This window comes from Magnolia sinica, chromosome 6 (genome assembly GCF_029962835.1).
Source record: "Magnolia sinica isolate HGM2019 chromosome 6, MsV1, whole genome shotgun sequence".
Classification (NCBI taxonomy): Eukaryota; Viridiplantae; Streptophyta; class Magnoliopsida; order Magnoliales; family Magnoliaceae; genus Magnolia; species Magnolia sinica.
Genome location: NC_080578.1, coordinates 99,162,732 through 99,306,910, shown reverse-complemented (window position 1 = coordinate 99,306,910; position 144,179 = coordinate 99,162,732). Strand labels below are relative to the sequence as shown.

The 144,179-nt window shown below is 40.3% G+C and overlaps 5 protein-coding genes, 3 long non-coding RNA genes and 1 other non-coding gene across 11 annotated transcripts; 2 read left to right on the top strand and 7 right to left on the bottom strand.

Annotated features, from left to right (window-relative positions):
* Nucleotides 1–43,205: 43,205 nt before the first annotated feature.
* LOC131249236 (uncharacterized) lies at nt 43,206–61,776 on the bottom strand. 3 transcript variants are annotated; one of them, XM_058249877.1, is made up of 7 exons: nt 61,536–61,776; nt 60,401–60,482; nt 59,671–59,737; nt 49,813–49,998; nt 49,045–49,105; nt 48,551–48,691; nt 43,206–43,377 (listed from the first exon to the last, which is right to left on the bottom strand). In XM_058249877.1, exons 1-7 carry the CDS (start codon nt 61,747–61,749, stop codon nt 43,226–43,228), a joined length of 903 nt encoding a protein of 300 aa, XP_058105860.1. In that variant the 5' UTR covers nt 61,750–61,776; the 3' UTR covers nt 43,206–43,225. The 3 variants fall into 3 exon arrangements, with proteins under 3 accessions (XP_058105860.1, XP_058105861.1, XP_058105859.1); XM_058249878.1 differs by lacking the exon at nt 43,206–43,377 and adding an exon at nt 45,853–45,955; XM_058249876.1 differs by lacking the exon at nt 43,206–43,377 and adding an exon at nt 46,120–46,859.
* A 3,565-nt stretch (nt 61,777–65,341) lies between these two features.
* On the bottom strand, nt 65,342–66,868 carry LOC131249237 (uncharacterized). The gene is made up of 2 exons (XR_009172751.1): nt 66,439–66,868; nt 65,342–65,385 (listed from the first exon to the last, which is right to left on the bottom strand). It is a non-coding gene; the product is annotated as an uncharacterized LOC131249237 (long non-coding RNA).
* A 3,499-nt stretch (nt 66,869–70,367) lies between these two features.
* Nucleotides 70,368–76,459, bottom strand: LOC131249778 (T-complex protein 1 subunit theta-like). Its single transcript, XM_058250541.1, has 4 exons — nt 76,238–76,459; nt 75,971–76,138; nt 75,714–75,875; nt 70,368–70,433 (listed from the first exon to the last, which is right to left on the bottom strand). The coding sequence occupies exons 1-4, from the start codon at nt 76,340–76,342 to the stop codon at nt 70,368–70,370; spliced, it is 501 nt and encodes a 166-aa protein (XP_058106524.1). The 5' UTR covers nt 76,343–76,459.
* Nucleotides 76,460–80,228: 3,769 nt separating this feature from the next.
* On the bottom strand, nt 80,229–115,057 carry LOC131249233 (disease resistance protein RPS2-like). The gene is made up of 2 exons (XM_058249875.1): nt 114,560–115,057; nt 80,229–80,607 (listed from the first exon to the last, which is right to left on the bottom strand). Exons 1-2 carry the CDS (start codon nt 115,005–115,007, stop codon nt 80,240–80,242), a joined length of 816 nt encoding a protein of 271 aa, XP_058105858.1. The 5' UTR covers nt 115,008–115,057; the 3' UTR covers nt 80,229–80,239.
* On the bottom strand, nt 91,060–93,799 carry LOC131249235 (uncharacterized). Its single transcript, XR_009172750.1, has 3 exons — nt 93,557–93,799; nt 91,742–91,804; nt 91,060–91,644 (listed from the first exon to the last, which is right to left on the bottom strand). It is a non-coding gene; the product is annotated as an uncharacterized LOC131249235 (long non-coding RNA).
* Nucleotides 92,677–93,320, top strand: LOC131249234 (uncharacterized). Its single transcript, XR_009172748.1, has 2 exons — nt 92,677–92,816; nt 93,136–93,320. It is a non-coding gene; the product is annotated as an uncharacterized LOC131249234 (long non-coding RNA).
* Nucleotides 106,004–106,110, top strand: LOC131250476 (small nucleolar RNA R71). The gene has a single exon (XR_009173401.1). It is a non-coding gene; the product is annotated as a small nucleolar RNA R71 (small nucleolar RNA).
* A 3,690-nt stretch (nt 115,058–118,747) lies between the features above and the next one.
* Nucleotides 118,748–123,228, bottom strand: LOC131249777 (probable disease resistance protein At1g52660). Its single transcript, XM_058250540.1, has 3 exons — nt 123,207–123,228; nt 119,669–119,859; nt 118,748–119,404 (listed from the first exon to the last, which is right to left on the bottom strand). The coding sequence occupies exons 1-3, from the start codon at nt 123,226–123,228 to the stop codon at nt 118,748–118,750; spliced, it is 870 nt and encodes a 289-aa protein (XP_058106523.1).
* Nucleotides 123,229–128,000: 4,772 nt separating this feature from the next.
* Nucleotides 128,001–141,241, bottom strand: LOC131249232 (probable disease resistance protein At1g61300). The gene is made up of 3 exons (XM_058249874.1): nt 141,163–141,241; nt 140,886–140,929; nt 128,001–131,482 (listed from the first exon to the last, which is right to left on the bottom strand). Exon 3 carries the CDS (start codon nt 131,472–131,474, stop codon nt 128,484–128,486), a length of 2,991 nt encoding a protein of 996 aa, XP_058105857.1. The 5' UTR covers nt 131,475–131,482; nt 140,886–140,929; nt 141,163–141,241; the 3' UTR covers nt 128,001–128,483.
* Nucleotides 141,242–144,179: the final 2,938 nt, after the last annotated feature.

The window sequence follows — 144,179 nt, the reverse complement described above, 5'->3', positions numbered from 1 at the left end:
CACTTAACCATTAGCCGCAAATGAATGTGTTGGTGATACAACCTAGCTTCCGATTAGTTAAGGCTTATCATATGCGGGATTTGATACATGTTATGGGTATGTGCGTACCCCTTGCATGTGATTGATATATAGTTGTTGTGATGATACTATGTGCCATTCCGACCATGTGATTAGGGTCAAGTGATGGATTGATGCTAGTTGTCTATCGTACAATTAGTGTGTACTTAGGATGTGGAAGGTGTGAACACTGCCATAGCCCATGACCATGTGAGGAGAGTGCACACCGGACCACCATTTTGCTTAGTTGGCGTTGCGATTATTTTTGGCTAGCCTTGGGATATTGTGCCTATTGCATTTACACACACACACACACATGCATGCATCATAGATCTGTAGTGCATGGTGTGCATTGTGTGATTATGCAGAGATCATATGTATGTTAAGGAGGGTGATATGCGAGTGTGATTCATATCCGGTCCGATTATGCAGAGATCATATGTATGTTAAGGAGGGTGATATGGCAGTGTGATTCATATCCGGTCCTAAAGACCATGGATGTTGGTGTGTGGTGTACATGGTGGAATACGTGCAGATGTGATCCAATCTAAGAGATCGTGGATGTTGGTGCATGGTGCACATTGTGGAGTATGTGCAGATGTGATCCAGTCCGAGAGATCGTGGATATTTGTGCTCGATGCGTTGTGTGGCTATTGTATGTATATCTAGTCCATGATGACAGTGGGATAAGGTTGGATGTGGTTGAGAGAGGAGCTCGATTGTCATTAGGGTTACCTCGTATTCAAACATGGCCAATGTGCATAGAATTGCTTTGTGTGCAGTCATGATGTATGGTGTGTTTGTGAATATCATGACATTTTCTCATAGCATCCTCGTGGGGAGGATTAAGTACCACAACAACACTGTTTTATTGATATAGATATCACCACAATACCGTAGTTTATTGATGTGACTGCCACAACAATATTGTGGTTGGTATTATGAACACTGAAAATTTTATGTTTTTATACTAAATCCCATACCCTTAGATGAAATTTCCTAAACATCGAGTGGTCCTATTGAGCTCCATCGTCAAGATTGGATGGATATCATGGGCCACTTGATGCCAAAGACCATGTAGGCCTGACTCCCACTCGTGTAGTAGGGTGAGAAGAGGTTCGACCGCACCTACCTAAAGATGTGGCGCAAATAAAATTGGTTTGACCAGCCCATGAAATGGGTTTGCTATTGGCGTACCAGGTGGGTTTTTTGTACACTGTTTTCAATCATGCGGTCCACCTTAACCATGAATGGGTCTGAGTTTCATGCCATGGGTCTAGCATGGGTGACACACTTGGTGGTTTGGATGGATTTCACATTAACATCAGGATGAGGCCCAACCAAAACACCAACTCCGTTTTCCATATGAAATAGCTCTTCTTCCTGGCATTTATTATCATTAATTAATCCTTAAATTAAGAAGCTAGTTAGAGGTAGCATATCTAGAGCTATACACAAACCAAGCTAGCTCGATCAACTCGCTCGACTCGACTCGAAAAAGCTCGATTCGACTTAGTTCAAAACTAAGTTTGATCCAATGCAAGCTTAATTTTTTAGCTCGAAAATATTTCAAGCCGAGTTCAAGTTGGTCCAAGCTCGACTCGACTCGGTTCGATATATAACTCGAACTCGAACTCGACTCGGTCAAGTGGTATAGAAACAAAAATTTTAAACCCTAAACCTACCTACCCCTCTTTCTCAACACCCAGCCCGCCCGACAATCGCTCTCTCTCTCTCTCTCTCTCTCTCTCTCTCTCTCTCTCTCTCTCTCTCAGCCAGCCAATCTGGTGCTCGCCCATCGCCACTACCCTGCTCGTCCCTCGTTGGTCTGCTGGTCCCTGCCCTATCCGACCATCTTTGTTGCTCGCCTGCCTGCCCTACCCCTGCCCTTGTCGCCCTGTCCTGTTGTCTGGTGGTCCCTGCCCTGCCTGCCCGTCTCTGTTGCTCGCATGTTCGTCCTGCCCTTGCCGCCAGTCCAGCCATCGCCCTGCCCTGCCTGCCAATAAGAAGTCGAACCCGGTCGCCGATTAAATTATAAAAATTATTTATATATTATATATTATTTATTAAATAAAAAAAATTCTAAACAGTAAATCCTATATATTATATATTATTTATTAAATAAAAATATTAAACAGTAAACCCTATATTATTAAAAAAAAACCCTAAACAATAAACCATATCAATATTTGTAGACACCCCACCCAGACTAGTATCTTGAGAAAGCTAAGACAATCCGGGAACTATGATCATATCCTAATCCCAGCTCATATCCTAATCTGAACTGTAAGCCAAAAAACTAGCCTAACCCTAACCCTAACCCAAACCCTAGCCTTAACCCTAATCATAGCCTAACCCTAACCCAAACCCTAGCCTTAACCTTAAACCCAGCCTAACCCTAACCCGAACCTCAGCCTAAACCCTAAAGCCAGCCTAACCCTAACCTGAACCTCAGCCTAAGCCCTAAACTCAGCCCAACTCTAGCTTAGACTTTAATCCGAACCTTAAACCATCGTTAAAACCGAAGCATCCATACAAATCAGTAGAAAAAACACACCCATTTGAGCCCAAAAGCCTGAAAGAAGATTTTCGGATGAGCCAAAGCACCAAACAAAGCCCACCGACTAAAGCCCGGACCAAACCAGGCCCGGGCGTTAGTCCAACTGCCGCTCCAGAAATGGACAGCTGTCTCCTCCGAGCAACAGCTGTCTCTTGTCCTAAATTCAACTTTCTTATAGATTTACCCCTCCAGCCCACCTTATTTACCATTTTACCAACCCCTAGGAGCCAATGAGAGCACGCTACATGACATTCCTCTCTCCTCAACCAATCCCAAGCTTCCATGTCAGCTTTTACCCCTCTCAAACTGAGCAATTACAGCAATGCTATCAGAAAAGGCTATAAATAACCCTCTCCTCTTCACATTTAACTCACCAAGAAACACAACAACTTCTCATTTCTAAAATCCATGTGAGAGAGGAGAGTGTAACAGCTCGAATTTTCACGGCCAGAGTTTATACTTGTGCCCGAGGAAGTCGGGTGTTAATAATGAATAAACTGGATGCTCTGAAATCACACCCTATTTTTTTTTCATTTGGTTTACATCCAGATACATTCATTAAGATAACATTCACAAAAATAAAATCAACTGTTTTGATTATATTTCACCAGAGTAAAGAATAATCAAAGGCCTTCCCAATGGAAGCTTATTACAACATTAGAGTTCACAGTGGAAATATAAAATTAAGTAAATAATTTATCTTCATATTCCTTCAGTGTAATCTTTTATAGGAAAGTAGTTCTCTAAGTCTTCAATCTGTACGTCACCTGCATCAACTGTACGGTTGGGAGAGGGTCAATGCCCTACTCATAGTGAAGGTTAACCTTCAAGATTAACAATAATTCAAGATATTCATAATAGGTAAAGTAAGGGTCTGATACGTCTTGTGCTCCACAACACAAGGATATCAGTATGCGCAAACAACCTACATGAGATGCATGCCTAGCAAAGTATGTGGGGCTCATCATACGTAGTGATCATCACAATGTGGATTACGATTTATAGATAACTGGCTCGACCCGCACTCTCACTATACAGATATTAGCCGGCATGGCCAACGTTACCGTGGATTTATGAGAACACCTTAGAGCGCACAACAACATGGACTGGGTGAATTATGTGACACGATTTGGTCATGAAGCGATTATTTGCGAACATCCAATCTCGTGGTGATGTGAAACTACAATAGAGAATTACCCACATCGAAAATGTACACCACTACCCGAAGGCTCAAGAACTTACGTGCCCCAAGAGGGTCTTTACCCAGTGCACATTATGTCCATGATAGAATATTTGAATCACTAGTTGTGATACATCTTACACATCACTAGCTTGCACTTATAGAGAATATAAACTGAATCATAACAAATATAACTGAAACCGAATAATAAAGAATATCGACTGAATTATGGAGGTTCTGGAATGGCAAGACACATGCCCAAGCCATAGAGACAGACGACATGAGGCCAATATAATAAAGGGAAGAGTGACAATGATCAACTCAACAAAAGTGGCAATGGCCAACATAATAAGAAAAGAGTGACAATGGTCAACTCTATAATATAAAGAATGACAATGGCCAACTCAAGTAAAGAGACGAGTGGCAGGGCCAACTCAATAAATTGATGAGGTAGGGGCAAGGCTTGCATCCATAGCCTCACATAAATTCAGAGAAATCCCTTATAATTGATATGATGTCTAAACCCAAAGGGCCAATAATTGTCATGATAGTAATGGAATTAATTGATATGATACTTCTAGAAAAATATAAACATGGAAGGCAGGATGAATCACATCATCAAAGGTATAGAAAGATAAGATAATTCACATCATTAAAGGTATGAAAAGGCAGGATAGTTCGCATCACTAAAAGCATGAAAAGGCGGGATAAATATAAAACTTGAATTAATATAAACTTAAAGGATAAAACCCTCACCTTAGTATTTTGGTTGTTTTGTTAATAAGGTCGTCGGCCTAAGGAAATCTCAAGATCAAACCTGTTTCCTTCATCATAATCCATGGATTCGAAAACAGTTAAGATTAGAGTATGAGTTGATAACATTACTAGCTCTTATCTAAATGTAGGAAAGGTAAATTATCTTAGGATTCGCCACCTTGATTGTCGTGGGATTGAAGAAAGTCATGGAAGGAAGAGGAAAGAAGAATTCCGTTGAGACAGGAAAATAATTTACCCAGATATACCAGGATTGGCAGCAACCTGGCCAACGGTTCCAGGTGGTGGTGCCCGGTCTTCCCCTGTTCACTCCTCTCTCTCTCTCTCTCTCTCTCTCTCTCTCTCTCTCTCTCTCTCTCTCTCGTTTTTCTTCCCGTTTTTCTCTCCCACGTCTCTTTCTTGTTTTTCTGATTTGTTGGGATGGAACGCCTGTGGAGAAGCGTTTATATAAGGTTTCGAGACAAGGGTTCTCACATCGGAAGGAGTTTCTAATTCCGGTTACAACTGTGGTGCGAACAAGTTGTTGGAAACGGTGATTTCTGCAAATCCAAAACCGTGTGCATATCTTATGTGCAAGCTGTTAGATTAGATTTTTTTCTTCTAAGATCAGATTGCTAGCTGTGTAGATTTCCTTCTAGATTTCTCTGGATTATTTTTTCTTTATTTAGCTACCCCTAGAATGAATCTAGACAGGGATAGTTTAGTAATTTCACACAATAAGAAAGCCTATAAATAGGCAGCAGTGTAATATGATTTTTAATTCATTCCAATAAAGACAGCAGTTCTTTCTTCTTCTTCTTCTTCCAAAAGTTTCAAGTTTTTGTTTCATGGTGGCTGCAGCCACACGTCAGCAGGAAGTTGGGTTTTAGACCCAACAAAGTGGTATTAGAGCCCTTGATCCTTGGGCCTCATCAGCCGTAAGAAGGAGGTTCTACACTGCCTGTTTTGGGTCTGCAATACCCAAGACAAATCAACCGTGGAAGGAGGTCTCGCACTCCTTGTTTTCCCTCTGCCAGGTTTGTTTGATACATCAGTTGTGGTGGGCCCATAACCCACAGGTCCAGTTTTTTATTAGAAACAGTTTCCAGCAAAAAAAAATCTACTTTAAAAAAAAACTGATTGAAAAAATCTGTTTTTCAAAAATCAGATTGCAGCAACAATCTGTTATAAAAAAAAAATCAGATTGCAAAAAAATCTGTTTGCAAAAAAAAAAAAAGAGATTGCAGTAAAAAAAAAAAAATTTCTGTTTAAAAAAATCAGATTTTAGCAAAAAAAAATCAGATTTAGGAAAAAAAAATCTGTTTAAAAAATATTCAGATTTTTTTCTTTCATCTATATTCTTTTTTAAAAAAAATCAGCCGTTTTTTAAAAAAATATATAGAAAAGATGGCTAGCACAATCCAGCCGCAGGTTCCTAAGTTGTCAAAGGACAACTATGAAAAATGGTGCATCCAAATGAAGGCATTGTTCAGGTCGCAAGAATTATGGGAAATCATCACGGATGTGTATGAAGAACCCACTATGGAAGAAGAAGCCGTCTTCACCAATGAAGAAAAGATCGCTCTAAAAAATCAGAGGAAGAGAGACAATAAAGCTTTGTTTCTCCTCTATCAAGGGTTGGATGAATCCACCTTCGAAAAGATTGCCGAAGCAATATCAAGCAAGCAAGCATGGGATACCCTTAGCACCATCTTCAAGGGTGTAGATCGAGTGAAGCAGATTCGCCTTCAAACATTAAGAGCCGAGTTTGAAGCAACTCACATGAAGGAAGGTGAGAATATTATTGATTATTTTTCACGTTTGCTTGTAATTGTCAATAATTTGAAAAGAAATGGTGAAAAGATTGAAGATGTCCGAGTTATTGAAAAGATACTTCGATCCCTCATAACCAAGTTTGAGCATGTGGTTGTGGCGATCGAAGAATCAAAAGATATTGAGAAACTCTCCATTGAGGAGTTGATGGGATCGTTGCAAGTTCATGAGCAATGAATGCAGAAGAATGTCAGTTCCATGCCGATGAAACAAGCTTTAGAGTCAAGATTGACTCTGAATAATAACAATGGTGGACGTGGAAGTTCACAACGTGGTGGACGTTTTGCTAACAATCGCGCAAGAGGCAGAGGGCGCGGATACCAACAAAGCCATGGCCAAAACCAGCAGAAAAATATCAATTTCCGTGGAAGAGGAAATGGTAGAGGTAGATCTATGCATGGACGAGGAAGTACAAAGAACATCCAATGCTATAATTGCAACAAGCTTGACCACTATGCATCTGAATGCTGAAGCAAGCCGATGACTCAAGACGAGCTATCCAACTATGCTAAAGCATCAAGCCATGAACAAGAAAGTTCCACACTTCTCCTTGCACAAGAGAAAGGTAGTGATCAACATGATGTATGGTATCTCAACACGGGTGCAAGTAATCATATGTGCGGCGACAAGAAACTCTTTGTGGAACTCACAGACGGAGTTCATGGCGATGTAACGTTTGGAGACTCATCAAAAACGCCTGTGAAAGGTAAAGGTAAAATCCAAATCTTTCAGAAGAATGGTGTTCCAAACTATATCTCCAATGTGTACTATGTGCCTAACATGAAAAGTAACATACTGAGTCTCGGACAACTCCTCGAAAAAAGGTATGTCATACACATGGAGAACTCTTCTCTTTCCATTAGAGATATGCATGGACGTTTGATTGTAAAAGTCCAGATGGCGAAGAACCGTATGTTTCCTCTCCATATAAACACAATGCTTGAGAAGTATTTTTATGGAAAAGCAAAGAATGATTCCTGGATGTGGCATCTTCGCTTTGGCCATCTAAATTTCAGTGGCCTGAAACTTCTATCCTCATCAGGCATGGTGCATGGTTTGCCTACTATTGAAGCTCCAGAACATGTGTGTGAGGCGTGCACACTTGGGAAACAATAAAGGAATTCCTTTCCGAGTGGAGTATCCCGAAGAGCAAGAGAACCGTTGCAGTTGGTTTACACTGACATCTGTGGACCATTAGATCTAATCTCTCTTGGAGGTAATAAATACTTTATTACCTTCATTGACGATTTCAGTAGAAAATTATGGGTGTATGTAATCAAAGAGAAGTCTGCGGCTTTTACTATTTTTAAAAATTTTAAGGCCCTTGTTGAAAAAGAAAGTAGTCTTAAAATCAAAACTCTTCGATCTGACAGAGGTGGGGAGTACACCTCAAATGTTTTTCGAGAATATTGCAGGGAACATGGCATTAAGCAACAACATACTGCAGCGTACACGCCATAACAAAATGAAATTGCGGAACGGAAGAACCGCACCATCCTCGATATGACGAGGACCATGATGAAGGAGAAAAGTCTGCCAAAGAATTTCTGGGCAGAGGCAGTTGCATGTACTACTTATCTGCTCAATAGGTGTCCGACTAAGAGTGTCAGATTCTAGACACCGCAAGAAGCATGGAGTGGATATAAGCCGAGCGTGGCACACCTTAAGATCTATGGGTGTGTTGCCTACGCTCAAGTTCCAGAAGCAAGAAGGAAAAAACTTGATGATCGTGGCGAGAAGTGCATCTTCATCGGCTACAGCGAAGAGTCAAAGGCATATAAGCTCTACAACCCACTAACCAATAAGCTGGTGGTGAGTAGAGATGTGGTATTTTGTGAGGAAGAAGCATGAAAATGGAACGAGGGAAACTCAGCCAAAGAAAAGCAAGTCGAGGTCGAAGAATATGAAGAAGAGAGATATGAGAAGCAAGAGCAGACACCCACATCACCCCCTTCGGATCACAGAAGTCCAGGAGTACGCTCCATCTCTCCTGGAATTACTTCATCAAATCAGAATTCATCCAGCACATCTTCATCCGATTCTCCTTCACCCTTGGCTCCCATTAAAATGAAAAGCCTCAACAACATCTATGCAGAAACTGAGGAAGTGAATTTACTCTGCCTGTATGCGGACCACGAGCCTCTCACATTTGAGGAGGCTGTGAATGAAGAATGTTGGAGAAAGGCTATGGAAGAAGAGATTCATGCCATCGAGAAGAATCGAACATGGGAGTTGACCTCACCCCCCAAAAGCCAGAAGACCATTGGTCTCAAATGGGTGTACAAAATCAAGTGGAATGCCGATGGTAAGATCGAACGATATAAGGCAAGGCTCGTAGCAAAAGGCTACAAACAGAAATATGGGGTAGACTATGAAGAAGTTTTCACCCCAGTTGCTCGCCTTGACACTGTAAGAATGATTATCTCCCTTATAGCTCATCACAGTTGGATGATCTACCAACTAGATGTGAAATCTGCATTCCTAAATGGGGTACTCGAAGAAGAAGTATACGTTGACCAGCCTGAAGGCTTTGTCATGCAAGGGGAGGAACACAATGTGTATGGCTGAAGAAAGCCCTGTATGGGTTGAAGCAAGCTCCCTGTGCTTGGAATGCACGGATTGACGGTTATCTTCAAGAGAATGGCTTCGTCAAATGTCCGTATGAGCATGCAGTCTACACAAAGAAGAATGCCCATGGTGATATCCTTATCGCTTGTTTATATGTTGATGATCTGCTGTTCACTGGGAACAGTCAGGCGATGTTTGAAGAATTCAAGCAGGCTATGTTCAAAGAGTTCGAGATGACTGATGGTGGATTGATGTCTTTCTTGGGCATTGAAGTGAAGCAACAAGTCGACGGCATTTACATATCCCAGAAGAAGTACACAAAGGAACTTCTTGAGAAGTTTCAGATGGTCAACTGTAAAGCCGTAAATACACCTGTAACAACAGGCCTGAAGCTCACAAGAGTTGGAGAAGGAAGAAACGTCGACTCAACCCTATTTAAGAGCCTAATCGAAAGCTTAAGGTACCTCACAATCACTAGGCCAGATATAGTCTACAGTGTTGGGCTTCTAAGCCGGTATATGGAAGCCCCAAAAGAGTCACACTGGCTAGCTGTAAAACGAGTATTGAGGTATATCAAAGGGACTATTGAATTCGGTCTCTTTTATCCATACGATGATAAAGCGATGTTGTATGGATACTCTGATAGTGATTGGGGTGGTGACCAAGATGAAAGAAAAAGTACCACAAGCTATGCTTTCTATCTTGGGTCAACAGCATTTATATGGAATTCAAAGAAGCAGAGTGTGGTCGCCCTGTCCACATGTGAAGCTGAGTACGTAGTAGCTTCATCCACTGTATGTGAGGCGATCTGGCTAAGGAATCTGTTAAAGGAGCTGAAGCATCTACAGGAGGAATCCACTGTTATATATGTGGACAACAAGTCGGCAATTGAACTTGCCAAAAATCCAGTTCAGCATGGAAGGAGCAAGCACATCGACACAAGATATCACTTTCTTAGAGATCAAGTAAAGCAAAAATTGGTAAAGCTGGAATACTGTCACACTACTGAGCAAGTGGCAGATATCTTCACCAAAGCATTACCAACTGACACATTCAGGAGACTTAGATCAATGCTTGGAATGAAGCCGGTTTTGGTTTGAAGGGGAGTGTTGGAAACGGTGATTTCTGCAAATCCAAAACCGTGTGCATATCTTATGTGCAAGCTGTTAGATTAGATTTTTTTCTTCTAAGATCAGATTGCTAGCTGTGTAGATTTCCTTCTAGATTTCTCTGGATTATTTTTTTCTTTATTTAGCTACCCCTAGGATGAATCTAGATAGGGATAGTTTAGTAATTTCACATAATAAGAAAGCCTATAAATAGGCAGCAGTGTAATACGATTTTTAATTCATTCCAATAAAGACAGCAGTTCTTTCTTCTTCTTCTTCTTCCAAAAGTTTCAAGTTTTTGTTTCATGGTGGCTGCAGCCACACGTCAGCAGGAAGCTGGGTTTTAGACCCAACACCAGTTGCGTAGGTTGGGTGCGAAAGGCCGTCTATTGCATACAATACCTGGTTCACGTCACGGTTTGATGCCACAGTGGGACAGCTAGGGTCTGTTCGGTTTTGGGTGGCCCACAAGATGATTGGCTTGGATTTACCAATCGGCTAGTCGTAGTGGCCACAATGATCCCAAACAGACATGCTCTGTTCGTGCTGCGGAAACTTTCTTATTTCCGTTCTTTGCGGGAGTTGGTGGGGTCCATTTGTGCATCCCATATGAAGGATCTACACCACCCTTCTGCTTGTTGGACTGGTGTCCAATCGTGGCCCAAAATTTGGAATGGACTCGAGTTCTGAGTCAGCCACACCACTAATCAATGTACTGTTGTATGTCCTCGTCACTGTGAGTTCGTGTGCCTGAATGGGTGTATGGAACGAGCATGGTTTCAGCTAAAATTGTCATGTGGACACGTTGGACGGATCGAATCGATTCTGAGGACGATGATGGTGGCCCACACTGATTCCCGATGTAGGCAGCCCGTGCTTGGACGTTGCTGGAGTCACGTAATCTACGTGATTGGCTAGCCACGTAACAAGACACATGTTTCACAGGGGCATTTGGTGGGGCCTATTCTTTATGTCTGGTGGGCAATCTGCTCCGTTCACCGTCTTTAGATCGTTGTGTGAGCCTATGGTCCCAAGTTTGAAGTAGATCCGAGCCATGGGCGGGCCACACAGAACGAGTGAGTGCTCACAGGTAAAAATCCTATTTCACATCGCTGTGTATATGAATTTTGATATGATTTATAATTTTGCCCTTTTCTATTGTTGTAACTTTTATCGTACGTAACTTCTAATTGCACCGCTAAATATAGGCAAAATTTCACCACCGATCACTATCTCTCGAGATCTCTCAACTAGTTAAATTTGGGTCAGGATCTCTTAAGGATGACCAAGATATTCTTTTAGTGGTTAACACACCTCGTAATTCTCAATGACATTTGTACACCTCTGATTGACAAGTTATCGGGTAGTTTGGACTTATACCCTAAGATATTTGTGATGATCGGTTTATCCTCATATTCGGATGACCCATTTGGCAGATCCTATCATGATGGGTGGTCAAATGACTTGCTAAAAATAAGGAAACTTGATGGTTAGCACTCTGATTATATATATAGGTGGATGTACGGTTAGTTTCATAAATGAATGGACATAAAGCGGGTTTTTGGAGTAATTAGGGGTAGAGCATGTATATAGTCAAATTAGAGTGTCTTATTCACGTGTTTATGTTTCTCAGATCGTAGTTCTGATGATGGATTAAGCATATTCATAGATGGAACAAGATGAACGGATTGGAATCTTGATTTGATAAGTGCACGAACAGATGTCGAGGTCAAGTAGTTAATTTATTGTGATCTACGGGCTGAAACTTGATGTGTACGGTTAATTTATGATAATTAGGCCTAGTATAAAATTTCACATGAAACGAATTATGAGAACCATGTGAATTGGAATTCAAGGGTATAAGTCAATGGCATTTTCGTTATTATTGCTGATATGTAAGTTTTGGGAAATCTAATGGTTCCACATGGTTATAGACACGTTCCTAATCAATTCTTACAAATAGACGTATATTTAAATCATTATGGATAGGGAGTCATTCGTCAATTTATTTAAGTGAAAACATATATGTTAAATCACGTGATGGAGAGTCCTACCTTGAAATTGATGGTCAGATGGCTTGATCTATGAATGGAGATCATTCCTAATGGTTAGGTTTATGTCAGGGCGAGGATGTCAGGCTAAGATAGTTGGATTGACATTGTACACATGACATCTTAAGTAAATTTCTTGATAACGCTCGAGAACCTTCAATACTCGGGTATTGAAATGTTCGGGGCGTTACAGAGAGAGAGAGGAAGAGAGTGAGGGTGGGAAGGAGCTCCTAAGTCTCCAAGATTAGATTTTTCAGCTACCTCTTAGCCTCCTCCCAACCTTCTCAACCCCACAAGTCTAGCCCAGATCGATCATGGTGCAGTCCATGTCTTAGCCTACTCAAGAATCAAGCCAGAGATTTTCTCATTTTGTTTACATACAAGCATTCATCATAACATCTCTTTCCTTCTCAACTCCCCTACTTCTCTAGATCTCTAGTGAATGTATGCTCTGTGACTTGTCGTACATCGGATCCTATCACATCAGAAATTCCTAGTGATCTAGTCCACTTTTATTTACTTTTTTGCATAAGCATCATCACATTCGCCTTCTAGACATATCGTCGGACATATGCTCTATGGATTGCCAAAATCTCGGATCTTGCCGCATCAGAAATCCACGTGTGCCTAGGCCTACTCCGACTACATCATTCATCCCTTAAGATTTTCTAACCATACCAAATAAAGACTGTACACTCGTACGGGCAGAGAGGGTGCCTAACACCTTCCCTCTTTGTAACCGAGGTCCCTTACTCGGAATCCCAGATCGCAGACCAAGATTCAATCTAGGGTAGGAGAATCTTTAGATTTTTCCAACCTTACATATTCTGCGGGTTCTAGCTGTAAGACCTGTATCCTAGCCCGTATTGTTCTGTTGACTTCCGCAATTCTTTCCGTCGAATTCTGACAACCCGCGACCTGTAATTAGCATTTACGCGCGACCCTGAGGCGTGTCTCGCATTTCAGAGTTGGCTCGACCCGAGACTTTTACCAGTGCGACCGCGTCATCGCCGTGGTTTCGACGCCGCATCTCACGTGCCGAGGCGATACCCAGGCCAGGAGATATGGGCCCGTGTTCAGTTCAAGGAAAATGCCGCGCGTTACAAAAAAATCAAGGAAATCTCTACGACACATCCCATCACTCACATCAATCAAGTACACATCACTCCCATCACTCACACCCATCCCCAAAGTCAACTCTCCCCATCACTCATCACTCACTCACCATCTCTCTCCTATCACCTTTCTCTCTCTCTCATTCTCTCTTTCATTCTCCCAAGTAACCCCAAGGGAGAGTGGACGTCCATGGCTTCCAAGGAGAGGAGAGCTTTATATGGCCTACCTTCCTACCTCCCATCTCCACCATCTAAAGTCCATTTCGACCGTTGAATCGCACCCTTTGGAGCTTTAGATCACATTGGCGGAAGGAGGAAGAGGAGATCAAAGGTGGGTGTTCATTTCATTTGATTTTGATGTAGGGTCCACATGATTTGGGACCCAGCTTGATGTATTTATTTTATATCCACACCGTCCGTGCATGGACGTGTTGTGGGACCCCACCATTATATATGTGTTTTATTCAAGTAGCTCGTCTGTCTTGGACGGGTGGGGCCCATATTGATGTGTCTTGTACCGTTCATTTGGACGATGCTGAGTAGGGCCCACCTCGATGGCATATGTATATTCACACCATCCATGCCTTTGACAGTGGTGGGGACCACCATGATGTATGACTTATCCCTGCTATCAGTCCATGGAATGCACCATGGCATATCTGTTTTATCATCGTCGTGTTGTATGTATTGTATAGCTATAAAATCTATTTATGCGGTCTGTCGTGATGCATGTATTGTATATCTATGTTGGACCAGGTGATGCGGCCCATCTTGATGCATTTGGTGGCACATTCAAGTGGCCCACTTTGATATACATGTGGCCCATCAAGATGTATCTTTGATCTATGAGCAGGGCCCACCTGTTGCATGTTTTGAGGCCCAGGTGTAGGGCCCACCTGTTGTGTATTTAAGGCCCCTGTGATGAGGCCCATGTGATGTATTCGAGGCCCATGTGCCGAGGCCCATTGTGATGTATTCGAGGCCCATGGGCAAGGCCTGATGTAATGTATTTATGGCCCATGTGATGGGGCCCACCTGTTGCGTATTTGAAGCCCGTGGATCGTGGCCCATTGTGATGTGTTTCTGGCTCATATGTTATAGCCCATTGTGATGTGTTTCCGGCTCATATGTCATAGCCCATTGTAATGTGTTTCCGGCTCATATGTCGTGGCCCATTGTGATGTATTTCCAGCCTATATGTTATGGCCCATTGTGATATACTTTCGGCCCATATAATTCAGCCCATTATGATGTATTTATGGCCCATGTGCCGAGGTCCATTGTGACGTATTCAAGGCCCATAGGTAAGGCCCATTGTGATATATTCGTGGCCTACGGGCAAGGCCCATTGTGATAGGTATTAGGCCCATGTCGCGTGGTCCATTTGTTGTATACTAGGCCCTTGTGTGAGGCCATAGGTCCTCCTTATGTTTGGCTCTAAATGAGTCACTCCTTGGGAGCAATGATGGTTAAATGGCCACATTGTTGGGCAATGATGGTTAAATGTCCACATTGTGACATTCCCTTAGGCCTTGTTTAGTCGATTCCGATTGTCGAGGCTGATTGTTAGTGCCGGTTATCAATACCGATTATCGATACCGATTATGAGTATGTGACAACATAGCATCATGATACATGCCCATACAAATCATTTGCATATTTGTTATGAGATGTGGTTGACCATTGCATATGTCTGGGCAGGTTGTTATGAGACTCCCTGATAGGCGGAGATTGTCTCACATGAGCGCACGGTATGCACATGATTGATGCATGATTGGATTGTATGACTCATGCATCTGACATTGTGTTGTGATTACTATACGCCCTAGCGACATCAAAGCCGTAGCCTCTATAGGCATATCGTGGATAGTCAGATGACACACCGAAAATATGTTATTAGTATCGGACTGCCATAAATGACCCTTGGTGAAAATTTCTAAACCCTCTTGGTACCATAGGACGCCGCAACGTCGAGACCGAGTAGATATATATGAGCGCATGAGGGCCGTATACCAGTAAGCCGCATCTCCCACTATGACGTGATCAGTTGGGAGGTGGTGCGGCCTTACCCGCCTAAGGGAGTAGGCATAGCTAGGCTGAGTTTAACCGGCTTGTGAATGGGTTCGCTATCGACGTGCCGGGTAGATATTGGCCGACTACTGGCTAGGAGGATAGTGAAGTCTTTTCCACTTATCCAGTTATGCGTTTGATGGGGCGGCAAGCTGGTGTAGAGTGTACTAGACCCCGATGATGATCCTAGAGATGAACAGTACTGATACGTGGACTTATTAAGCAGGAGTTACATATTCATTTATTCACTCTCCACTCGGGCTGGTGGTACACAACTATTTGTTACTTGTACATTTGCAATGGCCAGGATTTTGGTTGGGGCGCGTGACTAACCTAAGATTAGGAGTTTACCACATTGAGTCTGACTATCCAAATTAGGTATGAGACTAGTTTGGATGGAAGTCCCTTGTTATAAATCCCATTGCCTGCGATACTACGTACTATCATCCCGACTTCACACTCCAGTATAGTCATTCCATTTGCACCGCATATCGCATTACATCCATGGCATATGGCATTTTGGGTTACTCTATATTTGCATTTATATGACCTAGATAACACTGATGGTATTCTTAGCTCTCCTGAATTGTATATTTTATTGCATCCTCGATATCTGATATCTAATTCATTATGTTTCCGCATTACATAGCCGATTTACATTACTTTCTCAGTATATGATATTGACTTACTATGTCTTTTCATCGCATATCCTGGATGAGGTTGATGATATTCTTATGGACTTACAATATTTCTACTTACTCTGATATCGTATGATTCATGCCAGTAATTTCGATATTGTATGATTAAGGCATTGTATTGAATGCTTGGCACTTATCTTGTGCACACACTTACACCACCCTCTAAGCTTGCTATAAGCTTATGCACGATAGATGCGTACAGGTACTGATAGGATGCAGTCGAGCTGGGGTAGGAATGTGCGGCAGAGCTTTTAGAGAGTTTATTATATGCATGTATTTCCTTTTCAATATTGTACTCAAATAATTATATTAGTGGATATGTGATGATGATGTTGCCTTTGTGATTTGGGTAAACTTGTGGTTATGCCTCTTACAAGATAAATGCACGTTGAAAAAAAAACCTCCTTGTAGGATCTCAAGATCAGAACTTGGTATTTGGGCGCTGGGAGCTGAGAATGGGGTACTACGGAGGCTGTCGGCACCAGATTCGAAAATCGGGATTCCTTAGAATCTAATTTTCGGGTTTGGGGCGTGACACTAGCCGATTGAAGGATTTTAAGATTAAGTGGCTAGAGGCGACTCCAAACCAACAATCAAGGTCATATACCACAACATACAACATGCATGAAAAAGGACAAAAGGCAAGATTGCCTAGAGAGCGCGGGCGTCGATCTCCCAGTTTTCATAGAATGACGACTCCATTAGGGACGTGCTAGAGCACTAACCGAGACCCGACTCGAAAGTGTGTGGTACTCTAATCTCAGGGGACATTTCTCATACATTACACACAAAAAACTAAAAAATATCAATCTTTAGCTTACACTTGTCTGGGCATCAATCCGAGCTATGACTACTCGGTCCCGCACAGCTATGGCTACCCATGAAGAAGAGTCGACGGCTCAGCCAGCTCTTGAAACATCAGTATCAGCAACGGTACTGGCACTAGCACTGGCATCGACACCTTCGGCAACTCCAACAGATTCGCCAGATACTGCAGCCTTGAATGAGATAGCTTAAAATTTCAGGGCATTGCAGGAGCTACTACTTCGCCTAGTACCAGGCGCCATACCGAACATGCAAGCAACACAGTTTAGTGTTCAAAACAGTTCAATCCCACAAACTTCGCTTGCTTTTTCCCCCATTCCTCCAGTAAATCATGTTTTCCCTCTTCCTGTAGAATCAACACAAGATCAACAACAACAGACAAACGAGAGCAACCCTCCCACACATCTTCCAATACATTACTCAGCATATCTCCCCGGAGACGAGAACAACAATCAGATCACAACACAGGCTCCCCCTAACGGGAGTCACAGATAAGAACTGGGGGATGCCCACAAAGGAGGCCAGTTTCAAGTCAACCTCACTCCCCCTAACAGGAGTCACATTCCGAATTTGGCAGATACCCCGGGCGGGAGCCATTTTCGTACATCACACCCTCCCCCAAAAGGGAATGAAGTTCAATTCCAATTACCTCCCGCCACTGAGAGTTCATCTTTCCAGTAACCCCCCCATTCTCGGAAACTAAAGGGTCGAAGAAATTGACCCTTATGAGGAGGAAACAGCTCAAGCCTTACAACAAAGGGCAAGATACCCGCAGCACAACAAATTAGAAATTGAGAAGCTGCGGGAATAGCTGCAAATTGTACAAAATCAGCTGTAGAGGCAGCAAGGAGTGGATCACCCATCTACTAAATTTAGGGACTTATGTCCCTTTCCGGATGCAAGGGTGCCTCAAAACTTTTTTGAGGCACCCAAGTTCAAAAGATATGACAGTAGCGGGTGTCCCACAACACATCTGAAAGCCTTTTGCGGGGAACTCAATGCGATAACAAGGAATGATGGGGCCTTGATACGGCTTTTCCAAAAATCCCTCAAGGGCGATGCCTTGAATTGGTACACATCATTGGACAGTCATCAGATTAGGACATGGGAAAGACTTTCCCAAGCATTCATTGACAGATTTTCCTATAATCTGAACATGGCTCTAAGAAGAGAGGATCTGGCTGCCTTGAGGTAGAAAGCTGATGAGTCGTTGTCAGCATATGTGGGACGATGGTGAGTCATGGCCGACAGAATGAGAAATTCCATTGATGACGAGGAACAGATATCCATGATTGTCCATTCAGCAAACCCGAACATCTCCGGATATTTGATCTCGTACCCATATGCGAACTTCTCCCAGCTCATCCGAGTTGGAGAACAAGTATAAGCTGGGATAAGAGCCAGAACCATCTCCCCATGGCCGCATTAGGTCTACTCAATCGAGAAAAGTAAAGTCGAAGGGAAGCCCATAGGATATGGGAATGGAAACGGCACTGCTCCCGCGCAACATGTTACAGAAGTTAATAACATCGTCGCTAACACTCAAGGAAACCAGTATGCTCCGCGACCAAAGCCACATCAAAATAGGTAGTACTAACCACAGTAATCCCAACAGGGATATCATGCACAACCGCATCAACAGCAGCAACAACAATAACAGCCTATGGGAAATGTGCAAAACCCATATAAGTAGGCAATACTGGGCAGAAAGTTCACTCCTTTGGTACAAACATGCAGTCATATTATGACAATGTTGGTGTAAACAACTTCTGACACCACTCTAACCTCGACCTTCGCCAAATCCCCTGCCCGCAAGATACAATGAGAACGAGTATTGCGCATATCAACAGTCTCCTGGACATTCAATCGACCGCTATTTTGCCTTAAAACACGCGGTCCAGGATTTGATCGAAAGTTAGAAGATTGTGATCACCCCATAGGCTAACACTACGGCTCAGGCCAACATCCTCCATAATCCCCTGCTGTCGCACCAAGCAGGGCCCAACACATCCGGCACCTCTAGCGTCAACAATATTGAGGAAGGACGTCCCGCGTACTCCTTCCCACATCACTCCATACAAGCAATCATGCCCGATACGACAAATCGGACATGGGGATACCGACAGGAGCCTCTGCCTGAACAACAGGTATTCCTTAAAGTAGCACTAACAGCACAACCTCTCATCTTCCAAGGGGCACCACCAGCATCCAACAGACCAAATTCTCAGCCTCTCATTCTCCAAGAGGCACCACCAACATCCAACAGGTCAAACTTTCAGACTCTCGTTCTCCAAGGGGCACATCCAGCATCATCTCCCTTATATCCAAACATGTCAGGCTCTGAAACTCTCATTCTTCTAGTGAGCCTCCCCGATCTAGCCCCGCTAACCTTGCAAGGGGCACCTCCAGTCCAATCTCTAAGCTTCCTCTTACCTCACTAATTGGCACACGCCTGAAGGATCCCTCCCTCATAGAATGAACACCAAAAGGAGGAGGAGAGTCCCATCGTAAAAACCCATGAGGATTCAGTCACACTTTAAGGGAAATCCTCGAGTTCACCACAAATTGTACCCGTAACAATTCCGCAACATCGAGAACCGGTATACTTGGAAGGGAGGACGGTTCTTTCCTATAACATAAAGGCACTCCCATGGTATTACCCGGAGTGTGCTGAAGTAGGCAATAATGGTAGGTACTTCAAGAGGGACAATCAGTATCCGAAAAAAACCCGGGGAACTTTGTTAGGAACAACCCACAAAGCTGATGTTGCTTACGATGTAGTAGCTCAGCTCAAATCCATTCCCTCACAAATTTCCATATGGGAACTCTTCTGTACGTCAAGATTGTGAGACCCGTATCCTAGGTTGTACCATTCCGTATGCCTCTGCGGTCCCCCCAGTCCAATTCTGGCGACCCGCGACCTGTAGATTTCATTTACGCTTGACTGCGAGTCACACCCTATTCACCTAAGTCGGTTCGACTTGAGACCTATGCCATTGCGACCATGTCATCGCTACGATTCCGATGTCGCGTCTCGTGTGTTAATCCGACGTCTAGATCTCAAGATATGACCCGTGTACGATCATAGCAGTGGACCACATGTTGCGGGCCATGGTGTACACGTTTCCCCATAATCATAATGAGGATGATGTCATCCTAGGGATGACATCACCCTATTCTACAACCTAACCTATGCCCCCTTACCTAGCCTACCCCATAAATGCTCTCTTTTTTTTCAAAACTCATTATTACACCTCTTACAACCCATCCTTTCACTCTCTCTATCCTCTCACTTTCTCTCTCTTCTTCTTCACTTCCATTGCTAGCCATGGACGTCCTAAGCAAGCTCCATTTTCAACCCTCTTACCTCTAGATCCCTCCTAATCTAACCCTTAGAAGCCCATCTCCACCATTGGAAGGAGTCCTAGAAGGCTTATGAACCCATGGGAAGAAGAAGAAGGAGAAGATCAAGTGGGTGTTTCTCTCTCTTTCTCTCTCCCTCTCTCTCCCTCTCTTGTTCATTTGTTTTGTCTATGAAGATGTGATTGTGTGGCCCACTTAATGAGTTGTGAATGTCCAAACGGCTCATCAAATGGACCTCACTTTGATGTGTGTATTACCCACATCATTCAACTATTTGAGTGACCCACCTGGACAACATGTTCGTAGGTGGGGCCCACCTTAAAATACATGTCTTAGACAACGGGGACGCTGGACGTTGCCACTGTAAAGTATGAGGACAGTGGGTGTACTATCGTCCAGAGAAAGCAAAAAAAGAAAAAGAAGGGCTTTTGGGATGGGCTGTTGATGCAGGCCCCACCTTGGTGTATGTATAAAATCCACGCCGTCCATTTCGTTTCTCGGCCCATTTTAGACGTTGAGCCAAAAGATGAGGCTGATCTGACAATCAACCAGGCCATACCATAGGAAATAGTAGTGGTTATCGTTAAAGAAACCATCTTGATGTTTTTATTTGCCAAATATGCTGCATATTGGTGTTGTTTGGCTTGTCTTGAGCCGTAGAAGTTAATGGACGGGACGGATTTTCCTAATGTTGGCCCTACCATGGAAAATCTTTAGAAAAACTATTTTCTTTATAAAAAAAAAACAAGACAAGAGGAAGCAGCGCTGATAAGCTCCCGTGAGGTCGAGCGGTGTGGGCCCCACCGTGATGCGTGTCGACCATCAACACCGTGCATTTGATGGGTCCCTACAAACCAGGTGTCCATCCCAAAAATCAGCCTTATACGGGACTCAGGCAGGCCACACCATCTAAAATCATGTGAAAACATGCCTAAACATATAAAATCATTTGGTGGGGCCTACCTGAGTTTTGGATGTGATTGAAACTTGGTTTGGACCTCTAATTTTATGGGACACATATAATGGACGGAGTAGATCTAGTTAATGTGGGTCCCACCTAGGATAAAAGAAAAAAAATAAATAAATATGCATGTTTGTACCTTGACGTCTAGACTCTCTGGACGTCCAATGTTAAATAGGGAGGGCCCACTTGGCCCCAATTGTGGACCCTACCATGATGTGTGTTTTACATCCATGCCGTTCATTTAATAGGTCCCCTTTTATGATGCGTTGGTTTCAAAAATCAGTCACAAAAAGTTCTCGGATGGCCCACACCATCACCTTTCATGCGGTGGTATGCCAAGCCACATGGAATCAACTGCTGGGGTCCACATGCAACTTGGATCCACCTGAAACTCGGTTTGGACCCTTAAATTGGTGGGACACACATAATGAATGGGTTGGATTTGTGAACTACATCATGGTGGACCCCAGGACCACATAACCGTACCAAAAGTTTGGTGGACAAATAAACATTACAGTGGCTCAGTCCACGTGACCTTATAAAGAGGTTGTATGGCAAGTAAACATTGCAGTGGGCCCCTGGCCCATGTGACTTTATCAACAGATTGGATGCAAGTAAATGTTGTAGTGGGTCCCAATGTCGTGTGACCCTATCAACAGGTTAAAATAATAATAATAATAATAAATAAATAAATAAATATTGTAGTGGGCCCCAGGTCTATATGACCTTATCAACAGGTTGGATGCAAATAAATATTACAGTGGCCCAGGTTGGATGCAAATAAATATTATAGCGGGCCCTAGGTCCATGTGACCCTATCACCAGACCAGTTTGGATGGAAAATAAACATCATGTTGGCCCCAGTTTGGATGGACAGTATGTTGGACCCTAGGATGGGTGGAAAATAAACATTTTGGTGGGTCTTACTTAAGACCCATTTATGTATGTGTTGTGTCCACAATTGTGGACCTCCATAACGGAATATGTGACTTATCTATGCCTTCTATCCTTATGAGACTCACCACGATGCATGTGTTTCATCCAACCATCCAACCATTTTTGGAAAATGATTTTAAGGTTTAAGATGAAAATAATACAGATTTATTTATCAAGTGGACCATAGTGCACGGTGAGGATTGAACGACTATCTTTGAAATCTTGAGACCTTATGATTAGATTAGATGGGAAATAAATGTTATGGCGGGCCTTGAAAATCTTAGTAGTGGAAATCATTATCACCACTTATATTTGAGTGTGGCCCATTTGATATACATGGGGCCCATTGGTGTGGCCCATTTAATGTATGTATGACCATGTTATGAGGCCTACTTTGATGTATGTTGTGGCCCATTTGTCAGGCCCACTTTGATGTATTTTTATCCACGCCATCCAGGGTAGGCACCCCATTATGATATATATCAGGGCTCATGGGTCGAGTCCCATTAGTGCTGCCTATTTGATACAACCCACTTGATGTGTACAAGGCCCATTAGTGCGGCCCATTGATGCAAGGCCTATTGTGACATGTATTGGGCCCATAACACATGACCCATTTGATGCGTATAAGACCCATGGGTAGGGCCCACATATTATGTATTTGAAGCCCATGAGTAGGGCCCACCTGAGGTTTATATATGGGCCCCATTAATGTGGCCCACTTGTATTTGAGGCCCACGGGTTGCGGCCGATGGGTCGTGGCCCATTGTGATATATACTCGGCCCATACGTCGTGGCCCCTTGAGATGTGTTTCCGACCCATTTAGTAAGGCCATTGTGAAATATTCCTACTCATGTGATGAGGCCCATCGAGATGTATTTCTGGCTCATTGATGCGGCCCAATGATGCGACCCACGTGATGTGCATATTAGGCTAATGGTGCGGCCCAATGTATCGACCCACGGTGATGCGTAGGCCCACGTGCTGCGTGTGTAAGGCCCACCTGTGATGACTATTTGAGGCCACCTGTCGGATATTTGGGCCCACCTTATGTTTAACTCTACATGGGCCACTACTTAGGAGCAATGTTGGTTAAATGTCCACTTTGATGGGCGATGATGGTTGAATGTTCATATTGTGACCTTCCCATAGGCCATGTTTGACCAATCAACGAGGCTGATTATTGACCGATTCTGATTGACGTGACTGATTTGCCAATTCTGATTATCGACTACCGATTATGATTGTTGTGGTCGATTGGCCGATTATCGATCAAGGCTAATCATCGTGGCTGATTATGGATTCTGATTGTGATGTATATTCTACCCGTAGGTTGAGGCCCCCTATGATATATAAAGGCCCATGGACGTGGCCCATTGTGATGTATATGTAGCCCATGTGATGCGTATTAGCCCCATGTGATGCGGCCCATTATGATTGTACGAAGCCCATTGTGGTGTGTTTGAGGGCTAGGCTATGGAGCCATTGTGATGTATGTTAGGCCCGTGTGAAAGGCCCATCGTGATATGTATTAAGCTCTTGAGTAAGGCTCATGGTGTTCTATATTTGGCCCTTGTGTGAGGTCATGAGTCCACTATATGTTAGGATCCATGAGGGTCATTCCTTGAGGGGCAATGTTGGTTAAATGTCCACATTGTCGGGGTCGATTGTTGATGCCGGTTGCTGATACCGATTATGAGTATGTGACAACATAGCATCATGATACATGCCCATACGCATCATCTGCATGTTTGTTATAAGATGTGATTGATCATTGCATATGTCATTAAGCATGTTGTTATGACTCCCTGATAGGCGGAGGTTATCTTACTTGAGCACGCAGTATGCACAGGATTGATGTATGACTCATACATCTCGCATTATGATTACTGTACGTCCTAGTGACATCAGGGCCATAGCCTCCACAGGCGTATCGTGGATGGCCAAATGGAACACCGAAAATATTTTGTTCTAGCATACGGGCGCCATATATGTCCCTGGGGGAAAATCCCTAAACCTCCGTGGCCAGGAGACGCCCCAACGTCGAGACCGAGTGGATACATAGCGCTTGAGTGCTGAATACCAAGAGGCCGCGTCTCTCACTGTGTCGTGGTCGGTTGGGAGGAGGTGTGGCCTTACCCGCCCGAGGGTAGGGGGCAATACTAGGCTGAGTTTGACCAGCTCGTGAATGGATCCGCTATCGACATGTCGGATAGGTATTGACAGACTATTGGCCAGGCGGATAGTGAGGTTTCTTACGCTCACTTGGACTGTGCGGCTGGGAGAGCGGCAGTGCCATTTGGAGTGTACTAAACCCCGGTGATGATTCCATAGATGAACTGTACTGATATGTGGACTTAGTGAGTAGGAGTTGCATACTCATGTATTCATTCATCATTCACTATCCACTCGGGCTGGTGGTGCGCAACTATTTATTACATGTACCTTCATAATGGTCAGGATTTCGGTTGGGGCGCGCGACTAACCTGAGATCAGGAGTTTACCACATTTGGTCTGACCATCCAAATTAGGTATGAGACTAGTTTTGATAGAAGTCTATTGTGATGGGCCCCATAGCCTGTGATACTACGTACTACCATACCGACTTCACACTCCAGCATGGTCATTCCATTTACACTGCATGTTGTATTACATCCGCAGCATATGGTATGGTTGACGCTATTCATTTCACTTATCAGGAATGTATATTGCATTGCATCCTTTGCATCTGATATTTGGCTCTCTACAACTCTTCATTTGCATACTGATTTGTATTGTGTATTTTAATATTGTATGATTTATGCACTTATCAATATTTCCGCTTACTCTGTTATCGTGTGATTTATGACTTTGTCAGTATTTCTGTTTACTCTGATAATTCCTGCCCTTGTCAATATTTCTACTTATTCTGATTATGTACGATTTATGGGTTACTAGTATTTCCGGTATTGTATGATGATGGCATTGTATTGAATACTTGGCACTTACCTTATGCACACACTTTCACCACCCTCTAAGCTTTCTATAAGCTTATGCACGATAGATGCATGCAGGTGTTATTAGGTTGCAGCAGCGTTGAGCTTGGAGCGTGCAGTTGTATTCTGGAGCTTTGATTTCGATATATGTATTTTTCCTTTTTAGCATTGTACTCAAATGATTATTAGTGGATATGTGATGATGATGTTGCCTTTGTGAATTGGGTAATCTTGTGGTTATGCTTATAATGAGTTAAATGTACAAAAAAAAAATCCTCATTGTAAGATCCCAGGATCGGAATCTGGCGTATGGACGCTAGGACCCGAGAATGGGGTACTACGGAGGCTGTCGGCACCGGATTCGGTGATCGGGATTCCTGCGAATCCGATTTTCGGGTTTGGGGTGTGACAAAGATCGCATTGAGAAATCTTTGCGAAAACTCTGAATGATGCACACATCTCTCCTGACGTACCGCCTGAAATGGTGGCAAGCATGATCGGACAACTTCTCACACCACAAGCCATCACATTCTCCGATGATGAGTTGCCACCTTAAGGCCACAAACATGGGTGCTCACTCAATATAGCTGTCTGTCAGGTATTTCAAGGTCCCACTCGTACTCATTGACAACGGATCAAGCTTAAACGTTTGCCACCTGAGGACTGCCAAAGGTTTGTGCATTGAACCATCTTCTTTTAGGCCTAGTATCATGAGTGTTAGAGCCTTCGATAACTTTTAAAGGCAAGTGGAGGTAGAGATAGACATCAAGTTACAAATCAGACCGAATGTAACTCTTGTCACATTCTCGATCATTGACATCCCTGCCTCGTTTAACCTTTTGTTGGGGCGACTGTGGCTCCATGCTGTTGGAGCTATCCCATCCACCATCCATTAAAGGGTTAAATTCCCTTCGGAAAATCGAATCATTTGGGTACTAACCGAACCAAAAATCATTCTACCGGTAGCAGTTAACATCCCAGAATCTGGTATCCCAGTAATAGACGTCCAGCACATGGAGGGTGACATACCGTATCATAGTTTCGAGTTCGAAATTGTGAACTCCATCGCCAACCTATACCCACTCGTTGTTGAATATGTCATCCCCCCGGTTGAACGGCTAATTTTGAACTATCGTACCGAGTTCCATGTGAGAGGTATGGTAGTAAAGCAAGCTCATGCCAACGAGCGAAGACAGGGTCTGGGATATCAACCAATACCGGAAGATCATGCCGCAAGGCCTAGAAAGAGGCAACCGTTCAAGTGTACGCCCATTGAGTTTGTAAAATCCGGGATAGTTTGTGGTGACACGACGACTTCTCTCGAGGATCACCTCCAGCGGCTCAAGCTAACAGAACGCTCCAGCAAGGAGTCCATTTGGCCGCCAAGACGATGGGACAAGATCATCAGAACTTCAAAAGCACACCCAATACCAGGGGCAGAACCCCCGGACCCGTCAAATGAAGCTAGGGGCACAGAAGCAGGGCCACCCACGTAGGACCTAGGACCAGAGGTGCCCATTACAAGGAAAACAAACAAGAGGAGGGAGGTACCCATCCCCACAAACAGCCAAGGGGAGACACCCCTACTAACAGCTCAACAATGCAAGGGGCAAAAACAGCCCCTCCATTGGATCGAAAAAGGGAAGTGGCCCTCCCTTGATTGGACAGATATCAAGATCCCACCACAATGTGGACCTAAGGAGCCTGAGGAGCTCCAACTTCTGAGTGAAGAAATCAGGTCAGACACAGACTCTGAACCCAGTCCAGCGGACATCATGGTCATCGAGACGAATGACCCACGGGTACAAACAGATTAGGGCAACAGGATTGAAAGGGGAAAAGAATTGAGGTAGACATCCATCCCCCTAACGATCGAATCGGCCGGTAAGTCATCCACGGATATCGGTCTAAAAAAATGCCAATGTAAATAGCAGTTGGCATCCCAGATCAGGACAGGATAATAACGGTTTACAACACCGTCCTGTTCGAGATCCCTTGGCAACACAAAAAATTAAAAAACTCTAAAAACACAAAAACAACGGATATTCCAAAAATCATAAAACATCAAATATTTCCCAAAATCACAAAACATTAAAAAATCTTCTAAAACCAAAAACGGTAGAAAATGTCAATGTGCCAGACATACCATGCACAACACCAGAGTTTGAGGTCGACTCGTACGATTTCGATCTAGAGTTAGATCTCGAGCTCATGGGTTTAGATAAAGCTCAAGATGAGGGAAATGATGATTCAACCCTCGAACTTAAGGATTCCCTCAAAACGTTCGAAATAAAGGCCAAAGTTGCAGTAGACGACTTCGAAGTTGTAAACTTAGGATCGCGAAACTCCCTAGGGAAGTGCGCATCGGTAGATCACTGCCTCCAGAATATAAGTAGAGGATGATGGAATTCTTGAAGCCAAGGTTATCCAACTTTACTTTCTCTTACGAAGACATGCCGGGACTAGATGAAGAATTGGTGGTACACAACATGCCAACAAAGCTAGAAATGAAGTCTGTCAAGCAAAAGTTCCGAAGAATGAAGCCAGAATGGGCCCTGAAGGTCCGAGATGAAGTGATTAAGCAATATAATGCGGGGTTCCTGATAGTCTCCAACTATCGAGAATGACCCGCAAATATCGTACCAGTTCCAAAAAAGGATGGTAAAGTCAGGATGTGCATCGACTTTAGGGACCTCAACAAAACAAGTCCTAAAGACGATTTCCCTCTGCCTTACATCAACACGCAGGTAGATAATATTGCTGGACACAAGATCTTCTCCTTCATGGATGGCTTATCTGGCTACAATCAGATCAAGATGGCCGTCGAAGCTCGTGAGAAAACTTCTTTCATCACACCATGGGGAACTTTCTGCTATTGGGTTATGCCCTTCGGGTTGAAGAACGTGGGAGCTACATATCAGTGAGCCATGACTGCCTTATTCCATGGCATGATAAATAAGGAAATGGAAGTCTATGCGGACGACATGATCTTCGAATCTTGCACGATCGAAGGACATTTTGAAGACCTTAAGAAGCTTTTCGACAGGCTAGAAAAGTTCAAGCTCCGCCTCATCCCACAAAAATGCGTCTTCGGCGCAACCGAAGGCAAACTGCTAGGCTTCATCGTCAGCAAGATGACATCTGGGTGGACAAGACCAAGACTAAAGCAATCATCGAGATGCTGCCTCCCAGAACTAAAAAAGAGATTCGGGGCTTCCTTGGACGGATCCAGTACATCAGCCGATTCATCGTACAACTCATGCTTATTTGCGAGCCCACATTCAAGCTTTTAAGGAAGAACTCGACAAAGGAATGGAATGATGATTGTCAAACGGCTTTCGACAAGATTAAGAAATATCTGCTAAACCCTCCAGTGCTCATACCACCTACACCGGGTATGCCACTACTGCTATACATTTCTATCGCAGCGAAAGCAATAGGATACGTCCTCGGCCAACATGATGATATAGGAAGAAAGGAGCAAGCGATCTACTATCTAAGCCGACAGTTCACAAGCTACTAAGCTAAATACTCCAGCTTAGAGAAAACATGTCTCACCCTGATTTTGACGATACAACGAGTATGACAATACATGATCGCTCACCCAATCCTTCTGCTCGCTCACATGGACCCCTTAAAATACTTATTCGAAAAACCAACATTAACGGGCAGGATCACAAAATGGCAACTGCTGCTTTCCGAGTTCGACATTTCTTTTGTCACTCAGAAAGTGATCAAGGGGCAAGCACTGGCTGACCATTTAGCAGCACACTCCCTGCCAAATTACCAACCACTGAAGACCTTCTTCCTTAACGAGGACATCCTCCTTATCAAGGAAGAAGAAGAAAGAAAAGCAGGAGAGTGGATACTCTTCTTCGAAGGAGCTGCGAACTCAAAAGGGAGTGGAGTAGGAGTAATACTCTACTCTCCCGACGACATCCCAATTCCCATCTCTAAGCGATTAGCATTCCACTCACCAACAACGTGGTTGAATATGAAGCATGTATCGTTAGTCTAAGAGAAGCCATCATCCTCAACGTGAAGAGGTTACGAGTCTTCAGAGACTCACAACTCATCATCAATTAAACAAATGGTGACTGGAAGACTAAAGATAAAAAGTTAATCCCTTATCACGTCTGTCTAAAAAATTCTAACTGAGGAATTTGAAGAGATCACATTCTCTTACATGCCCTGAGCCAAGAATCAATTTGCGGATGCTCTGGCTACCCTCGCCTCAATGTTGGAGATCCTAAGGGGAATTGCTGAATGAGAACTCACCATTGAACTCCAGGAGGAACTTATGTTTTGCCTGCAAATTGACGAAGCTGAAACCTCCTCGAACGATCAGCCATGGTACACAAACATTAAGGAATATCTCGAGCATCAGAAGTACCCGGAAGGAGCGGCATCAACCGATAGTCGTACTATCTAATGGTTAGCGGCCCAATTTACAATCATTGGGGGTATCCTCTACAAGAGATCCTTCAATCAAGTCCTTCTCCGATGCGTGGATGAAACGGAAGCTGCTCCAATCATGTTAGAACTCCACGAAGAACTATGCAGCTCACACATGAATGACCATATGATGGCAAAGAAGATCCTACGGCTCGACTATTATTGGCTAATGATGGAGACGAATTGCTACAAACATGTCAGGAAGTGCTTCAAGTGCCGGGAGCATGCGAACCAGATCCATGTGCTTGCTTCTGAGCTATACAATTTGACGATGCCATGACCCTTCTCTATATGGGGACTTGACATAATCGGCAAAGTCAATCCCAAAGCTTTAAATGGGCATGAATACATCGTAGTGGCAATAGATTACTTCACCAAGTGGATAGAGGTGGCATCCTACACCACCTTCGCAGCATCTCACGTGATAAAGTTCATGAAGAACAATATCATCAGCCGGTACGGGATTCCTCAGGCCATCATTATAGACCACAAAATCCTGTTTGCTAATAAAAGGATGGGTGATTTTCTCGATAAATTTAAGATCAAATGTCATTGGTCAAGCCCCTATCGTCCTCAAATGAATGGTGAGGTCAAAGCTGCAAACAAGACTATCATCCGCATACTAGAGAAAATGGTCAAAACGTATCGAGATTGGTCGGATATGCTCCCATACGCACTTTGGGCTCATCGGACGTCTGTACGGTCTCCTCCAGGCACAACTCCATACGAACTCGCATACAGAATGAAAGCAGTATTGCCAGTCGAGATCGAAATCCCATCACTCCAAATACTGCTGGAGAGTGAAGTCGAGGAAGGCGAGTGACAATAAGCAAGATACAATCAACTGCATCTAGCAGACGAAAAGCGCATGTGTGCACTAAGCCACTCGCAATGCTACCAAAGAAGGATCGCATAGGCCTACAACAAGAGGGTTCGAAAGAGGAGCTTCAAAATCGGCAACATGGTCATGAAACGCATCCTACCGCCGCATCTGCCAGATCCTAGAGGAAAGTTCAAACCATCGTAAGACGGACCGCTGATCATTCGGGAGGTACTCATAGGAAGCGTCATTCGGCTCACCAGTCTGAGAGGAGATGATCTTCCTGAGCCTATTAACGCCGACAATGTGAAGATCTATCATGGGTAACCACACCTAACTCTGTCAATGATTACAATCGCGAAGCTGAGATCAAAAAAAGAAGATGAGAGAATCCACCCATTATTCCTCCTAAAAAATGAGAAAGGAAACAAAAAAGAAAAGAAACAAAAAAAGGAAGAAAACAAAGAAACTCTAAAAGAAGATAAAAAGGGAAAAGAAAATAAGGTCATCTTACATCCCCAAATAATCCGACCAAAATAAAATACCTTACGATTGTGATCAAAGACAAACACAAAGGGGTAACCAATTAGCCAGCTATGAAGGAAGCTTCCCTGTCTATCCCGGTATTTCAAAAAAAAAAATGTCTAAGCAAAAAGGGCGAGTTGAAAACCCAAAAGGGCGGCTCGAGTAAAAACAGCGGGCATGTAGCGGACTTTGTGAAAACCCGAAAGGGTGCCAAGGGTAAAAAAGCATGGGCTTCCAAGGAGGCAATAACAAAGACCCGGGACGTAGAGAAAATCTGAAAAGATGCTACGGGCAAAAATAATGGGAAAATCAGTCGTAGTGAAAACCCGAAAGGGCGCTAACGGCAAAAACGACAAGAAATAAAAAAAAAAAAGTGCAGGTACAGAGGAAGTCGAGGCAACGAGCGAAACAAAGAAAGGACCAACTTCGGATCAGTATTCTATCAAACTCTGCCCAAATCTAAGGGGCACGATCCCGAATGCACACTCTCAGGGAACCAAGATCTCTAGTACACGAACCAGACCACTGAACACAACGTGGGCTGAGCTCAATATTTTGATCCCAATCATCCAAAGCACCAATCCAAACGCAAGCAAACATGGACAAATTTGGCACAAAAAAAAATCTTCATTCCTTTTAAAACATCTTTTTACAAGTACATTGTTTTCCTTTCTTTACAATATATATATATATACACACACACACACACACACACACACACACACACACAGAATGAGCAGCCAACAAAGTCAGGGATCACAAGGTAAGCTTCTATCTTATCCCTCATATATCGCCAGCCTCTGCATAAGTCTCTCTACCTCCATGTGTAGATAGAAGACCTCGTCTTTCTCTAAACGACACGATGCGATCATGCTCTCACCATATCGTTGCCCCACTGCTAAATGACAGGCCATATCCTTGCAGACAGGGTGAAACATCGAAAGCTCAGATATGAGATGACTATGTGTGGCTAACAAAAACAATAGACCAACAGAGAAGCTTAAAAGACAATCAGAAAGGCGACATCGGGCAACTGACGTTTCATATATACAGAAGATTTGTACAACTGATGATACATGATCATATGACATAACTAAACTAATCATCACCAGGTACACAATCATCCGTGTCCTTCCGGCGAAAATGAGGCCCCGAAAGGCCCCCTTCGACAAAGAGCGCATTGCCACCAGGAGCGTAACCAAGTTGCAAAATTGGACCAATGTCGTACTGCTCGAACCATGAACCGTACTCCCTCGCCAGATCAATAAAGGCACTGACATCAAAGCCCTGTAGAGCAGCGGTCAATTCTCATTCAAGCACCGCCCTCCAATCTGATAGACCGGATGGAGGACTGAGTAGAACTAAAGGGGTGCTTGTCAGTTGCCAGAAAAGCCTCTCGCCTAGGAACCAATTTGTCACATGTGGATCCTCCAAAATGTGATGTCAATGTGAGGCCTGGAAAGCCTCCTGAACCACAAGGGTGAGGGTCGCGTTTGACCGAAGGTACAACCTGGTGTGGAACTGCAGAAGACAAGCAAGTCAGAGACAGAGCAAGTAAAGAAAACAACCAAGGGCATGACAACTACTTACATCATCAGGGACAAGGGCGTCAACGTTAGACCTCCATGCGAGATCAGGGAACAAGCGCGTGCGGCTGCAATTATCCTTATACCATCGCACCATGCGAGGAAAAGGAGGTATGTGGTTGATCAGAGTGGGGGCCAAATGAGGAAAATGGTCAAAGAAACAGGCCTACACAAGTCACCATCAGGAATCGCATCGATCATATAGAGGAAAGACATGAGAAAAGGGGAATTTGGCACGCACCTCAATAACCTAGTAAAAGCCAGTCAAAGACCTACTGTCGCAGCGACTGGCTTTATCCAACCCATCATACAAATGGGTAAGAAGGGCCGCGTTCCAGTTATATGGCGTGGGAAATGTGATGTCTGCCATGAACGACAGTAAACGGGAATTCACCAGCTCGTTCCCGTGGTAGAATATCATCGCTCCCATAGTATACAAAATCAAGGCGTGGGCCTTCACAATGGCCTCAGCCTCGGTCTCTGGAATGCGACGGGTGAAGTTCGTAGACAACCAGAGCAATTTGAACTGCGGGCCCAAAAAGTCTGAGGGATCCGGCATCATCCCCAACGAGCTCATCCAGTCGTCGGCAAAAGGTAGTAGAAGGTCATCGTCGAACGGGATGGACCCTCCCTTGTATCGAAGACCCAACTAGATATAAATATCGTAAGGGGTGATCCCCCGTTCCTCGAAGGGTAGATGAAAGGCTTGGGTCTCCGCATGTCATTGCTCGGCCAGAACAGATAACAAAGACATGTTCGTCTTACCCAGGTGAATCTGAAAGAAACTGGCAAGGAGAGTGCGCTCTAACACCTCGAAGAACAAAGGTTGGAGATCCATGAACCAGTTCGGCCAATGGGTCCTAACCCCACACCCTCTCAAGACTGCAGGGGTGCCGCCCTCGCGAGCAACATCAGAAAAATGCCGGGCCTCCTGAGGCACGTAACATGGATCAGCAGAATGATGAGAGGGACCAGCCTCATTGCGGCCACAACGAGGCATGCTGCACAAGTAGAAGATTTACAAATAAGTCCCTTTCTCACCACAAAGTCAAAGCCAACACAGGCCCAAAATCAAAGCCCACAAGGCCTAAAGTTGAAGCCCAAGTCCAAGGCCCAAATTCAAAGCTCACAAGGTCCAAGCCCAAGTCCAAGGCCCATAAGTCCAAAGTCCATAAGGCTCACATGTCAAAAGCCCACCAAGCCCATTGTCCAAAGGCCCATGGTTCATGGCCCATGATTTCAAGCCAATTCCTAGGCCCACATATCCAAAGCAAGGCCCACTTCACAAGTCCAATTTCAAGGCCCATGGTCCTAGGCCCATATGTCCAAATCAGGCCCATGTTCGCTAATCCATAATCTAGGGCCCACTTGAGAAATCAGATCCATACATGGCCAAAAATCATGACAAGGAGTGTGATCCACTCCACAAGTGATGGCCCACCATAAAGAGCCACACCATCAGAACATTCAAGTGGACCCCGAATCATTCATCCCATCCATCACCTTACAATCTAGATCATCACCAAACACAAAAAAAAAGAGTAAAAAAAAATGATCATGAGAGTGGGGCTCCCTTTTTTATCATACCCCACTCTAGCAAAAAAAAAATAGCAATCCTTTGTCATTTTCCAGCAAGATCTAATGGCTGGAAATCCGGTCAACATGATCAACAGTTCCGATCATAACTCTCATATGTCCAAAAAGAAGATCCAAAGCTATAAATGGGCCCTCCAAACACTCCATAAACATGATCCAACCAAGTCCAGCAAAATATACAAAAGCAAATCGGCCCAAGTGACCAATCAGCCACCTAGAAGAATGAAGAAGAAAATGGAGCAAGGAGAAGTAGCAAGAAGCTAAAATCCACCACTAAAGACCTTCCAGGGAGCAACAATGGTGTCCCTGGATGGATTGAGGAGAAGACTGAAATAGGGGAAGGGACACCACGATCGGACCGATGCTGGTGCCGGACCAGTGTGTAAATGGGTGTCGAGCGGTCAGTCCGACTGCCGCCCCTGCCTAGAATCTCTTGGGGTAGCACGCCAGCCCCCCTTGACAGGATGGGACGGCCGGATCTCCTTTATATCTAACGGACCACAGCCAGAAAAGAAGAAAAATGGAATCTTCTCATGAGAAGATCTAATATCTCACGAGAAATTGCAAAATCTCGCGAGTAATTGGGTATCTTGATCATTGAGATGATACATTGCTGGAATAATAAAAAATAGCAAAAAGAAAATTACACAAAAATGCAATAAATCATGGTTAATACCCCATTAATTTATTAGTGGAGGCCATCTGACTATTCGATCCATACCGTACAATTAAAACCGAACGACAACACCCGCGAGATCGAACGGATATTTTTAAAAAATCCAAAAACATTTTCAAACAAAAATCCTCAAGGAGTCCATTTTTAAAGAGGATAGTTTTCAAACAAAATATTTTCCAAAAAACGCACGCGACGCTCAGTACACTGAGAAATCTTCCATATTCTCCAGTTGCAGTCCGTGCAAATAGCAAAATAAGATTCGATCCCTTCCGGTTTCCACAGGGGATGATCGAATCTGTATATAATACAAGTACGATTGGCCCGTTCTCCATATCTGGACAGTCGTATGAAACAAATGCGAGTAAAAAATGATTTAATCTACCTCTGAAAAGAACAATCAAACTCAAAGTGACGACAATCCATTGTAGCCAAAGTATCAGAATCAACAGACTGCATAACAAAAGATTACCCGTACATACCTAGGCTGAGATGTTCGAAAAGTTTAATCGAGTCCAAGTCGGCATAGTGAATTCCCTATAAGGCCGCATCCATGCGCAGGGCAGCTAACCACTTTGACGATCAAACAAAACGAATACTCCTACAGTGATTACGTAGCAAAGGAAACACAGATCCAAATAGTACAGGAATCCTCGTAAAGCGGCATCAACTCGCAGAGGCCCTACTTTCTAGACTTACCCTCCAATGATATTAACAATCTGACGTGAAAGGGTTGTGATTGGTGACCCGTAATGCTGCATCGACGCACAGGGACAATCACAACATTTTTCGCAACCTTTATGATATGTGCAAGTCATCTCTTTTCCAAATGGTCGACTGACAATGATATAATGACAAGCAACAGATTCGAACTACTACCTTTTCTGACCAGAAGGGTGGGGTCTCCACTCGCTTTGGAGCTCAGTTGATCGCAACCTTGGCCAAAGAAGGGCATCTATAGACACCCCACCCAGGCTAGTATCTTGAGAAAGCTAAGACAATCTGGAACCATGATCATATCCTAATCCCAGCTCATATCCTAATCTGAACTGTAAACTAAAAAACCAGCCTAACCCAAACCCAAACCCTAGCCTTAACCCTAATCACAGCCTAACCCTAACCTAAACCCTAGCCTTAACCTTAAACCCAACATAACCCTAACCCGAACCTCAGCCTAAACCCTAAACCCAGCCTAGCCCTAACCTGAACCTCAGCCTAAGCCCTCAACCCAGTCCAACTCTAGCTTAGACTTTAATCCAAACCTTAAACCATCGTCAAAGTCGAATCGTCCATACAAATCAGTACAAAAACACACCCATTTGAGCCCAAAAGCCCGAAAGAAGATTTTCGGATGAGCAAGAGTGTAACGCCCCAATTTGCAGGACACGAGTATACAACTCATTACCCTGAAAACCCGGATGTTAATGGATAATCAAATGATAATTAACGAACCAAGCATAGTATAAATGTAACCCAAATAATAACAATATCCTGGGCCACTCAGCTGGGGCCCATATACAAAACTTCAAGTTCTCAAATGTTCTGAAATAAACATAAGCAAATAATCTACTGATTTAACCCAAAGTAAGTAGCTGCCTCCTGGTACGGTTCATCCTTGAATGGCTCCTCCTTCGCTGCGGCGGTAGCAGCCCCGGGATCCGCGACATAATCGTCCATCCCTGCACCTGCCTCCTCTGTACTGTTGAACATTGATGAATGAGTGGCCAGCTCAGTGTGATTTTTCCTCAAGATTACACAGCGCCGCCTTGGGCCAAAAGTAACATGAAAACAATCATGACATACAAAAATGGAGCAGAATGCAATCTTAGTTAATGTATGGATGTATGAATGCACGTCAACTGGGGATGCTCATCTAATTGGCTTTTGGGCAAAGCCCAGACAATACGGTCGGTCACCAGCGAAAGTACATAGTATGTGCGTAGTGTCAAACTCACCAATACGGCCGATCACCAGCGAAAGTACATAGCACATGCGTAGTGCCAAACTCACCAATGTGGCCAGTCACCAGCAAAAGTACATAGTACAGGCGTAGTGCCAAACCCACCAATGTGGCCAATCACTAGCGAAAGTATATAGTACGCACGTAGTGCGAAACCACCAATGTGACCAAGTACTATGATGCATGATTAGCTAGACTATTATTAATCCATTTACAACCAACAGGTTTAATGAAGCTCAAGGTCACTACGGGGAGCTTCTTGCCCAGTGTAGGATGACGGCTCAGGCATAGTGTCTCATGACCACCATCCTCGGCTCATGAGACTGCTGTCTTAGGGTGTGTATAGAGCCCACCAACACGTGGTTAATCAGTTATCAATGTAAGGGGACTATCACCATATACTGACTCGGAATGAAGCATTGAAATCATTAAATGCGACGATTAAATTAAGACGATATGTATGATTTCAAAAACGAGTATATAGCGATGATTGTAAATATTGCAAGGTTTATTCCCTAGTCAGGTAAGTGTAACCACTCCATAGATGGTAAGCCCCATATATAACCAAATGCCACCAACCATAACCTCTACGTTGGGGGTCTACTTATATCACAACTAGTTTAGTTACACCCTAAGCACGGACTCTCCTTAGATAAAGGTTTCCATAAAGAGATTTCAATAGTATGTGTTTTACAAATGATGCAATACTACAGAGGCATAGTATGGAAACCAAACATGATTAAATAATCAAATAGAATACATGTACTCATATAGTGCACGAGTCGCATAATCAAAAATTTCCAACTCTAGGGCATGTACTCAAGGAAGTTAAACACATAGTTCAGATGTTGATTAACTAGTTAAATAACTCAAGCAAGTCTAGCGCACATGTTCAAACGAACTAATCAAGTGTAAATATAAACTCATGGCATGCTTATAAATTAAACTAACCAAGTATCTTGTTAGATACTAGATAAACCCGTCAGATAGTTTAGTCATCTCTACGACATGTGAATAGTTAACTAAGCAAATATTTTAAATAATTCCAATCCATTCTAAGCTATCCAGGCACTCTAATTACTTTTTAAAACATAAGTTTGGATGAACTAATCGAGAGTCAAACCACTTATAAATCATAAATCCTAAGTAACAACTGAATGATTTACCATTTTTGAATTATCATTCGTAATTACCATAAAAGCTACCCTTAGCCTAGTTTAGAGATGGAAAGCCTAAGGGGAAGAAATCATCACCAGAAAAGTCGTAGTACATCCCTCGATCCAAGTTCCTGTGAGCGTCTTGCGACCCAAAATCACGCAAGTGATTTCCTGGTTAGTATTTCAAAGTACCTAAACCATTGAAAGTGTGTGGGGCTTTGTAAGGCTCATTATGACAGGAGTTGGGCCTGCATCAAGGTGGTCGGGCCCACTAACTATTTGTCCCAACAAAGTGGCCCAAAAATCGGGCCTGTTTCCATCTATAAACAACCTGAACTGGGCCTAAATGGCCCAGTCTACTAGGCCCGAAACAGTCCCAAAGTTGGGTTGGGTCGGTTGATGAGACAATCAGCAACATTCCTAAACCTTTGTTGCAAAGGGCTACCTATTGTCCATTTGAACCATTCATTCATTCATGTAACCTAGGAGAAACCCATGATCCCAGATCATGCCAATGCCTAAGCTTCTGATCACCAGCATGGAAATGGGCATTTAAGATTTGAATGGTGGAACAAGGTAAGTCTCATCATCATCTGGAAATGTCTGCTTACATGGTCATGGAATATGGGTGTCTGATTCCCGCGACCTATAAGGAAAAGAGTGTGGGTGCGTAGAAGGTTTTAATACCTAACATTTTGATTCGATGATTCTAACCATGTGATTTATGACTCGTAAACCACGGATGGTTGTAACAAATTGCCCCTACCCAAAGAATTAGGATAATCTAATTGGCGTGATTCTTAAACTATGATTTGTTCATAGTTGTGCGAATGAATGAATAGATCAGATTGACTTTAGGTCAACCTGCACCATTCAAGGTGCGGCCCACGTGCCTTATGCAGGGAGTGGCCCATTGCGTTGCAGGATGTGGCCCACTTGCAATTTTGCAGTGTGCAGCCCACCTTCGATTTACGGTGAGGCCCGATGGTGGAAATTGAGGCCCATTGGTGTGTACAGTGCGGCCCACAGGGCTAGAATGCGGCCTACATCTGGGCTGGTGTCAGCCCAGTCCGCATGGTTGATTCCGGCCCAATCTTGGGCTGGTTTCGGCCTAGTTCTGGGCTAGCTTTTAGCCTAGATAACAGCCCCACTGAAAGGCCGTTTTCAGCCGTTGGAGGGCCCAGATAAGGGCCTAGTTTCAGTCTCGTTTTGGCCCAGCTGGAGACCATTTTCTTATTGCTTTTGTGGCCCAGAACTTTGGTCCGTCAGAAGCCGTTATTTGGTCTCAAAACATGGCCCATCAACAAGCTGATTCTTGCTCGAATCAAGGCCTGATGAAGGCCTGTTTTCAGTCCAATCTCAGGAGCGTTTTTAGCTTATGGCACAGTCCAGATGGAGGCTTGATCTCGGCCCCAAACGTGGCCGAAGTTCCACGGCGACGTGCCGCTGGATGAGGGAAAGACAAAGGAGGTTAGACCATTTACCTGACCTGCTCCGACGCTGGCTGGGTCTCAGCTCAGTTGTTAACACAGCGACGGATGCCTGCAACCATGCATCTTGAGTTAGCAAAATGTTGTTGAAAGGAAAAGACTGACCAGGCAGTTCCAACCCTTACCTGATGGGTTTTTGGTCTCGGGACTCAATGAGGCAGCACCCCACCCGATCGAGTTGAGCTAGAGACGGGGCGAGTCAAGCTGGTAGATTGACTCACTCACCCAATCTCTCTCCTCTCTCTTTCCTTTCTCTCTCTCTTTGGTGCGAATCCTGAGGGCGATAGGAGCTCCTCTTATAGATGGGAAGGAGAGACGTCCAACGGTTGAGATTCAAACTACTCTTGTAAGGCCCATCTTTGAAAATCTACTATGCCTGGGGTCCATCCGATTGCGGGGCTAGATTCCTGCTGCCCTGGCCCACCAGAAAAGTAACTTTCTAGCCCTGGTGGGGCCCATCTTGTGATCGTGGGTCGGGTGATTTAATGGAGAAGATAGAGTGGACTTTAATGGCAAATTAACCTCCAGGGCATTTCGGTATGATCTGGTCCATTTGAGTGGGCCAGATGGGGCCTCTGATCAGCATGGGGCCCACTTTTCAGGCCTTAAACGTCAATTTCAGTTCATCTCACGAGAAATTCCCTTTCTCATAAGATGAGATGTTTCTCTTCTCCATCTCGTACTATCTCTCATGGGAGGGCTAGGATTGCCCCACGTGGCCCAGGGGACGGCCAAAGATGCGCCAGCAACCCCTTCCCGAAAAGGGAAACTTCACTTTTTGCTTTTCTTATGCAGGCCCTTGTTCGATTGTTTCCGAAAATGGGAGAGCGTGACTCTTCCTGAAAGATAGATGGCTAGGATGGCATGATCAGGCCAATCATGGGCCACCCATGCAGCCACAGATTGGTCCCACACCTCATATCCTAACCACGTGTGAGGCTTTGAATGGTTCTACGACAAAATCCTTATTCCTTTGCAAGGGCTTAAAAGCCTATACGGTTAAGATTAGATGGGTCCCACAAGTCAAATGAATGGTTTGGATTGTTCGGAAAGTGCCCAGGGTGGGTCACTTTGGAGGTCGAAGATCATCAGATTCACATTTCACGTTGGCAGGTAGAAAATCTTGTTTTTCTTTGTTTTAGTTTGGTCAAAGTTGGTTTGATCAGCTAGCTTTGTCTAGTGCACATCATACACGAGTACACTAGGTGCACTCGCACCATGTGTGGGGTCCACGGTGATGTTTGTGATAACTCCATTCCATCCATTCACATAGGGAATCCCATCCAGGGGGCCCGACCTAGTTTGGGGTGGAGGTGAGCCCAGGTGGACCATATCACACCCCTCAGGGCTTATTCGACCCCATACATCTTGATCCAATGGTTGGATTGGTCTGAGACTTCGCTTTGACGGCTAAATGGGGATTTGAGAGGCTTCGAGTGCTTGGTTGGCCACTAATTAATCCTCAAGAGTTGATAGTAGGTGTGTTGTCCCAACATGACTTGATCAATGATCCATAAGCTGCTTTGAATTGAGGTGTTTCATTGAGTTTACCTTTCTGACTGATGTAGGGTCCAACTCAGCTCCCAAGGCCTCGGATGGATGGCTTCAATGATGATTGGGAGTCCCATCCTACATACGTTGAGTTCAAATTGTTCGATTAACTGAATTTTAGATCCTATTGATGTAGGTTTAAGTGGTAACACCCATGCACCAGAGGTGCGAGGTGTTACACAGAGCACCAAAGAAAGCCCAGCGATTAAAGCTCGGACCAAACCAGGCCCGGACGGTAGTCCAACTGCCGCTCAAAAAATGGATAGCTGTCTCCTCCGAGCAATAATTGTCTTTCGTCCCAAAGTCAACTTTCATATAGATTTACCCCTCCAAGCCACCTTATTTACTATTTTACCAACCCCCAAGAGCTAATGAGAGCACGCCACATGACATTCCTCTCTCCTCAACCAATCCCAAGTTGTCATGTCAACTTTTACCCCTCTCAAACTCAGCAATTACAGCAATGCCATCAGAAAAGGTTATAAATAGCCCTCTCCTCTTCACATTTCACACACTAAGAAACACAACTTCTCATTTCTAAAATCCAAGTGAGAGAGAGAGAGAGGAAGAGAGTGAGGGTGAGAAGAAGCTCCCAAGCCTCCAAGATCAGATTTTTCAACTACCTCTTAGCCTCCTTCCAATCTTCTCAACCCCACAAGTCTAGCCCGGATCGATCATGGTGCAGTTCATGTCTTAGCTTACTTAAGAATCAATCCAAAGATCTTCTCATTTTGTTTACATACAAGCATTCATCATAACATCTCTTCCCTTCTCAACCCCCCTACTTCTCTAGATCTCTAGTGAATGTATGTTCTGTGACTTGCGGTACATCGGATCCTATTACATCAGAAATTCCTACCGATCTAGTCTACTTTTCTTTCCCTTTTTACATAAGCATTATCACATCCGCCTTCTAGACATATCGTCGGACGTATGCTCTGTGGCTTGCCGAAACCTCGGATCTTGCTGTATCAGAAATTCACGTGTGCCTAGTCCTACTCCGATTACATCATTCATCCCTTGAGATTCCGTTACCATACCAAGTAGAGATCGTACAGTCGTACAGGCAGAGAGAGTGCCTAACACCTTTCCTCTTTGTAACCGAGGTCCCTTACTCAGAATCTCGGATCGCAGTCTGGGAGTCAATTTAAGGTAGGAGAATCATTGGATTTCTCTAACCTTACATTTTCCACGGGTTCTAGCCAACTGCGAAATTTTGAGATTAAGTGGCCAGTAGCGACTCCAAACCGACAATCAAGGTTACATACCCCACAACATACAACACACACGAAAAAGGATAAAAACCAAGATTGACTAGAGAGCGCGGGTGCCAATTTCCCAGCATTCACAATATTATATTTATATATTATAATAAACATAATTAATTAATTATATATTACTTATCAAATAAAAAATCCCAAATAGTAAACCCTATATTATATTTATATATTATACATAAATATATGGATGGATGGATGATTGGTTCGATGGATGGATGGATGATTAGTTGAATTATGGATGGATCATGGATGTGATTGATAATTGGATGGGTGGTGGATGGATGACGCATATTTTATAAATATAATATAAATTATATATATTATATAATAAATGTATTATAATATATTAATATTATTATATATAGTAAATTAATGTTAGATTGGTAATCATATAACTTAATGTTATTGTTAATTGTCATTTACAATTATTTAATTTTAAATGTTCCTCAATCCTCACATTAAAGTAATGTTAATGTTAATGTTAATGCTATTTTTTGTTATTGTTAATATTAATATTAAATTAAATTAAATTAACATTAATATTAAATTAAATTAACATTAATATTAATGTTAATGTTATTATTATTGTTAATTTAATTAATGTTATTGTTATTGTTTAATCAGTAGCATTATTTTTTTAATATCTTATTGTTGTAGTATAGGATAATCAATTGCTCATTTGAGGATTTCTATGTTATCAGATATATATATTCAGTGTATTTTTGGATACATAGAAATTCTTAATTGTCTATTTTTGGACAATTCAATGTTAGATAGATAAGAATATTTTCGTTTATTCTAATTAAAATGCATATGCTTGTTTCAATTTATCTCTCCTATTCTCTCTGGATATATTTTTAACATTTATTTCCTCATCAAATATCCACACTATGCGTGTATAGTAGACGTGGGAATCAAATATATGATTAATATATTCTAGAGAGATAATGGAAGATGTTGTCAAAATTTTAGCGTGGCATTTAAATTAAAAAATGAAAGCATTATAATCTATTCAACATTGAATTGGTGACTAATTTAGACACTTAGAAAATTTTAAAAAAATTTAGAGGACATTTATATATACACTACTTGTGTTAATAAGTACCTAAAAGTTAGTTTCCTATCTTTATATTCATAAATGACTAGTGATAATGAAGTCCCAACTACCCATGGTGCCGGTACATTAGCCACATCTCCTCTTATTGTCGAGGAAAAGGGGTCTTCAGCTATGACTGTAAGTAAATGAAAGAAAATGTATTGCAAGTAAATGAAAGAAAATGTCAGTTGTGTAGGATGATTTTGAAGAAATTCTAGTTAATGATGTGCTTAAGATCAGACATATGTACTGCAAAGCATCATACAACAAAAATCCTTAGGGGTCAACTACTCATTTAAACAGACATATGCAAAGTTATTCAAAGATACCAAAAATTTTAATTTCAGGCCAACAGTTGCTATCATTTAGCAAGTCTGAAGGAGATGCGTCTCAAGGTAAACTTTTCACTCATAAATTTGTAAAAGAGAAACTGAAATAGTGGTATGTAAAACTTGTGATCATTGATGAACAACCATTTAGAATGATAGAGAATAAAGTTTTCATAGGATACAGTAAATTTCTTAATCTTCATGTTGAGAAGACCTCCCTTATTATTATAAAGAGTGAGTGCATGAAGACATTCACAAGTGAGAAAATGAAACTAAAAACAGTTTTGACATCAGTCTCAAGAGTAAGTTTGACTTCTGATTTATGGATGATATTTAATCAAAGAAAGGGATATGTTTCATTGACCACACACTATGTTGATGAAGATTATAAACTTTGCAAGAGAATATTGAACTTCCACCATATTCCACCTTCTCATACCGGTTTGGTTATTTCATATTGCATTTATAACTATCTACGAGTTTAGGGCATTAAAAATAAAAAAAAATCAATAATTTTATATAATGCCTCAACAAATGACAGTGTAATATCATTCTTACGTAATCAGTTTAAGATAACCAACAATTTATTTTTTTTAAAGAAAAAATATTTAAAATTTGGTATTATGCCCACATACTAAAAATAATTGTGTAAAAATGGTCGAAAATAATTAATTAAACTATAGAGAACATAAGGGAGTATAAAATACATAAGGGGCTCACCTTCACGATTGAGTATATCGAGTGACATAGTCCAATATTTGAATGTGAAGTCTAAAAAACTATTGAAGTTAAATATATGCACACATTGAAATTTAACTTTTGAAATATTAGATTCGGCCGTGGAATTGGAACTTGCATTTCCTGAATATATAGTACGTGATAGAACTTATATTTGGTTGTCTACTCAAGAAGATTGTAGCAAATTAAAGAAAAGAAGTGCACAAGTTACTTAAGATTTTTTATGACTACACGAAGATATTTTCTAGAAATAAATATCTCCTAGCAAATATGTTTCTTCCATTTGTTTGGAAGATCAAGGAAGCCTTAAGAAAAAGTGTCAGTGAATATCCAGATTTTCTACAACTTATGACACTAGGTATGCATATAAAGTTCGTTAAGTAATATGATGAATGTCATTTTTAATGGCCTTAACGGTTGTTCTTGATCTTCGGTGTAAGATAAGCTATTTTAAGTTCATCTTTATGAAGATTTGTTATGATCAAAGGGCAATAACTGAAACCTCGAAGGTTCGTGATGCAATCAAAGAATTATACAATACGTACACAACCACACAGTCCACACCAAGTGGTAAAGAAGTTAGATCTCATGCTGTTTCTACAAGTGATGGCACTATACTCGACGATGAATACATGTCTTTCTTAGCACAATAAGATATAAACAATGAAACGAAAGAATCAGAGTTAGACTTGTATCTCAAAGAGTCAATCGTAAGGAGAGAGCATTCAAACTTCGATGTTTTGCAGTGGTAGAAAATGAAAGTTAGCTAATAAAAATACCTTACATTATCGGCGATTGCACGAGACATATTGTCAATTCCTGTTTCAACGGTGACATTAGAATCTTCTTTTAGTATAGGTAATAGGGTCGTGAGTAAGAATTGAAGCTCCCTTACACCAAATACAGTTTAAGTATTAATTCGTACTTAAGATTGGTTGCATTAGATTTGGGGAGATAATAGTTTTGATATTAAGGAGGAAGATGAAGAGGAGAATGAGTCTCAAGACGCAGCATATGCAACAACAGCAATATGAATAAAGTTAGGTTAATATTTATTGTTAATTTCTTGAAACATAAAAATGATGTAATGTGTACTTTGACTTTTATTTTATTTTTATATCATATTTTTTTAAAATATTATAATTCATATTTCACTATTGCTTTTATATATCATATTTCATTATTGCTTTTAGATCTCATATTTCATTTTTCATCTATTTTCATATTTCATTATTTATAAAATATTAATTTCTCCAACACAAACTATAGATATATTTTCAAGTGAACTATCAACCAACGTTTGAGACTATGATTCCTTAGTTCACTCTCCAAAGTTTAGAAAATTGAAAATTTTGGATCATTTGTGTGGACCAAAGTTTGTTAATAAAATTAATCGGCTCATATTATGCAAAATCATGTCCTAAAGCCCCAAAGAAAATCCAACTTCTTTTTTAGACCCTTATTAATTTAAATAAAAAACCTTTCACTCCTCTATAAGAATTTTTTTAAGGTAGAGGAGGAAGCTATATTATTCGCATTGGAAGAAGAACAATTTCAACTTGCCTTAAAACATAGTATAGAAGATGCTTCTAGAAATCAACGACATCCTCCAAGACGACATGATGCCGAAGCAGTTTCAAGCTGCACAAATAAAAAGAAGAAAAGTAACAAACCATCCAAGTTTCTCTTCAGTTTTAGTGTAATTTACGGGAGTTGAAAACTATATATAAATCTTCTCACAAAGAAAGTTTGAAAAATCTAATTCTTTTTTTTTCTTTTAACAAATTGAGATATGCAACGGTTGATTAAAGAGAGAACAAAACGAGTTTTGATAGGAGTTACAGCTTAATTATGGTTTTCCACATTCAACATGCAACACAAATTCAAAACATGACACTAAAACAGAGTCTGGGCCCACCTTACAGGATAACAAGATATCAACAAATCAAAGCAACCGTATATCAAAAGGACAACGTCCTACCAGTCTCTGTTGTCATCAAGACAATGTCATTAAAAGCATCCTGAGCAAAATGTCCATACCGCTTTTCAAGGCAATCTACCATCCTCTCTCTCTATAGAATGGCCACATCCAAGTAATTTCCGATCTGAAAGCCAAGTTCTGCCAATGCTTTTCCATCATCCGGTCGCCTCCCAATCCCATATGAATGAGTCATCCCTACCGGTCTCACCACATAACGACCATTCTTATCAGGATACACAAACGCAAATGACAGTTTTGCATCCCTTCTCCTTGCTTCAGGAGCAACCTCCTTAACCAGATCAGTCAGCTCATGTAGAGTGGCATCTTTCCATGTATAGATTTGGACCTCATCCTCGGGTTCTTTGCCTCTCACAGCGAAGTCTTCCTTGGTATGATGATGTCCAATCTTAGTGAACACTCGAAGCAATAAAGGGCAAGTCTTCTCGCGATCGACGGCCTCGAAGCGGGGATGAGGCAGAGGGCTGCCTCTCATCTGAGGTGGAGGACCTCTTTTGCTCGCTCTGTTCTGCGCCTCTGCAACTCTCTCTCTCTCTCTCTCTCTCTCTCTCTCTCTCTCTCTCTCTCTCTCTGCAAGAGGATGATAAAAAGATCTCTCTATCTTCTGATTTAGGTGAGGTGAATGAGTATATTTATAAAGAATTGGATAGCAGTTCGAGCTCGGCAAATGAATCTCGTCTCTAGTAGTAATTAGTAAATTAGGACAGTAAATTTTTTTCTAATGTTGTTCTAATTAGAATATTTTTAATTTTCAATTTGTATTTTATTTTTTATTTTCGATTTTATTATGTTATTAAATGTTATGTACAATTATAACTTTAACTTAATACTTTCGACTTCAAACTTGAACTTATCTAAAAACTCAACTCGAACGCAAATTCGAGAACTCAAACTCGGCTTAAAAGCATGAACTCGAACTTGTCTCGAACTAATCTAAGTTGCTGACCTAGCCGAGTCAACCTCAACAAAGTGGCTCGGTCACCAAGTCGAGCCAAACACGAACCGTGGGTAGTTGCTGAGCTGTGTGGGCCCCATTGTGATGCGCGTTGAATATCATCACTGTGCATTTGATGGTTCCCTTTTGAATTATGGGATATACCAAAAATCAGTCATATACGGAACTCAGGTGGGCCTTACCATCTAAAATCATGTGAAGACATGACTAAAATATATAAAATCACTTGGTCGGGCCCACCTGAAATTTGGATGTGTCTGAAACTTGGTCTGACCCCTCATCCGAGTGGGACACACATAATGGATGGGCTGGATTTGTGAACCAGTTCTCAGTGGGCCCAAAAAATGATTACGAATGTTTTAATGGATGGTAACCTCTCTCAAATTTTGTATGTGGTGTGGCCCACAAAAGTCACAGATTAACTTGATTTTTAAGCCCTAGGCACACCATGGAATGGTGCATCTGACTGATGGGGTAGATGTTCGACAAGCATCACAGTGGGGCCCACACAGCTCGACCTCATGGGAAGTTCCCATGAACTCAGACCGCATAGAACCTTTTCCCATATATATATATATATATATATATATATATATATATAGAGAGAGAGAGAGAGAGAGAGAGAGAGAGAGAGAGAGAGAGCCGGTTCATGATTAAAGTGGGAAACATGATGAAGTGGAACGCATGCTCCAAAATGTTTCCCTTAGTGAAGCTCAAATAAATTGTGACCAGCTCTATTTTTGGGCCTAAGGCCTAATGTGTGAATCATAAGCACACTTTCGCATACACCTCTATATAGGCCCTATTAAATTAAAAAGAGTGTGTCGCTCTCCCAACTGTTTCCTTGGCCCACCTGAATCAGGTACCAGTTTGATTTTTGGGCCCAGGTCCCACAGTATAATGACACATCTGATGGTCACTGTAGATTCCACATACACATCAAGGTGAGTCATATAAAAATGGAGGTGGGTGTTGCCCTCTTTCAATTGTTTTCCTTACAATGACCCACTTGAATCACGGACTAACCTGATTTTTGGCCTTGGGACTAAACATGGCCTGATACATTTAATGGTCGGAGTGGTAAATTGCGTAACTAACATGTCCCATCTTTTCCTGTGATGGTAAGAAAGGCATGTTTTTGATAGCAGGTTTTAAGTTCCAAAACATCAGAAGGTCCCAAAATACAGCTTTTAATGATTAAATTCTCAAATCTCCAAAAAGATGTCGCCAAAAAAAACTAACTACTTTGTAAAGCCTTCTAGGTAAGCCCATGACTACTTACTGATGATCTTGGAGTAGAAGTTCCAATTGGGATGAGTGGCTGTGATAGCTTTCTGGCCAAAAGGGTGAGCTTCCACATATGCCGGAACATTGGAAGCAACAGAAAGGCACTCCAAATAAACCCTAAGATCTCCATTTGGACCTGCTCAGTGAACCAATTTTGCCAAAATGTAAGTAAAAGAGTACGTGTAACTCTTTCAAGCTAAGATACAACTGAATGGCATGCCATGGAATGACACAAAGTAGCGTTGCATGGGAAATCCGACGGACTATACAACCTAATCCCACCATACACATGGTAGGAGACGATGGATTAAGACCACCCATCTTGCAGGCACTAAAATGGGTGGGCCACGGGTCATAGATCACATCAAGATAACAATCCTAGCCATCAATTTTACCCACGTTTGTGTGCCACTTGTATCAGTAAAGGCTCCAAGTGGCATGACACATGGCATTACATGGTTTTCTTTGTTAAAGGTGACAAGACCCCACCTATACTGTCATCGTGGATGTGCTCCACCAAGTATGGATGAGGGAAAATCGCAGTGTTTGGCTGTCAAAGTAGAAAGTACAAGAGGCAAAATCAGTTACTGAAAATGTAGAAACATGTGCAACAAAATAGAGCAATGTCCACAAAGCTAAAAAGCAAAAAAGTACAGCTGCGTAAGATCATTGAGTGAACATGAACATGCCCTGAAGAATCAGTGAGTCTGACTTGGCTCATTGAATTGGAAGTCGTCACTCACCTCCAAGTTCATTAGGTTGAGTGGGCGCCTTAGGCCATCCATTTTTACTGAATATTTCATTTTTTTATTTTTTATTTTTTATTTTTTTTAATATCCATTGACATTTATGGGATCACAAACATTGTTTTGGTAATCATGGGATATTGGGGGAGTAGCTAGCATTTGAATTTAGTGGCCCATCATATTAATGGTTCTAGACTCCCAGGAGGAACACCATCTGATCCCATAAATCTGTTAGAAAACAAGAATTATAATTTCTGCCTAAAAAAGTTGGCCCTATTCACTCAGGTGAGCCACAATGTACCAAGTGACCTAATGATTAACACATTTTCTTGCCCATCCAATTTTTTCATTATGTCATGGCCCACCAGATGTATAAAATTGCCTCAATTTCAGGCCAGAATATCTAGAGTGTAGCCTACCTGATGAAAAAAAAAAAAAAAACCTACCCGATGATAAAATCTCATGTAGGCGTGTTGATCAGCAATCACATACAAGTAGTATATAAAATTACCGGATTTTTAAGGGCCGTGTAAGGAGCATCATCGATCAATAAGGTATTTGATGAAGAAAATTGTCCTTTGCTCCATGGAAGACTACCATTCTCATTTTCCCACAGTTTCTTCAACTCCTTGAGGAAAAGAGGCTTGGCATCGTTCTCTAGAGTCTTGAATCCTGTATCACTGCTATCGCTCTGGTACTGGAAAACCAATATACAATATCAAAGAGTAAAAAACATTTGATAGGATGCAATCATGTATGAAAATTATAGCATAGACAGCCACAATATTTGTTCTCTATCTTAAAAATTATGATGATTCATCCATCTCACATGTGACCCTAATGTATGGCTACGTAGGATGTTGAAATTGACAGGCAGGGTACATGGGTGGAACATATATATCTTGAATATCACACTGACCATGTAACTGATGGTTATCAATTGAATGGTTAAAAATAAAATAGTGAGTGGTCCAAATTTCTTGAAGAAATCAGATGACAAGTACAAATTCTCAATGTAGTTTTGGGTTATATTAGTCGCAATAGGGTCGGCTCTTAACGTCCCGGATTGCTGTACAACTGTATGGTGAAAGATTCACTGCCAGTTTTAAAAGGCAGGTAATTTATAATAGGAGTATTGGCCAAGAACTAAAAATGTAAATTACAGTAATCCTAGTTGCACAATTTTAGCTAATTGATCAGTTTGTTCTGTCCATTAGCTAAACAATGGAACAATTTTAACCTTCCAATCAACAGCTTATAAAATGGACAACTAAAATATTCTAGGTTAAGCATTCTAAATGCTTGAGCCATGCATCTTGGATTATTGTGACAATGTAAGCTGCCCATTCCAACTAGGATTATTGCTGGAGAACATATTAAGCAGTTGGGTGGTTGGGACCTCCCTCAAGGAGCTAATGACCTTCTTAGCTCACACTGCAATTCTGCAGGCAGGTCTGTAGGGGCTGCCCCTTCTCTCAGGGGAGAATCGATGGGCATTAAGAAGAGTGGCAGGGTAGACATTACCTCAAAGAAAGAGGATGGGAAGAGCAGACTTGGGAGATTAAAGAGAAGGGCTGTCAATTCAGGGAATGTCTCTGATGGATAGTCTGCTCATTTGGAATGCCCGGGGCATGGCCAATGCAGCCACTATTCGGACTGCTTTTAGGCTTATTTGAGATCATAATCCCTCGATTGTAGACATCCTAGAGCCTATGGCTAAGGACAGGAAAAGGGTGGGGATAAGGATGAAGCTTAGCTTCTACTCCTCTATATCCAATGTTGATGAAGGAGGGAAGACTTGGATCTTTTACAGGGATGCTATTTCTATTTTGGTTATTGGTATGACTAACCAATTGGTCTCTGTGGATGTGTCTTCCTAGGTTCATCCAACCTCTTTTTGGATTTTAATTGTTTATGTTAAATGTTCCAGATTCAGCAAGAGGTTCCTCTGGGAGAGCATGAAATCTATAGCATCAGCTACGGCTGGTCCATGGGCTGTATGCGGCGACTTCAGCGTAGTTATTGATAGCTCTGAGAGGCTGGGCAGCAGATGTCAAGATTTGGAAAGCTCCAATGAATTCAAGGAAGCTAATGACAAAGCCGGGTTGTTGGACACATGATTCAGTGGCGATAGGTTCACTTGGAGTAATAATAAAGATGGTACCTCGAGGGTATGGTCTAGGTTGGATAGGGTTCTATGTAATGGTGATTGGCTAAACCAATTTCCCGGATTCCAAGTTATACATTAACCGGGGATGAATTCGGACCATGCCCCACTGTTAGTGACCTTCCCCAAACCTACCTCAAATGCTCCTAAGCCATTCTGCTTTCAGAGAATATGGCTTCTAGATGATTCATTCTCTCAAGTAGTAGAGAAAGCTTGGAACCAAGAGATGGCCGACCAGCCCATTCTCAATCTAATGCTAAAAATCAAGAATGTTAAGCTTAGTTTAAAGGCCTGGAATAGAAAGGTGTTTGGAAATGTGTTTCAAAACCTGAAAATTGTGGAGCAAGAGCTGGTCCAGCTGGAGGCCCGAGCCTAATCCTCCCCTGCAGTCATCAGTTCAGAAGAGTTTACTGTAGTTAAACAAAGGCTAGCCCAGATGGAACTCGCTGAAGAAATTTTCTGGAAGTAGAAGGCCTGCAATAATTGGTTGAAGGAAGGGAACAGGAATACAAAGTTCTTCCACCTCTCGGCCTCAGATAGAGTGAGAAGAACCAGGATCCAGAACATCAAGCTGGAATCAGGGGAAACAATTTCTGATCAGCCGACCATCAAAAGAGAAGCGATCAACTTCCTGCAATCTCTCCTTTCCACTTGCTCGACCTCGAAAGCTGGTGACCTGCTGGACTTTATCCCTACCCTTGTTACGCACGAAGATTACTCCCAACTGATGAGGATCCCCTCTTTCAAGGAGGTTAAAAGTTCTATTTTTACTCTTCCTTTGGATGGAGCTCCCGGTCCAGAGAGGATGTTTGAGGCCTTTTTCGCTGGTTGTTAGTCCATTGTGGGCAGGGATATACACAAAGCAATGGAGGATTTCTTCGAAGGGGTTAATCTTCCCAGGGCCTTCACCTCCACCCTTGTCTGTTTGATTCCAAAGTCGCCGAGAGCGAAAAGTTTTACGGATTTCTGCCTGATCAGCCCTTTCAATGTTGTTTACAAGATCTTTGCTAAGATTATTATTGATAGGCTGAACTCCCTTCTCCCAAAGTTGATCTCCTTGGAACAAGGTGACTTTGTTAGAGGCCAGGCGATTGTCGAAAACATCGCTCTTGGGCAAGAGATTTTCAGGGATATAGACAGGAAGGTTCGCAGCAAGAATCTGGTTTTGAAGCTTGATATGGAAAAGGCCTATGATAGGGTTGAATGGTGCTTCCTGTCACAAGTCTTGCTTAAATTTGGTTTCAGTTCAAGCGAGGTGAAGATGGTGGAACGTTGTTGGAACAACTCCTGGTTCTAAGTACTTATAAATGAAGAGAGCTACGATTTTTTCAAATCCTCTAGAGGGTTGAGGCAAGGTGATCCTCTTTCCCCCAGCCTATTCATTCTTTCAGCAGAAGTTTTCAGCAGATGCATTTCGAAGCTGGTTGCCTCTGGGCTGTGTAAATCCGTTCAATCTGAAATGGGGATGCATTCAAATCTCTTACCTCCTTTATGCAGATGATACCATCTTGTTCCTGAATGGATCTCGTTCCTCATTTGGAGTGGTGCGAGAGTTCATTTCCAGATATCAGGATCCCTCTGGTCAAAAAGTAAACCCAAGGAAGAGCGCCTTCCATTGCTCATCCAAGTTGCCCGTGGGCAAGCAAAGGTCCATTGAAAGGGCCCTTGGTTTTGGTAAAGCCACGGGTGTTTTCTCCTACCTGGGGGTTCCAATAGTTAAAGGAAGGATTAACTACAGCGTGTTTAAAGCGATGATTGATAAGATGGCGTCCAAGATTCAAGGTTGGAGCCCGAGATTTCTTTCCCAGGCTGGTAGATTGACTCTGATTTCCCTTGTTCTAAGAGGTATTCTAGTCCACACTATAGCAGCTACGGTGCTTCCTATGAAGGTTCTGGGTATCATGGAAGGACCTTTGCCAACTTCTTTTGGGGGATGACGTGATAGGAAGAGAAAGCTCCATTGGGTAAAATGGAGATCCATTTCCTTTCCTAAGGTTGAGGGAGGGTTGGGCATCGGGAAGCTCAAAGAAGTCATGAAAGCTTTTCATCTGAAGATGGCCTGGTGGGCTAGATACGGGAAGAACGAGAGTTGGTGGGCTGATTTCATTCGATCTAAATATGTGCAAACTGGGAGGATCCCCAGCCCTTCCAACGATCTACCTATGCTTCTACCCTTTGGAAAATGCTACTAGGGCTGTTTCATATCCTGGACAGAAATGTCCAATGGGAAGTTAACCAAGGGGCTTGCAATATGTGGAGTTGCAACTGGTCGAGCCATGGCCTCCTGATTGACGTTCCCTCTCTCGATATTCCTCCGAGCCCGCGTGGCCGATTTCATAAGGGAGGACGGGCTTAAGTCGGAGGCTCCTTTTTCCCTTCCAGATTGGATTCAGGACCATATTCAGCAAGGTGGATTTTGCTACTTGGATGGTGAAGATCGTCGCATCTAGCCCTTCGACCCCTCTGGCAGATTTACTGTTAAATCTCCCTGGGATGTTGGTAGAGGTAGCAGGCAGAAGAAAGCATGGGCGAAATGGGTGCGACACCCTAAGGTGCCTCCTAAAATTTCCACATTTATGTGGAGGCTTTTGCAGGGGGTTGTTCCAGTTGACGTTCACATTCAGAGTAAAGGGATTCAAATTACTTTGAAATGTGTGTGTTGTGGTATGGATTTGGGTTCCGGCCACCTCCCAGAATCGCTGGACCATCTGTTCTTGGACGAAAACTAGGCAGAAAATGTATGGAAGCATCTGGCAGACTCCTTTGGATTCCCTTGTTCCGTCACCTCTCAGTCCAGGAACGCCTCAACCGGTGGTGGCATAGGCCTCTCCCTAATAGCAGCAATTCAGTTATCCGGTGGCTATCCCCTGTCTTCTTTCTTTGGGAGATCTGGAGGGCAAGAAATGAGGCCAGATTCGACGATCGAGCAATCTCTGCACCTGCCGTCCTTGTCAGAGCAAAATGGTGGGTGGAAAACCTATTCCACCACCATCTAAAGTACTCTTCTCGGTCATCGGCAAATTTTGCATCCTTGCAGCCGCCTCCTCCTCTCCATTCTCACCCTGTAGTTTCCATAGTGAGATGGATCAGGCCTAGAGAGGGCTGGTTTAAGCTTAGTGTGGATGGCTCTGCGTTAGCCAACCCAGGGCCATCAGGGGGTGGTGGCATCTGTAGGGATTGCCTTGGCAATATGGTAGTTATGTTTGTCTCTGGATATGGTAATGCTTCCAATAACAAGGAAGAGATGCAGACTTTGTATGATGGAATGGTTTTTTGTGTTAATCTTGGGATTGGTAGAGTGCTTATTGAATCTGACTCCAAATGGGTGATCGATTGTCTTAATGGTAAATCCAGCCTCGCCTAGATATGGAGGTATTGAATGGATATAATTAGAAGGCTTGGGAGTAGGGGATCGTTTTGGTTCTCCCAAATTCCTAGGGAGGCGAATGGGCTAGCTAACGGATTGGCTAAGGAAGGTAGTGCAAGGCAAGTGAATCGATTATTCCGGGACATCTCCAATCTCCCTCGCCTCGTCAAGGGTCGGATCCTTCTGGATAAAGTGGGTTTGGGCTCGATTAGAAAGATTCATAGGAATTCTTTTGTATAGGATATGATAGGCGGGGCTTTCCTTTCTGTCTCTAGCCCCGCCCGAATGGCCGTTTCTTGTATCATTTGCTATCAATTTAATGCACATTTTGGAAAAAAAAAGTGCACACAATTAAGCACTCCCTCACATACATGTTTTCCAAATTTAAGAGATAATATTGATTGTTTACCGTATATATAATGCTCGCATAAATCGAAATGAAAATTCTTAAATGCTGAAATCAAACAACGATTAGAAAGTACCTTCATGCCCCACTCGCTCGTGTGGCCCAAACGAGCATGCCTCATACGTGTATATGTGGAATCCATAATAGTCGATGCCACTCCACCTACTGAAGTACTCCCGATCAACTTGTAAAGGTTTTCATGCCTCTGCTCTCTCATAACCATGAGTGGGACACCATTAAGACCGGTGAACTTATACCCTATCGCTTTAAGTGTACAGAGAGAAATCAAACTCTTCTTCATATCAGGAACTTGCCTAACATCAGTCAAGGTATGCTCCATCCTATTAAACATCTTGATGCGAACCATATCAATAGCCATAACATTACAAGCATTGTCATTGTCCATAAAGACCTATCCACCATTGCACTATTTATAACCGGCAAACCAACCTGATAAGGAGTCATGTGATGTGACACTCCTGTGTCAAGAATCCACTTCTCTCTACGATAATTGTACAAGTGTCCGATCATATGTGACAATACAGACAACATATCGTCTGTTCTTGTCTCTTTATCAGATGTGACAATATTAGCCTCCCAGGAAGAAGCCTCTGAGTTTTCTTTCTTTAACTTAAGATTTGTACAATCCTTCTTCATGGGTCTAGTCATTCCACAGTTCCATCACTTTAACTTTGCATTGCCCTTGCCCTTGGATTTGGATCTTGACCTTTAAGATCATGTATCTCGCTCAGTATTCCTGCCTATCGTAAGTAGTGCATCAGAAGAGCCTCCTATGGTACCGTTTATCTTTCTCATGGCCTTACCCTTGAAGAGATGAGATAATGGTGTCCACACTCAGGGATGAATTTTTGGTGCACAATAAGTCTTTGAATAACTCATACAAAGCCAGTTCAGCAAAATACATGCCTGATCTTCATTTTTGATCACTTCCTCCATGTTTAATAACTTGCAAATCAACTTATTAAAATTACTGATGTGGGCTTCCACATCTCCACCCTCTGCCATTTTGAAGTTCAACAATTGCAACTTTAAGTGGGGGCAACTTTTAAGGCACTTTTTAGTATAAATGTCCTCTAACTCTGCCCACATATCTGTTGCGGTTTTCTCCCTCATAACTTTATAGAGAACCTCATCCGTTAGACACAATTGGATAGAGGATTTGGTTTTTTTTTTTATTAAGAGTCTTCCGACCATCATCACTCATAGACAGTCATCGCTCCTCAAGAGCCCCATATTCCCCTTGCTTAGTTAATAGACCAATCATCTTAACCTTCTATAAGTTAAAATTATTTTTTCCTAAGTGCTTCTCTATATCATACTTAGTATTTCCCATTGATACCGATCCTTTAGATTTAAGCATGCACCCCAACGTTATTATCCGATACCACTTGTTAGGGGACTGCAAAAGCACACAGAGATAAATCTAGGATAGTAATCCAATTGCACCAAGTATACACGAAAGGAACACATATTTTAACATGGAAAAACACTTACGAGAAAAAGCCACGGCACAAAGCGATAGATATCACTATAAAAGCAGATATTACAAAGAGAAAGAGATTACCGAATATGAACAACCTCACATCTCACCCTTATTACACCCTTTGAAACCCTTGGACGATTTAGAAAAAGCTCAAGGATTGAGCCGAGCCAAGTTCGAGCTGGGGTCAGCTAGTGGCCGAGCCGAGTTGAGTTGTGCCAAGCTCGATTCGGCTCAACTCGTGCACACCCCTACACATAGTCATGTGACTAAAATCTCAAGTGTGTATATGTGTGTGTGTGTGTGTGTTACTATAATTGTGTGACAGCTCAAAATGATTGGATACTTCATTAAACGGACATGAAATATGCATTCTTAAATGACGATATTGAGAAAGAAGTATATATAAACAAAGTTGGAGGATTTGAAGATCCTAAAAAGCATGAGGCATATGTGTAATCTTAAGAATGCACTCTATCGTCTATAACAACAAGCTTGTTTATAGATATTAGTGCATTCTTAAATGACAATATTGATAAAGAAGTATGTAGGGAGATACTGGAAGGATTTGAAGATCCTAAGAAGCCCTACGCATATGGGTAAGCTTAAGAAGACATTCTATGTTCTATAAATGTTAGTAAATTATTTCTTTCAAGTGTTTTTATTTTCTCCACCCTAAAAGAGGTATAAAAAAAATTTAAAAAAATAAAATAAAATTCCTTTCTCAATTGTTTGAGATAAAGAATTGGTAAACCTTTAATATTTTTTTGCTATTAAAGTGATAAAAGAAAATTGAGAATTTTGATTTTTCAAAAGAAAATTTATTTATATTTTGTTGCAAAGTCTAATTTGCTATATTAAAAAATAATCTCAACAATACTTTAAGTGAATCACAAGCAGAAAATTAAGTGACGAAGAGCAACTTGTAGATGCTCACACTTATCAAGAAGTGGTTGTTTACCTGTTATACCTAATCACTACTCACTTAGATTCAGCATGCGGAGTTGGGGCCATCAGTCAGTTTATACAAGGGGCAAGGAAGCCACATATAGATACATTGAAGCATACATTAAGATATGTGAAGGCTACCATTAATGGAGGTGTGTTTTATGAGTACGGTGTACAAATAAAACTTAAAAGTTGCTGTGATGCAAAATGGACTAGTGAGTCATTTACATGCCATTTAACATCAGGTTTATATTTTAGTCTTGATTTGAAAAGTGTGCCATAGAAGAGAAAAAAGCATCCAATTGTTGCATTGTCTACTATATAAGAAGAATATCGAGATACATTGCTAACTACATGTGAAAGTGTATGGTTGGCATGTATTAAATGACTTTTGAGAATGTGTTGATTATCCTATTTTGATCATAAGTACGTTTGTCGGCTCAATCATGCTGCTCAAATCCGGTTTTTCACGCCAATGCAAGGCATGTGAACATCCATTATTACTTTGTAAAAAGGTAATAAGTAAAGAGACCAAGTAGATGCACGTCTCCACAAGTGGCCAAGCTGCGAATATTTTCAAAAAAAAAAAAAAACACTCAATGTGAATATGCACCACTAGTCATGTTCAAAATTTTTTAGGCCTAGCCCACCTTCACTTTTCCTGGCACACACCCTTTCCCTCCTAACTAGATGGAAGCGATGTCTCTCTTCCGCTCCAAACCATAGGAAATTTCTTCAGCCCACTCCCAATTTCCAGAGTTGGTTGTCATATGGCAAAGGCCCCTCAGCGGCTGGGCTAAGATCAATGTGGACGAGTTTGCATTAGGGAACCCAGGTTTATCAAGTGGAGGGGGGAAATTGTAGAGGAGAAAAAGTAGAATTTCTCTTTGCTTTTGCTGAAGGTTACGGTATCGGTTCGAACATTCACACTGAGCTCAGGGCCATCCATGACGGATTGCGTTGGTGCCTTTGTAAAGGGCTGAAGAAGATTATTGTTGAATCAGACTCCAAACTGGTAGTCAATTTCTTCGTAGGTGCAGCAAGTCCAAGTTGGAAATGGAGATCCTGGCTATCCAGGATTCAGTTAATGTCGTCTAGGGGTCAGGTGGTGTTCTCCCACATTCTCAGGGAGGGGAACGCTCCAGCAGATGCCATGGCTCGCCTAGGTAGTGGTAGTCATGCTTCTTTGTTCTCTGACAGTTTAGCGACTCTACCTCCCCAGATTAGGGGTCTCATCTCCTGGATAATGTGGGCTTAGGAACTTTTAGAGTTGCTTAAATTTAGGATCTTAGAAGGGCCAGCCTTGAGGAGCTGCCATCCCCTCGGGTGTGACAGTCCCTATTTTGGTTCGGTTTAGGTTTTTTTTTCAGTTATGATAGGTTCTCCCCAGATCCTTTTCTTTCTAGGAAACCCGAATTGTATATGTTGGTGATATATATATGAAGTGAAGCCTTTTCTTTTTTATTTTTTATTTTTTTTTATTTTTCTTATTGTTATTATTATTTTTTTAAAGTCTCTTTAAAATAAGTTTGGAAATAATAGATGCAATGTTCAAAATTATTGCAAAGTCATGACTTTATTAGGATATTTAGTAGCTAAGTAAGCTATTGTTGAGTCAAATTAGAGTATATTTCTTAGAGTTGTGATGTCGTTATGGTTAGAAGATAAAGAACCATCTTTTATATAAAGGGCGCCTTAGTATGTATGCAAAATGCGGGTGTAAAAGCTCTTTTCTTTCTTCTCTTTTACTATTTTAGTCAAGTAACTTTTATCTTTTAATTTCTCTCTCTGTCTACTCTTCTTTTATTTTTATTTTTTTCTTTTTTCTTATCTATAAATGCCATGACCCTTATCAATAGCCTTTTGCTTGAGTGATTTCCTACCAAGTTCATGATCAGTGAACCACAATCCCCCATTATTACAGGCTACACATAATATCCTTGCAGAATACATGAGTACATAGAGATGTATACCACTTACCCATGTAAACAACAATTTATGTTTCCAACCCCCCATTACGAAATTGATGACAGCATCCACATTGTGCCTGTCCCATGAAACAATGCGTAGAAAAATAAATTGAAAATCTAGAAAGTTGAATATTTTAAAAGAGTATAATTCACAACCACAATCACATAAGGGTTGTCACATCATCCCACCATCATGGGGAGGTTAGCAAAGTCACAAACCATTTCGATGATACATTAATCTGAATAGTTTATTCAGTAGTGCAGCTAGTAGCAAGCCATAGTGCAAAATCATACCAATAAGTTAAACCGCAAACGTCCAACATCAATAACATTGAAAATGGGTTAGAGAAACAAAATAATTCTAATCATCATCTTGAAATATCCATCCAGTAGATCTAACTTTTCATTACTTATGACTCATAAATAACACTTTAGTTTGATGATTCTAACCGTGTCATTTATAGCACATAAGGAACAGTTGTAACAAATTGGCTCCATTGAATGGGTTAGGATCATCTGATTGGTTTGACTATTGTACCATGGCTTGCTCCAAAAGATACGAATTTAATGAATTATTCCTATAGATGATTGGAAGACACACGTCATTTATAAGCTTTGTGGACATTGCTAACATCATGGCAAAGACTGAGACGTTAGCAAAATCTATTTATCTATCTATCTATATATCTACACACAGAAAGAGAAGAATAAATGAACAAGGATAGATTTATGATACTGACTTCTCTATGGTAGACCATAATCCAACCTCAAATTTGCTGAAGCAAAATTGTAGAAATTCATCACAAAAAGGCCTCTTAAAAACTGGGAAGAAAACAAACATGAAAACCATAAGCTTTGTTATTCCAAATAAGGAGAAACAACACAAGTCTAATAAGAGATCACGTCTCAACGGAGGGATCCACCATTGAGAAATAACCACATGCACTCCAGATCATGTGCCGACATGGCACATCTGGGACATCTGACCCGTACATAAGGTGGGCCACACGACATAGGTCACCTAGCCTGAAAAGTGGTCCGATCCACTCATGAAGCTGTCCTCACATGATCATGATGGTGGGGCCCACGTTATGCACGCGTCCAGTAACGGGCTGGTGGGTGATCACTCCTCACTCCTCATCTTTTTATTTGACAAACTACACCCATTTCCATACTGGGAAAGTGTATTCTTTCAATCCCCAGAGTGGAAAATGAAGAAATTATGAAGGGTGTGTCCAGATATCAATCTCTCCAATGAATCTTACATGTTTTCTACTCCACCCCATGTTTCACGTTGGCAAAATCCTCTAAGAACGAGGTCACCAGGCAAATAGGCCCCACCGTGAAGATGACATTAACCGAAGATGGACTATCAAGGATAACCACGGACAATCACATGTGTATCCAAATCTCAGCACGCATGTTATTATTCATGCATGGTTTATGCAAAGCTTCGATATGGAAACACGTGTGTAATGTTTGCCATGCATATAGAATGTCAGTTTAGTTATCTTAGGTAGCTTGGAAAGCCTCTGGAGAGCCACAGCTTCCAACCCGTCTAGCAAGGAAAATAACACCCCTAAAAATCAAGTCGATCTAAATATCAGGTGGGTCACACCATACAAAGCAGTAACAACCACAGAAATCTCCACATTCATTTGAAATACGTCTAATGGTTGGATCAACCTGCTTTTGAGTATATCCCATTTTCTTGGTGGGATGGCCATGTTAGACGGTGAGATGTCATACAAACACTAAGGTGGGCCCCACACAAAAACTAGTTGAAAAAACAACTAATTATGCATGAGCATTTCTCTAACAAAAACAAAAACAACAACAACAACGATGTAATAATATAGTTGAAGATCTTTGCACCTAATTTGCTGCCGAAAATTCCATCAGGTTTTCGTTGATTTAGGAATGGGAGATTCTGAAATCTATAAATTGTACGAGCAAGTAACCCATTCAGATCAAGAACAAGCAGCTTCTTCAATGGCTTTATAGGAGTAATTGGAGAACCAATCTTATATGCTCCTCTTTCCACCTTATCATCATCACCTGTATCAACCATCTTGACTTTTCCGGCCATTCATTTAAGATGGATGCTTAAAACAGGCTGCAACAAGCCATTAATTTATGTTACCAACCCATGCATTAGATTTTGAAGTTTCTTATAATATACAAAATTGATGCTCAGGCGTGCACACTATCATTTTACATGTTGCATATACGTATTCAAATTCAAACCGTTCAAATGGTATATCAGACATGGATAGGCCATGTAAAAAAAAATAATAAAAATAAATAAAAATAAATAAAAATCACACTGAATGATGATTTAGAACGTCAGATTGATTGAACTCAAATGTGTGGTTCGTATGAGAATAGTCGATGGTCAAAATTTTAGTAAATGAAGGTTATTAATGGATGGTTATAATTCTCCAATCTGTCTAATTTTTGGGGTTGTGATCCATCTGACAGCAGACACATGTTTCGGACGGTGTGGGTTCACGCAGATAGATGCTAAGTATACGTAGAAGTGTGCATGTGAATGGATTCTCATGCTCTACCAATTTTCCAAAGAAATACACATCGAATCTGATTGGAAGACGAACCGTTCGGGCAAATTGGGACCGGGCGCGGATTAGATACTGACAAGGTCAGCAGCCAAATTGCTACTGAAGTGACGTCACCAAGCTCTGTGGACCCCATCATGATGCATGTGTTGTATCCATACCGTCCAACCATTTGTTGAGATCGTTTTATGTCATTAGAAAAAGAATGATATAGATCTAAAGTTCAAGTGGACCCACCACAGAAAACCGTGGGACCAGTCACACCCACCATTGAAACATTTACAGGGCCCACCATGTTGTATTTTTTAGATCCAACCTATTCATAAATTAACATAGAGATAAATGAAGTGAAATATATATATATATATATATAATCTTGATCATCTGTGGCCCCTAAGAAGTTTTGAACGGTGGATGCCACTGTCCCCACTATTTTTTATGGTGAGGTCCACTTGAACTTTAGATCCATCTCATTATTTTTATCATGCCATAAAACGATCTCTCCAAATGGATGGACGGTATGGATATAACACATGCATCATGGTGGGGCCCACAGAGCTTGGTGACGTCACTTCGGTAGCCATTTGGATACTAACCTTGTCAGTATCTAATCCACGCCCATTGGGACCGGATTAGGTGTGGCGCTGACCGTTCGGCCCATTGATGCATGTATTGTATATCCACCCCGTCCATCAGTTTTTGCAGCTCTTTTAGTATTATGAATCTAAAAATGAAGCAGATCCAAATCCCAGGTGGACCACACTACAGGAAACAGTGGTAATTAGTCTCCCACCATTAAAAACTTTTTGAGGCCCACTGTAATGCCCACCATAATGTTTATTTGCCATCCAACCAGTCTATAAAGTCATATAGACTAGGATGAAGGGAAAAAGAAATTATTAGTTTGATCAAAAACTTTTGAGGCCCACAAAAAAGTTTTTAGTCATTAACCACCACAATTTCCGGTAGTGTGGTTTACCTCAGATTTGGACCTGTTTTGTTTTCTGGCTTTAATTCTAAAAGGAGCTGGTAAAATGGATGGACGACGTGCATATACAGTACATCAAGGTGAGCCCACGGCCAAGTCCGCTCCCAGCTTGTAAAAAAGTTACACGAAGCACATGTACCACCAAAGTTTGTGGGAGCCTACTATGATGTCCATGTGGCATCTATTCCGTCCATCAGTTTCTCAAGCTCATGCTAGGCGTGTCCTAGGTGAGCCTGGTGTTGAGAAGTGAAAGATAACTATGGGCGATGTGATGGATTCGTTGTACCAAACTGACATATGGGAGCTGGTGGAGCTTTTAGTGGGCCAGAAAGCGGTTGAATACAGGTGGATCTTTAAGAGGATACAGTATAGATAGAGGGCGAAGTTGGTAGTGAAGGGTTATGCTCAGACAGAAGGGATCGACTTCTCAAAGATATTCATACTGACGGTATAGCAGGTGTCTATTAAATCCATGATTAGCGTTGGTTGACCAATTTGATCTTGAGCTGGAAGGATGGATGTAGAGTCTGCACTTCTGTGCGGAAAATTGGAAGATTTACATGAAGCAAGTAGAATGGTTCGAAGTTAAAGGGGTTGAGAAAAGACTTTGCAGGAGGTCATGGTACGACCTGTCGCCTAAGCAGTAGTTTGATTCTTTCATGGTGAGTCAGGAATTGATGACATGTAGATCGTCAATTATGACATGTCTGAAATCAATATACTAAAGACTCGGTTAAGTGAGACATTTAGGATGAAGGATCGGGGGGCTGCAAAGATCAGCATTGAGACTGAAAGAGGATTATGCTTTGGTTATCTTAGACAGAATACCTTGGGTAGGTATTGATCAAGGAGGTGATGTACTATTTAAAGCCGGAGAGCGTTCTCTACGCATCTCTCCTCAAGTTTTCCTCAGGACATGTCTCAAAATAGATGAGGAAAAGCAGGATATCTCATGAGCCTTATTCGAATGCGGTTGACAGTGTATGTCATGGTCTGAATTAGACCGGTTATTTCACAGGCTATCAGTGTTGTGAGCAAGTACCCCGGCAAACAATATTGGGTAGCGACGAGATGGTAAGAAGACTATGTCTTTCCTTTTGAGAAGATAGGAGCAAAAAGGTAGTTGGGCACGTGGATTCTGATCTGACGGACATGCTCTCTTGGATTGTTCCTGTAGAGAAGTTCAAGGTCTATACAACTTCTCTAGGCTTAGCGATGGAGAAAAAGAAGGACAAAGTGTGCACGAGAAACTATGATGCGATACGAAAATAAGAGAAGTCAAGGAGTTACACGGTTGAAGATTGAAGACTTGGTGGAGATTGTTGTCAGAAGTCTTCAATGTTTGGGCCGCTCGACCGGTCGAGGGCCTCGCTTGACTGGTCGAGGGTCCACTTGACCGATCAAGGCTCGCTTGACTCGAAGTTCAGCAAGCTGTATATTTTGGTGCCCGGGCTGCTTGACCAATTGAGGGGATGGCTCGACTGGTCGAGCGGGTTGCTCGACCAGTTAAGGCCCTCCTTCGACTAGTCGAGGTCATGCAAATCCTACACAGACTGCGTAAATTTGAGGTAGTTTTCGGACTTTTCCTGACTAGGTGCGTAAGTGGAGTTTCATAAACTATAAATAGGGGTCCGTAGGGCTATTCTAAAGGGTTCTAGGGTTATCAAAAGGTGTAGTAAGGGTGAAATTCGAGGTTGTTCGAATCCGGTAAGTCCTCTCTCTTTGTAATTTATGCTTTCATAGTAGATTTCCGTCGCCTTATGCCATGGTTTTTTCCCGCAAAAGTTTTCCACGTTAAATCTTTGTGTTATCTTGTGTGTGCTTGGTGCCATTGGATTGCTATCCTAGACCTAGCTCTGTTATATATTAATGAGGGTAAAAGAGTTTGAAACTCATCAAAACTCCTCTCCCTGAAAGGCTCCACACGAATTGCTTATCCCAGTTCCATCAAGATACTGTGTGCGAATCATAGTAGTAGCACACCAACCCTTCCACAAATTTTGGACGTATCACAACTTAATGGGGCCCACTGGAGCACCCGATCACACTATTTGCAATTAAATCATATGTATTTTCTTTAAGAAAAAGAAAAAAGAAAAAAGGAAATGAAGATATACCCAACTGAATTCTCTGTTTCAAGGCTTTTAGAAGCAGCTTGTTTCTGTGAACATAAATGCACAGATAAATTTTAAAAAAACTCGGAAGTTAGTGTGTGTTTGTTGCACAAATATTATGATATTTCTTGATTTCAAATCTGACCACTATCTGAAATTAAATCATATCTATTTTCTTTTTCTTTTTATAAAAAAAAAAAAAAAAAAAGGAAAGGAAGATATACCTAGCTGAATTCTCTGTTTTAAGGCTTTTAGAAGCAACTTGTTTATGTGAATAGAAATGCACAGAGAAATTTTTAAAAAAAAAACTCTGAACTTATGATGCATTTGTTACACATATTTCTTGATTTTAGATCTACCATTATTTGAAATCAAATTATATCTACTTTCTTCAAGAAGAAGTAGAAAAAGAAAAGGGAAAGGACGATATATCAGTTGAATTCTTTGTTTCAAGGCTTTTAGAAGCAACTCGTTTATGTGAATATAAATTCACAGAGAAATTAAGAAAAACTCATAAGTCAATGAGCATTTGTTGTACAAATATCATGATATTTCTTGATTTCAGATCCGACCACTATCTGAAATCAAATCAAATTCATTTTCTTCAAGAAAAGAAGGGGAAAAAAAAAAGGGAAAATAAGATATACCAGCTGAATTCTCTATTTCAAAGCTTTTAGAATTAAGCAACTCGTTTATGTGAATATAAATTCATAGAGAAATTAAGAAAAACATAGAAGTCATTGTGGGTTTGTTGCACAAATATCATAATATTTCTTGATTTCAGATCTGACCATTACCGAAAATCAAATACTTTTTATTTTCTTCAAGAAGAAGAAGAAAAAAAGAAAAGAAAATGAAGATATACCCAGCTGAATTCTCTGTTTCAGGTCTTTTAGAAGCAACTCGTTTATGTGAACAAAAATGCACCTAAAAATTAAGAAAAACTCAGAACACAGTGTGTGATTATTGCACAAATATAATGATATTTCTTGATTGTACAAAATCTCGTGAAGTTTTACAATGCTTGATGCAATCAAGGAAAAGAAATAGCTAGAGAAACAAAAAAAAAAAAAAATTGAAGAAAACGGGTTGCAGCGTACCAAAATTCTCTCTGGCGATGCAAACCAGCAATGGTGCTGCTGCTGAAATTTAGGATTGGAACGAAGGTGCCGTGAAATTTCTTGCTGGGCGTAAAGCGAGCTTCTTTGGATTTTCGGGGTGACTTATTGTTGACTTCTTTGGTTCGTTGCAACGAACCCATGTTGATCCATTGCCAGTCTTGGCCATTCATACCGTCCCAATGAATACATATCCGTACATGGAGCGTGCTTGGTGATATCAGCCAGATGTGGGGCCCATGATGTGTTCATGGAATCCAACCCGTCCATCAGATGCTTCACCTAAAAAAACAGAACCCAACTCCAAAAATCAGCCTCATCCATAAGTCAGGTGAGCCATAGCACTTGGCACATTTGGGACGGAATACCCACCGTTGATTAGGGTAGGGACCTACAGTGCTGTATATATAGAACCTAGGACGTACCGGCTGGCCAAAAACGAGGCTGTTTTGGCTAATTATAAGTGTCCTTGTTCTTTTTTTTTTTTTGTTAGCTCGATAGTACACCACTGTCAGACCACACCTCACTGTTAGCCACCCCACAAAGGAATCGATGCCAAGATGTCGGTGTTGAAACGAGGAATCTTTCACTCAGTCTACCACCTGAGCTATGCATCTGGGTGTAGTGCCCTTGTTCAATTCAACAGTGGGCGTTTTCTCCTCTTCTGGGTCCCTACTCATGGCTAGCTCAATGGTAGACTGGCGAGAGTAACAACACAGAGGTCATGGGCTCATCTACAGTGCTTCCCAAAGCTTGGACGGTCCGCGCTAAGTAATATAGATTCATATGTATGTACTATCATACTCTGCCAGAGTATTAAATCTTTCGTAAAAGGATTGGAATCAAATTGCTTTTTCCACGCGTTTGGACTACTTTTAAAAGCGTTCTCAAGTCCAACGGTTTGGACCATGAGTTATGGTCCCTCCAAAAGAAAATTTCTAAACTTTCATCTTCAAGAAAAATCCAACACTTCTAATAGGTTGGCCTCATCATGAGAATATTCTATATAAAAATCATCCACATCTGCTCATCAAATGTATCACGCTTGTATTTTTATATTTATCAATGTCTAGAAATTATTATTTATCTTTTGGCCCACCTGATGGAAAGATGATCTGAGTTTTACATTAAGATGCTTTTTATGGTGGGATCAATCCATTGGAAGGTTTGGATTTTACATTCACTTAACAGGTTAGAAGTTATCCACTAGGTAGACTTAACCTTATGGTCCAATGGCATGGACATAAGACCTTTTCTTTTTTAGGTCACCGTACCCATTGCTGCTTTGGCCCCACAGAGGAGGCCGTCCACAATTTTCTCATCACACCGTTCCGCCATCAAAGAATTACTCCCCATAATAATTGCTGCCTCGCTACCACACATCCACTACACACGTGTCATCCATGCGTGCCAATCCATACCATCCAAATAATGCGCCTCAATGTGGATGGAACCTGGGTTGAAAAGGGTTAGTGACCGTCCAACCAGTTTGATTTCTGCATCCATTCTCCAAGAGGCTCAAAATTTGGATGGTCCAACATTGGTTTGAAAATATGCAAAGTAGACCGAATAGCTACATCTTGGCGACATGAAATGGACCGACCGTTTATGGATCTGAGTTCGTGACTCTCGGCTTGGAGGCCACGTATTTAAATATGAAGATGGTCCTATCCAACAGATTTTCTTACAATGGTGCATCAATTGTGGGGGCCAACAAACCAAGGGTCTAGATGACTGAACCATCTGTCCCAGTTGTTCATGCTACCGACCGGAGGGAAGCGGATTGGCTAGTGTACCCCACACCAGCTATATAGCTGCTGTAGGTACGTGTCGTGCGAAGACGAGCACGGGCTCTCCTCGATCTCCAGGTTGTACGTACGGTTCAAATGAGATCAAAGTTTCATGGGCCTCAGAGTGATGTATTTTTTATATCTACACCATTCGTTTATTTTTAGAGATCATTTTAGCAAAAAATGAATCATATCCAAAGATAATCTGGACCACACAGTAAATAGCAGTGGAGATAATGATTTTCACCGTTAAAAAATTTGTAGGGCCCACCATGACGATTATTTTCCATCCACTCTGTTCATAAGGTCACAAAGACATGAATGAAGAAGAAAAACAAATTTCATATTGATCCAAAACTTCATAAGGTCACAAAGACCTGAATGAAGAGGAAAAACAAATTTCATATTGATCCAAAACTTCTGTGACCCCGAAAAGGGTTTCAATTGTAGACGTTCAATCCCTCATTGCTGTTTGCAGTGTGGTCCACTTGATAGTTATATCTATCTTATTTTTCATCTCAAGCCGGTTTGGATATAACACATACTCCGTGATCCGACCACAGAACTGCTTATGTTGTGAGGTACACCAGCCAATCCGCTTACCGACCACCTCCTCGCTAAACGGATTGGCTACTCACCCTGCCACCAGCCCGTGGCTGGTGGTCGGCGCTATGTAAGCCCCACCATGATGTATGTGTGTTTCATCCAATTCGTTCATCCATTTTTACAGATTACTTTAGTGATTGATTCAAAATCTGAGAGGGATATAAATCTCAGGTGAACCACACCATATGAAAACAATATTGATTGGATAACTACCATTAAAATCCTTCCAAGGCCCACTGTACTGTTTATTTGACATCCAATATGTTGATTAGGTCATATAGATCTAGATGAAGGATAAAAACAAAGATCAGCTTGATCCAAAACTTTTATGGCCCCCAAAAAGTTTTTAATGATGGACGTTCAATCAACACTGTTTCTATAACGTGGTCCAATTGAGATTGGGATATACTTCATTTTTGGTATCATTCTATAAAATGATCTAAGAAGATAGATGGATGGCATGAATGAAACACATACATCATAGTGAGGCCCACACAGCACCGACCATCAGCCATTGGCTGGTGGGGGGAGTAGCCAATCCGTTTAGCGAGGAGGTACGCCGGTCGGAAGCGTATTGGCTGGTGTACCTCACATCATCTATATAGTTGCTGTATTGATGTAAGCAAGTTCTATGGTCTGATCACGAGGTATGTGTTATATCTAAACCGTCCATCCACTTGGCGAGCTTGTATTAAGGCTTGAGATGAAAAATACGATAGATATAACCATCAAGTGGACCACACTGCAAAAAATAGTGGGAGATTGAACGTCTACCATTGAAACCCTTTTTGGGGTCACAAAAGTCTTGGATCAATATGAAATTTGTTTTTCCTCTTCATTCAGGTATTTGTGACCTTATGAACAGATTGGACGGAAAATAAACATCATGGTGGGCCCTACAAAAAAAGGAAAATAAAAGACAAAAGCTATTCTCATTAATATTACATTTCTCAACTACATACTTGAAATATAAAAAAATATAAATTAAAGATTACATTATTTAGAGAGGAGAATAAGCTATTCTCATTAATATAGTATTTCATGCATTCATTAAAAAAAGGTCACATCTAATGTGTTTGTGCACAAGTTCACAAGGCATTTAACATGCATGTGTAATGTTCAATTGGATATAACTGCAAAGCAATTGCAGTTTTAGTATTTTAACACACAAACAACCATTACATGAATGAAAACAAGGAATTACGTCTTGACTTCTCTTGCATATATACTGCAGAAGCATACCGTAAAACAGTAGACAGAACTCCAAGGCATCCAAGATTTTACCATCTTGAATGTGTTATTCTTGCATTTACGTCCAAATAATATATATATATATATATATATATATATGATGAAAAATAAAAGTGATAAAAACGTAGCCCAAATATCACAATAGTCATTAGGTTTCATCACTTCGAATGATTAAAATTTTTTACATGCTCAAAGCTTACAAGGGAAGAAAAATAAAAGCAGGCATAGAGCTAAAGCGTACTTCTGAACACAACCTGCTCAGCGCTATGAATTAGAACTATCTTTTGTCTCAGTTGCAGATGTATCAACACCTCCGGAGAACACAGCAATCTACAAAAAAACCCACAAAAAACATGTAGAGAATTTTGTTGTAGAAGGATAAAAGAAAAATTAAAGCAATATATCAAGTCCATGAAGACAAAAGTTCAACTTTCTTCCTAGAATTTACATCCACTGTAACATTACGATGCTTTAGTTTCTTTTAATTTGTCCATTATTATTCTACATATGCTCCTAAAAGAACATACGAAAGGTTCTCCTTCAACTGCTTCACTAATATTAACATCGACGTGTCTCGTATTGTTGTCATTTGGAGCCTCTTCAAGGTTGGGCCGGGCTGCGGTATGTCCAAAGCCTAGCCTGCAGAGTAAAATTTAAGACCAAGCCTGGCCCTAGATGCATATGCCTAAACCAATTAACCTGGCCCATTCACCCATTTTTCTGCAAGGTCTGGGCTGTTAACTGTGTGCGCCCCACAGTGGGTGATTTTTGGTCACGTGGGTTACACGCGTACATGCCCACATAATATATAGATAGCATCCATATGAGATATATATCATGGAATGCCCTTTAAACTACTAAACAGGCTGGGCCAGGTTGACAAGTTTTTAGATGCAGCCTATGCCCGGCACAATTAATAAACAGCCTCGAATCTCACACACACACACACACACACACGGAAAAGCTCACCTGCAAACCAGTTCGTAATATGAACTTTTCTGAGAACCCATCATACGTGATGTGTATGTTGTTTGTAGATGACAGGGTTTTAAATAGAGTTGTAGCATAGTGTTTGACATACATAATGTAGCGTGGCATAGGTATACATAATGTATGCAAATGACATAAGTCCTTGTTAGTATACACTACAAATAACGTAGCGTGTAGCGTTAGTGTACGCTACATGACAGGACGCGGATTGCGTCCTACCCCCGCCGGGATGGAGGCGGATTGCGTTCTGAGTAACTCAGTACGCTTAGCGTACTGAGTAAACTCTGTGGCGTCCATTATGATTTATATATTTTATCCAATCCGACCATACATTTTACCAGATGATTTTAGGGCGTTATCCCAAAACTGAAGCATATATAAGGTTAAAATGGACCACACCATAGGAAATAATATGAATTGAATGTCTACAGTTGAAAATTTCTTGGGGGCCATAGAAGTTTTGGATCAATCTTATTTTTGTTTTTTCATTTCATCCCTGTTTTTTTTTTTTTTTTTCTTTTTTTTTTTAATCTTATTAGAAGTTTGGATGACAAATAAATATCACTGTGGGGCATGCATAGAAAGGTTTCAACGGTGGAAATCATTATTTCCACTGTTTCCACTAGTTGATCTTTGGATAATCTTTAATTTTGGGATTAACCCTTAAAATGATCTGGAAAAATGGATGGATGGTGTGGATAAACCACATAAATTCACAGGGGGCCTAACAGAGTTTACTCAATACAATAAGAGCGTACTGAGTAACTCAGTACGCAATCCGATTTCCGCCGGGACGGTAATCTGTCCGGGCAGGGCTCTGTAGGGTCCACTGTGATTTAAGTGTTATATCCACGCTGTTCATCACTTTTCTCATATCATTCTAAGTTATAGTCCTAAAAATAAAGCAGGTATATGGCTTAAGTGGACCACAAAGTGGGGATTGAGCAATCACCATTAAAACTTTTTCGAACCTGGAGAAGTTTACGATCAAGCTGATATTTGTTTTCTCACTTAATCCATGTCTACATGACCCTATGAATAACTTGGATGGTAACTAAATATTACAGTGGCCCTTAGAAAGGTTTCAACGGTGGATGTCATTCTCACTGTAGCTTCCTTCGGTGTGGTCCACTGGAGCTGTGGACCTGCTTCTTTTGTAATATTATATCTTAAAATGATTTGAGAAAAGAGATGAACGGTGTGGCTAAAACACTTACATCACGGTGGGCCTCACAGAGCCCTGCCCGGACAGATTACCGGGTCCGGGCGGGGTTAGGACGCAATCCGCATCCTACATGAAAACACTTATTATTATTTAAAAATAAAAAATAAAATTTTTTACTCATTTGTTTATCACATGTTTGAAAATGGTGGTGACTTCCAAACTGTGAGTCCTATTGTGGATGGGGCATATTTTTATAATTACATCCATCACAAAAGCGTAATCATCTGTACATGTCCATGCAAGTGTACAGCTGGAGAGTCATTACGATTTTAAATGGTGTAAGATACACAACAAATGTTCCCTTTTATAAAACTAACGATATCGAAAGAGGGTTTCAAAGCCAGTAAGGTTCCAATGCAAATACCTTTCCGGCCCCAAAATTTCATCGATTCAATTCTCCCTGTGCATACTACCATTTGAAAAAGATTTTAGGGGTTGATTGGCCCTATAAGAGAATCCTCTATGTAAAATTTCATGGGCATTGGATCCCCCATTTCACATTCATACGATGTTGAGCTTGAGATTGTCATCTTTTGATTGATTTAAAGACAAACTGAGGTATGTTTCTAACTCTTAATCTTAGCTAATTATTTTTATTTTATTTTGATTGATTTAAGGTATATTTGGCATTTTTTTCCCTCTTTGAGAAGCCGATTCCATGCAACATCGTAAAACTTGAGACTGTGTTTTTATTGTTTTGTTAATGTTTGATACTTTCATTTAAGACATTTTACTTGTTTATGTGATTTATTTGGCTTGCATTTTACTTGAAAAATGAAATATTTTTCCTGTCTTTTTCTTTTGTTATTTTTATATTTATTTTCATTAATTATCATACTTTTCTATTATTTTAATTAAAAAATAAAAGTAATATACACTACAAGCTGACATTGTTTTGATTGAGAAGACAAGGGATAGCATAAACATGAAGCTAAATTTATGGAGGGGTGCTTTAGAATCTAAAGGATTAAAAATTAGTCAAACTAAAACAGAGTAGATGAAGTACAATTTTAGTAACAATAGGAGTGGGAATGAGGAATTATTTAAAACCATTAACCAAGAAGTTTCCCAAAATGACCATTTCTGATATCTTAGGTTGGTAATTCATGAGAATATAGAGGTTGAGAAGGATGTTGCCCATAAAATTCAAGGTGGTTGGAGGAAATGGAGATGTGCATATGGAGTTTCAGGTGGTTGTCTATAGTATTCAAACTAAATGGGAAATTCTATAGCTACCTTATGAGAAAGAGTGCTTGGCAATTAACGATCAACATTTTCATAGGATGAGTGTAGCTAAAATGAGGATGTTGATAGATGAGTGGCAAAGCAAGGAAGGATAGAATTGGAAATGAATGCATTTGAAGGAACCTAGGAGTGGTACTTATAGGTAATAAGATGAGGGAAAATAGACTTACATAGTTTGGTCATGTGCAACGGAGGTTGAAAAATGCATAAGTTAGATCGAGTGAGTTAGTACAGGTTGAATGCTCTAAAAGGGCAAGCAGAAAGCCCGAAAGGACATTGATAGAGGTAGTAAGAAAAGACTTAATGACCTATGGTCTAATTGAAAGTCCGGCCCTTGATAGAATGGAACGGTAAAAAAGATTCACGTAACCAACCCAATTAGTTGGGATAAGGCTTGATGATGATGAATTTGGTGAAGCAATGGACTTGTCAAATTCATGGATTTACATTGCATATGAATTTGACCAATCCGAAGGTCCATATTTTAGGAATCGAGATACAGATCCATGGATCGGGGAGCATTATTATAATGGAAAAGCATTTATTGCAAGGGAATAACATTTATTGCATTCCCGAGAGTTTCTCATTTTGTGATTGCCTCAAATCCCCTAAGGAAATAAACAATGAGATTTGAAATCCATAGATTTCACAAATCCCTTGCCCAAACAGCCTATGGGGTGACTTATGCAAAAGAATGTGACCTTCAAATTACATGAGCCTTTTTCTAATTCACCATACCTATCTGACATACTTTTAGCCAAACCTAGAACCACGTCTCAAAATGGCAATATATCTTAAAATGGGCATCTCAACCATAACATTTAATATAACAACCCATATAATTGCCATTGACCCAGAGGCTATTCCGTGGTCCCTATTGATCTTAAACCAAAAGAGAAGCCCAAGCTTGGCCCATAGCCAAAATGGGCCAAAACTTTTATCCCCTAGATCAATTAAAATATTGTCAAGCCCAAGCCCAGCCTGTTAAGCAGTTTTTGCATCTAATATGGTATGTGTGCATACATGTGCACAACAAGTAGGCACCATTACCAAAACCATCCAACCAATGTACTTGACCCAAGCCCAGCCCTATTCCAAATACTAAACGGGCCCAAAATGTTAGACCTGACCCAACAAGCTAACTGTACCCATTGTCACCCTTGCACCTAGATTAGGTAATATGGTATTGAGGGGCAATAACTTCCAAGACGTTATGCACCAACAGTTGGAAGTACCATTTGGGGCCAACGTCTTATCATTCATAAGATTGGCAAGATCAGCAAGGAGCATGTAGGCAAAAAATAAAAATTGAGATGCATTAGCTCTACATCCCCAAATGCTCTTAAAAGTTAAAATTGCATCCCAAAAATTGGTCAAAACATGAAAAATCACTAATCCAACAACATTGCTACGATACTTAACATTTGGAGTGCCTTGGTACACAGTTCCAACTTCCAAGAGAAGAATATTAAGAGAATCCAACTTGTTACTTCAATGCTCATTATATTCTTGTTTGCTGACCAGAGGATTTTAGTTAGATTAAAAATGCAACAGGTTGATATTACATGAATCGCACGAAAAAGAGGAGCAGTTTCAGTACTAACAATGACCTTTGTTCTGTCAACATTGGATACCATGCCCCTTCAACCACACACAGGGACACGTAAGCTCATGTATATCTTTTCTTTTGATCATTAGTAAGCTCACATAAATCAATTCAACCAAATTGGCCAAGAAGGAAACAATAGTAAGCCTTCAATGCGCAAAATTACCCAATGGCATGAAAATACTCCTAGAGAGTACAAAAATATTTTTTTTCATTTTCGGCAACATTAAGCCTACCAAAAAACCACTCAATACTAAATGGCAAGTAAATGTGCTCCATCAAACATCCAAATCCAAATCAGACAAAGGCATCCAATACAAGGCATAACCAACAGAAACCAGAGAGAGAGAGAGAGAGAGAGAGAGAGAGAGAGAGAGAGAGATTTAAGAACACAAAAGATCCTTGACAGAAAAAATACAACACACTAGGTGGAATGTATTTCTACTCTATGATATTTACAACCAGAAAATAAATGAGGAAGCAAATATAGTATAAGAATATTATATTGGTATAAGAACCAAATGTTAGTTTTCCAAAGGCATACATTTGCATTTTCCACTTGTTTTATACTTCCAACAGCATCAGTTTTCCGGACCATGCCACGAACAATTGAATAGTTATGCAGACCTCCTCCAAGAAGCTTTACCACATGAACATTATCTACATTAAAGTTCGCTAGGTTCTTGGGGCAGACCTGAATTCTTGCCTGTAACATAAAAGAAGTCCAGCTTTTGAATTTTTGTCAAAACCAAGGGACTAAAAATAAAATTAATAAATAAACACCAACATCCATGTACACACATCCAACATCCATGTACACACATCCGCAATAAGTGGGCACAAAATATCTTCTTGTCCGAACTGCTTGCTGGCCACAGCAGCTTTCCTTCGGGAAACAACTTCATCCTTGTTCCGCACATCCATTGTTTCCGAGCCCTTTTCAACCAACTCATCTAAAATTTCAACTGTCTGGGCATCAACAGAGCAGAAATTAGCATATGCACAATGCCTAAGAACAAAAGGTTCAGAATACAGTTTGACAGGTCATTCAGCAAAGAAATGAAGGACCTTATTGATTGCTTTTGTGTAACCACTAATGATTTCACTTGGATGCAATCCCATCCTAAGAAGCTCCTCTGCATTTTGGAGAAGCTCCCCAGCAAAAGATATCATTAGATTAGCTCCATCGCCAATTTCTTCCTGTTGAGCTTTGCCTGCTAACACCAGAATCTTGGCAGCAGGATGCTGTGCCTCAAGTTCATGCACAATAGTTGCAGCATCATTTGTAACAATAGTGTATTACTCGTTGCTTTGTGCCATGGTTTTCTCGCAAGGGTTTTTCATGTAAACTTCAATTTTTATTTTATTTTTTTGGGACTTAGTTGTGTGATTGCATATACTTTGCTTAATTTGTTTGTGAAAAATATTTATTAAATTTTATGTAAAACAACTCTTGCGATAAAAAATTATGGTACAAAGTGCGGAGTAATGCACTATAAAAGCATAAATTACAAGAGATGGGGTTGTATTGATTCGAAGAGTCTTTGAATCTCTTTTCACAAGCTTTAGCTACGCCCTTGAACCCTATGAATGATTTAAAAAGCCCTAATACATTACCCACCCGTTTCAAATCCCAACTACACTTTATATATATATATATATATATAGATTCATGCTCACCTACGCACCTACACACGTGCGCACCTTTGCACATGTGTCATGGGTGTCTAATCTGAACGGTCCATGTAATGTGGAATCCCATGAAACCCCATGTGACAATTTTTCACCCTGATTGACGCAGGGATGAACATGATGAGGATAACTACTCCAGATCCACGGAGCTTCTCTGGACCCCTCACAGAGACTTCTTGAATCCACGAGGAAAGAAAGCAAAAAATAGAAATAAATTCTAATAAATTCGAAATTGATTAATTGCTGAATAAAAATGAGTTCACAATCCTTTAAATAGGGGTACCAAGCAATGGGAAAGAAATCAGAATCAAACTACAACTCAAACTCCTAGAATCCGTGACTTACTATTTATAGACGGTCGTGATATCTACTAGTGCGCAAGGTTTTTGGCCAAAAATAGTAAGTGTCCTATTTGGCTTCACCAAACTGTTCTCCTAATTATTCTAAGCTCTTTTCACGTTGGGCGCAACTCCTAAAGCCCGACAGATGAAGAATTATAATCAAACTAAAACTTACTATTTATAGTAAAAACGAAATTCAAACAGGGAAACAACCGTCAATTCAGGGGTTTTTTGCAATTCCGGGCTATGTAACCCGGCATAGCAAAGTTGGTTGGCTAAAGTAGCTCGTTCTATCCAAAAATCATATATTTTACGTCAGGTAACTCATTCCGGATTGCGAGATACGCCCGATCTAAGGTTCGACGGTTCGGATCACTTCTGTCGTGGACCGGGCCTTTTCTAATCCATCTTGGCCATGAAACTGTCCGCGACCCGCTCTACATCAGTGATCTAAAATTTTGGTGGGCCATAGCAAAGAGAAATGCAAATCAAGGGAGGAAACTGTGTTCATTTCTCATGGCCCATCAAAGTTTTAGATCAAAGTAAAACTTGGGCTCGGTGGGGGTTTTCACGAGGTGCTGCTTCACATGAACGGTTCAAATTTTGGATCCACATCACGTATGATGGGTTCTCAAAAAAGTTCGCACCAGTTCCGTGCGAACTGGTGCGCAGGTAAGCATTTCCCTATATATGTGTGTGTGTATGTGTGTGTGTGTGTGTGTGTGTGTGTGTGTGTGTGTGTGTTTATGCACTTATACAATCTGTGCACATCTTTGATGGGTCCTTCAATGGCATCGACACCCCCATCGAGGATCTATTATTGGCATCAAACTCCTTCAATGTAATCGAATGGTAATGCCAGAACATTCCAACAACTAACATGAATTTTTAAAATTTTCTTGTTGTAATCAAACATTCGTCGATGACATGCCAATAGCATCGATGTACCCTATCACCGACAGATTTTAGATATCAACAACAGCTCATCAGTAGATATCCAAATCAAAATAGCACACCCATTAAGTTAGCCAGTGCCAGAACGACTTGTGCGGCAAGTTGGATGCCAGACATACAGCATGATGGGCCCCACGTTGGTTCCACGTTCTCGTCTGATGTCTTTCCACCTGATGTAAGGATATTTTGGTCAAGATGACAGAGGGGAGGTATTTGAAAAATTGAAAAATTGAGGGGGCATGTTTAATTGTTATATAAGAGAAAGGAGGTAGATGCAAACAACCCTTTTTTTAATAAGGACCGTCGATATATTGTCTTTCTCAACCGTTTATTTGTTGGTCACCAATTGAAGATTTAGAAATCTCCCATCTAAGAGTCTTTCGATGGATATGCAATCCAGAGTTAGGCCAATCGTATCAACGGTTCGGATCCCACTGTTGACTCCAGACTATTCAAACCACGGGCTCCACCGTGGACGGAAAATAGGTCAAATCTCACGCTGCTTGTATGATTCCAGCCATCCGATCACCGGGTATCAAATGGACGGTTAGAAATGATTTTTACCAGTCCCAACGTACCGAATCTTACGGTCAGCAGAAATTTTTACATGGTTCATCCATTGTGGGACCCAGGACGAACGGTTCGATCTGAACACACTTTCATGGTCCCACGGAGTATCAATCGCGGGGGCATTTTACCCCCATGGACTGGGCTGACAGGGCTGTTAACGGGCCAGGCTCATGCTGGGCCGAGGCATGTCCAAGTCCACCTGCAGAGTAAAACCTACACCAAGCCAAGTCCGAGCCCAAGCCTGCCTATGCACCTTTGTGCAAGATCTGGACCGTTCATCAAGTGTACCCCACCATGTATAATACATGAAAAAAGACCCATGAAAGTTGAAACCCTAAACAGACTGGGCCAGGTCAGGGAGATGGGCTCTCTAAACACATTACGATCCAAGTTCATTTAATAAATGGGCTTTCATTTTAGGCCCGCATTTGTCAATCGAGAGTGGGTCAGGCCCAAAATTTCGAGCTCCGGAAAGGCTAAGCCGAGGGGCCATCGTGATGTATGGTTTTTATCCACACCGTTCATCCATTTTGCCATCTTTTTATGTTACAAGCCTAAAAAGGTAAGGCAAATCCAAGGTTCAAGTGGACCACACCACATTTAAGCAGTGGTTCCACTAACGCCCACCATTAAAACCTTCCTTGGGCCCACCTTAATATTTATTTTCCATCCAACCTGTTAATAAGATCATATAGACCTGAATGAGAGGGAAAACACAAAAATCATATAGACCTGAACTTCCGTGGCCCTCAGTAAGTTTTCAAAAGTAGGAATTTAATCCCACCACCGGTCCACTTGAGTCTTCGATCTGCCTCATTTTTTGGCTCGTAAAATGATACGACGAAATGGATAAAAATGCCATACATTATGGTCGTCCCTCAGAGCCCCATTTTGTGGTGAGTTGGTGGATCCAAGATCCAATGGGGTGGGTGGTTTACTGATTGTGGGGTCCATCTTGATGTATTTGTCTTAAATCCATGCCGTTCATCCATTTCTTTATATCATTTTAGGTTAAGAGTTAAAAAATGAAGCAGATCCGAATCTAAAGGTGGACCACGCCACAGGAAATAGTGATGATTGCTGTTAAAAACTTACCGAGGCGCCGAAAATTTTGGATCAAACAGATATTTGTGTCATCCCTTCATTCAAATCTTTGTGATCTTCTCAATAAGTTGGATGGAAAATAAACATTCCAATGGGCCCCACGTAGTTTTTAGTGGTGGGCATTTGATGGTTGGGGTGGATTTCACCTCCTCTATCTCTGGGCTATTTGTCGTTCAACAGGAGTCCTATAGATTGGATGGTATGAATTTGATATAAAGTTTGTTACCTCTTAGATGGGTAAACTCCAAAAATACATCCATATGCACAAAATAGGAAAAAATAAAAAAAAGGACATTACCATTTTAAAATACATGCCATTCTTACTAACAATACATTTCTCAACAATACTTGTTTGAAATTTGAAATACCAAAATACCAAAATAATAATAATAATAATCCAAAGTCCATACTAATGAGGAGATAACGGCTGCCGTGACGTCGAAGCGACCTCTTCTGATTCTTCTTCTGCTCTTCTTTTCATTCCACGTCCTCCTACTTTGAAAAAAGGTAGGAGTGTTTTGGTGTTGGGATCATCCCACGCCAATGCATCCCACCATTCTTTGCTTCCTTCGATCTCTCCTTCCTTAACAGATGTTGAGTTGCCCAAGGAAAGAGGGATCTTCTTCAGCCGAGGACAACCTTGTATAACAATCCTATTCAGGGAAGGGCAAATGATTACCTCCTTACAAATGCTTTTCAATTTCCCTAAATCAACCAAGTGAAAAGACCTCAAGTTAGGGAGTAGGATGGTATTGTTATTGATGCTGTTATAACCTTCTTCTTCAACCATAGCTTCTTCTCCTCATCCTGCCTCGGCCTCGGCTCGGGATCCTAGGCCAAAGAAGCCCTGATTCCAAGCCTCGGACTTAGACCAACATGCACATGAGCCTTCGCCATTGAGTTGTTGAACGAGAGTTGCGTCCCGAGTTCGAGCCGAGCCCCGGCCTGGACTAATGACGAACTTGGCTTTCCTTATCTGTTAAATATTCAGGAGGTCTCCCCTCCGAGTTTTGAGGTAGATGGCGGACCTGTCCTGTCAAGTCGAGTTTTCCCGCAATGAGTGACACTGATTTGAATGGCCGAGTTACCCGTTTCTGATCGGACGATAGTGGGACGGTCTGGAGTCTTCTGTCTGAGCTTGACACCGACTATTCCGGTCTTAGATCACTCTGAACCGACTACCAGCCTTGGAGCGGGAGCGTAACTATGACTGAGCCGGAAATCTTCCTTCCCATCAGTAGTATTTATCATTTCAGATTGACACTTATGTGTCCAACCGGATTAGGGTGATTTCACTCCTCGGAATTGAAGGGGCTCAGATCTTCCCATAACAGAGTTGCTTAAGGAAAGACGGATCTTCTTCAGCTGATGAGAACCCACTACAGTAATCCAAATCAAGGAAGGACATATGATTACCCGCTTACAAACACTTTTCAATTTCCCTAAACCTATCAAATACAACTCCCTCAAGTTTGGGAGTAGGACTTCTTCAACCATAGCTTCTTCTCCTTCTACCACCTCCTCCATCTCACTACAACTTACAATTTTGATTTGTTCAAGGCATTGGAGGTTCCGAAACAATTCAAGTGACATGAGATTCTCCAATGCATGACATTCATAGACACAAAGGACTTTGAGGCATGCAAATGAGCCAGGCAGCAAGACTCCCTCACACAGACCTTTAAAATTTGGAAGAGCATTTAGAAATAAAGACTGTATTGAGGGTAAAATCGTTATGGTGCTGTTATCTCCTAGTGGCAACCACCACTTCATGCTATGGGACCTAATTTGAGGTTGTTGTAAGCGTTGCAAGCGAGAGAGGCAGGGTAAGCTTGAGAGATCGCATCCATGCATTTCCAACTTGATAACACTATCAGGAAGAACTAAGTAACTCTCTTGCCCAATGAGATCAAGAGAATTTGAACTGAGACAGAAGCTTTTGAGGTTAACCCAACATTCCATCCCATGTGGCAGTTCTTTTATGCTAGTATTAGAGAGGTTCAGAACCCTTAAGACGCTTGAGCTTTGCTTAGGATGGTACCTCCCTCAGCCTAGTACAATTCTTTAATAAGAGTATACGCAAGCTCTCCAAGTTGGAAATTGATATTGGTATATGCTCAATACCAGTTTTAGATAAGTTGAGAACTCGTAGGCTGTTCATGTGATTGAAGAAGCAATGATAAATGTTGCATGAGAGAAGGTTACCTTGCAACAAAAATGTGGTGAGTTTTGGGCAGTTGGGTTCGCCTGAAAGCATTTGAATTTCATTTCTAATTAATGAGATTTTGTCAACATCTTCAGTAAATTCTTCAACACCAATTGATCCCCTTATCCTCATCCCAACCTTGACCACAAATCGAGGGCTCTTCCTTGTAATGCCAATAACCAAATCTCATATCAAATCATGCATTACTATACGATGATCAAACCTCCTTACCAACATAGAAACATCTATCAGTCCATTCAGTATTGAGTGACCTTTGTCAAGTTCCTTTTTACCAATTTCCCATATCATCTATCAATCCTTCTACAATCCAATAACTTTCCAACTCTTTAGGAGAGAATTCATAGTCCTCTGGAAACAAAGCACAATACAAGAAACAAGATCGAGCACTCTCAGATTTCAATATATCGTAACTAAATTTCAAAATTGGAAAAACTTGATCATTCATGCCTTCGATCTCCATTGTCGAGCATTTTAACTCATCTAATGCATTTCTCCATTCTCTAACATCATCCTTTTCTCTCATTGCTCTTGCTACTGTGATGACTCCTAGCAGTAAACCACCACATTCTTCAATGACAAGCTTCGCAATCGGTTCTACTTCTGCAGAAAGCACCACATCGCCCCAAGCCCATTCTTGAACAATTCCCATGCCTCTTCCCTCAAAAGAACCTCCACTTCAAACTTTTTTTGGCACTTCATGCCTCGGCACACGTTTTTTCAATACCATTTTGTATAAATTGCCCTCGAGAATCCCTACCTTTTCTAATGGAAATGGTTTCCACATATCATCCAAGATCATAACAAACTTCTCCCTACGCGTTAAAGCCTCAAACAATTTCATTGACCTTCTCATCTCATCATCTTCATTAGAAAGTTTCAATCCTATTGCTCTTGCAATTGCATTTTGCAATCTCTCAATACTAAAATCATTAGACACCATTACCCAAATGACGATGCCCAATATTCAGGATCTCTTTATTTTATTATTGATCTGGGTCATAATGGTCGTCTTGCCCACTCCCCCCATGCCATAGACACCAATAGTTGTAACCTGGTGATCCATCAATGACTCCCAAATCTGTTCCAAATTTCTTTTGGCTATCGTTCTACCCACTAGTTTCGTCATGGGCAGACTTTCACTTTCAGGTAATAGATCGGCAAGTAACCCTTCTAGATATCAATCTTTCTCCTTAAGCTTCACCACCTCTTCAATCTTCTTTAAAACAAGCTTTCCCAATGCTACATGTGAGGGTGAGAAGTCTCTCCCTACTTCTCTAGAATCCTCTTCTAACTTAGTCATTTGGCTTGTAATCTTTCCCACATCTTCTAGCCATAAACTCACCTCTCGCTTTGGCTTCTTTCCATGCATCACCTTGGCCGTGTTCAGTTCATCCTTTACATTGGCCTCCCAGCTGTTCAACTCTTGCATTTCAGTTTTCAGAATATCGAGACTCTCTTCGACTTCTTGAGTAGTCGTATTGCGCCCATGTATTCTTGGCAATCTCCTGGAGAAATTCCATAGCTACTCCTGCAATAGCAACTTAGAAATGTAAAATTAACAATTAATGAACCAATAAATAAATAAGTTAGGGCATGTTTGCTTACACTACATTTCATAGAAATTTGTACTGATCATAGTTTAAAAACTCAACTAGACTTAACGTTCATCTGAGTAGGTTCAACTTGGAGACTCGACCCAACTTGACTGGGAATTTAATAATATAAATTTTTATATTTATAATTATGGAGAATATTTAGAATGATAATGTCTATATTCATACTTTACTGCTTAAAGCTAATTGTTTCTCAATTTTTCCGGCTCCTTTTAGAAATAAGGATTTTTTTTTTTTTTTTTTTTTTTGGGGGGGGGGGGAATTCATGCGGGATTTTGACCATACCAACCTTGTGGTATTGCCAAAGGCTCCAAAAATCTGACCTCTTAAAAATATTCCTTGGTTGGCCTTCTGATCACTTTTTAGAGAATTACCAAACAAAAATGCCACTGGGAAGGGGGGGGGGGATTCATGGGGGATTTTGACCATACCAACCTTGTGGTATTGCCAAAGGCTCCAAAAATCTGACCTCTTAAAAATATTCCTTGGTTGGCCTTTTGATCACTTTTTGGAGAATTACCAAACAAAAATGCCACTGCTTTGGAACCTGGTGCTCATATGGAGCTTCTTTTTCTTATTTCTTTGTTGTTTTCTTGGGGCGGCTTCTTCCTTTTCAAACATGTCTTCCAGGGACCTACCACCACCCCTTTCAACTAAATTTTCTAACGTATATTTACTACCATCAACTTCTCCAGCGTATGGGCTCCACCAACAGCTTTCTCATCAAAACCCTTTGATTCTCCATCCCTTAACTCTACCTATAAACCCTAACCCTAGATTCTCTAATTCCCTAATTTTTTTTCCAAATTCTCAAATCCTAAATCTCTAATTTCCGTAATTGACCCAAAATTAGAGGTATACACTGAGTCGAACTAAGTCGAGCTTGGCATAGCGCGACTCAGCTCGGCCACTAGCTAACCCCAGCTTGAACTCGGCTTGGCTCGGTGCTCGAGCTTAACTGGCCAGCTTGGCTCGGTTCGGTCAACAACTTGGGCTAGTTCGAGCTGAGTTCGACCCAAGATTGAGCCTGTGCGGCATTTTCACAAACACATGGAGTGCACTTTCAATTTATTTTTGTATGTAAAACAACAACAGTTGTTTACAGGTACTTCATTGAACACCTTGTAGGCAACATCAAAATTAAGGAAAAATGGTATTTGTTTCACATATATACCTTCCTTGCCACCAGCCGACACTTCGTTGAGTCATTTCATCAAACACTTGGTGAGCAACATCAATATCAAAGTAACCAAGTCACCGACCTGGTTCGATCCGAGTTCGATTCGAGTTGGGGTTCGATCTGAGTTGAGTCAAGCACAGGGCAAGCTTGAACTCAATTTGAAATTTTTTCAAGCTAAAAAATTCAGCTCGACTCAGCTCAAACTCAATTTCAAACCGAGTCGAATCGAGCTTTTCTACTTGAGTCGAGCGAGCTAACCAAGCTAACTCGGTTCATGTACAACCCTACCCAAAATCCCTAACTTCTATTCATCCAAAACCTTAATTCCCCTCTACCAATACATAAATTCAACAATCCCCTTAACTAATTCACCCAATTTAGCCCTAATTTCATCTTTTCCCTAAATTCTGAAAAATCCTAATTTCAAAATCCATAATTGTCATGAACCCTAAATTTTCAAATTTCAGATTTTTTTTTCCCTTCCTAACCCTAATCATATAACCTACAAGTCACTCCCATAAGTGTGGAACATGCCTATGCTAAATTGAAAGTTTTATCCTTTCATCGGTCCTAGTTTTAATTGATTCATATGATTTCTTACCATACGGGCATGTGATTTAGGTTAAATCATATTTTATTTTTGGGTATTTTTTCTAATTAATTACATGATGGGTTAACATTTTTTTGTTAATTGAATTACTTTATGGAGTCTTTCATAATCTCCACATTGTATGCTAGCATTAAATCATGTGTCCTGCATCAGATCATCTCCTCGCAGACCAAATGACCCTTGAATTACTTAGGATCCGGGAGGATTTCACCGAATGTTTTCCAAGGTATCAATGGAATTCAGCAGTGGTTTACATATAAAAATCTATTTTTCGCAAACACCCTCATTTCATAATAATGATGCTTTTATACATTAATCGGGGTAATTGTTAATCCAAACAAGGCCCTAAAGGACAAAAATCTTAACTAAGATTAGACATAGACAAATAATAAGATTAAAAAAAAAAAAAAAACTAATTAAACCATTAGGAATTATTTTACAAGGTCATGAAGCACTAAGAACCAATTAGAATTTTTATCAAGTTAGACTCAGCCTGATCAAATTTGGAGTTGACTCATCTAGTTTTATTAGTATTAGGAGTAAACCTAAATGAGACAAGCTCCAATGCTCTCAGAGCACTCTAAGTTGTAGTGCTCCTAGTTGCATCGCACAACTTGGATAGTCCAATGGACTAGTACAGATAGTCCATTAAGTCTAGAACACATTTCAAGGGCTATCATGACAAAAACAAAGCTAAATAAGACCGATCAATGATGAAATCTATTCGAGATTTGGCTTTATTTTTTTGTAGCCATTTCCAACCCATGGATTAGATCATTAGGATTGCCTAACAAAAGTGTTTCCTTAAAATCATAAGCAATCCATGATAGCAACCATCAAATAGATGAATTTGATTGTTGGTTGGACCTATTTTTCTACAAATGATCTTGGCTGCCCATATTAGAGGCCATCAATCAGATGGTCAAGATCATTAGATAGGTCTGGCTGATACATGTTCACACCAACAGAAAAAATAAAAAATAATAATTTTGAACCCCTACGATGATATTAAACAACACATTGAATAGATCATAAAAGTAATATAATTATTTCATATGTGCAATTTTAAACGCTTCAATGATAACACCATTATGGGACACACTGTTTTAAATAGCAAATAGTGTGCAGCAAAGAATTTACCCTATGAAGAGTGAGATGTAAGCTACACACTACTTCTAGATTTTTAATTAAGATTGTGCTACTTCTAAATTTTTAATTAAAGTTACACCGGTTGCATCAAATATCATGAAATTTCATGCACAAAATTAGACTAACTAATAATGAAACTTATTGAAATCTGGTATAACCAAACACAATATAAAATAACAGGAAAAATATGGCAAAGATTAAAGATAAAGAAAGAGAAATAAATTTGGTTTCATATTGTTACTTTGATTGATTTTACTAAGATTGCTGAAAAGATAAACTAATTTTGATTGAAAATAGAAAAAGGTAACAAATCATTGAAGATATAAGTTGAATTTTATTTTAGTGAAAAGAAGAAGAAGCTTATAGTGTAAGCTATGTAGTGTTTAGCATATAGCGTATATAAATTAGCCTGTGGTGTAGGCTACATGCAACTTAAGCTATTTTGACTAGCTATGTAACATTAAGTCTAAGCTACGCTATGTAGTGTTAAGTCTAAAGGATGTTAATAGCATTAAGCTACATGCTCCATAGCGTAGCTATTTAAAACACAGATGGGATATTTGTAAAAGAGACTCTTTAGATTTTTTGATGTGTTGAATTTCAGAATCAAACATCTTCTTGATTACGTTTGCAATATATTTACTTAATTAGCTAAGTTGTAATCCATAGTGTACCTTATTCATAACCCAACATTAACGACCACCAGCCGAGATTTGATAAGTACAATTACAAACTACGTTGGTCAAACAGTAATAACGGATAACAAAAGTTACTACAAAAGAAGATCCACATCAAATTCAAATAAGAGAGTAATAAACAAAGTAAAAATAAAGAAGACAATAATGAGAAAAGCTAGGAAGAAGCTGTTTATCTTATTTGTTTATTTATTTTTATTTTTTTAAAGGATGAGACTTCTCTATATAGAAAAAGGCAACATATACATTGAATTCATACCACGACCTAAAAATATTGAAAAAATCTAACATTTACGGACCAAATGCATGATAAAACCAGAGATCTCAACTAGAAAATGAATAAAAACGTGAAAACACCATATCAAATGCTGCAAATTTTACAAAATTAGCACCAAACTCACCTTTTTCTTCTTCCTGGATAGATTTTGATTGAGCCGTCTGTGTTTCTTCTTTGGGAATGATAACAAAATTAAAGGTTTCCAACAAAATCCAGCTATGCCTCTTCTTCAATGAGATCGATTTCGAGATTCCTGCAGTTAGAATCAAAACGTTAAGAGCTCATTTAGCATTTTTTCTCTAATCTAATATGAGCTACTTTAATAAACTGTTTGTTCTAGCTCTTATTTTAAACAAGTTTGTTTCGTAAAATCATGTTGTTTTTTTTTAATTTTTTTATTTTTTTATTTTTTTAAAAGCTCCATTTTAAAATAAGCACGTTTAGTAAAACATTCAATTAAGAGCTTTTTTAGAGGCAGTTGATATCATTTTTAAAGATTAAAACAAATCATTTATAAAAGTAATCTAGACGGATGTTTTGGTGGATCTCATCATAGATTGATCGTGCCCATTTGGATGGCTACAATATTCATGTTTTAAGACATTTGGGTTGTCCATTATATTGGATATTGAATGTGGATCATTCATCATATGAGCCAAACTTTCAAAGTGAGTTGTCCATCATGCAAGGCCTGTATCGGATGTGGACCATTCCTCATTAGGGGTTGACTTGGACTATCCATTATGTGGGGCCCACCAACAACAATGCTTATTGTCCTTTATGTGGGACCTCTCAATGCCCACTACCCATCACATGGAATCCACATTTGACGTGTCCATCATGTGGGCCCAACCTTCAAAGTGAGTTGTCGATCATGTGGGGCCCACTTTTGATTTCCACCATCAATCATGCGGGGCACACCTTCTATGTGGATCATCCATCAAGTTGGGCTACTTTGGATATAGGTCGTCCATCATGTGAGACCATGGATGTGGACTGTCCATTAGGTGGGCCCACTTGATGTGGATGTTCCATCATGGAGGGGCCACACTTTGATGTGGGACATCCATCATGTCAGGCCCACTCCATCCATTATGTGGGGTCCCACCTTTAATACAGATTGTTCATCATGTGGGCTATCTTTGATATCAATCACCCATCACATGGGCCCACTTTTGATGTCCATCATCCATCATGTGGGTCCCACCTTTGATGTGGATCGTCCATCAAGTGGGGCCCACTTAATGTGGATTGTCCATCATGATGGGCCAAACTTTGATGTGGCCCATCCATCATGTGAACCTTGCATTATGTGGGCCCACCTTGATGTCGACTATTTATCACGTGGGGGGCACCCTCAATATGGGTCGTTCATCATGTGGGCCCACCTTCAATGAAAGCTTTTCATCACGTGGTCCCAACTTCAATGTTTACCATCCATCATGTTGCCCCACCTTTGATGTGGATTGTCCACTAGGGCACAATTAATGTGGATACATCCATCATGTGGGCCCATACTTTGATGTTGGGCATCCATCATGTGGGGCCCACCTTGATGTGGATCATTCATCATGTAGAACCCCACTTTCAATATGGGTTGTTCATTATGTGGACCCACCTCAGAGAGATTGTAAAGAGAAGAGGAGGGCAAGATGGAAATTACTTAAAAAGATTAAAGACTAACTTGTGCAAAGATTAGCTTAAAATAAATACTAGCTTAAGCCAAATAAGCTCTTGAAGACAAAAAAGTTACATCTGCATTAATTATTCTTTAAGAGCTTTTTTTTAATCATTTCTATAAAATAATAATAATAATTAGTAAAATTAAAGCTTTACAAAACAGTCTATTTTCAAAATAAGAGCTTATTTTTTTCAGAATAAGGAAATAAGTTCTTATTACTAGAGATGCCAAATGGCCCCTAATTCTCATCTCCACTTGCAATTTCTAAGTGGTCATTTAGATGCTTATAAAGTTCTTGAGTTGTAAAGAGATTATAGGTAATCGATTGCAAGGGATGTTTGGATTCTTACATTTGCCTATAGTGGCTTTAAGCTGTAATATGAAATCTAGCAAAAAAGCCATGTTTCTTATTACATGTATAGGCTTTACAGCTAAAGAGACATTATTTATAATAGAACACCTTGGTTGATATACACTAGTTATGTGTGGGGCCGACCATGATGTGTATGGTACATCCAATCTTTCCGTCATGTGCTTTCCTTAATGCTCTCTTATGGTGCCCAAACAAACAACGCGATTGATCAATGGACCACATGAGAGGGAAGGATGGGACACCCATCATTCAAATCTTCCAGATTGCATCTCGGGCCTTCTGCGTGATGGGTGAAGGACATCCAATTCATCTAGTGCATGTATGTTTTGATGCACTCTCAGGGCCCAAAAAAATAAAAAAAATAATCATCCTTTTTATGCAATTTACATATTTTGGCGGGATTTACTGCCCCAAACTCTATGGAGCATGAATACCTACTTTGTAAACACTTAGAATTTGGATGTTTTTTTGGTGATTTTTCATTGTTCTCAGTGGTGTGGCTCACCTGATGGTGGGAATTGTCTGATTTTTAGTCATCATGTTGTCCTAATCCTATTTGTTTCACATCAAAACATCAATTAGGAAGATCATCTCAACATCAGCCCAAATCAAAGCATATCTATTAAGGAAAAAGACAAAAATGAAGAAAATAAGATGTACCCAGCTGAAGTCTCTCCTCAAAGGCTTTAATAAGCAACTCTCACTACAAGAAAAGGGGGCTTTAGCCTCAGTTCAAAACCGTGGCTAAAAAGGTTAAAAGCTGAGGCTGAAGCCTTTAGCCTCAATTTTGCCTCAATTATTCAAACCGAGGTTGAAACCCCGTGGCTAAAGGCTTTAGCCTCAGTTTTAGCAACCGAGGCTTAAATGACTTTTATAGCCTCAGTCCTTCAAGTGAGGCTAAAAGAACCTTTTTAGCTTCAGTTTTCTCGAAATGAGGCTAAATCAAAATTTTAGCCTCTATTATTTCCAACTGAGACTAAATCCAAATTTTAGCCTCAGTTGCCTCCAATTGAAGCTAAATCCATTTTTTTTAACCTCAGTTCTCAACAACTGAGACTAAAGCCTTTAACCACGGGAGTTGTAGTCTCAGTTTAGGTAATTGAGGCAAAACTGAGACTAAAGATAGATTTAACCTTTGTTAGCATCAACTAAGGCTAAATTCAATTTTTAACATCATTTATCAATAACAGAGGCTAATTCTAGTTTCTATCAACAAAAGCTAACAATATTATAATCAACCAATGATTGAACTGTGCATGTTTCACCAATTTAACATCCATCAAGACAACAATCAGCACAATACCAACAAAACAATTAATCGTATATTTAAAGTTTTCAAAACAAACACACTACCATTGTTGTTGCTGCTGTACATCCAGGATTTCTGTCATTGCTGCTGCTGCCGCCGCAACTGCTGGCTTCATTAAAAGAATTTTTCCTTGGTTGTGTTTTTTTGAGAATTGCACATATATCTGGACTATTGCCCGAGACTCGTGGTCGTCTTCTCCTCAGCCGTATGCTTAGAAAGCCTGGAAACTTTCCATATCAAATTCTGCAATAGACTGGAGGCGGTGTTTCGAGGGGTAGCTAAAGGCTCACTCCAATGACTACGTACAGTGTGTCTGTGGGAGCTACCTAAGATGGAGAGTATTTGTGGTGAGGTGTGCTTGCCGGCATTGGAGAAACTGAGAGTGAGTGGATGTTCGAAGCTGAATAATCTTCCTCTTCAAGTTCCCTGTGATAATGCTGCTGCTTCTAACACCACTGTTGGTGGGGGTTCTCTAAAGGTGGAATGCAATTTGGTGTGGTGGGCCAGCCTCAAGTTGGAAGGAGACAACATCAAGGACCATGTCCACTTCAAAGAACGGCGCCCTTTCATCAGGCGTTGATGATTCTTCTTTACACTGGAATGGATCCTCTCTCTCTCATTTGTGTAGACGTGTTTGTTAGCTTCTGACCATAAAGTTGCTGCTGTGAAAGTCCATCTTTCTATATTGAAGAGCATTCAACTGTCATTGAAGAAAGGAGTATTGGTAAAAAGTTATAAAACATACAGAACCATTTGAAATTGAAGAATAACTACAGAGTCAACAGTAAAATAGATACCGAAGCAAGAAAATCATGAATGCGGGATTCCTTCATAGAATCTGTTGCATTTTTCACCAATGCCTGGCCAAAATATTCAATAGTAATCATCAACAGAAGTAGCTGAGCGTTGTAGCTTAACAACCAACAGTAAACATGCCCACTAAGAAATCTAGATATTACAGAAAGAAACTAACCACTCTTATGTTTTCTAATGAGATGCACCCATTCTTATTTGGCTCCAATAGTGCAAATTGCTCTTTCATGTAAAAAAGCAGATTTGGTTTAAATGTGTATAAAAAATTTGTATAACGAAATGAAATCTAAGTATGTAACATAATCAGTGAACTAAGACAGTTTCTTTGTAGTCATCAAATTTGGTTTAAATGTGTATAAAAAATTTAAAAAGAAGAAGAAGAAGGAGAAGAAGGTGATGCAGTAATGCAAACTTGAAGAACCAGAACAAAGCAAGGCCTCAAATTTGAAAGAAGGATTATGCTTCAAAAGAACCTAATTATAATTTTACACACTAAATGTTTCCCCCACCCACCTCCAATCTATGTATAAAGAACTTTGTTTTTTTCAAACAATACCCATCCTGGGCATAAGCTGCACATCTGTGCTAAACACATTGAAATAGCTGGTAGGGTAAAATCTAAGTTCATGGTCTCATTCATTTACAAGCACCATCCACATTCTAACTACGTAGTTCTAGGAAAATTCCTATTTAACTAGAAACATTTTTTTCTATATGTACGCATGTATAATCTCAAATCACGCAACAAATGGCTAGGACAAGGTTATGGAGATGATGATTGTATCTTCTGAGATTTGACAATAACATATAACCCATACAGAGATGTTTTACGGAACTGCTTAAAACAAGTGTGGTGGACGATTCTGGTACTTTCTTTCCCACCGTCCTCCATCCATTTTCTTCAATATCAGCCGCCCATCTCCACTTACCCTCTCATCTCTGCACGTGTCGAATACATCTGGCTTTCCACTTCCTTTCCAGCAAAAGGCAAAAGCCTCTCTGTCTCTCGTTCTTAGCTGCTTTTGGAGGCCTCCGAATTTCAGATCGTCAAAACCTCTGGTAATTTCTTCGAATTTTCTGATTTTTCTATTTAAATTTCCATTTTCTGAAAAAAAAAATCGTGATTTCTCTCTTTTTATGCGATGATATGGAACGAATATCTGGAGAAAAAAGGAAAAAAAAAATCGTGCAATTTTCGTCTGTCGATTTCTCGATTCGTTCAAAACCCTATAAATCACAAAATCCTGAAATATCTGTCGCATTTTCTTCTCTATTTGGACTATCCTTGATGAATAGGAAGTAGGATTTTATTTCAATATCATCAGATTCCGTGTTCCATACCAAAACCCGAATTCTCATTTTTCTAGGGTTTCTGCAGATGTGGATTTCGTCCAGCGGTCTATAAGGTTATTGAAATAGGGAGGAACTCAAATTCTGCGCCTGCGGTTTTAGTGGATTTCGGAATTCGAAAGGGATGAAACGATTTCAAGCATTTTTCAGATCAATCACATCAACAAAGCAGAGAGATTCAACAAAAAAAAAAAAAACCCTAAAAATTACAAACCTATAGCTCTTACGATCAATCAAGAAATTAATCAGAAGATCAGCTGACAAAATCAGATTCCAAGTTAGAAATTCCACAGAACTCCCCAAAGATTGCTAGAAAACGATAATAAAAATAAATAAATAAATAATTTTAAAAATTAAAAAAAAAAAAAAACCAGATCGGAAAGGAAAGATGGTAGAAACACGTAAATAGCATGAAGAAAGAGATTCAAGAGATGGAGACAAGATCTTACCGACCAAAACGAAAAATCTCTTCTTCTTTTTCTCTCGCAAAGAGAGCGAGGGAGAGGGAGGGAGATTGCCCTAATTCATTTGAAGGGATTATTTATAACGAGAGAGGGGGAAGCGAGACGGAGAGAGATGCTCAACCGCCAAACCCACTGACGCGGATTAACTACTGACGGCTTCAACAGTAGGTTTGAAGTGATGTCACCAAGTTCTGTGGGCCCTACCATGGTGTGTTAGTTGTATCCACACCGTCCATCTATTTGGTGAGATGATTTTAGGACATGAGTCAAATAATGAGGCAGACTCAAAGCTCAAGCGGATCACACCATAGAAAACAACGGGGACACTAACGCCCATTGTTAAAAACTCTTTGGGGCCACTTATATACTTTTGACCTCAATTACTCATCAACTGAGGTAAAAGGGCAGACATTTGGCCTCAGTTGCTCACAACCGGGGCAAAAGGGTAACTTTTGGCCTCAGTTGCTCATCAATCGAGGTAAAAGGGCAGACTTTTGGCCTCAGTTTATTACCAACTAAGACAAAAAGACAAACTTTTAGTCTTAGTTGCTTACCAACCGAAGCAAAAAGATAGACTTTTAGCCTCAATTTTCAACAACTGAGGTAAAACGGCAAACTTTTAGCCTTAGTTGCTCATCAACCGAGGCAAAAGGGTAGACTTTTGGCTTCAGTTTTTCACCAACTAAGACAAAATAGCAGATTTTTTGCCTCAGTTTCTCACAAACCGAGGCAAAAGGGTAGACTTTTGGCCTCAGTTCTCAACAACAGAGGCAAAAGGACAGACTTTTGGCCTCAGTTCTCAACAACTGAGGTAAAAGGGTAGATTTTTAGCCTCAATTCTCAACAATTGAGGCAAAAGGGTAGACTTTTAACCTCAGTTGCTCACCAATCGAGACAAAAGAGCGGACTTTTGGCCTCAATTTCTCACCAACCGAGGCAAAATGGCAAACTTTTAGCCTCAGTTGCTCACCAACCGAGGTAAAAAGGCAGACTTCTAGCCTCAGTTATTCACCAACCGAAGCAAAAGGGCAAACTTTTGGCCCCAGTTTCTCACCAACTAAGGCAAAAAATAAATTTTAACCTCAGTTCCTATACAACCGAGGCTAAAAACCATATTTAGCCACCTTTTTTTGAACCAAGGCTAAAAAATTGAGGCTAAAAGCCTACTTTCCTGTAGTGTCTGTTTCTGCATAACATAAATGCACATAGAAATTAGATACGGAACTCAAAACTCATGGTAATGATATTTCTTGATTGTGAAAAATCTCATGAAATTTTATTATACTTGTGCAATCAAATGGGCATTAAAAATAAAAAATAGAGCGTGAGCAAATAGAATATAATGGGTTAGAGCTTACAAAAATGTCTGATTTTTAGTCGTCATGTTGTCCTAATCCTATTTGTTTCATATCAAAACATCAATTAGGAAGATCTCAACATTAGCTCAAATCAAAGCATATCTACTCAAGGAAAAAGAGAGAGAAAAAAAAAATGAAGAAAAGATGTACTAGCTGAAGTATCTCCTTAAAGGCTTTAATAATCAACTAGGTTTCTGTAGAACATAACTTACAGAGAAATTAGATACAGAACTAAAAGCTCAGAGTGTATTTGTTACACCAAATATCATGATATTTCTTGATTGTGAAAAATCTAATGAAATTTTATTATACTTGTGCAATCAAATGGACATTAAAAGAGAGAGAGAGAGATACTATAGAAGAAAATGGGTTAGAGCTCACAAAAATGAAATCTGATGATGCAAGCTAGCTTTAACCCGTATTGAGTTCTGCTGCTGATTTTTATGGGGAACGATGGTGCCCTGAAATTTCTTGCTGGCCGAAATAGAGGGGGAGTGGATTAGTTGTTACCATGGCAATAGCTTAGTGGGTGTTACCCTTACCGTGTGGGGCCCACCTTGATCAATATGTTTTATATCTACACCGTCCATCATTTTTTTCATATCATTTAAGTACGTTATTCCAAAAATTTAGGAGATCTAAATCTTGTTGACGACACCACTGAAAAACGTAGTGAATAACCATTAAAAGCATTTTAGGGGCCACAAAAGTTTTGGATCAAGATAATATTTTCATTTTATTTTTATCTATATATATATATATATATATATAACCTCATAAACAGGTTGGATGGAAAATAAACATTACCGATCTACTTACAATGGGCCATGGGAAGTTTTTAACGGTGAATGATCAATCGTCAGTGTTTCCTGGGGTGCAGTCCAACTGAGATTTGGATATGTTTAATTTTTAAGACCACTACCAAAATTGGATGGAAAAACGGATGGACGGAGTGGATATAAATCATATCATCAAGGTGGGCCCTACTGTAAGGGTAACACCCACTAAGCTGTTAGCCGGGTAACACCTAATCCGCACCCAACCTGTGGAGCTTTGGTGATTGTTGACTTCTTTCGTTAGTCGCAACGAACCCACGGTGGTCCACTGCCAGGCTTGGTTGGCCCATCATAGCTTCCCAGTGATGTGTTCATGGAATCCAACCCGTCAAAAACCCCAACCGGGAAAATCAGTACCATCGAAAACTGAGATGAGCCATAGCACGGCAGATTTTGGGACCAAATAGCCACCGTTGATTAGAGTGGGGGCGTGATGTGTTTTATATATAGAATCCAGTACGTTCAGATCCTTGGTATAGGCCAGACGAAGAGTCCTGCCAAACAACAGGCTGTTTTTCTATTTAAGTGTGCATACGTTAAATTCAAGGGTGAGCGTTCTCTCCTACTTTGCTTCCTTTGTTGTGGCCCAATTGTATTTTGGATGATGATGAATATTGGGCCTTGTTATTTCTTGAGATGACACATCTAATGGATGGGTTGGATGATATGAATACAACATTTTATTTCTATATATGGCCAGTACCACTATAGAAAGGCTACCTTTTACTGGTACCGCTGGAGAGTGCGCAGGAAATTCCTTTAATCGGAAGCTGTGTGGGCCCACAAACATGCCTGTCACAAATCTATCATGTTCATCAGTTTTGAAAGACAACAATAGAACCGTAAGCTAAAAATGATGTAGATCCAAAACGCATGTGAGCCACACCACACAAAACAATGAGAATGGAAAGGTCCACCGTTGAAATATTGGTATAGCAGACCATGATGTTTATATGCTATCAAACCGTTTATAGGCTTATTACCACTCAGATAAGTTGTAGGCACAAATATTATCCTGACAGAAAACTTCTATCGCCCCCCACAACGTTTTCAATGGTGGACATCTAATCCCTGCTGTTTCATGTGGTGTGGTCCACATGAGTTTTAAATCTTCCTGATTTTTAGATTTCTGTTCTGTTGTTATCGTGTAAAATTGATGAACAAGGTGGATTTGTGACCGGCATATCTATGGGCCCAGATAGCTTTTGACTACAATCGAATCCAGCTTGAATGGAACCCGAATCGAACACCAAGTGTTTGATAAAATGCCTCAACGAAGTGTGGCCGGTGGCAAGGAAGGTATGTACATGAAACAAATACCCTTTTTTTCTTGGTTTTTATGTTGCTTAGAAGGTGTTTGATAAAATATCTGTAAAACCATTGCTTCTGTTTCGCATATAGAGGGATTTTGAAGGTGCAGTCCAAGTGTTTGTGGAAATGACTCAATGGCGAACTCGGCTCGATCTTGGCTCGAACTCGGCCCAAGCTGGCACAAGCTGTTGACCAAACTGAGCTGAGCTGGCCAGTCAGGCTCGAGGACCGAGCCGAGCTAAGTTCGAGCTGATGTCAGCTAGCGGCCGAGCCGAGTCGAGCTAAGGCCAACTTGACTCGATTCGACTCGATGTACACCCCTACTCAAATGTACTGAAGTGACACATGATAACACATGCCATAATTCATCATCAATGTCATTCATGTGTCACTCTTTTTAAGTATAATTTTTATTATATTTTTTCTTTTTCCTAATAAAATTGAAAATTAAGAAGAATATTTCAAGAAAATATTCTTTATAAAAAAAAGGGAAATGACATTTCCTTTCTTACAATTTCCTAAAAATGCTAACATTATTTTCACCATTTGCTTTTCCATGGATCCAAAAGAGACCTATACTGAATTTCTGAGTGATCTCATAAAGAAATTGATGTTTTATTTAAACCAACTTGATTTAAATGATTTTAAACTCGCAAGTATACGAATCAGATGTAGATATGGTACGTATTACGAGATCGTTCCCACGAGGACTGGTTGTCACAATTCAAAATTAAAGACTCTTCTTAACTAATCCAACAAATATTTGATATAGTAATTGACTAAACTAAATAAAAATCAATGGAAAAATAACCGAGAGCAATAGTGAGAAAAATTCAATCAAGGAGAAGACTAAGACTTTCGAATCCACCTCTAATTATCATAAACCTCGTTTTACCTGTTGATTCATCCTAATTCAGATTGATATCAAAATAAATAGAGCGCACTCTATGTCCTTGGTCGGGCACACAGAATGTATAATTCCTTAAAGCATATGGATCACATCTTTCCATCCATGGTCAGGCATGGAGAGATGTAGATTCTTGTTTCTTCCTCTATAGGAACCTGTTCATGGTCAGACACAAGCGCCTAAAATAATATTCCAAACAATATCCATAACTAGATTTTGGTTAAACTCATAGCATGGAGAAGTACGGAAATTCCAGTCAAGTACACCAGAAAAAGAAACAAATTAATTAAATCAACATGAAATCAACACATAACAAGGGTTATTCAAATTAGGGGCTTCATCTCAACCCTAGCTAGAAGATTAGCAATCCATGAATTCAAATAAAAAGAAAGAAAAATAAAATTGATATAAAGAAAACATCTCTCTCTCTCTTCTTCTCTTTTCTTCTCTTTTCTTCTCTGGATCTGTTCCCTGGCTCTCCTCCCTCTTCTTTACGTTTTGCATCCCTTTTTGTAGCTGGTGGAGTGGCTGGAATGGAGAAAATCGGGTTTGGAAAGGTGTCGTATACGCAGCGAAAGCCCTTTTCGCAGCAAACTTCTATATCTGCAAAAGTCCCTCATTCTTTGTACTTTATTCGTAAAATCAACGTCTCTTGGGACGTTTTTGGCTGTTCTACATGATGGACGGATCAGATCTTCCATCTAATCGAAGATGGTGGGCCACAACCACCCGGAAGTCGGCTTTTCGCGGACGTGCGTAAGCCTTCGCACGTCCGGCGCTGTGATGCTCGGTGGGCCCCACATAAGCGTTTTCGGGGAAATCCACCCCGTCCATTGGATGCACGACGAAATTTCAGTCAGATATGGATGGTTTTTAACATCCATTGACGCGACCCATAGAAGAAATCACAATAAAATCAATTTTGAACGTCACCGGACAGTCCACTTGTGGCCTCTGTATCTCACACGTGTGCACATATGGGCACAAACTGTAAACATGATTTTGTAGCTCTTGAACCCGTCTACATGATGAACGGCTTGGATCAGACGAACGTGTTACCGGTGGGGCCCACAGCGGTCCGGAAAAACGGACTTTCCGTCCGTTACGCGCGCCAGAAACGGAAGTTTCCGTTTTTGAAAGGAGGAAGTCGGGTCAGCGCTGCTGACCGACTTAGGCTCGTTCGGTGCACAGGCAGTGCACATGTGCACCATGCACATGTCACACTAGGTGGGGTCCACTGTGATGCTTTCGAGAAATCCAATCCGTCCATCCTATTGCTCATCTTATTTAAACCATCTAAGTCAACTTTGAAGTATATCCAGATTGTAGGTGGGCCTAAAATTGAAGATTAATGGGCTGATCTGTCTGTTGGCCCACTTCTCGAGATATCCAATGGTTGAAATTTAATATGTACGGTTTATTTATGGCCTCCAGGTCATGTATGAAGTTTCGAGTCAATCGGATAGCAGAAACCATGTGATCTTGCATTTTGGACCATTTTCGGGCCTTTTTAACGTGAACGGCTTGATTTCCTTGAGTCCCTGGCATGTAAATTCTTCAGTATTAGTTCCCTTGAGTGCGTCCCTTGCTCTGGTGACTTCGGAGTGTCAAATCCATGCTTGTAATACTCTTTTTCCATTAACGCTCCTGATTTCATCCTGTAACAAAAATATAATTAAAATATTCCGTTAAACGTTATCATGTACGTAAAATTAGGTAATAATTGGGGTCTGATATGTAATATTCGACCCTCATCACAACCCCCAACCAGCATTTTGCTAGTCCCGAGCAAAACATGCGAAAAAATAATTTCAGAAATACTTGACAATTCTTGTGAACCCGAGTGACTTGTGAACAGATCGTCGAGGCGCGAGAATTCTAAGATTCATGAACGGTGCACAGAATTTTTTCCTTTCTGGAATCAAGCTCACGATAAACTTCATAATCAATTTCAAAATATTAATCCATTAATTAGAATATTCTAAACATTGAGTTCCATGAGTGTATAGTGTAATCTCGGCTTACTATCATTAAGAGATCCAATTGTCAATTTCATGATATCATTAGTAATTAACAACGGAATGCATGACAACTGAAACCAACACTTGCCTGATAGGTTAACTTTTCATTCTATCAGCCTTTGATTTTTTTATGAACAGTAACACTAAGGAAGGGAATTAAATCCTCACCTATAGGGAGCAAACCTATGGTAAAGATTGTACACCTAACCCTTTTCTCATGTCAACCATGGGGAATCGAATCTTCATCTATAGGGAGCAAACCTATGATGAAGATTATATGACTTACGCTTTTTCTCAATTCTTAGTTATAGACCGATGCTAAAAATTTCAGGCTGGTTCCTTTCGTGCTTAGTGATTACCAAGTTAATCATTCAATGTTGAAACGGAACCTTAATGTGCAACCAAGATGTGATATGTTAGATTATGACTCAATCAATGTTTAAAAGTTCTAATTATGGGTTAACAATTCAAACTTAACTGTGAAATCTAACGGATGACTGAATCCAAGAGTTATAAATTACCGACATTCTATACCTTGCAATGTTAAAATCACCCTTATCCTTCACAATCACTTCAGATGCATAAGAAATTCCAGCAAATTTTAAAAATTTTCACAATTTGTGCTCAAGACCAAGAAAATACTGATGAGGTAATCTGATCGCAGGTAATCTAATCGCCCACCCCCAACCTAAAATCTACATTGTCCTCAATGTAAAAGAAATAAGCATGAAATGCATATGGGACAACGAAAATAAAAGACGAGTGATGGACAAATAGTACATGTATGAAAGAATCTAGAGGCTTTCCAAAAAAAAATATCCATGTAAGAGCGAGCCAGCATAGGAGAGAAATCAACAAAAGAAAAATGATAAAAACGCAAAAAGAAAATCCTATCTATACCACTTTTGCAGGTGCTCTCGATTGCATTTAGCGTATACAACAAGCCTTTAAACCCCTAGGTTACCCCTAGTGGACGAGTTGTAGTCTCGTGAGGGTTTACAGCAATGCTACCCACAAACATTGAACTCATGAATGAGAAAAGTGAAATGGAATGAAAAACTGGGTTGCCTCCCAGAAGCGCTAAGTTTAACGTCTTCAGCCAGACAAGAGTGGACCATGAACTAATCAATCTTGATAACCTGGGTCCGCCAAATAAATTTCCTCCACATCTTTGTTCACCAAATCATCTAAATATGGTTTCAGCCGTTGACCATTTACTTTGAAGATATTCCCGTCTGTTAGATTTTGAATCTCAACTGCTCCATGAGGAAATACTGTAACTACTCGATAAGGACCATACCATCGCGAACGTAGTTTTCCAGGAAAGAGGCAGAGCCTGGAATTGTACAATAATACCTTCTGGTTCGGTTCAAATGTCTTGCAAAGAATTGCTTTGTCATGAAAGATTTTTGTCTTCTCTTTATAAATTTTTGCATTCTCATATGCCTCATTTCGAATTTCCTCTAACTCATTGAGTTGAAGTTTACGATGTGATCCGGCCTTGTGCAAATCAAAATTAAAAGTTTTGATGGCCCAATAAGCATGATGTTCTAATTCCACAGGGAAGTGACAGGCTTTCCCAAAAACAAGCCTGTACGGAGACATTCCAATCGGAGTTTTGAAAGCCGTACGATATGCCCAAAGAGCATCATTCAACCGTTGCGACCAATCCTTACGATCGGGATGAACCGTTTTCTCTAAAATTTGTTTAATCTCCCGATTTGACACCTCAACTTGACCACTTGTTTGTGAATGATATGGCGTTGCAACTTTATGAGTGATGGAATATTTCTTCATTAAAGATTCAAATGGTTTATTGCAAAAATGAGTACCCCCATCACTTATAATTGCTCGAGGAGTGCCAAAACGAGAAAAGATATTTTCTTTTAAGAAACGGACCACAACTCTGTGATCATTCGTTTTACATGGCACTGCCTCAATCCACTTAGAGACATAGTCGACGGCCACAAGGATATACACATAACCAAATGACGGGGGAAATGGGCCCATGAAGTCAATACCCCAAACATCAAATATTTCAACAATGAGAATATTGGTAAGTGGCATCATGTTCCTGTGGGAAATATTACTCGTATGTTGGCATCTATCACATGTTGAGCAGAAGGCATGGGTGTCGCGAAACAGTGTAGGCCAATAAAATCCACTTTGTAAGACTTTTGCAGCTGTTTTCTTTGAACCAAAATGACCACCACAGGCATGATCATGACAAAAGGAGAGTATACTATGAAACTCACTCTCAGGCACACATCTCCTAATAATCTGATCAGGACAAATTTTGAATAAGTATGGGTCATCCCAAAAGAAATGTTTAACCTCAGCAAGAAATTTGGATTTATCTTGTTTAGTCCAATGAGAATGAAGTTGACCTGTAACAAGATAGTTTACAATGTCCGCATACCAAGGTAATTGAGAAATAGTTAGAAGTTGTTCATCAGGGAAAGACTCATTCATTGGCAAAGGATCCACTGTGGACTCTAAGACAAGTCTAGACAAATGGTCGGCTACCACATTTTCGGAACCCTTTTTATTCCGAATTTCAATATCGAATTCTTGTAGCAAGAGAATCCACCGAATCAATCAAGGTTTAGCGTCTTTTTTAGAAAGAAGATATTTCAATGCTGCATGATCTGAGAACACTATAACTTTTGATCCTATGAGATACGACCTGAATTTGTCTAGAGCAAATACCACCGCCAACAATTCTTTTTCAGTGGTAGAGTAGTTGAGCTGTGCATCATTTAGAGTCCTACTGGCATAATAAATGACATGAGGCATTTTGTTCAATCTTTGTCTTAGGACGGCTCCAACAGCATAATCTGAAGCATCACACATAAGCTCAAAAGGTAAACTCCAATCAGGTGGTTGGATGATTGGAGCAGAAGTCAGTAAATGCTTCAACTTATCAAAGCTTGCCGACACTCATCATTAAGGACAAAAGCAACATCTTTAGCTAGTAAATTGCATAAGGGTCGAGAAATTTTGCTAAAATCCTTAATGAATCTCCTGTAGAATCCCGCATGCCCTAAGAATGATCTAATCTCCTTAACCGTTCTGGGTGGAGGAAGACTAGAAATTAAATCAATCTTGGCTTTATCAACTTCAATGCCTTTACTTGAAATAACATGCCCGAGTACAATCCCTTTTTGAACCATAAAATGACACTTTTCCCAATTCAATACCAGGTTCGTTTTTTCACATCTTTCCAAGACAAGAGATAGATGGTATAAACATTCATCAAATGAAGAGCCGAAAATTAAAAAATCATCCATGAAAATATCAAGAAAATGCTCAACCATGTCTGAAAAAATACTCATCATGCATCGTTGGAAGGTCGCAGGCGCATTACACAATCCAAATGGCATACGCCGATAGGCATATGTGCCAAAAGGACATGTAAATGTGGTTTTCTCTTGATCCTCGGGAGCAATGAGAATCTGATTATACCCGGAATAACCATCCAGGAAACAATAATAGCTATGCCCTGCCAATCTCTCAAGCATCTGGTCTATGAAAGGAAGAGGAAAGTGATCCTTCCTTGTGACCAGGTTCAGTTTACAGTAATCAATACAAACTCGCCAACCCGTAGTCATGCGCGTTGGTACTAACTCATTATCCTCATTCTTTTTCACCGTAATCCCAGACTTTTTAGGAACAACTTGAACTGGACTGACCCATGTGCTATCTAAAATGGGGTAAATGATACCAACATCTAACAATTTTAGCACCTCAGCCCGAACGACCTCTTTCATGTTAGGGTTAAGCCTCCTTTGCATTTCACGCGATGTTTTCGCGTTCTCTTCAAGATGAATACGATGCATACACACCGAGGGGCTTATTCCCTTTATGTCCGCTATTGTCCACCCAATAGCTGCCTTATGTTCTCTAAGAACATTAAGCAACTTACCCTGTTCTTTATCAAGGTTAGCAGCTATGATGACAGGCAGGGTTTCAGAAGGTCCTAAAAATGCATACTTGAGAGTTTCAGGTAATTGTTTAAGGTCGACTTTGGGTGGTTTCTCAATAGACGGGACCAGTTTAAACTCAGATGGTGGAAGAGGTTCCACTCTCGCTTTCCATTTTGTTGTATTCATTTCTGGATTAGAGTCAAGCAATGCATTGACTTCTTGGATGGAACTTTCTATGTCAAAATCTCTGCCAAAATGTGCTAAACAAGTCTCAAGAGCGTCATCGGAAGATTCAAGGAAAGAGTCATGCACTAGACTCTCAATCATGTTCACTTCAAATATATCATCCGAGTCTGACATTTGTTGTCCAGCATTGAAAACGTTGAGCTTGGTCTTCATGTTACCAAAGGACAACTTCATAACTCCATTCCTGCAATTTATGATTGCATTGGATGTGGCCAAGAATGGACGTCCTAAGATAACTGGGATTTGACTTGTAGGATTCTGGACAGGCTGAGTATCTAGAACAATGAAATCCACTGGAAAATAAAACTTATCAACCTGGATCAGCACATCTTCAATAATACCACGGGGCACCTTGACAGATCTATCAGCTAGTTGGAGTGTTGTTTTGGTTGATTTCAGCTCACCAAGTCCTAGCTGCTCATACACAGAATATGGTAACAAATTGACACTCGCCCCTAAATCAAGCAATGCCTTCTCAATCTTATGATCTCCTATGACGCAAGAAATGGTAGGAGCTCCTGAATCCCTAAATTTAGGAGGGGTGTTGTGTTGAATCATGGAAATGAGTTGCTCCGCAAGGAAGACCTTCTTATGAATATTCATCTTACGCTTTTGAGTGCATAAATCTTTAAGAAACTTAGCGTAAGCAGGAACTTGTTTGATAGCATTAAGCAACGGAATGTTGATTTGCACTTGCTTAAACATGTCCAATATCTCATTAAAGTGTTTCCTTTCTTAACCGGTGCCAGACGTTGAGGAAAAGGTGCTTTAGGCACATAAGATGGCACATGAGTGGTTCCTGGAGAGTCAGAGTGTTGTTGGACTTTGGATGCACTAGTATGTCTCTCCATTTCATTTTGATCTTCCGCATTGGACTTTGATTCTTCCCTAGGCATCTCTACTTTGTTCTCGATCTGTTTACCGGACCTAAGGGTAATGATTGATTTGGCTTGCTCATGATATTGTTCTTGGTTTGAATTAGAGCCAATCTCATACTGTCCTTTTGGATTTACCACAGGTTGACTAGGGAACTTGCCTTTCTCTCTCTCACTCAATGTGACAGCAAGTTGACCCAGCTGTACTTCTAGCTTAGCAATGGATTGCGCATTTGCATGTAAACTCTGCTGGTTAGCTAGTAAAGTATGTTGGGTGTCTTTTTGAAATTGAAGTGAACTCTGCATAAAAAGATTGAGTGTATCCTCAAGAGATGGTTTCCTAGATTGTGGAGGCACTTGTTGATACTGTGAGAACTACTGAGGTTGTTGACTGCCAACTTGGGAGTAAGGTTGCGTAGGAGGATTTCCAGATGGTCCTCCTTGTTGTGGTCCTTTTGCCCAAGAAAAATTTGGATGCCTAGCCCACCCTGGATTGTAGGTGTTTGAGTAAGGATTATTCTCAGTTCTCTGAAAGGTGTTCATAGCATGTACTTGTTCAGAGAGAAATTCTGGAAATGCTGAACTAGATGGACAAGACTGCGTAGGATGGGCGAGACTAGAACATATGGCACATGACTCGACTTGAGTTGTTTGTGGAGGTCCATTGTTTAACATTAAAGCATTCACTTTCTTTGTCAGGCTATCAATCTTAGCATAAAGATCTGGCGTGACTCCTACCTCATATATACCACCTTTCTTCTGTGGTTGGGGACTCCTTTCACCTCTATTTGAATAGTCCCATTGTTGGGAGTTTTCACACAAGGTTTCAAAGAAATTCCAAGCTTCGACATCACTTTTGGTCATGAATGACCCTCCACTGGTGGCGTCAACCATGCGACGGTTTTGGGGTGTCAGACCGTCATAGAAGTATTGAACCTGTTGCCACTTTTCAAAACCATGGTGTGGACATTTAAGAAGTAAATCCTTCCATCTTTCCCAACATTCATGAAAGTGCTCACCCTCTTTTTGTGTGAAATTCGTAATTTCTCTACGGAGAGCATTAGTTTTGTGAACCGGGAAGAACTTGTTTAAGAACTTCTTAGACAGTTGGTCCCATGTAGTGATAGATCCAACTCCTAGAGAATTCAACCATGCTTTCGCCTTATCCTTCAAAGAAAAAGGAAAAAGGCGCAAACGGATCGAATCGTCTGAAAAGTTTTGGAACTTAAAGGTGGAGCAAATGTCTAAGAATTCTTTCACATGATGATATGGATCCTCCTTATCTGAACCATAAAAGGAGGGCAACAATTGTATGACTCCAGGTTTAAGTTCAAAGTGTGCTGCCGTGGTGGCAAGCAACACTATACATGAAGGCGCATTGAATTGGATAGGAGCTGAATAATCTCTAAGAGCTTTAGTTCCATTCTCTTCCGCCATTTCAAATAGGATGTTTCTAAATCTTCTACAAAAGGTTCTTTCTATCTCAGGATCGAAAGGTGCTAGTTCTATGTTCAGAGATCTACGTCCTAGCATAAACTATGTTATCAATATAAGACAGAAAACTAAACTAAGATGCAACCTAAGATGAATAAAACTAAAAATAAAAGTTATGAATTCCTAAAAATAAGAGAAAGCTATGTAAACGAGAATTGGAAGAAAGAACCTGGAAAAGGCGATGATGAATGTCTGAAGATTTGAGAGCTCCTCCTTTTGAAGACAATCTTATTTAGCAGCTTCCTTCCTCAATTCCTGTAGACATAACAAAAAATAAATTGAATTTCCTAAAATAATGCTAGAAAAATCCTAAGCAACGGTTAATTTCTAAAAAAGAAAGTTTCTAATCTTAGAAATAAAAGCTAAGTTAGTTTCTAAAAAGGGAAAAAATTTCTAAAACTAGAAAATAGAAAGTTACTTGAAAGAAGAATCAAAATCTAAAATTAGAAAATAGGAAATTTCTAAAAAAAAAAAGCCTAGAAATAGAAAATTTCTAAAAAAAAATAAAACCCTAATTCTAAAAATAGAAATTAGAAAAAAAAAAAATTGGAAAGAGATTATCAAATTAGTAGTTTATGTCAGGTCCCTACAAAATAGGAAATAGGTTAGTTTCTAAAAAAAAAAAAAAAAAAAAAAAAAAAAAAAAAAAAAACTAAGACTATGAATTATGATAAGAGAGATTCCTAAATCCAATTGGACCGAAACAGTCCCCGGCAACGGCGCCAAAAACTTAATGTTTTATTTAAACCAACTTGATTTAAATGATTTTAAACTCGCAAGTATACGAATCAGATGTAGATATGGTACGTATTACGAGATCGTTCCCACGAGGACTGGTTGTCACAATTCAAAATTAAAGACTCTTCTTAACTAATCTAACAAATATTTGAGATAGTAATTGACTAAACTAAATAAAAATCAATGGAAAAATAATCGAGAGCAATAGTGAGAAAAATTCAATCAAGGAGAAGACTAAGACTTTCGAATCCACCTCTAATTATCATAAACCTCATTTTACCTGTTGATTCATCCTAATTCAGATTGATATCAAAATAAATAGAGCGCACTCTATGTCCTTGGTCGGGCACACAGAATGTATAATTCCTTAAAGCCTATGGATCACATCTTTCCATCCATGGTCAAGCATGGAGAGATGTAGATTCCTGTTTCTTCCTCTATAGGAACCTGTTCATGGTCAGACACAAGCGCCTAAAATAATATTCCAAACAATATCCATAACTAGATTTTGGTTAAACTCATAGCATGGAGAAGTACGGAAATTCCAGTCAAGTACACCAGAGAAAGAAACAAATCAATTAAATCAACATGAAATCAACACATAACAAGGGTTATTCAAATTAGGGGCTTCATCTCAGCCCTAGCTAGAAGATTAGCAATCCATGAATTCAAATAAAAAGAAAGAAAAATAAAATTGATATAAAGAAAACATCTCTCTCTCTCTTCTTCTCTTTTCTTCTCTTTTCTTTTCTTTTCTTCTCTGGATCTGTTCCCTGGCTCTCCTCCCTCTTCTCTACGTTTTGCATCCCTTTTTGTAGCTGGTGGAGTGGCTGGAATGGAGAAAATCGGGTTTGGAAAGCTGTCGTATGCGCAGCGAAAACCCTTTTCGCAGCAAACTTCTGTATCTGCAAAAGTCCCTCATTCTTTGTACTTTATCCGTAAAATCAACGTCTATTGGGACGTTTTTGGCTGTTCTACATGATGGACGGATCAGATCTTCCATCTGATCGAAGATGGTGGGCCACAACTGCCCGAAAGTCGGCTTTTCGCGGACGTGCGTAAGCCTTCGCACGTCCGGCGCTGTGATGCTCGGTGGGCCCCACATAAGCGTTTTCGGGGAAATCCACCCCGTCCATTGGATGCACGACGAAATTTCGGTCAGATATGGATGGTTTTTAACATCCATTGACGCGACCCATAGAAGAAATCACAATAAAATCAATTTTGAACGTCACCGGACAGTCCACTTGTGGCCTCTGTATCTCACACGTGTGCACATATGGGCACAAACTGTAAACATGGTTTTGTAACTCTTGAACCCGTCTACATGATGAACGGCTTGGATCAGACGAACGTGTTACCGGTGGGGCCCACAACGGTCCGGAAAAACGGACTTTCCGTCCGTTACGCGCGCCAGAAAAGGAAGTTTCCGTTCTCGTTCGGTGCACAGGCAGTGCACATGTGCACCATGCACATGTCACACTAGGTGGGGTCCACTGTGATGCTTTCGAGAAATCCAATCCGTCCATCCTATTGCTCATCTTATTTAAACCGTCTAAGTCAACTTTGAAGTATATCCAGATTGTAGGTGGGCCTAAAATTGAAGATTAATGGGCTGATCTGTCCGTTGGCCCACTTCTCGAGATATCCAATGGTTGAAATTTAATATGTACTGTTTATTTATGGCCTCCAGGTCATGTATGAAGTTTCGAGTCAATCGGATGGCAGAAACCATGTGATCTTGCATTTTGGACCATTTTCGGGCCTTTTTAACGTGAACGGCTTGATTTCCTCAGGTCCCTGGCATGTAAATTCTTCAGTATTAGTTCCCTTGAGTGCGTCCCTTGCTCTGGTGACTTCGGAGTGTCAAATCCATGCTTGTAATACTCTTTTTCCATTAACGCTCCTAATTTCATCCTGTAACAAAAATATAATTAAAATATTCCGTTAAACGTTATCATGTACGTAAAATTAGGTAATAATTGGGGTCTGATATGTAATATTCGACCCTCATCAGAAATAGATAGGCCCCATTAAGAGTCAGTTCAGCAGCATATATATTGAACAGTTATGAAATGAAATTCAGAATTTTCAATCCAAATCATATTTAACATTCTTAAAATCTTAAATTTCAAATCTAATTTGAAATGAAAATCTCCAAAAGTGCCTTCTTAAGATCCAAGAGAAAAGGTAGGGTATAAAATCTTGAGTTTTTAATTCTCTCTAACTATCATGACTATCTCCTCTCTTCAGGCATTTATACGCTCTCCTTTTACCTATGTCACATACATACTAACTCTCTCTCAATCAACAATCCCTCATGTCTATCTTCTTCTTATTATTATTCTTCTTTTTAACTATTGAAGAATAAGAAGAAGTTGGTGTTGATTTTTGGCCCTATGGACCCTCTTTCTTTTTTTGATCTTTTTTTTGTAGGTGGGAGAACACCACCTATAGCTTTGTTAATATGAACAATTTTTTTATTTTTTTTTACAGATGATCAGGTGGGCATCACAAGAAGAATTGGGCATCACCTATAGTATAACACCACTAACCAACAGAACAATAGGAACAAGACGAAAGCTAAATACAAACCACACCACAGCTGCATTGTTGCCCCCTGTTGATGTTTTAAGTCTGTTGGAGGGTTTGCTGCCCTGTTTCAGTAGTTGCTGGGGATCAAGGTTTCCTTTTTTGCTGCTTGTGGCCTGCCTTGTTGCCTGTTGCCTGTAGATCGGTTTAGCTTCTGTGGTGTATGTTAGTTCCCTCTGTCATGCTGCCAGTGAGTCTCTAACCCGACTTGTCCCTGGGTTTGGTAGTTGTTTGTTTGTTGGATTCAGCTCGATGGATCGCTGCATCTTGGAAGCATCGCTGTGGAGGCAGGTGTTTGGTCCGTGCTGTCTGTGGTTATAGTGGGCTGGCAGTACTAGTAAAATTCTCTGTTTTGGGAGATTCTCGCCGCTGTGACGTCGAAGCAACCTCTTCTTGTTCTTGTTCTTAATGCAGGGGCATTTTCACACTGGGCTCGACTGGGGTCGCTTGTGGGATGCAGGGGCACACTCAGGGTGGGTGTGGCCCACCGAGGAGGTCTCGTGTTCGAGACTCCTCACCAAGGGTGATTAATGCGCATCTCACACCGGGCTCGAGTGGGGTAGCCCGTGGGATACGGGGACACGCTCGGGGTGGACGGCCCATGTGATTTGGGGCACATGAAGGGGGTTCGGCCGAGGTCTTAAAACCCATGAGATGTGGGGCCTGAGCTATGAGATAAAGGGATTAATTCGCCATACTCTAACAGTTTGAGCTTTTAGAGCAAGTGGTTAATTGTCCTGCATCAAATTTGGTATCAGAGCCAAGGGTTCTTGTAGGGAAATTCATTACATGTTTAGGGTTTGGTTGTTTATGTCCATTACACATCAATTCTCATCATATATGGCTGTTTAGAGGTCCATAAACCCTGACATAAGCTGCTGAAATTTTCTGTTATCCCCTTATTTGAATTATTTTAGAACTTAGTTTTCTATTCCTAGGTTTAGAAAATTTCCTTTTTTATTTTTTTAGAAACTTTCTTAATCTGTTTTTAGAAACTAATTTCCTTTCTTTTTTCGTTTTTTAGAAACTAGATTGCTTTTCTTTAGAAACTTTCCTAATTTATTTTTATTTTTTTTAGAAACTTTCCTAACTTGTTTTAAAAACTTTCCTTTTGTCGTTTTTAGAAACTAGGTTGTTTCTTAAAATAAAATAAAATTTAAAAAAATCTTATATTTTGACAATTATATTGCTGAATTTTGGTTAGTACCCTACACTAAACTTGAAACAATTGCAAGAGTCACTAAACAAGCTGTCCCAGAAGTTGGAGTTTCTAATTAAGCGCTTGGAAATGAACCAATGCTTTGAACAACTTGATGTGCGCATTACCTGACTAAAGACCATCGCCAGGACAAACCCCATCATTGGGGTAGATGTCCAATCTCAGGCAGGTGGCCTGGAGGATAGACCAATGAATGAAGTTGGTCAAGGAATCAATTATGGGTGTGCACCCATGCACCCACCCCATGAGAGACATCAAGACCACTATTTTAAAGGGTACAACATGCGTAGCCTTGTGGCTGGAGAGAGTACACCAGAGGTTAGTGTAGAGTTACCCACTGAGGCCATTTTGGTAATGGATGAGTTACGTGATGTCTTTCCTGATGATCTACCGGATGAGTCTCCCCATAGGAGGGATATAGAGCACACCAGAACATGGGACACTGTAATACCTACAGCCGAGTTTACATTAAATAATTCGATCGATAGGTCCATAGGTCTAAGTCCTCGTGAAGTCATTACTAGTTATAAACCTAGGAAACATATTGATCTTGTCCCTATGTCACTGTCCCATAGGCTGTCAGAGTCTACAGAGTCTTTTGCATATCACATTCATTCATGGCATTAAGAAATCGGGCAGAAGATCATGACTAGTAATGAACATTGCACATTTTCTGCAAACCAGCATAAACGTTTCAAAGAATTCAATATCAGAGACTCCGTGATGGTCCGCATTAGCCCCGAGCAGTACCTTCCGAGGGCCGTTCGTAAGTTACATGCGCGTAGCGCTAGACCCTTCAAAATTATAAAATGAAACGGTCTCAATATGTATGAGGTAGATCTTTCACCTTCCATGGGAATTAGTTTCACATCCGATGTGGAGGATTTAGTTACTTTTCAAGGGACCACTGATACTTTGTCCGGCCCTTCGTCCACCCATCCTGATTCCCCATATTTATCCCTTGAACCATGGCCCATTCCCAATCCATTTTACCAGCCTCTACCTCACATACCTACTCTTCCTGACCTTTTTTCCCAACCTCTACCTCCAATACCTACCCTTCCCAACCCATTTTCTCAGCCTCTACGTCCCATACCTACCCATCCCGACCCATTTTCCCAGCCTCCCATACCTACCATTCTCGACTCATTTTTCCAGCCTTTACGTCACATACCTACCCGTCCCGACCCATCTTCCCAGCCTCTACCTCCCATACCTACCTGTCCCGACCCATCTTTCCAGTCTCTACCTCCCATACCTATCCTTCCCAACTCATTTTCCCAGCTTCTACCTCCCATACATAACCATCACACACCCAAAAAGAAAATAGAGGATATCCTGGTCCATCAAATAGTTTCAACGTCGAACGACGGGTTTCAAAAGTACGTGGTTAAATGGAAGTCACGCTCAGCTTCAGACAGCACGTGGCTCACTAAGGAGGAGCCTCAGAGACTTAATCCTGACATCCTGGAGCGGTTCAAGAGTTTTATTTAGCCAATGGTGAAATCTTTGCAGCCGGAGAGAATTGATGAGAACATCACGCGCACTCACACTGCCCCCTACGCACGTACGCCAGAAGGAGGGCCCCACCGTCAATCTGGATCGATGGCGACGTCTAGGGAGGGCCTCCTGATTAGAAGATGGAGTTTCAGTTCAAGAGAGTGGGCCCGATAGCCAAGAAAAGCCCATCATGGGATCTCATGATCGTGGTCCACTAGTCGGATTGATTTTATATTTTAGGTTTTGCTTATTTATGTTATTTAGAACATCGTAAACGCTTTAAATTTCTTTGATCGGTTTTTATTTTAGTTTACTTCATCGCCAAGTAATAGGTTGCGCACATGACATGAGTTTTGGGGTATATAATTTTTCCTATAAATAGGCACCCCTTGTAGTTCTTTTGATTCATTAAAGATTAATAAAAATTCTGCGTTTTTCTACTCTGAGTTGTGAAGCCTAATTGGGTGCGAAGCCCTCCCTTCATCGAAGGGTTAACTACCATGGTGCGAAGCCACATCTATCCCGATTCGCCCCCATCCATCGTCATCTCTACTACCCATCTTTTACCCCCCTTCTTCTCATCTCTCCCTATCATCTACACTTCGAATCAATCATCTATTACAGCAATTCTCCTCCCCACAACAGAATTTCAAAATCTGCCCCTACAGGAGGGCTGAAACTTCGGCAAAATACCATGCACAAACCGTACATCGGATCGAGCTGAGATTTGGAGGTTTTGGAGTCCATCCCTGGCCGACTAGGGTCAAGGTGGCCTTTTTCTGAATAGTGGGCCCTACACATGTGCGGCCGGGATCACACGCATATATGTCTGGGCCATTGTTGTTGTCCACGCGTGCGGTACTTCTCTGATTCGTCTCTCTCCTCTCTTTCACTCCGCTTTCACCCATAATCCCTAAACTTAACCCTAAATCACTCAAAATCTTCAATTTTATGCCCATTTTCTTACCCTAGGGTTCCCTGAATTAGAATTTCTAAATCCCTTGGATTAGGGACTGATTACTATGCATGTGTGGATGCTTATTTCTTATCTTTAAGTATCGTTTGGTTCATAATTTTTATTGATCCAGCCCTATCATGTGTAGGCCTGGACTCATATAGATTCCCCTTAATTGAATGTTTGGACTTTCATGTGGGATATGAAATTTGTGTAATTGTTTCTAAACTAACGTGATCTTAAGCCTGAAATCTCGCATATCATATTTAATTTTCATGTCCTGTATCAAATTGGTATCAGAGCGGGAGGTCTCAGGTTTGAGACTCCTCACCGGGGGTGATTAATGCAGGGGCATTTTCACACTGGGCTCGAGTGGGGTTGCTTGTGCGATGCAGGGGCACACTCGGGGTGGGTGCGGCCCACGGAGGAGGTCTAGTGTTCGAGACTCCTCACCGGGGATGATTAATGCGCATTTCACAACGGGCTCGAGTGGGGTAGCCCGTGGGATGCGGGGACACGCTCGGGGTGGGCGGCCCATGTGATTTGGGGCCCACGAAGGGGGTTCGGCCGAGGTCTTAAAACCCATGAGATGTGGGGCCTGGGCTATGAGATAAAGGGATTAATTCGTCATACTCTAACAGTTCGAGCTTTTAGAGCAAGTGGTTAATTGTCCTGCATCAGTTCTCATTTTCTTTTCATTCCATGCCCTTCTCGTCCTCCTTCGTCTTCTTCTTTAAAAAGAAGTTGGAGTGTTTTGGTGTTGGGATCATCCCACTCCAATGCATCCTACCAACCTTTGCATCCTTTGATCGCTCCTCCCACAAGAAATTTTAAGTGGCCCAAAGAAAGAGGGATCTTCTTCAACTGACAACAACCCACAATAGAAATCTCAATCAGGGAAGGACAAATGATTATCCACTTACAAATGCATTTCAATTTCCCTACATTTATCAAATTCAACTCCCTCAAGTTAGGGAGTAAGATGGTATTGTTATTGTTGTTGTTATCACCTTCTTCAACCATAGCTTTTTCTCCTCCTTGTATCACCTCCTCCATCTCACTGCATTCAGCAATATCGATTTGTTCAAGGCATTGGAGGTGCTGAAACAATTCAAGTGACATGAGATTCTCCAATACATGGCATTCATGGACAGTCAGGCGTCTTAGGCATGCAAATGAACCAGGTAGCAAGACTCCCTTACACAGGCCCCTGAAACTCGGAAGCTCTCTTAGACACAGAAACTGGATTGAGGGTAAAGACGTTATGGTGGTGTTGTCTCCTATCAACAACAACCACTCTACGCTGCATGAGAAGATGCCACGTTCCTGTAAGCGTTGCAAGCGAGACAAGCATGGTAAGCTTGACAGTTGGCATCCATACATATCCAAGACTTCAATATCATTAGGAAGCACGAAGGAAGTCTCTTCCCCAATGAAATTACAATTAACAAAATCCATCCTGTATTTCTCTTAGATGAGACTACGGGATTCCGAGCTGAGATGGACGTTTTTCAAGCATTTCCAATGTCCAAATCTGAAATACCTATCAAAATCAACCCACACTTTAGAATGAATATAAACCTCTTTGAGGTTAACCAAACATTCCATCCCATTTGGAAGCTCTTTGATTCCAGTATAAGAGAGGTTCAAAAGCCTTAGGGCCTGTTTGGGAGCGTGGATTTAGAACCCCCAGGATTCGGAACCCCCATGATTAGAAACCCCCTGGATTTGCAATCCTCCCACCCCCTATATTTGCAATTCTCCCAGTGTGTTTGGCACCCTGGAGTGTGAATCAACTTTAATCCAATACTACCTAACCATGACATACTTACAGGGATTTGAATTTAATTACTAAATTAACTTTATTATCTCTAATTAGTGAAGATATGTAATTTTTGATACAATGGTTGTAATAAGCCCGCTGGAATATATGCTTTGTTCGAAAATGATGAAATTCCAACTCTCGGATGGACCACAAGCACAAGATCATGTCTGAGTGACTAACCAACGATTTTTAATCGTTGATTTATATGGACAATGTTTGGCCAGTGCTGGACAATGTTTGGACGGTGCTGATTTACATGGACAATGTTTGGACAGTGCTAATCATCATTGGTAGGCCATGTACCCAATAGAATGATAGTGTATAGTGACACACATGTTAGTTGCAATGATTTTAGGTGTAATCCAAGCTCTCACTTACAAACCCATTAGAAACCCCTGGATTTGAAAGCCCGGTTACTTTATGCTGCCAAACTACCAAGGGATTTGAAACCCCTCAAATCCCCTCCAATCCACGGTGCTAAACAACCCCTTATATGCTTCAGCTTTGTTAAGGATGATACCTCCCTTAACCTCCTACAATTATTTAGGCCCATTTGTTAACACTTAATATTTTCACTTAATGGAAAATTCTGAAAGCGTTCAAAGTTTAGTGGTATTTGTTAATGTAGAATAAGTGAAGCACTTCCTCATTTTTAGCTGAAATTTTTCAATGAAATGGGTCTAGCTTAATGGCGAATCAAGAATATGTTCGGTGATTATTATTTTTTAATTCAAAATTGACCTTTGCGATATAGATTTTCTCCCTCAATACACAATCTAACTTTTAATGTGTGACACTTCTCTAAGCCCCCACTATGATTTATGTGTTAGCTATGATTTATGTGTTAGATCCACACTGTCCATCAACTTTTATATATCATTATAAAAAATAATATGGAAATTTTTTTTTTACTTTTTTTTAAAAAGCACATCCAAAGTTCAAGTGGGCAATACGAGACGAAACAGTGGGGAAAGGAATGCCCACCGTTAAACACTTCCCAGGCTCCACCTTAATGTTTATATTCCATCCAAACCGTATATAAGGCCAATTTCACTGAGATGAAATGAAAATACCATGAATTTAAACCGGTACGAAACTTTTGTAGCCATATAAATGTTTCAATGGTGGTCGCTAAATCCCTACTATTTCCTTTCGTGTGGCCCATTTAAGTTTTGAATACACCTTAGTTTTGGTCCCATGTCCTAAAATGATCTCAAAAAATGGCTGGACGGAGTGGCTTTCTCACAAATATTGCAGTGGGCCCCACACAGACCATCGGTCACTAGCCAATCGGACACGGATTAGATATTGACAGGTTGAGTAGGGAGCCCCGCTACTGAAGTGAGGTGACCAACTTCTGTGGGCCCCACCATGATGCATGTTTTGTATCCACACCATCCATCCATTTGGAGAGATCATATTAGGATATAATTCAAAGAATGAGCCAGATCCAAAGTTCGAGCGGACGCCACTACATAAAACATTGGGGAGAGTGTCGCCCACCATTACATAAAAGTTTTGATCAAGCTGATATTTGTGTTTTCCCTTCTTTCATGTCTGCTTTAACACATGAACAGGTTGGATCTCAGAAAAACATCATGGTGGACCTTCAGAAGGTTTCAACAGTGGGCGTCACTCTCTCCACTGTTTTCTGTGGTGGGGTCCACTCAAGCCTTGGATCTGCCTCATTCTTTGTATCATGCGCTAAAATGATATCTCAAAATGTATGGACTGTGTGGATACAAAACACACATCATGTTGGGCCCACAGAAGTTGGTGACGTCACTTCAGTAGCGAGTTTCTGATCCACGTCCTAGCCAATCCGATCCGAAACGGATTGGCTACTCGCCCTGCCACCAGCCCGGTGGCTGTCGGTGCTCTGTTGGCACCATCATGATATATGTGTTTCATCCATTCCGTTCATCCATTTTTACAGATCATTTTAGGACTTTATCCAAAAAATGATAGAGATATAAATCTCAGGTGGACCATACCACAGGAAAACAACAGTGATTGGATATCCACCATTAAAAACATCCTAAGGCCCACTGTAATGTTTATTTGATACCCAATCTGTTGATTAAGTCATACAGTCCTAGATGAAGGGAAAAAACAAAGATCGGCTTGATCCAAAAATTTTATGGCCCCAAAATGTTTTTAATGGTCAACACTCATTCAACACTGCTTCCTGTAATGTGGTCCACTTGAGATTGAGATATACCTATTTTTTGGTCTCACATCATAAAATGATCTGAAAAACTAGATGGACAGCATGGATGAAACATATACATCATGGTGGGGCCCACAGGGCACAACCACCAGCCATTGGCCGGTGGCAGGGGTAGTAGCCAATCCGTTTCCTAGCCAATCTACCTCGACACCATCCGGTGGCTGGTACCCGGTGCTCTGTAGGCCCCACCATGATGTATGTGTTTCATCCATTCGGTTCATTCATTTTTATAGATCATTTTAGGACTTGATCCCAAAAATGAGAGGGACATAATTCTCAAGTGGACCACACCACAGTAAAACAGTAATGATTAGATATCCACAATTAAAATCCTCCTAAGGCCCACTGTACTGTTTATTTGACATCAAATCCATTGATACAGACTGTGGGGCCCACCATAATGTTTGTGACTACATCCATGCTGTCCATTTGTATAGAAAGTTCATTCTTAGGCATGATCCAAAAAAATGAAGCAGATCCAAATCTCAGGTGGACCATAGTACACGAAAATGTGGTAAATGACAATTAAAATTTTCTTGTGGGCCACAAAAGCTTTGGATTAAGATGATATTTGTGTGGTCTCTTCATTTAGGTCTTCTTGACCTTAGCAATAGTTTGGATGACAAATAAAATTTTGGTGGAATCCATGAAGTTTTTAATGGTAGGGATTCAATCACAACTATTTCATGGGGAGACGGGCAAATGTATCTAATTAACATATTTCAGACATTAGGGAAGTTAGTTAACAAACAAGTTGTTCTAGACTTAATACTTAATTTTCTAACTTCAAATTCAGACTTTAGATTCATATTTCAGATTTAGGCTTCAGATTTAACAAATGGGCACTTAGAATGTACACAGGTTCTCCATATTCTGGCATATACTCAATACCAGTGTCAGAGAGGTCGGGAACTCTAATGTTGTCTATGCAATTGAAGAACTTGTGAGAAATGTTGTGCAATGACAATGTAGACAGTTTTGGGCAGTTGGGTTCGCCCGAAAGCATTTCAATTTTAATTTGCATTGAGGAAAAATTTTCAACATCTTCAACAAATTTTTTAACACCAATTGATACCTACATGAAAGAGATCAAATCCTCTCAGATTTTATTCAACCGTAACTAAATTTTAAAATTGAAAAAACTTAATCATCCATGCATTCGATCTCCATCGTAGAGCATTTTAACTCCTCTAATGCATTTCTCCATTCTCTAATGTCGTTCTTTTCTCTCATTGCCCTTGCTATTGTGATGATTCTAAGTGGCAAACTACCACATTCTTCGGTAACAAGCTTCGCAATCCGTTCTACTTCCGGAGAAAGCACCACATCAGCCCCAAGCCTTTCCTTAAACAATTCCCATGCTTCTTCTCTTGAGAGAACCTCCACTTCAAACTTTTTTTGGCACCCCATACCTCGACACACATTTTTTGATCGAGTAGTCAATACTATTTTGTTTGTATTGCCCTCTGGAATCCCTACCTTTTCGAATGGAAATGGTTTCCACATATCATCTAAGATGATAACAAACTTTTTCCTTCGCTTCAAAGCCTGAAACAGTTTCATCGACCTTCTTATTTCATCCTTTTCATAGGAAAGTTCCAATTTTATTTCTTGTGCAATAAGATTTTGTAGTTTTTCAATACTAAAATCATTAGAAACCGTTACCCAAATAGCAATGCCAAATATTTTGGAGCTCTTTATTCTATTGTACATTTGGGTCATGATGGTCGTCTTGCCAACGCCCTCCATACCATACACACCAATAATTCTGACCTCATGATCCATCAATGACTCCCAAATCTGTTCCAAATTTCTCTCAATTGTCATTCTACCCACTAGTTTCGTTGTGGGCATAATTCTCATTTCAAGTAATAGATCAGCAAAGAACCCTTATAAAAATCGACCTTTCTCTTTAAGCTTCACCACCTCTTCAATATTCTTTATGACAAGATTTCTCAATGCTTCATGTGAGTGTAAGAAATCTATCCCTACTTCTCTACAATCCTCTTCTATCTTAGTCATTTGGCTTGTAATATTTTCCACATTTTCTATTCATAAACTCACCTCTGCCTTTGGCGTCTTTCCATCCGCTACCTTGGCTGTGTGAAGTGCAATAATTACATCAGTCTGCCAGCTATCCAACTCCTGCATTTCGGTCCTCAAGAGATCAAGATTCTCTTCGAGGCTTCTAGATTTGATGTTTTGAACCCATGTAGTCCTAGCAATCTTCGAGATGAAATATTCCATAGCCACTCCTGCAATAGAAATTTAGAAATTTAAAATTAACAATTATTGAGCCAAAAAATAAATAAGTTAGGGCGTCTTTGGTAGCACTACATTTCATGAAAATTTGTACGGGTCATAGTTTAAATACCCAAAAACTCTACTAAACTCGATGTTCTTTGGTAGCACCACACTTAAGGGTAGTTAAGTAATTAATCTCTTCTTTAGCGTACATGACACAAGGAGAAATACTGTTTACAAGGGTTCAGATTTTGCCAGTTCCCAAAGAGAGAATAGTGGAAGGTTGAGATTTTGACCAGCTCACTGGGAGAAAACCAAGAAATGTGCCCTGCGATCTTTAGGTGGAAGTTTCAGATCAGAGCCTATACAACATGCATCAGCAATCTGGGCGATTCATCAGATAGGATCCACCTTAAGTGTGTGTGTGTATATATAAATCAAAGTAGCACAGCCATCAAGTGAGCCAGCACATGCACATCTAAACTGAACTGTTCTTGTGGCCCACTTTTATTATGCAAGTTTTGATCTACTTTATCAGTGGGCCAACATTATTTTTGATCCACGGTATGTTGATGGTATCCCCTGCCTGATGATGGCCCAGATCATTGAAATGTCAGCCCAACAAACTTCATGTATTGTACGCACTATGGAAAGTTTTGTACACCATTCAGCCTCCTCTTCATCAAGGGCCTGTTTGGATACAACCCCATAAGTGGCCTTTTTTTTTTTAGCAGCAAATAAGCTACTTATTTAATAAAAGTTGGTTTGGTAAGCACGTTTTTAAAAGCAATGCTATCAGAATCATTATCATATCTCAAATCATTATGAGGATTGAATCATTGTATCGAATCGGAAATCTTAAGAATTTTTCATGATTTTCTTAAAATTTTGAAAAAAAAAAAAGAAAATCTAAATAAATCAGATTAAAAAAAAAAAAAAAAACACATTCCAGATAAGTCATATGTCAATTTGGTGTTTCGAACAATTTAGAAGAAATCATAAAATTAAAATACAAAAAAAGTTTCACAATTTAGTATTGCAAAATAATTTACCTGTTCTAAACGATTCTTAAAGCACCCACCCAATGTTGTTAAAATCGTTATCGTATACTGAGTCATAAGATTTTTTTATGATTTGCTTATATATATATATATATATATATATATATATATATATATATATATATATATATATATATATATACACACACACACACGTGGAACGATGGTGCCGCGGATTTCAGGCGAAAGACTTTGCAGGAAGTTACTGCACTGGGAACCCAGGTGGGGTCCACTGTGATGTTTGTGAGAAATCCTACCCATCCATCCGTTTCCTGAGTTTATTTTAAGACATTATGCCAAAAATGAACCATTTCCAAAGCTCAAGTGGGCCGGAAACTTGATAATTGAATGTCCACAGTTGAAATATTCATGGGCCACAGAAGTTTTGAATCATGCTAATATTTGTGATTTCAGTTCATCCCAGAATGAATGAAGTTATTAACAGTATGGATGTCATTTAAACATCACTGTCGAACCCAGGTAGGTTTCAACGGTAGGAATTTCCCTAACCACATTTTACTTTAGCACGGCCCACTTGAGCTTTAGATATGGTTCATTTTTAGCCTCTTGCCCTGAAATGAACTCACAAAACTGATGGAAGAGGAGGATTTCTCACAAACATCACAGTGTCCTATCTAGATGGTTCCCAGCGCAGGAACTTCCCGCGAAAGGCTTTCGCAGGAAATCCGCGTCCAATCTGCGTCCGTCTATGAAATGGGATTGCCTACTGAGCTCTCTTATCCTACTGAGTAAACTATGTTGGGCCTACCATGAATGTATCTGGTCTATCCACACCGTACATCCGTTTTTCCATCTTAATTTAGGGGTTGAGACCAAAATTTAAGTATACCCAAAGATCAAGTGGACCATTCCATTGGAAGCAGTTGGAATAATGACTTCTACCGTTGAAACCTTTCTAGAGCATAGAGTGATGTTTATTTATCATCCAACCCGTTCATAAGATCACACAGACATGGATGAAGGGAAAAAACAAATACGATCTTGATCCAAAACTTCTGTGGCCCCCAAGAAATTTTCAACGGTAGATGTTCAATTAACACTGTTTCCTATGGTGTGGTCCATATGAGCTTTGGATATATTTCATTTTTAGGATTAAGCACTAAAATTATCTGTTAAAATAGATGGACGGAGTGGATAAAATAGATAAATCACGGTGGACCCCACTGAGTTTACTCAGTAAACTGAGAGTTACTCAGTACGCAATCCGCTTCCGATCGGCAGGGACGCGGATTTCCTGCGGAAGGTTTCGCAGTAAGTTCCTGCGGTGGAAACCTGGGTGGGTCCCAACGTGATGTTTTTGAGAAATCCATTCTGTACATCCGTTTTCTGAAATCATTTTAGGACCTAAGACCAAAATTGAGAAGAATCTAAGACTCAAGTGGGCCGCACTAGAGTAAAAGGTGGGTAAGAAAATTCCTACCATTGAAAACTCTCTGGGTTAGAAAGTAAAGTGATGTTTACATGACATCAATACCATTAATAACGTCATTCCTACTGGGATGAACTGAATATTAGCCTGATTCAAAGCTTATGTGGCCCCATGAATATTTCAACTGTGTACGTTTAATACTTACATTTTAGGCCCACTTGTGCATTGGATACGGCTCATTTTTGTCCGAATATCCTAAAAATATGTCGGAAAAACGGATGGCCAGGGTGGATTTCTCAAAAACATCACGTTGGGCCCCACCCAGGTTTCCAGCGCGCTTTCGCAGGAAATCCGCGTCCATCGGGACGTTTGTTAACTTCTAAAATAGCAATAATGCGGAATGTAAATTTTTTGTATACGGAATTATTTTTTTTTCTGAATTGTTTGCGCAGTACAAAACAACTTTTAACATGTGTGAAACTTCTTCATATCCCACCGTGATTTATGTGTCCGATCCATATCTTCCATTAACTTTTTCAGAACATTCATGGTATGAACAAAAAAAGAGGCAGGTCAGGTCCAGGAATTAATTGGACCATAAGGTGGGGATCAAACGTCCACCATTAAAAACTTCTCGGGAGCTTGAGAAGTTTCAGATCAAGCTGATATTTGTGCTTCCACTTCACCAACATCTACATGACCCTGTGAATAGGTTGGATGGTAAAAAAAAAAAATACATGACATTGGCCATTAGAAAGGTTTCAACGGTGGATGTCATTATCAATGTCATTATCACTGCAGCATCGTTTGGTGTGATCCACCGCACCAGAGCTGTGGACCTGCTTTATTTTTAAGATCATATATTAAAATAACATGAGAAAAACAATGAACGTCGTGGATAAAATACTTGCATCACGGTGGGCCGCCATAGAATCTTGCCCGAACGGGGTAAGACACAATCTGCGTTCGAAGCGGATGGGCTGGGACGGAGATATTAGAAAGAGGATTGGTTGTTGTATTGATGTCAGCAAGTTCTATAAGTCCTATCATGATTGTCCATCCATTCTGTGAGCTCGTTGTGAGGCTTAAGCCGAAAAATAAGAAAGATCTAAAGATAAAGTGGACCACACTGCAAATAGAAGTAGGGGATTGCACATCTACCATTGAAACCCTTTTGGGGTCACAGAAGTTTCGGATCAATATGAAAAAAAAGAATTCTCTTCATCCAAATATTTTTGACCTAATATGCGGATTTTTTAACGGTGAAAATCATTATCCCTATTTTTGGTGTGGTCCATTTGAGTTTTGGATATTATTCATTTTTTTGGCTAATGCACTAAAATGATCTCAAAAATTTGATGACTGGTGTGGACATAATAAATACATCATTGTAGGGCCCATGTAACTTTGATCTCCTTTGAACCCTTAATACAACTTGGAGCTCAAGGAGGGTCGGCGCTCGTCTTGGCACGACACGTATCTACACTAGCTATATCCCTGCGACCAGCCACCGGTGGCTGATGGTCGGTACTCTGTGGGCCCTACCATGATGTATTTGTTTAATTCATTCCGTTCATCCATTTTTAAAGATAATTTTAGTGCTCAATACAAAAAAATGAGAGGAATATAAATATCAGGTGGACCACACCAAAGGAAAACAATAGTGATTGGATATCCACCATTAAAATCCTCCTAAAAGTCACTGTATTGTTTATTTAACTTTCAATCTGTTGATCAGGTCATACAAGCCAGATGAAGGGAAAAAACAAATATCAGCTTGATCTAAAAACTTTTATGGCCCCCAAAAGGTTTTTAATGGTCGACTCTCATTCAACACTGTTTCCTGTAATGTGGTCCACTTGAGACTTTGATATACCTAATCTTTGTTCTCATACTCTAAAATGATCTGAAAAAATAAATGGACGGCATGGATGAAACAAATATATCATGGTGGGGCTCACAGAACAGCGACCATCAGCCATTAGCTGATTGCCTAATTAAAATGATAGTAACTGAATCAATTGATAAGACAATTCCCAGAAAAATATAAACATAGAAGGCGGAGCAATTCGTATCATTAAAGATATGAAAAGACAGGATAATTTACATTGTAAAAGGCACGAAAGAGGTCATAATTGATAGTGAAACATATAATAGCATGGAAGATTTGTAATATGAAGGCATGTAAAAGATAATATAAAATAACATCATGGCATGAAAAGGCATAATAAATGTAACAACTTAAATTAGTATAAGCTTAAAGGATAAAAACCCTCACCTTTAGCTATTTGATGGTTCCTTACAAAAGTTAGGTATTCAGACGTTAGAAGGCGCCCTTTAGGTTTAAATCTTGTCTATATTTGCCTGACTTGAATCGATTAGAGAGTTTGTTAGCTTTAACTAACTTAGTGAATATAAGAGGACTTGATTCTAAGACCCCAGCTAGGTATTTCCTTTGTTGGTGCGTTTCCACCTTGAAAGCACATTCCTCCACCGAGTTGACTCGGTTCAAGATGGTGGAAGACGTCTCTCCGTTGCAAAGAAAAGGGAAGGTAAAGGAAGAAGAGGACCCAAAAATAACCCAAGAACCGGAATCCTTACCTTCCAATGTCTGCTCGACGCTAAACCGGGCCGCTACCAGTCTTCCTCTCTGTTTCTCCTTCTTCTTTCCTCTCTCGTCTTTCTTCTTTGTTTTATTTTCTTCCCTACTTGTCCTCTCAGTCACGAGAGGCGTTCCTTATATAGCCCCGGGGAGGCCTTCCAGATTCTTCTTGCGCAAGAAGATGGCGTGCGTGAAACCTTACGCGGTATGAGAGAACGCCGCACTGCGACCCTCTTTTTTTTTCGGTGTAGGGACAATCGGAGTCGTTGGCAGGCCACCATCCTCCTTCTGATCATCTCTGATGGCGCGGGAGTGGTCGGATCTCCCATTCCCAACGTTTACATGGTTAGGATCGGTGCTATGATCCGGGTCCCGATCGTCCAGCGCAGCGGAAGTCTCTTATTGCGTTCGGTTTTTCCGCCGTTCGTCCCCGTTGCGGAACGCATGGATCCGCATTAAGTGGTGGGGCCCATGACAGAATTTTCGGGGAAATCCACTCCTTCCATTGGATTCCTCTCATGATTCTGAGCTAGAATGACGTGGTAGAGATCGGGTTTGAGGTGGCCCGCAAGGTCTTTCTTGGTGCCGTCTACTTTACGTTTGAACGGTTGGAAACCACCCTCGCTACCCTTTTGCAAATTCTCCGCCTAGGCCTTGATCAGCTGATCCGTCCGATGGACGGTTCGGATCGTGCAACGGATGATAAACAGAGAGTCGTGGTGTCCGTTTCTCCCACGTCTCCGTCTTTTAAACCGTCCGCTGTCACAGCGAGTAAGAAGGAAATCGGTTCGTTTGTACGGCACCAGTGGGTCCACTTCTGATGACATTATGGGAGATCTACTCCGTTCATTGGTTTGGTAGGGTCCTGTTAAGTCAGTTACCAGAATATGGGGTGGATCCGAGATTTGGGTGGGCCCCACCATTAGTCCCTATGAGAACTGTGTTCACCGTTGAACTGAGAAATCAGTTACGTGAATTCTTGGTTTTTATTTGCATGTAATAGGTGGGGTCTACTATGGTGATCTTTTGAAAAATCTGCTCCCTTCATTGACTTCAGCTCGCTATGTGGACCTATGGACCCAAGTTTGAAGTAGATTCGAGTTCTAGGTGAGCCAAAGGGTCCGATCGTGTATCGAGAATATTCACCGTTGAAACTTGATTTGAAATTTATCCAATGGTGGCATGCACTTAGTATTCCCTTGTTTATAATTCTACCATTTCTTTTTCCACACTTCTGCGGTCCATAGTCCATAACTCACGACTCTACTGTCCAAATGTAATGAGATTTGACGGGTTATCTTTATTTTTCGCGCTCTCTTATTAGGCTAAATTTGAGCATCTCTTTGGGATGACTAATATACTCTTTTAATGGTTAATACACTTTAAAATTTCAAAATAACGTTTATACTCACCTAATTTACAAGTTACCAAGTGGTTTGGGCCTATCCTCTAAGATCTTCATGATGATCGGTTTACCATAATATTCGTGTGGTCCGTTTAGCAGATCTAAACATAACCGACAGTTAGATAACTTACTAAAAATAAGGAAACTTTGATAGTTAGCATTCTAATAATGTATCTAGGTGATTGTACTGTCAGTTTTGTAAATGGACGAACACAATGTGGTTTTCTGGAATGATTAAAGGTAGGACATGTATATTGTTAGATTCGAGTGACTTTTTCACATGTCTAAGTTTCTCATATTGTAATTCTAATGGTATGTGAAGCATATCCATATGGTGTGAACAAGATGGACGGGTCAGAATCTTGATCTAATAAGTGTATGAACGGATATAGAGGTCAAATAGTTAATTTATTATGATCTAATCGCTGAAATTCGACGTGTATGGTTAATTTATGATAATTAGGTTTGATATAAAATTTCACATGAAACGGATTGTGGAAACCATGTGATCTAGAATTCAGGGATCCAGGTTAATAACATTTTAATAATTATTGCTGATATGTGAGTTTTGAGAAATCTAATGGCTCCACATGGTTATATGCACATTTCTAAGAAATTTTTACAAAAGAATGTATATATAAATCATTATGGATATGGAGTTATTCGTCAGGTCATTCATGAGAAAGTATTTATATCAAATCACGTGATGGATAGTTTTATCTTGAAATCAACTGTCAGATGGTTGAATTTATTGAATTGAGGTAATTTTCAACGGTTATGTTTGTGTCAAGGCAAGAAGGTAACACTAAGATAGTTGGATTGGTATCGTACACGTGTACATATTAACTAAATTTCTTAGTAACACTTGAGAACTTTCAATACTCAGGTATTGAAAAGTTCGGGCGTTACACGTGACTTGCCTACAATCGAGGTTAAAAAGAACTCTTGTAACCTCTTATAGACTCAATGAAAAAGTGTGTACATTTGTCCAATGTGGGCCTGCAGTAGAAATTAGCAAATCATCATTTCCTATTAGGCGATATTTGCCTTTTGCAGCGATCACAGCATCTACAACAGCTGCGGTGTCCTTTCATTGTCCCACATTACTGGTTGTAGGTAACAGTTACAGGCAATTTGCATCCCTTTTGTCTTCGAATGCCCTTATTATCAGGTGATGTGGTGCTTCAAGTGAGTCAATTGAATGGCATATGCATACAATCGTGGACCCCAAAAATAATAATTTGGAAAATTTTAATGGTGTCACTTCCCATCCCATTGGGTATCAAAACCCCCTTTGTGGGAACATTCTAACCCTTAAATAGGTGGCTAATAACTAGAAAGTTAGGAAACAAAGCATAACAACCATTCACATTCAGTCAAGATAAAGGCTTAACATTTCATGCTCAAGATCTCTCAATCTATTTGATTTTGGAGTACATGTCATCAATGTCGTGATCCACCACAGCAACAGTTTGATTACTGAACCATGGCCCCACTTTTATAATTCATGGAGCGATTCCACTTGAATCTCACGCCTAGATCACTCAAAGCTCTCTCAGGCCACCATTATATATATATAATCCAATCCACTCATCAGGTGATAACCCTTATTTTCACCATACATACCAAAGATCAAAGCAGTAAAAACCATATATGGGCCACACCAATGGGAACAATGTAAAATTGTGCACACCTGAGTTTTGAACTAGACTGATTTTTGTTTCTCTTCATCCTTTTGATTTGCCTATGATGAACTGGATGAACAGGGCTGATGAAAGAGGGACACCCTAGAGGCACCATACGAAAACCCATGGTTGGTGTTGATTTTTGGCCCTATGGACCATCTTTTTTTTGTTTTTTGTTTTTTTTTTTTCAGGTGGGAGAACACCACCTATAGCTTTGTTAATATGAAAAAAATAAAATAAAATTTACAGATGTTCGGGTGGGCATCACGAGAAGAATTGGGCCTCACCTATAGTATAACACCACTAACCAACAGAACAACAGAAACATGACGAAAGTTAAATACAAACCACACCACAGCTGCATTGTTGCCCCCTATTGATGTTTTAAGTTTGCTGGAGGTCCTGCTGCCCTGTTTCAGTAGTTGCTAGGGGTCGAGGTTTCCTTTTCTGCTGCTTGTGGCCTGCCTTGTTGCATGTCGCCTGTAGCTCGGTTCAGCTTCTCTCGTGCGTGCTGGCTCCCTCTGTCATGCTGCCAGTGGGTCTCTCGCCCGGCCTGTCCCAGGGTTTAATAGTTGTTTGTTTGTTGGATTCAGCTCGGTGGATCGCTGCATCTTGGAAGTATCTTTGTGGAGGCAGGTGTTTGGTCTGTGCTGTCTGTGGTTGTGGTGGGCCGGCAGTAGTAGTAAAATTCTCTGTTTTGGGAGATTCTGGCCGCTGTGACGTCGAAGCAACCTCTTCTAGTTCTTGTTCTCCTTTTCTTTTCATTCCACGTCCTTCTCGTCCCCCATCTTCTTCGTCATCGTCTTCTTTAAAAAGATGTTGGAGGAGTGTTTTGGTATTGGGATCATACCACTCCAATGCATCCCACCACCTTTTGCTTCCTTTGATCGCTCCTCCCACAAGAAATTTTGGGTGGCCCAAAGAAAGATGGATCTTCTTCAACAAACAACAACCCACTATAGAAATCTCAATCAGGGAAGGGCAAATGATTACCCACTTACAAATACTTTTCAATTTCCGTACATTTATCAAATTCAACTCTCTCAACTTGGGGAGCAGGATGGTATTGTTGTTGTTGTTGTCATCACCTTTTTCAAGCATAGCTTCGTCTCCTCCTTGTATCACCTCCTCCATCTCACTGCATTCTGCAATCTCGATTTGCTCAAGGCATTGGAGGTGCTGAAACAATTCAAGTGACATGAGATTCTCTAATACATGGCATTCATGGACAGTCAGGTGTCTTAGGCATGCAAATGAACCAGGTGGCAAGACTCCCTTACACAGGCCCTTGAAACTCGGAAGCTCTCTTAGACACAGAAACTGGATCAAGGGTAAAGACGTTATGGTGGTGATTTCTCCTATGGGCAACAACCACTCCATGCTACATGAGAAGATGCCACATTCCTGTAAACGTTGCAAGCGAGACAGGCAGGGTAAGCTTGACAGTTGGCATCCATACATATCCAAGACTTCAATATCAACGGGAAGCACGAAGGAGCTCTCTTCCCCAATGAAATTACAATTAACAAAATCCATCCTATATTTCTCTAAGGTGAGACTACAGGATTCTGAGCTGAGATGGAAGGTTTTCAAGCATTTCCAATGTCCAGATCTGACATACCTATCAAAATCAACCCACACTTTAGAATGAACATAAAGCTCTTTGAGGTTAACCAAACATTCCATCCCATGTGGCAGTTCTTTGATTCCAGTATAAGAGAGGTTCAAAAGCCTTAGATGCTTCAGCTTTGCCAAGGACGGTACCTCCTTTAACCTCCTACAATTATTTAGTAAGAGTATACACAGGTTCTCCAGGTTGGAAACTGATTCTGGCACATACTTGATAGAAGTATTAGAGAGGTCGAGAACTCTGAGGCTGTTCATGCAATTGAAGAACTTGTGAGAAATGTTGCGCGAGAGAGGGTTCCCTTGCAACAACAATGTGGAGAGTTTTGGGCAGTTGGGTTCGCCTGAGAGCATTTCAATTTTATTTTGCATTAAGGAAAATTTTTCAACATCTTCAGTAAATTCTTCTACACCAATTGATCCCCTTATCCCGATCCCAGCCTTGACCACAAACTGAGGGCTCTTCCTTGTAATGCCGATGGCCAGGTCTCTTATTAAATCATGCATTCCTACATAACCATCAGACCACCTTACCAACATACAAACATCTATCAGGCCATTCAATATTGTGTGGCCTTTGTCATGTTCCTTTTCTTGGTCTCCCATATCATCTATCAATCCTTCTGCTATCCAACACTCTATCAGCTCCCTAGCAGAGAATATATGGTCCTCTGGAAACAAAGCACAATACAAGAAACAAGATCGAATCCTCTCAGATTTTAGTCGATCGTAACTAAATTTCAAAATTGGAAAAAGTTCATCATCCATGCCTTCGATCTCCATCGTTGAGCATTTTAACTCCTCTAATGCATTTCTCCACTCTCTAATGTCATTCTTTTCTCTCATTGCACTTGCTACTGTAATGATTCCAAGTGGCAAACCACCACATTCTTGAGTGACAAGCTTCGCAATCCGTTCTACTTCCAGAGAAAGCACCGCATTAACCCCAAGCCTTTCCTTAAACAATTCCCATGCTTCTTCTGTCGAGAGAACCTCCACTTCAAACTTTTTTTGGCACTTCATGCCTCGGCACACATTTTTTGATCGAGTAGTCAATACTATTTTGCATGCATTGTCCTCGGTAATCCCTACCATTTCCAATGGAAATGAATTCCACAAATCATCAAAGATGACAACGAACTTCTCCCTACGCTTCAAAGCCTCAAACAATTTCATGGACCTTCTCATTTCATCATGTTCATTGGAAAGATTCAATCCTATTGCTTGTGCAATACCATTTTGCAGTCTCTCAATACTAGAATCATTGGAAACCGTCACCCAAATAGCAATGCCAAATATTCCAGAGCTCTTTATTCTATTGTAGATGTGGGTCATGATGGTCGTCTTGCCCACGCCCCCCATGCCATAGACACCAATAATTCTGACCTCATGATCCATCAATGACTCCCAAATCTGTTCAAATTTTCTTTCAGCTGTCGTTCTACCCACCAGTTTCGTCGTGGGCATACTTCCACTTTCAGGTAATATCTCAGCAAGTAACCCTTCTGAAAATCGACCTTGCTCCTTAAGCTTCACCACCTCTTCAATCTTCTTTAGGACAAGATTTCCCAATGCTACACGTGAGCGTAAGAAATCTCTCCCTACTTCTCTATAATCCTCTTCTATCTTAGTCATTTGGCTTATAATCTTTTCCACATTTTCCAACCATAAACTCACCTCTGCCTTTGGCTTCTTTCCATCCACTACCTTGGCCGTGTTGAGTGCAATAATTACATCGGTCTGCCGGCTACCCAACTCCTGCATTTCGGTTCTCAGAAGATCAAGATTCTTTTCGAGGCTTCTAGAGTTTATGTATTGAACCCATGCAGTCCTAGCAATCTCCGGGATGAATTCCATAGCCACTCCTGCAATAGCAACTTAGAAATGTAAAATTATAAATTATTGAGGCAAAAAATAAATAAGTTAGAGTGTGTTTGGTTGCACTACATTTCATGAAAATTTGTACTGATCATAGTTAAAAAACCCAAAAACTCAACTAGACTCAATGTTCATATGGTGGGGTCAACTTGGAGACTCGACCCAACTCAACTGGGAATTTAATAATTATAAAATTTTATATTTATAATTATAGAGAATATTTAGAATGGTTAAATTTATATCCGTGGTTAAATTTATATCCATAAAAGACAGAAATACCAATTGCTTCTCTATTTTTTCCTGCTCTTTTTAGAAATAGGGAAGTTCTTTTTCCATGAAAAGATAGAAATACCTAAAAAATACTTTCAATGTGTACTTAAGGGTAGTTAAGTAATCTCCTCTTTAGAGTACATGACACAAGGAGAACTACTGTTTACAAGGGTTCAGATTTTGCCTTTTGCCAAGAGAGAACAGTGGAAGGTTGAGATTTGACCAGCTCACCAGGAGAAAACAAAAAAATGTGCCCTGTGATCTTTAGGTGGAACAAGTTTCAGATCAGCGCCTATACAACACATGCATCAGCAATCTGGGCCATTTTTATTTTTTTTTACACATGCACACACTCACACCAATGGGATTTCACCACCTATGGATACTCGAACCCTTGATCAGGTGCTGAAACTCCTAAGAGTCTACCACCCAAGCAAGACTAAGGATCCGATCTGGGCCATTCATCAGAGAGGATCCACCTTAAGTATACTAGCTATATATATATATATATCTATATATATATATATATATATATATATATATATAGATATATATATATATATAAATCAAAGTAGCACACCCATCAAGTGAGCCAGCACATGCACATCTAAACTGAACTGTTCTTGCAGCCCACCTTTATTTTGCAAGTTTTGATCTACTTTATCAGTGGGCCAACATTATTTTTGGTCCACGGTATGTTGATGGTATCTCCTACCCAATGAATGGCCCAGATCATTGATACGTGAGCCCAACAAACCTCATGCATTGTACGCGCTATGGCACACCAATAAACACCACAAGATTTGTACACCATTCAGCCTCTTTTCAAAGGCTTGTCTGGATACAACCTCAGAAGTGGATTTTATTTTATTTTTTTATTTTTTTATTTTTATTTTTTAATGGCAGCAAATAAGCTACTTATTTAATAAAAGTTGGTTTGGTAAGCACGTTTTTAAAAGCAATGTTTTCAAAATCATTATCATATCACAAATCATAATGAGGATTGAATCATTGTATCGAATCGCAAATCATATTGTAAATCATAAGATGTTTTATGATTTTCTTAAAATTTTGAAAAAAAAAAAATGAAAAATCAAAAAAAATCAAAATTAAAAAAAATTAAAATAAATAAATAAAAAAAGCTCATCAATCATCCTTTTGCCATCAATATTCATAAAAAATACCATGCCATGATAGTTTTAAAGGATTCTTATCTTTCCTTATCATTTTGTCTTTCAAGAAATTTTCCTTCAAAGAAATACAAGGATCCTTCAATAATTTTTCTTGCCACCTTTCTTTAAGGTAGAATCACATTAGAAAAGAGGCATTTGATTCTATAAACCGACAAAGAAGGATATTTTGATTTTTAACCATCATTCCACAATACAGATAAGTCAAGATGATCGTAACCATCCACAAAAACATTCCAGATAAGTCATATGTCAATTTGGCTTCGAACAAATAAGAAGAAATCATTAAAAAATAATTTTTTTATAAAAAAAAGCTCCACAATTTAGCATTGAAGAGAATATATATACACATACATAATACAAAACAAAGCAAAATAATTTACCCGTTCTAAAAGATTCTTAAAGCCCCCACCCAACGTTGTTAAAATCATTACCGTATTGCAAATCGTAATGGGGGTTGAATTGTATCAAATTGCAAATCGTATCATAAATCATAAGATTTTTTATGATTTTTTTTTTGATATAAAACTATATATATATATATATATATATATATATATAAGGAAAAAATAAAAAAACTCAGAAATCATCCTTTTGTCATCAATATGCATCAATTAATATCATGTCATGATAGTGTTAAAGGATTCTTATCTTTCTTCTGTTTCTTTCTTTCAATAATTTTTCCTTAAAAAGGATAAAAAGACCCTTCAATAATTTATGTATTCGAATGTAGAACCATGTTAGAAAAGCGCCATTTGATTTTGTAGAATGGTAAAATAAGATATTTTGATTTTTAACCATCATTCCACAATACATATAAGTCAACCTGATTCTAACCATCCATAAAAACATTCAAAATAAGTCATACATAATTTGGTGTTTCAACTAGCTAAAAAGTAAGAAATCATTTTTTTTTATAAAAAGGCTCTACAATTTATCGTTGAAGAGAATATATATAATTGAAACTCTTATAAAAAACAAAATAAAATAATTTACCTTTTCTAAATGATTCTTTTTCTTTTTTCTTTTTTTTGCAAAGTTTTTTTTTTTTTATTTATCCAAATGATTCTTAAAATGAAAAATGAAAAATGAAAACAAGTGAATAGGGCTGGGCCTGGGGTTGGTCTCAACCCAGAATTTGAACTGTTTTGCCCCTACTCAAAATTCTGTTTTTGCATGCCCGAGCACAGCCCATTGCCAGCCCTACAAGTGAAGCTTAAAATAGAAGAAAACAAGTATAATTTGAATCGTAAATAGTAGGGTTCAGATCATAGAATTGTAGGATTCGTATAAAAGAGGATTCAAAAGAGGGATTCAAATCGTTTTACTTAAGATTCAACTCAAATTTTAAATCATAGGACTTTGACAACATTGCCCCCACCAAATTGAAAACATAAAATGAAAGTAAAGTGAAGCTTAAAATAGTTGAGAACAAGTACAATTTGAAGATTCAGATCATAAAATCACAGGATTCATATAAAAAGGGATTTAAGACGGGACTCAAATCATATTATTTTTACAACACTACTTAAAAGTAGATTATTATTTTCTTTAAAAGTAGATTATTATTTTCTTACCTCTCTCTCTCTCTCTCTCTGTAGCTAGCCCACCTCGACGATGGGGCCTGCATGATGGACAATCCACATCAAAGGTGGGCTCCACATGATGAAAGTGGACATCGAAGGTAGTCGGCACATGATGAAGAATTACTACTGATGGTGGGCCCCACAATGGACGATCCACATCAAGGTGAGCCTCACATAATGGACGGTCTACATCAAAGGTTAGCCCCCAACGACACTGGCCCACATCCAAGGCCAACATAATGGACGGCCAACTTCAAAGGTGGGGCCCACACGATAGACGGTCCACAAGCCCCACATTATGGGCAGTTGATACTGAAGGTGGGCCTCACATGATGGACAATTAACACTGATGGTTTTCTGCTCCCTCAGCAAATTCTAGCTCTCTTGTAGTTTTGTTCTCTTTTAATATATTCAGTTATCTTTCAAAAAAAAAAAACACTGATGGTGGGCCCCACATGATGGATGATCCACATCGTGGTAGGCCTCATATACGGACGGTCCACATCCAAGTTCAGCTCCTAATGATGAATGGCCCAACATCCAAAGCAGGCGTTGCTTGATAGACAACCCACTTTGAAGTTGGGCCTTGCATTATGGATGGTACACATTAAAGGTCGGGCCACATGATGGGTGGCGAACATCCAAGGTGGGCTTCACATGATGGATAGCCCACATCAAAGGTGGGGTTTGCAAGGTGAATGGTCCACATTAAAGGTAGGCCCCACATGATGGAAGGTTTACATTGAAGACAACCAAGGTAGGCGCAACTTCAGTGGATCCCTGACTGTGGGTCCCACCGTGATGTATGCGCCTTACATTGGCATTGTCCATCCGTTTTGACAGCTCATTTTAAGGGATGATCCCAACATAATGAATAGTTCACATCAAATGTTGGCCCCACATAATAATCGGTGGATATTAAAGGTGGACCCTACATGCATAAGTAAAAACCAGAAAATATTTTAATGGAAGAAATTTACTAAAAAACAAAGGTGGAAGAGAACGAAGAAAGAGAAGAATGAGATATTAATGGAAGAGATATAAAAATTGCTCATGTGATGTTGGAAACTAAATATACTTTTCTACTTTTTGGCTATTTACCAAACATACTTATCTACTGAATAAGGAAAAACTAAGATAAGCCACTTGAGGCATAAACCTACTTACAATCCAAGAAACCAGGTTGTAACTAAAAAAGAGTATCATGAAAAAGTTGGATCCGGTACAGAAGTTCCTAAGATGAACATGTCTCTTAAAGACATCGAGTACATCCATCATGTGTGCCCGCTCCTATTCTCCTTAGATCCCATGAACTCACATTGATCCAAAACTTACATGGGCCAACACCATGGAAAATCATGCCTAAACGCTCTAAATCACATCTTGATATAACTATCATAAAATAAGAGATTTAACAACAACATAATTTATAGCCTATTGGTCGAGTAGTCACTATCTCTCCTAGAGAGGTAACATGTGGAGCCTACACTTTGGTGATCCAGACCGTCGATTTCCAAGATGCCATGATGAATGGAAATCTTGTAGGCATTTCATATTGGAACATCATATCCATTTAATCTTTAAACCTTTTCATTTGAATGTGGACCTCACTGTATCTCTATTATTAATTGTTCACTTGCAGGCTTGCCTGCTCATATTCTCCTTAGATCCCATGAATTCACATTAGTCTAAAACTTAGGTGGGCCAACACCATGAAAAATCATGCCTAAACCCTTTCAAATCATGTTTTGATATAAGTATCATAAAATAAGAGATTTAACAACAAAGTAATTTATATTCTATTGGTAGAGTTGTCAATCTCTCTCCTAGACAGGTAGCCTATGGGGCCTACAATTTGTTGATCCAGGCCATTGATTTGCAAGATGCCACAATGGATGGAAAATTAGTAGGCATCTCATAGTGGAACATCTTATCCATTTACTCTTTAAACTTTTTCACTTGAATGTGGACTTCACTGTATCTTATTAACTGTACACCTCCAGGCTTCCAATCAAAGGATTAGTATTGTTCCATCGAGGAGATATTTTGGGCATATGCCATCCATTCTATGTTTTGGATTACTCAACAATGGGCCCCACTTGGCAGATGAAAACAATGATCAACCTAAAGTTCAAAGCTTTGAAACTTTTTCATTTGAATGTGGACTTCACTGTATCTCCATTATTAACTGTCCACCTGCAGGCTTCCAATCAAAGGATTAGGATTGTTCCATCAAGGAGATATTTTGGGCATAGGCCATCCATCACATGTTTTGGATGACTCAACATTGGGCCCCACTTGGCAGATGAAAACAACGATCAAGCTAAAGATCACAGCTTTGATTTAGTCTGCTCAAGACTTCTAGTTGGCATCTTCTATTAATTTCAGCAGAAAGCAGAAGAGCCTTTTCTTGCAATGCGAAGAAGGAAGGGAAGGGGAAAATTTGGGAATCTTAGGGTACCATCAGATCAAACTTTGGAATCCAAACACCACATTATCTTAAAAAGAACATTTTCTTAAAAAGAACCTCTCTTTCTCTCTCAAAGCCTTCTAAATTTCATTAAAATAAAAATAAAAAGACAAGAAAACTAACTATAATGTAGGGAAAATTATAGTCATATATTAATCATTGCAATGACCAAATTGAAAACCTAAGTAACCCTGCTTAACTAATCAGGATTTCTAAAATTCCTATTAATAACAATATCAACTTGCTTGCACTTGCATGTTTCCATCCACCTCCTCTTATGCTACCAAAATACAGATAGTACCATGCCTTGGGCTACCCTCTCAACAAAGGCCAAGAGTCACTCGCCTTCTCCCTTGATGGGCTTGAGCTTCAGCTTTCCTCTACACATCCCAACGGTGTTTTTCTAGTTTTTTTGCTGGAATAAGTAGGTGTTACAATGGCCATCGTGAATGGTACATTGGTCTTATCTCCCCAACCAACCCAATAGATTTGCAACCTGTCGATGTTGACCACATCCCACTACACTTTGTTGATTTATCTCTTGTAAATCGATAAAGAGACTAGTGATGCAAGCGATTGATGGGAAGGATACGCCCAACGTGGGTACCTCCAAGCTACGCTTAGCAGTTAGCATAAAGAATCACAACCAAAGTGGAGAATAAATCCAAAATTTTATTAAATTCAAAGTGTCTTGAGAATACCTATGTGAGGTGGGTGTACAATGAAAGAAAGTCTCCTTTTATTGGCCTGAGATCTTCTTCCTTTCTCAGTGTCATTGACAATTAAGGATTTATTACAAAAATAAAAGACTAATTAAAGAAAGACGTTAAATAAATAAAAAGATCTAATGGGATTCTATAGGGCCCTATTAGCTTTGCATGGCTGGCTGATTGGATTATGTTGCTTAATTGCGAGGCTTAAGCCTCCTACCATACATGGTTGTGCCTGATAGGCCAACTGTGGGGCCTAGGCTTAAGCCTAATGGATTTGGGCCTAGCCATGGGTCTTGAGCTCAGTTGATGTGGCTCAGCCTGCAACAGTTCTCCTCGGCTTGAAAATGACTCAACTTTGGTGAGTTAATGGCCTCATATTGCTCATAAAGGTCAGGATTCAGGCACTAGAAATCTATAGTTGTAATCCACATAACATCAAAGAAAGGTCATCATTGCCAATGGACGAAAAACTTGTGGTACCCACCATGGCACGTAGAGATGATATAATCATCAAGAACATCGATAATCATGTCTATAGGTAGCAAAATGATTGGGAGTGTAATATCTTGCTCCTCGATACGATCATTGGTATGGTACCCATAATAGATGAAAAGATCTTCCATATTAAAAGTATGATTAATAGGTAAATATGGTGTGAGATCTAGAACATAAGCATTGATACTAATCTTCTTTTTTATTTTAAACTATCCCGTACAACAAGGATGGAGCTTCTTCCAGTACTTGGAGGGAAACCATTTAGGATAAATACAGACTATGACCATGTCACATTATGCAAATTCAACAAGAAAACATCTTGTATCTACATGTTGCTTATAACTCTTATTATTTGCAATGATATTACGTCGAGAAATCATACACAACAAACATTATTTCAATAAAAATATTTGAGTCTCTCTTTTCTTGTGGATTCAAGGCCTTTACTACTTCAAGAATATGGTGATCTTTCTCTCATTCTTTCATGCTCTTCCCTACGTCAAAATCTTTTCAATTTAGATATCATACACAATTAGCATGTTGGGAAGTAGGACTTTGGAGAAGAACACTATCGCGTGTCTCATCCTTACAAAATACTTTAGCACTATTCAAATCCTTCTTGAAAATTTTAATTTAAAATAAAATAACTTTAAACATGAAATGATTCATTGCTCCAAAAAAAGTTACAGAGATCTTAGCTGTATCATGGTATTTGGGCAGCATGATTTTTGGCCTAACCCTTAATCCAAGCTAGACAAATAGTCTAAATAGCTTGAACTATATACAAACAACTCAATGGACGCCCCAAGCAAATCAAGGATGGGTGTTGCCTTCCACCTTGTTCCTTGTGTTGTGGCCCCACTTGATTAATTTATTAACCTAACTTCATGAGATTTTTGGCCTAAACCTTAGTCCAAGCTAGACAAATAGTCTAAATAGCCCGAACTCAATACAGACAAGTCGGTGGACACCCCACGCAAATCAAAGATGAGTGTTGCCTTCCACCTTGTTCCCTATGTTGTGGCCCACTTGATTCATTTATTAACCTAACTTTATGACCCTAGGAGTAACATTCAATGATGCATCTGACGGACAGGTTGGATTTTGTGAATTCATCATGTGGGTTCCACATTTGCCAAATACCATTGTAGCTTACGGTGTTATTGATACGACGAGGGTGCACCCCTTTCTTAATTTCATGTAAAAGTAAGAAAAATGCTATGGTAGCCAGGCGAACCGAAATAAAGCCAAAGGGTGTTTAAATCACTATTGAGATATTCCACTATTTTGTGGTTTTTTTTGTAGGTGCTTTTAGGACACTAGTTGTCACTCCCCTCGTTGGAGCTCATTTCAGTTTTTACTTGTTCTCCCATTACATTCTTTGTAATATAAAAAGGGCAACTGCGTTTACTTCTTCTTGTGACTACTCCATTGAGGTATTATCTTCAAGAACAAAAATATTGAATGAATGATAAGACAGAGACAAGTAATAAGGTAGAAACCCAAATAAACCATTACAAATTATTTGACGAGGTCATTAATTGCATCGAGTGACTTGGGCAGTCAAAAATCAGGTATAAACAGTCCAATTAGTCTAGAACACATTTCAAGGGCAACCATGACAAAGTAAGATTGATCAATTACGAAATCCATAATAGATACAGTCTTCTTTTTTTTTTAAAGCCATTTCCAACCATGGATTGGATACTTAGGATTGCCTAACAGATGGGAACTCTCAAATAGGTGGATTCAATTGTTGGTTAGACCTATTTTATACAAATGATCTTGGCTGCCCATATTAAAGGTCATTAATCAGATGGTCAAGATCATTAGATAGGTGTAATATTTGACTGGTATCCCACGAAAAGTTCATTGGACCTCATGGACCGTCCTGATCAATCGATTGAAAAGTGTCCCAATGCAATTAGGAGCACTATAAGATATGGTGGTCTGATAGCACTGGAGCATCTCCCAAACTTAATAAAAGAAAAGCTTTCCTTACCAGGGGGGAGGCTCACACGGAGGGGCTGTTGTGGGGCCCACATGGTACGTGCGTGACATCTAACCATCCAAAATGTGTGCCCCAACATGATGTTCACCTACATATATAAAAAAAGGGGCAAGCCCAATCATTAGGTGGGCCACACCACAGAGACCTTGTACAATCGTCCAAAAGCCTCTAGGAACAAGTGGTGGGGTCCACATGGTATGTGTACGGCATTCAACCCATCCAAAAGCTGTGCCCCACCATGATGAGGTGACACCCTAAAAATCATGTCAATCCAGGCACAGGTTGGGCGAGACCACTGAGGATTTTGATGGTTTTTAATTGATTTTTCATTGTTCTCAGCGGTGTGGCCCACCTGATGGTTGGAGCTGTCTGATTTTTGTGATGCCTAACCATTTTTTTTATTTTTTATTTATTGTTTTTGGAAGGATTGGGATGCCCAACCATCATAGTGTCCTACACCTATTTGTTTCCCACAAAAAACATCAGAGATGGATTATGAAGATCTGACCATTATCCGAAATCAAATCATATCTCCTCAAAAAAATCATAGATGGATTAGGAAGATCTGATATTATCCGAAATCAAATCATATCTCCTCAAAATTAAAAAAAAAATTTAAAAAAAAAAGGGAGAAGAAGAAGAAAGGAAGATATACCCAGCTGAAGTCTCTCTTTACGGCTTTCAGAAGCAACTCGGTTTCTGTATAATAGAAATGCACACAGAAATTAGATAAAACTCAAAACTAAGTGTGCGTTTGTTGCATCAAATATCATGATATTTCTTGATTGTGCAAAATCTCATGAAATTTAATAATATTTGGTGCAACCAAACTGCCATTAAAATTAAAATTTAAAATAAATAAATAAATAAATAAAACGGAGAGAGAGAGAGAGAGAGAGAGAGAGAGAAGAAGAAAATGGGTTAGAGCGTACAAAAATGAAGTCTGATGATGCAAACCGGCTGTGATCCGTTCTGGGTGCTGACGATGATTTTTATGTGGGAAAGGTTGGTGCCCTCCAATTTTCTTCCTGCCTTCCTTATCGTTGAATGTTGACGTCATTTGCTTAGTAGGGCAAAACTTATGTCGGTCCAATGTCAGTCTTGGCCTGATGTGGGGCCCACTGACATATTCTTAGGGGGACGCGGATTGCGTCCCACCCCCGCCCGGACGCAAATCCGTCCGGGCAGGGCTCTGTGGGGCCCACCGTGATGTGAGTGTTTTATCCACGCCGTTCAACGCTTTTTTCAAATAATTTTAAGGTGTGAACCAAAAAATGAGACAGGTCCAAAGCTTAAGTGGACCACAAAGTGGGGATTGAACGTCCACCATTAAAAACTTCTTGGGAGCCGGAGAAGTTGAAATCGGATTGTGTACTGAGTTATCAGTACGCTCGTATCGTAATGAGTAAACTCAGTTGGGCCCACCGCGAATGCATGTAGTTTATCCACGCCGTCCATTCATTTTTTCAGATTATTTTATAGGTTCAACCCAAAATTGATGCATATACAAAGCTCAAGTGGGCCATACCACTAGAAAAAGTGGAACTATTGATTTCGACCGTTGAAAATTTTCTACGGCTCCCAATGATGTTTATTTGTCATCCAACCTGTTCATAAGATCAGAAGGATATAGATGAAGGGAAAACACAAATATCAGCTTGATCTAAAACCTCTGTTGTCCCCAAGAAATTTTCAACCATAGATGTTCAATTCACACAGTTTCTGGTGGTGTGGCTCATTTGAGGTTTAGATATACTCCATTTTTGGGGTTAACCCCTAAAATTATGTGTTAAAAGAGATGGACGGAGTAGATATAATGTATGAATGACACAGGGGCTCACGGAGTTTACTCAGTACGCTTACCGTACTGAGTTACTCAGTACGCAATCCGCTTCCGGAGAAGTTTAGGATGAAGCTGATATTTGTGTTTTCACTTCATCCTACGTGACCTTATGACCTTATGAATAGGTTGTATGGTAAAAAAAACACCACGTTGGCCCTTAGAAAGGTTTCAACGGTGGGTGTTATTATCAGTGTGGGTTCCTTTGGTGTGGTCCATTTAAGCTTGGACCTGCCTCATTTTTTGGTTCAAATATTAAAATTATCTGAAAAAACCGTTGAACGGCGTGGATAAAAGACTTACATTACGGTGGGCCCCACAGAGCCCTGCCCGGACGGATTACCGTCCGGGCGGGGGTAGGACGCAATCCGCGTCCATTCTCAGGGTATTTAAAGCTTGCGTGGAAAACTGGGCATAGACGTTTTGGATCGATAAATTTTTTTTTTTTTTTTCCAAGAGAGTTGTATACGATTGTAACCGGCTCGCTCGGCTTGACCAGTAGCCCACCCCAACCCGACCTCGCTAGGCTTGGTCAGCGCAAGTTAACTTGAGCCAAGTTCAGGCCAAGCTTAAGCTCAATCTTTTAAGTTGAGTTCATGTCCAAGCCTGCAAACTAAGTTTGAATTTAGATTTTATAGTTTTTAATATATATAATGTATAATAGATATTATAATATAAAAAATTTATAATGTATAATTTATTAAAATATATAAATACATACAACATATTTATACTAAATAAATCCGATCCAAGTTGAATCGAGTTAAGCTCGATCTAATTCGGAATCGGCTTGAATTTTATTAAACTCAAAAAACAGCTCAATTCAGCTCAAACTCAATTTTTAACTGAGTCTAATGAGTTAACCGAGCTAACTCAATTCATGTACAACTTTACCCTTTATACCTGTCTATGTGACCTTATTAACAAGTTGAAAGAAAAAAAATAAAAAAAAACATCATGGTGAGCCCTAAGAAGTTTCCAATGGTGAGAGTTCAATCCCCATTGCTTTATGTGGCATGGTCCACTTAAGCTTGCTAGTGCGTGTTTCTGAAGCCATGTCCTAGAGGAAGCAATCCCCTATTCCCCACCCGGAGGATAACCCGTTCGGTCAGGTATTTGTGAGTTGATCTAAGAGTTTTATCCATCCTGTTCATCTTTTTTCTCAAATTATTTTACAGCATGATCTTAAAAATGATGCAGATCCACAACTCTATTGGACCACACCAAAGGAAGCAATAGTGATAATAACACCCATTGTTGAAACCTTTCCAAGGCCACCATGATTTTTTTTTTTTTTTACCATCCAACCTATTCATAAGGTCATGTAGGTCGGAATGAAGTGAAAACACAAATATCAACTTGATCCAAAACTTCTACAGATCTCAAGAAGTTTTTAACGGTGGGCATTCAATCCCCACTTTGTGGTCAATTAAGCCTTGGTTCTGCCTCATTTTCGGCTTCATGCCCTAAAATGAACTATAAGTATAGATGGACGGAGTGGATAAAACCCTTACATTAATGTGGCCCCACAGAGCCCTACGCGAACGGATTATCATCCTGCCAGGGTAGGATGCAATCCCCTTCCTATCCTGAAATGATGGTAAAAAATAGATGGACAACATAGATAAAAATATATAAATCACATCTCTCTAGTTAGGTTGCGAGTGTAGTGCCTAATCCATGTCACACCCAGTATGGTGCTACCCTTATCATGAGGCCCACCTTGATGTATGTATTCTATGTCCACACCATTCATCTATTTTGTCAAATCATAACATAAGGAAGTGTGGTAATTGACCGTTAATAGGCCACAAAAGTTTTGGATGAAGCTGATATTTGTGTGGTCTCTTTGTTCATTTAGATCTTTGTGACCTTATCAATGGGTGAATGATAAATAAACATTTCAATTTTGCCATAAAGTTTTTAATAGTGGGGTTCAATCACAACTGTTACTTATTATATGGTTTACCTACGATTTGGATCTGCTTCAATTTTAGAATCATGCCTTAAAATGAGCTGTCAAAATGGATGAATGGTGTGGATGTAAGGTGCATACATCACAATGGACCTGTGCCTCTAAAAATCATATCAATCCAAGCATTAGGTGGG

Bases quoted from the DNA above. Each gene is read 5' to 3' on its own strand.
- LOC131249777 (XM_058250540.1), bottom strand. From the start codon at position 123,228: ATGGCGGCCCACCGTGATGCAA. The intron at 119,860-123,206 runs GTATTTTATCCA...TTTCTATTGCAG, and splicing joins GGCGGCCCACCGTGATGCAA to GAGTGGCTATGGAATATTTC. The intron at 119,405-119,668 runs GTGAGTTTATGA...AATTTGGAACAG, and splicing joins GAAAGACGCCAAAGGCAGAG to ATTTGGGAGTCATTGATGGA.
- LOC131249778 (XM_058250541.1), bottom strand. From the start codon at position 76,342: ATGATATCTTTTGCTGGGGAGCTTCTCCAAAATGCAGAGGAGCTTCTT. The intron at 76,139-76,237 runs GTCCTTCATTTC...GTTGATGCCCAG, and splicing joins ACACAAAAGCAATCAATAAG to ACAGTTGAAATTTTAGATGA. The intron at 75,876-75,970 runs GTGTGTACATGG...TTTATGTTACAG, and splicing joins TGTGTACATGGATGTTGGAT to GCAAGAATTCAGGTCTGCCC.
- LOC131249233 (XM_058249875.1), bottom strand. From the start codon at position 115,007: ATGGATTTTGTTAATTGTAATTTCATTGGGGAAGAGACTTCCTTCGTG. The intron at 80,608-114,559 runs GTGATAACAACA...TGGTTGAAGAAG, and splicing joins AAAAGCTATGGTTGAAGAAG to AAGGTTATAACAGCATCAAT.
- LOC131249236 (XM_058249876.1), bottom strand. From the start codon at position 61,749: ATGGCCGGAAAAGTCAAGATGGTTGATACAGGTGATGATGATAAGGTG. The intron at 49,999-59,670 runs GTAAGTGGTATA...TTGGTTTTCCAG, and splicing joins ATAAATTGTTGTTTACATGG to TACCAGAGCGATAGCAGTGA. The intron at 48,692-49,044 runs GTGGGGTCTTGT...TTCACTGAGCAG, and splicing joins CATCCACGATGACAGTATAG to GTCCAAATGGAGATCTTAGG.
- LOC131249232 (XM_058249874.1), bottom strand. From the start codon at position 131,474: ATGGAATTCATCCCGGAGATTGCTAGGACTGCATGGGTTCAATACATA.